Below are 115,894 nucleotides of genomic sequence, written 5' to 3'. Positions count from 1 at the left end.
CATGCATGAGAAAGGATAATGTGTTCCTGAACACGTTTAGAACAAAACAAGCACCTGCTTCTCACAACATGCTGCTACTGACCTGCCCTGTTCCCTCAGAGTCTAAATTCACAGTCGACAGAGTGGAGTCGTCATTTTTTCATGCAATATTAACGATTTCTTTTAACTTTTTTTTATTTTTTACTACATATATTTGTAACCAACCAACTCACCATGATATTTTTCTCAAATTAATTAAGCTATGGACTGAGTGATCAGTAAACCCTTACAAATAAATTCCTTAATCCTCAATCATATGTAATTAGTTACTAAAATGGGGCCAAATGTTGAAACTCATTTGCTACGTCCTGCAGTCTGATCTGGCTGAAAGGTCTCTGTTGTGATAGAATCTTAATGGGAAAATGAGCTGGCCAAATGTTACAAAAAGCATGTGAGATGTGGGGGAAGGGAAGCTTTTTGTTTGTTGAATACGTGTGGTTCTGGGGGATGGTTTGTGTGTGTCAGCAGGGAAAGTAAGGGTGTTTGCACTTGTTGAATCTGAGAAACAGGTAAAAGGCAGCTTTTCCATGAATGTTGTTGCATCACTACTATGAAGCACTACTATGCTTTTGGAGTGCGTCTGCAGCTGACCTCTAGATATCTACCAAAACATCAGGCTTCATTGGTCAATATACTTACATTCATTCATTAATCGTCTTATCATTTATTGCTTATCCAGTTCAAGGACGCGGTGGGTCCGGAGCCCACCCGGAATCACTGGGCTCAAGGCAGGACTTCACCCTGGAGGGGGCGCCAGTCCTTCAAAGAGCCACACACACACACCTATGGATACTTTTGAGTCACCAATCCACCTACCAATGTGCGTTTTTGGACTGTGGGGGGAAACCCACGTAGACACGGAGAACACACCAAACTCCTCACTGACAGTCACCCGGAGTGGGACAGGTCCCTGGAGCTGTGTGACTGCGACACTACCTGCTGCACCATCGTGCCGCCCACATACAATACACAGGTGTTTAATTGCCCAGAGAATAAAAACATGTTTATTGTGTTAATTCTCCAAATTCTTGAGTGGCTGTGTTGAAAAAAGATGTGGGCAAGGGGTCAGTAATGATTTTCTTTGGCTGTGTCATGTTATGGAGGCATACAGGCAAATCAGGGCACACACACCAAATTTGGGGTGTGTGTATATGTTTGGAGGTAGGGGGGTCAACAATGACTTTGCTTATAGTGCTCACATAAGCCTTCGTTTCATAATAAAAATCGTTTTAAGGTTCGTACAAATAAATACAGCAGAATAAATCTTTCATAACATTGGCAAAACATGCTGGTACCCAAGAAATGTCATAATCCTAGCATAGACTCATTAGTTACGTTTGTAGTGTCAGGTCACACCATGCTGATTCACCATTTTATTCAGCACATAAATCATTCTCTGTCTGTGTGGCAGGACAAGAAATAGGACACATGACTGTGTGATGGGGTGATGTGAGGGTCTTATGTAATAAACAGATTTGCTGCTCTAGCTGTTAGCGCTTATATAACGAGCAATCCAATAATCTGTATTTCAATATGTAAAGCTGTCTAAATCAATTATGACAACATGACACCTTGTCAAACAGTCATTAATTAAAGGGTCACTATGCTGACCTAATACTGTTTCTCTAATTATAAATAATTGTAAATGGCATGTACTGTATCATAGCAGTATATATCCTGATATGCAAAGGTTTGTAGAAAACCATTCTAAATAGTAATTAACATTAGGATAAATTAATGGGGTTTATGAACCAGAAGTAATCATCCAATGTCAGAACCTGACCCCAATAATTCTCTGATGGCTTAATGTAATCATTAATGTAATCAGAGCAATAAATACTTTAACATCTAGAGTATATTGATTGTTATTTATGAGGAATATATCCAAATATGGGTGGCATGGTGGCACAACAAGTAGTGTCGCTGTGACACAGCTCCAGGGGCCTGGGGTTGTGTATTTAAGATCCGCTCTGTGTGACAGTCTGTGAGGAGTCTGGTGTGTTCTCTCCTTGTCCACATGGGTTTCCTCCAGGTGCTTCAGTTTTGTCTCACAGTCCAAAAACACACGTTGGTAGATGGATTGGCAACTCAAGAGTCCCATCTCCTAACATGCCATCCAGGGTTAATCTCATTTGTCTAAATAATTAGCAGGCAGCCTTGAAGAAATGCTTTACCTCTTTTCAAGAAGATGATATAACACTGGATTTCTAATATTAGAAATGTGTAGGCCAAAGAGAGTCAAATATGAGTCATATAAGTAACTGCCAAATCCAGAACTTGAAAATACAAGTTCATATGAAACCCTCTGGCTGATGAACAATTTTACAAGTCAGTGCAAGTATTTTCTTTATTCAAATCTAACTGCTGTGGATTAACCAAGAAATGTTTGCGCACTGTTTGTCATTTGTTTGTAGCTTTTGTGGCAAATTCAAACCAATCAGACTTGCTCCATTCTGTTGGACGGTGAAAATGCAAATCACTCAGAATTCCCTGAAAACAATTGATCAAATTTATAGGGAAATAATGGCAAAATTAAGACACTTCTGAGAACACGTTTCCTTTTGATTACTGTATGCAGGAATGTGCATAAAACATTTCATTGCCTGTTCCTTGCCAGATAATTGAAGCTGGGTCTTGGTCTTGAGAGTGTAGGAATGAAAGCAGGTAGTGTTGCAGTCACACAGCTCCAGGGACCTGGAGGTTGTGGGTTTGATTCCCGTTCCGGGTGACTGTCTGTGAGGAGTTGGTGTAGTGTCCGCGTGGGTTTCCCCCCACATTCCAAAAATACATGTTGGTTGGCAACTCAAAGTGTCCGTAGGTGTGTGTGTATGGCCCTGTGAAGGACTGGCGCCTCCTCCAGGGTGTATTCCCACCTTGCGCCCAATGATTCTGGGTAGGCTCTGGACCCACCACAACCCTGAACTGGATAAGGGTTAGAGGCAATGAATGAAGGAATGAAAATGGTCTTTAAAACCTGGATTTGCGAGACAAAAACATTTTGTAAAATGAACAGTTTCTCTTGTCACACTAGAGCAAACTAAATTTAATAAACTTACAATATTTGTCTGATTATTTTAGACACTGTACATAAAGTAATTATGTATTCAAATAGGAGGACAAATTACAGCCAAGCTGAAAATTGCACACATTAGTCTTTCCACTGAGTGGGATTTCCATAAGCATTCTAAGCACTCTAAGATTATAAAAAAAATATTCCCCCAGTGCATTCCCCCAGAGTGTGTTTAATCAGGCAGTTTGTTGACTGAATTGCATATGAGGGTCAGACTGTTTCCCATAGAAATGAGTGCTGGAATTGTTTGAACTGGCCTGGATAAAGCATTGTCAGATGTGATACGCTCTGTGCAGAACATCACAGGCCTGGTTTAACACATCCAAACTTTGACAGGCCAGTCTGGAGCCTATGTTCACCGACATTAGCCTTGTCCATACATTACTAATACATACTTATCATTTTACTAGTTGTTGTTACTCTTATCCAGTCATCTGTTCATACCAGAAATACCATTTCAACAATGAAGTCCACTCAGTAATTCCTGCAAATCATATCTAGAACTCCAATGCCAGTCTTTTTATGCAGTGCAAATAAAGAAGAAAAGCTCAAAGGTTTTTAAAGCATTATTTCAGGAGTGTTGAAGTGTGTTCTGGGATAAGCTGTGGTTTGAGTATGTAAGTGTGCAGTCAATAAATACTGTCAGAAAAAAAGGTACTTACTTTACAGATATTTACATTATTATCATTAACAGTTCAGACAGTGTAAATGTACCTTCAAAGGTACAACAGTGATTTTAAGGTCAGGTCCTGAAGGAGAGGTGAATATTTGTAAGTTTTCAGTATAGACCCATGTGAAGTCCTGGAGATGAAATTGGCGCATGATATCAATACAATCTTAAATCTACTTATAATACAATAAAGTACAGTTATGTTCCCTAACAAAATGTACTGAATATGGACTGTTGCAGGTTTTTTCACAGTGTATAGTTAAATAGTTATGGTCATGTCTGTTGTCACTGTATGGAACAATTCTGGAAATTCACAGCAGAGGACAGCAATGTATGTAAAAGTTGGTCAAGTGCAAATTAATCAAATAAATGAGGTGAGAATTGTCCAGTACATACAAACACAAGCAAATATAAAGATAAAATGCTTAGGCCTAGTCCATCTAGTCAGAGGAATTTCTAAGAGTTTGTGTATATTCACGTGACAGCATGGTAACAAAAAACACTAGCAACACTGCCCTCTATTGATGAGTCAGTGACAGTGCCTAAAACACGTTTTACTGCATAATGTATATCAATCAGTCTAACATTGTGACCCTCACTCTTGTTTCCACACTCACTGTCTAGTCTCTCAGCGCCACTGACCACACTGGAACACTATTTAGTTCTAAAATTAGTCCATCTGTTGTTGTGTGTACAAAGTATGCCCCATTTTATCTTCTACACTAGTCAGGACACATACAGGACCACCACAGAACAGGTATGGTTTGGGTGGATCATGCTCAGTGCTGCAGTGACACTGAAATTGAAGTTGTTTTAGTGAACACTGCCTGGGAACATTTTTTGATCACCTTGTAGATGTAAAATCAGAGACAGTTGTTCATCTGTTTCTGCACAATTTGTGTTAAAAAGTACTTGCCTTCACATTTCTTGAAAGAGAGAGAGAGAGAGAGAGAGAGAGAGAGAGAGAGAGAGAGAGAGAGAGAGAGAGAGAAAAGTCTACACAAGCCAAGTTGGTGACAATGTGTTACTAGAGAAATCCTAGATATTGGGTGAAATGATGGTATACTTGGTTGCTAAGATGGTAAACCAGGCTTGGAAAGCTTGTTCATTTTAATCAGAGCTCTGCACTGGTGATGAACTACCCTTAAAAAACTGACTTGACTGTTCAGAGGAGAACGTTTGTGAAGGATTGCTAAGGATCTTCTGTAGCCCAGCATTGTTGTATTCTGTAGCAAGAGGAAGTGTTATGTACAAATGTTTCAATCCTGGGAACATTTCCATCTACTCTCTGGGTACTGTCCACCATATCCACCATATTTAGGTTTTCAAAAAAGAGAACATGTCGCAGGAAGGCTGCAGTAGGTCAGACAACAACCTGCAAGGAGGGTAAATAGTTGACAAATGCAATCCAACTATGTTGTAACTTTAATTCGTGAACAGACACCCCCCCCCCCCTCTCTAATTGGGACAGAGGAAAGACAGTGGGCAGCAAAATCCTGGCTGGATGCATTTGTTAGGTCCAGAAAAGAGGACATATAGTCACCCTACCTTAAATGCCTAAAACAATATTTCTGGCATTATAACCTCTGTGTGCAGCTTTAAAATGTCATACCGTGTAAAAGTCTCCCTAAATTCCAGAACTACATAAGCTGGCCTTGTATACATTTTAACAGAGGGAGATCATTTAAAAATTAGCAGGAACACATGTTTTAAAACCGTAGACAAATCACATCAGTATGACAAAAGAGGTCGGATTAAACAAGGAAACACATTCTGAACACATATCTGTTACATATTCTGGCTTTAAAATGTTCGCCGTTAACGAAGGAGAAAAACAGTCGTTGCATCACGAGAATAAACGGGCCTTGACTCAGTGCCCAGAGAAACAGACAATGTTGGAGCTGACTCTGCACACAACAGTTAAACTACTCTCTGTGGTTATGCTTTGCTGAGTAACAGCACCTCGTCATGTCGGGGTTAGCACAGCGGTGAAGTTTTGACAAGTTTGTACAAGATTTGATGATTGCAAGTTACACTTGATAACAGCGGTGTGTCGCAACTCTCTCTCTTTCTTTCTCGCTTTCTCTCTCTCTCTTTCTCTCCTCACTCCGCCCATTGCAAAAGTGAAGGAAGTCACAAGAGCCATCAAATAAAAAGGAAGCAAAGAAGGCAGAGAGAAAGTTTGCGTTTCAGAGCTGACAGACGTGGGCGCGTCAAAATGGCCGAGAGTAAACTTGGGGGCAACATTGGGGGGAATTTAGGCGCTGGAGCCGGAATCCTGGCTAAACGCTTCCAGAAATCCATGAACAGGGCTCAGGAGAAGGTACGTGTTTGAGATAGAAATCAGAACCAGTCACATCATATGATTCTCTCTCTCTCTCTCTCTCTCTCTCGCTCTCTCGCCCCTTCGAATAATATTAACCATTTAGGTAGAAAATGATTAGCTGCATTTGTGAGTGGTTTAAATTCTTACACATTTCTGTGGAAGCTGTTTGTATTTGACGTGAACAGGAAAAATGTAGTCTGGTTCTTCCTGACCTCACTGACTTCCTCTCACTGTTTTTCTCCCTCGTTCTATCTCCTTTTCATTGCTCATTGTTTTATTTATTTATTTTTGTACAGAACACATTTAGAAAATATAAAAATTATAATAATAAAATTATAAACAAAAGTTATATTGAGGTTTTCATTTTTAAAAATATAATGGCACACTGCAAAAATATTGAAAAAATATTACCAGTCATTGACATCAGTGCCAGGCACCATTCCAGTTTGATAGGAGAGCACAAATAGCAAAGAGGTACATGGTCATTGTCCAGACTCCTAAATATGTATTTTCATATTTTTTTAAGATTTATTGTCTTACATGGTTTGAATGCATTAGTTGAACATGCGGGTATTTTTTATTATTTTTAACATGGTATGAAGCATTCGTACAGGCTTGGCTGAAATCACATGGAATACCATATCTTCTTACTTTGACATGCATTAAGAGGAAATAACAGTTTTGCATTTTCATATTGCTATTTTAGAGATACATGTGGGTTTTCTAGACAGTGATGGTACCAAACACCTGTGGCATGAGTCAAGTTCAGAACATTGGTTAAGTCACGTCACCTCAGGTTATTACATACTGTTACATTTTTGCCTGGAACAGCTTCATATCTCAGCCCTAAGAGTTTTGATTGGTTACTGAAAAAAAAAATTCACAACACAAGAAGAGATAATAAGGCTTAGTCTTGGCATAACTCCCAGAAAAACACATGCTTTATTGCCTTGCACTTTCTGCCCTAGTTATACTGTAATCTTAAACTTTGAAATGTTTTATATTTGGATACAGGTCCTTCAGAAACTTGGAAAAACCATGGAGACGAAAGATGAACAGTTTGAACAGTGCTCAGCCAATCTGAACAAACAACAGGTAGTGTGCGTGTTTCGGGATCTATGCAGTGACCTTCAGGATACACAGTGCTGGGCTAATACAGTTACTCATTGCTTTCAAATTCTAAATTTATTCCATGTTTATAACTGTAAATGTCACTTTTTGTATTAACAGCAGTAAATGTATCACAGGAAGCACCCCCACCCATGTTATGTGTCAGATAGCTCTTAGTCTCTACATCACACATTGTATGTGAAATTGTGTCACAGTTTGTTTAATGGGCAAGTCTTTTTATTCTATGTAAAGCACCTCATGGAACTGGCATATCACTCACTCACTCTCTTATACACAGGCAAATGTAAATTTCTCCAGAAGGACTATTATTCATTACCTTTATGACCTTGTCTTTTCAATAGATTGATTGAGCAATGTATAAGCCGCATTAGAATTATGTAACATTACTGTACAAAACTATGCATAATCGGAGACCAGAGATCTTCATTTACTGAATTTCAGTTAAAAGAGCAATTTCATATAAAATCAAGCTCCAGTCTTGCTTCAGGTCTGATGGAAGTCATGTTCCAAACTTGTGGTATTAAAGACACACATGATTTCAATACACATTAATGTTATTTTTCTTCTCTGCCAGATGGATGGTTCCAGATTGTACAAGGATGTAAAGGCCTACCATAATGCAGTCAAAGGTATTGGTGCCATTATTAAACAAACCACATGCTATTGACTCCAGCTGCTGATATATGCTGATATTTATAAACATCCCTCATGTACTGTCTCATATGTCTCCTGTAACATCCTCTTCTCTTATGGGAAGGCCTTATATTAGATATTGGAACATATCTGTGAATATTAGGTTGCATTCTAAGGTTACATAATTATGGTGGATGATTACTTTTGGAGTACATATATAAGCTCAGCTCATCCTAAATTTGAATATTGCTCAGCCACTCCAGAAAATGCAACTTTGCTGGTTGGCTTGATCCCTCTAGCCAACACTTGGCATTGGGTAAAGTATGTTCTCCATGTTTTTATAAATATATATGTGTGTGTGTGTGTGTGTGTCTGAATGTCTGTGTAAGGAATGTTGTATTTTATTAGTGTTAAGGGATGTTTGAATATACATAGGGTGGTGCAGCAGGTAGTGTCGCCATCACAAAGCTCCAGGGACCCGGAGGTTGTAAGTTTGAGTCCCACTCCGGGTGTCTGTCTGTGAGGAGTTTGGTGTGTGTGTGCACACAAGTGTCACCCTGTGACTGCCGCCCACTCCGGGGTGTGTTCCTGCCTTGCGCCCAGTGATTCAGACCCACTGAGATTCTGAACTGGATACACGGTTACAGATAATGAAAGAAGGAATGAATAAACATAGCACAGACTAGCTGTTATGTTTTGATTTTTTTTCCTATGGAAACTTGTGTTAGTTTTTGCAGTTTAGTTTTGTAGCTAAAGAAAAATGAGTGCAAAAGGGTTCTCTTAACAAGAACTGACATTAAAATGATTCACACTTAACTGTACGTATGTCACTGTCTTTAATTGAGGTCTTGCAGTGAAAAACCTTGTATCATGCATTTACACTGTTTAGCAGCACTGCTTGCTTGTCTGGTCTTGTCTTGTGTGCACTAGAGATATACGTTTAAGTGTAAACATGTTTAATTTGGAAGATATGCATAATAAACAAGAAATTATTTAATATTTTTATATAAAGGACAACAAGTAATGCCATTTCACATAGTTTCTTGTTGCAGTGGCTAAACTGATAGAATTTAAAAAGCACCTGATATTTTTTTTACACTGCATGAGGAATTGAAGAATAGTAATTGTCCAAATTATTTATAAAATCTCATTCCATTAACTTGCATTCATAGTTTCGATTATGGAGGCAGTTTTGTCCTGACAGTGACAGTGATGTATGTGATGTTCTGAGTACGGTTGATTGTAGATTGCTTTGTGTCACACAGCTGGGGAAGAGAAATTAAAAATATTGGTGTGTCCATTAGGAAAGTGGCATGGCAATGATGGCTCGGTTGTGTTTCTCTTTCCTGTGCTGGCTGAGATGTGGAAGTGAATGTTGTCTATTTATACTATGTTGTGAAATCTTGTCTGCAACAGCGTTTATACTGTCAAAATTAAAACGATAAGTTTTGAATCACATTTCAGATAACTAAATGTGAAAATACAGAGTAGACAGAAATGTTTATTTCTGTGGTGAGTTAGTGTTCGCTTCTGATTCCACAGGAAACCACTAGTTTAACACTCTGTGTTGTTTTTACAGGTAGGGATAGGGCGTAGGCTTTTTCATGCTAAACACATTATAGCTGTTTAGCCAATATTTGTTTAAATGTCTCAAGTAAAACTATCCTGATAAACAAAGTAGACTAGTAAAATGATGATTTATATTATATATATATATATATATATATATATATATAAACTTTGAAAGAATGATATGTAAATGTAGAAGGCCAGGTTGTGAATGAGTAGCTTAATATTTAAGAAAAACACAAGTGCACAGTAGAAAGACCCACAGGCTCTGAGCACGGGTGCTTATGCTTACTCTACTTGTTTTCCAGTGATGCATGAGACGTCCAAACGTCTGTCTCAGACTCTCAAAGAGATTTATGAGTCAGACTGGCAAGGCTTAGAGGACCTGTCTGTCATTATGGAGGTGAGACAGACTTCCTTAAACATATCTCTGGACACTTTAGTTAAACATGAATTTAGACTTGTCTCCCTGTTTCTCAGAGTGAGGACCTGCTATGGAATGACTATGAAGAAAAGTTGAGTGATCAAGTTGTTCGCACAATGGAAAACTACACTGGCCAGTTCCTTGATGTTAAAGTGAGTATTTTTGTTTCTAAATCAGTTATCGATTTTAAAATCAATAATTGTTTCATAGAATAATTAAACTAAACATTAATTACTTGTTCAGTTGAATCATTAGTCAACATAACGTCAACAGAAATAGGGCTTAAATAGTTTACAGGACTTATCGGATTCTGCTTTTCTGCAATGAGTTTACAGGGTAAATTGTGTACTCCAGTTCTCTTAAAATTGAAACAGAGAAAGCATTTATTTTGCTTGGAAACCTTTAAAGATTCTGAAAGGCAAAAGCTCTTAAGTAAGCCTCTCTTTGGAGCCAGCTAAGCATGTCATGTGCTTTTAGGAAAGAGTGGCTAAGCGTGGACGCAAGCTGGTGGATTACGATTCATCTCGCCACCATCTGGAGGCACTGCAGAATGCCAAGAAGAAAGATGAAGCAAAAATATCAAAAGTGAGTAATCATTCATTCATTTTTCTTTAAAACCTCAGGGTGCATAAGCAGTCTTTAGCTGAGGAATATTATTTCTCATTGATGATTTTCTGATATTCGTTCAGGCAGAGGAGGAGTTCAACAGAGCACAGTGTGTGTTTGAGGACATTAACAAAGAACTACGAGAGGAACTGCCTGTCCTTTACCAAAGGTTAGTGCTTCACTAAATTTCACACTGAAAAATAACACAAGGCAAGACTTTCTGGGCACCATTTATCACTGAAATGTAATACAGCCACAGAAATAGTCTAGATCAATTGATGAGGACAGTTTGTAAGAGATTTGGTTGAAAAATGAGAGAAAGAAAAGCTTATTCCTCCATATTTCAAAGCCACTTTAATATTCACTTTAATCTGTAAGCCTTGAATAATTTCTAATCTAGAACATTCAGTCCTAATGTGATGATTGAGTGTTACAGAATGCATTTTATATTGTAGCCACTGCTGCAGGCATGACCTTGCATTGAGTCACTGAGGTTGTTCCCTGTACCAAAACACTCTCACCCAATTATTATGTGCTACATTTAGTTAAAGGGTGTTATACCGTGTATACTTGGTTGATATATAAACAGGATTTTGAGCTCTGTATAGAAACTTACTGACTGAGCAATGACCAACATGTCTATAAGGCAAATATAACGATTCCATTTGCTATCCAATAAGACCAGAGTAGGGATATATCAGTCAAGTTTGTTTTGCCCCCATTTCTGATCCGAATTGTTTAACGAGTGCCTTTTTGTATTTGACATTGAGTGTTACTTGTATTTGCCTAAATACTACTGTTGCAGAGTGCTGATGTACAACATGTGATTGGGTTTCATTTCATGCTCCATTAAGTCAATGTCGATTTTAAAATAAATAAATAAATAGAAAAGCAAGAAAAAATGTCTTGAAAAGGTTCTTATCACCATGACTGTGATTATACATATATTAATATATAGTGTATGCAGATTTTATTTTATAAATAAATAATTAAAATAAAATAATATATGGATAATGTTTTGTGTATATAACATATGTCTACTGTCTGTTTTTTGCCCAGTCGGATTGGCTGCTATGTAACAGTGTTTCAGAACATCTCTAACCTGAGGGATGTCTTTTACAAGGAAATGAGTGTGGTAGGTGTGGATCTCATTTCTGTTTTTGTCTGTGTAGTTATGTGAGAACTATCGAAGTATTGGTTCGTTACAGATGTACACTTTAAATATCACCTTCTCAAAATATTACTTGTTTTCCTTTTTCTAGTCTGCACTTCAGTTCTATTACATTTAAAGTCATGTTATTTTTGTAGCTTTTACTTTTGTTCAGGGTTTTTTTTTATTATTATTAACACTATTGGTGTTTATTCTGCAGTTAAATCATGACATATATAATGTAATGAAGAAGCTTGAGACACAGCACTCCACCAAAACCTTTATCATCAAAGGCCTCAATAGGTACATTATTTATATATTTCTATATGCAAATATTATTATATCTGTAATAGTTTGCTTTGGTTGTATTTGTAACTGCTGGGTTGCAAATGTAAACATTTCAGCACAGAATCTCAGCATTGCTTAAACCTTCTGCTCTACCAAAGTGTAATATATACACCACCAACTGCCCATTTAATACAAAAAAAAGATAAAAATGAAACGTTAATGTTTATCTATCGGTATTAACAAATATATTAATAAGCAGTTGTCTGTCAGTAATAATATGATTCCTGTATCGTTATGTATTTCTCTGTAATGGTACATTTTTATTAATATATTTGACCTTCAGCTTCAAATTTGCCATTTCGATTTGGGCAGCAATTTATAACTGATACTAGTTCTGAAAATGTCTAAATTAACCCTGTGGATATTTACCCTCTTGTGAAAATACCTTTTGTCTTTTTCTTATTTTATCAGCACTAAATCAAAGAAGAGGAAATCCCTTACTATATCTGCACCCATCCCCTGTAACACAGCCTTCCCCTCTGACCATCCGGGTCTGGGTAAGCTCAGTGTGCCTGATGAACTTGCAGGCAAAAACACAGACACATTTGCCCACTCTACCCCAGCAAAGGCAGAAAACACACCAGCAGAATCATCAGATTCTGATGACTTTAGCTCCATTGACAGTGTACCAAATACATCCAATAGAGACTCTGTGTGCTCAGAGGGGGAGGGCATAAAACCTGAAGCAGCCAATGAGAGCACAACAGAAAACGGTGCTGACCAGTCAATACAGTCTATTGATGAAGAGCAGCCAGACAGTTCAGTTGCCAGTGAGCAGGATGAAGAAGAAGATGAAGAAAAAAAAGAGGAACACGGTGAGGATGCTTCATCAACTGCAAATACATCTGAGGATACACACACATCAGAGGCCAAACAGTCAGAAGTTGAGGAAACTGTTCCTTCACAGAATGAGAAAGAAGCTAAAGGAGCTCCTGTGCCTGCTGCTCGATTACTCGCCCCAAAAAAGCTGGAGGAAGATGGGGCAAGCCCAGAGAGTGAGAGAGAGGAGGACAAAGGCACAGAGTTAAAGAAAGAAAAAATGGCAATAACAAGGCAACCGGCTGACAATTCCGACCCTCCAGGCTTCCTCTATAAGGTACAAGGAAGTTGTTCCATTGTTCTATTGTATAAAATTTTTGATTGTACAATATTAGTGACTTTTTTTTTCTGTTGCCTCTAGGCTGTTGCTTTGGAGGACCAGGAATCAGATGAAGGTGTTCTGTTGATGTTCACAAAAGATGATGTGCTCCTCATATATACTGAAGAAGAAGAAAAGGTAAGTGAACACTGCTAATTCTGTATTGTGGAAAAGTTATTCATTTTTCATTAGTCTATAATTGCCTCTGTACTTATTTCCACTGTGATAAGACAAGTCAGTGCTATGGGTCTTTAATCAAAAAACACTTTTTGTAAGATTTAGAAATGTTTCCTCACTATTTGCTTGCTCTCCAGTCTATTTATGCACTGCCAAACCACTTTAATGTGTTTACAAAGCCCTTATTGTGATTAACAAGTGTGGAAAAAAATCGGCTTGGCTCTCTCTGCAATAATGGCTGAGAGAGAACATTGTTGTTTTTCCAAATGTTGAAAACAATAAAAAGATGAGGATATTGCTTTATTCCTGCTCCATAGAAGGGTAATATATATTTGTGCTGTTTTGGATTATTAAGTTGGAAGTGACTCCAAATTCAGGAGACAGCTAACTGCATGAAAGGAAACACAGACCAGATGTGCTACAAGACTAAATAACTTGAGTTACAAATAAGTTTCTGTGGTAATTCAAACTTTGAATTAAAATTTAGTGACAAGTTAAACTTCAGCAAACAGCAGTTATTTTTCTCTTTTAACATACTTTCCACCTTAAAAGTCTTCTGAACCTAATCAAACCAGAGAGAAGTGCAGTTCTCCATGATTATAGACATCGCCTTTAAAGGGTTTGTGGCTGGGTAAACACACTTACAAAGGTTTCTTTCTGAAAAAAAGGAATCTGTAAATGTGTGATGTCTAATTTCTGCACAGTACTTAAACAATGTGCTTATAATTTAACAAGCAAGAATATTAGTGTTTGTGCTTTCCTTAGATTAGTTTATTTGATTACATAGAAGTTGCCAGCTAATACACACAGACCAGTATACATATCTGAACAAGTGCATAATCCCTAAATCAGTATATACATTCCCTAGTAAGTGTATTTCATCCACTTTACATCGCACACCAGTTCCTATTTAAACAGTTAATTCTTAGGATTAAAGGAAATGCATGCTTATTAGTCCTGCCTGTTTTTGGCATTTTGTCCAACAAGCGTCTCCACAAGCATGCTAAATACCACATTTACCCAAGATTCACTTTGAAACCTTAACGTTTCACATTCAACTACAAAACGGCTCAGAAAAGTAATGCTGTGCAATTGAAGTTTTTGAAATATTTTTCTTTGTCTAATGAGCAGAATTGGTTTGAATATCATGTATATAAAAACCCACACCATCCCTGGGATTCAAAAACTTGTTTTCTGTGAATTGCATAATAAAGCATTATTATTGGAGCATTAAATAGACGTGACGGGTGCTGGTAGCTTAATAGCCCTAATCATATTGCTATATAGGTTTTTTTTTTTTTTTTTTTTTTTTTTTTTTTTTTAAATTGAAACCTGAATTGTTTAGTAATCCTTGGGGAAATTGTTATAGGTTCTGAAAATATTTCTGAATTCTCTTTTGCAGCCAGAGGGGAGTGTGTGGGGGGTGAGAGAGGAAGACTGGATCCAATATAAAGACCTAACCCTACTCTCAGGCATAGTCAAGGAGTCAATGATAAGACAAATCGACACAGACTAGACAGGACTGCATCTCCTGAGGTCACTTTTTGGTGTCTCAGCTCATAATGTGACAGATCGGCAGGGTTGTGAACTAGTCCTGTGATCAGTGAAAGCTGGATTCTAAAACCTGCCTTTTATCCTCAGAGATTCTGCATGGACCTTCATGTTAATTACAGGGTTTACTATGAGTTGCTGAATCATTGGAAACTGTGTGTTGTCTACACTAAAACAGTAACTTCATCTGTTTAAAGATAAAAAAAAGTTTTGGTCCCCCTCCAATATTGGCAGAGTGAATACTGACAAGTGACTTTTCTAATCATCATCATGTGTCCTATTGCCTCCAAATGACATTGCGTTGTTTAAAATATAACAGTATTTCGTAAATAATTGTCTAATGTACATTTGACTTTTTACTGAAAGAGTCTATATTTCTTTGTCCTTCATGTTCCTTACACACTTACAGTATTCAGTTACATGCCTTGATTATTTAGTGTGCCAAACAGGCCCACTAATTTGATCCACATGTGCTCTTATTGATAATTATTTACAGAATGTTAACTCTGCAAGATGGCTGAGATTTCCTAAGGGTTTTATACAAGTTTTTTATTCAGTAAATAAAGAGTCAATAAATATTCATAGTAAACTGCCATGCCTTGTATCCTCAGTTTGTCAAGTTTCTTATTTTTTTGGCGAGAACCTTTTTACAGTTTGATACAGATTAGATTATATTCTGTTACAGATGGCTCCTCAGATGTATTCTGTGTAGGATATATATATTATAACAGTGATTTATTAATATTATTTTAAGATTAGGAGTGCCAGTATGATGAAGTTTTAGGGCCTCTGTATTGGAAAAATAAATATTTTGAGAAATAAGTCAGAATAATTCTGAGATTAAGTCAAACAATTTTGCTGCATGTATAATGTGGCAAGCACAACCATTTGTGGTGTAACTGAGGAATGCAGTGTACTGTTGAAGTCATACTCTCATAGAGATTTCCAGAATAAATATTCAGTCCTCTGGCACTTCAGGACCAGTTTTTATTAGTATCTAATCACTATCTAAAGTAACCCTAACTTCCCTGTCATATCCAATGAGGGAAAACCATTTGTAACAGATATGAAGCACCTCATCAAACTGGCCTGTAGGTCACCCCTTCTCTTATTTAAAAAAAAATACTCAGTAGGGTGTGCTATTCAGTGCTTTGCATCATTAGCACAATATGTCTTGTTGTAGGCTGTGAGGGAACCCACTAATGCTATTTTTTTTTCCTTGTAAATATAAATATGAAATATTTTTAACAGTTATTCAGTAAAAACTAATTATACCAAAGAATTAGAAAGCACCTAAAATGTGGTTATGTTTAGTTGGTACAGTAAAAATACACTTTTTAGCTACTGTACACAGGTTTTTATTAATGAAACATGCATATCTTGAAATCCATTTACAAAAGTGGGGCAATTGGAGTTCTTCCAGATGTTTTGGTTTATTCCCAAGGTCCAAAACACATGCTGGTAGGTGGACTGGCTTTTCAAATGTGTCTATTGATTTGAGAGTGTAATGGATTGGTGCCCTATCCAGGGTGTGTACCTGCCTCTTGCCCAGTGAGTTCTCTAGGCCTGAACTCATCTCAGATGTTCTGAAAGCCATTGGAGATATTCTGTTGCAATTAGTTTTTGGAAAGAACTGGATGTCAACAACCAACTTCTATGAGCAAAAGGTGCATATTAGGATTAATAGTGATATGTCAATGGATATTGTGCAACAGGGCAAGGGACACTTTAAAAAGGATGGAATATAGGACGGCAAGATTAACACCATCACAAAGAAAGCCCAGCAGAATATGTACCTCCTCTGTCAGTTAAAGAAGTTCAACTTGCCTCAACAGTTGCTGGTCCATTACTACACAGCCTATGTAAAATACATCACAATCGGGTGCACCTATTCCACCAAACACATGTACAAACTGCAGTGTATCATCAGATCTGCAAAAGATCACAGGTGTCAAATCTGCTTACCGTGCGTGACCTGCACACCTCCAGAACAAGGAAGCATGTGGAAAAAATGTATCGCTGACCCATCACAACTTGATCATCAACACTTCCAGCCCTCCTCTCAGATAGATCTCAGGTTGAGGACTTTCTTTCTGGGACAAGATTGTCCCCAGAAAGTAAATCATTAATCATTATTTCTGTTTTGTGTATTTAATTTAAACTTTGCTGAACATTTCACATAACACCCAAGTTGAGAATTATGCAAATAAATAAATAGAAATAAAAAAAAATAATAAATAAAAATGAGTTCTGAGGGGCTTTATGTTTTAAGGTTAGGGGTAGGGTAAGAGTTAGGGGTAGGCTAGTTCTGTATATGGTTAAGTCTCCACAACATTAGTCTAAGTCTAAATTAACTGAAATGGCCCACATTTTTGTGAACTTATATCAACAGGTGTTTTAGGACTATGGTAGAAAAGCACCCAGGAGAAACCCACGCAGATACAGGGAGAACACACCCAACTCACAGACCAGTGACTTGAGTAAGAGCTTGAACCCTCAGGCCTAGGAACCTGGAGCTGTGTGAGAGCAACATTACCTGTAGTACCACATCAGAATTGCCATTGTAATTAATTCAATTGCCTTTTTTTAATTACATTAACTACAAAATGGAGTTACACATTGTGTAAATGTTTAATCTGAATAAACTATATTGCCCTAAGCTTCGCCAAAAACAACATCCATCACTGAGTCTTTGTGCTGTTGTAATGGGTGTTCTTCCTCTTCCCCCCAGGGGTCGCGGTTTCCTCTAAAACAGCTGAGAGAGAGAGAGAGAGAGAGAGAGAGAGAGAGAGAGAGAGAGAGAGAGAGAGAGAGAGAGAGAGAGAATGAGAATGAATTGTTATTGGAGCGTTAGACAGACGGAGTGCTGTGTGTGACCAGTTTTCTCAGAGGGAGCCATTTCGCTTTCTTTATTCAGGGTTTCTGTTATTTATTTTGGGCGTGTTTTAGTGTCCAGTCGGGGTCAGAAACACGACCTGACTCGGTTAGCACTCAGCTGCGCTTCCTCTTAGTGTAGAGTTTCAGTACTATACCCTCATTTCATTCCATTTAACTACTTAAGGAAATAACATCATGGCCATCAACAAGACGTATATTAGTGTGGGCTACTCCTGTGTCGGGGTCGTGGTGGGCTTATCCGCTTTCGTCGTCTGGAACGTCGCCTACAGACAGCAGTGGACCGCCGCTATGGGAGGGCTCGCAGGTAACCGCCGACTGGACAGGTCCAGGTTCACTGACACTTTAACGTTACTGTTAATGTCCTTCATCTGAACTGACAGTCTCTCTCGCTTTCTCTGTTTTTTCTGTATATTTTCAGTAAATTTCTTGCATTAACAATAAAGAATTATTTTAACTTCTCATGCAAACTGCCATTTTGGAGGTAAACATTTTTGGACAACATGATAAGAAGAGAAAGCAGACTTCACAACCTTCCCCTAAGTAAATAAGCTGATTGTGCCCTTATTTATCAACCAGGAGTTTGCAAAGACTGCAAGAAGCTTATTTGATCAGTCTAAGTGCAATAATTTGCACCACATATACAGCTTTGCTTAAAATTATTTAATAATCGGTAGTTGAGAATATTGCACTTTCTCGATTTGTTTTGTAATAGGGACATTTTGACCAGGGCAGGGGTCGGCAACCTTTACCACTCAAAGAGCCATTCGGACCCATTTCACACAGTAAAAAAACACTGGGAGCCACAAAGCCCTTTTGAAATTTTAAATGAAATACCGCGCATAACAGGGTTTTTTGCCTTTGTGCTCTGTATAAACAAACTATACTGTGTTACATTTATGAAATCAATGAACAACTGCAGAGAAAATGAAATAACTTTTCTGCATGCAACAAAACATTTTTAACTCCGAAAAAAAGATGTTGGGTTGAAGGTTAAGTAAAATACCCAATGTCTATTTGAGTCCTTGTAGTAAAGCAAAAAAATTTAAATTATCCACTGGCAGCAAACAAAAATGCTGTCCTCTCTCTGCGTGCCGTCATTATGTTACTGGCGCTGTGCAGTCAGCTGTCAAAAAGTTCAAGAAACCGCACACTGGCGGGTGTCGCACATTGGAAGTTGTGACGTGTATTAAGAGCGACAAAAATATTTTAAATATTAAAATATTTTAGATGTTACAAGATCGCCATAATCTTCATAGAATTACATTCTGAAAATGAACGAACCAAAACAAAACACATTTTAATTAAGTACTCATTAATTATTTTCAAAAGCTGAGCCGCATCAGAGGGATCAAAGAGCCGCATGCGGCTCTAGAGCCGCGGGTTGCCGACCCCTGGACTAGGGTGACCAGATCTGAGACGGTGAAAAAGAGGGGGGGGGGGTGACCAATTAAATGTTTACAGAGAAGGTTATTGACCAATAACGGTAGCTCTACAGTCAGACCGTCCAATCAGAAGATTTTAGGCTACTTCACCACGCTCCTTTCTCACTCAAGCGAACCAATCGGAGTAAGGGAGGGCGGGACTAGTTTGTGAACGAAACGCTTCTCGAAATTCTATGTAAGCTTTCGAAAAACAAAATTTGTGAAATTCCGCCCGGACATTTTTTAAGTCTAAAAAAGAGGACATGTCCGGGTAAAAGAGGACGTCTGGTCACCTTAATTTTGACCTTTGTATTCTTCTTAACTGAGCTTTCCCTGTCATACTGACTGACATTTACTAAATTATCTAGAGGATGAACCTGGTTTTCTAGTATGTTAGAGTGTGTTTTAGCTTAGTTTTTATTGCAAACGTTAGGTCATGCACTAACAAATTGTTGTGTGTTTGCGGTGTAAAATATTCATGGTCCTCAGCAGGGTACACTGAATGACAAGGTCACCATTTGTCTTCATTTTGTTCCATAAATAGTGAAAATACAAAACTGTGACCCTTCTATTCAGAGTGGACCTTGCTGAGGACCATGGATGTTTTTTTTCCTATCAGAGTGCAAAGTCACACAGTGTGTGTGCACGTGTGTATGTGTGTGTGTGTTTGTTGGGTTTCGTGTGAGAATGACACAGCAAAATTGAATGTTGTTTCGCACACATGGAGAAGAAGTAGTCCTTCACTACTGAAGGCACTGAGATAGATGTAAATATCTATGTCATATTTTGTTGAATAAATTGTTTCTACTTTTCTGCAGGTGTACTGGCATTGTGGACTCTCATCACACACATCATGTATTTGCAGGACTACTGGAGAACGTGGCTGAAAGGCTTGAAGATCTTCCTGTTTATGGGTGTTTTTTTCTCCTTGCTGTCAGTCATTGCATTCATCACCTTCCTCTCTCTGGGAATCTCGCGCAAAGATTGTGAGTACAGCTCATCTTTTCAGATTTAAATATTGTGCACACAGTAGTGAAAAATAGTATTTCTACTGCTATACATTATTCAGAGGTTTTCTACTTTAGTTGAGTTCACAGAAACAGAATGCTTGTGTAGTCTTAATCCAGTTATAATCATTTAAACTTAGGTACTCATTCAGAATCAAAATGAAAATTATCATTAAATAAATGCATATTTCAACATCCACCATGGCAGAGAGATGGCAGTGTTTAGATGCATAAGTGTAAACAGAGCCTCCTTTCTTTGCGTTTTGATCTTTACCCACCTGTCAGTCACTTCATTAGGGCAGGGCTTTAGCTTAAATGACTTCAGAAACATGGTGCTGAAGAGTTAACTGCTGTGTTTACAATGAATTACAAGATATAGAGCAATATGTTCTCTTCTCATCTCAAGGACAGACTTTATTGAATGGTGAGAAAATGTTTTCTCTGTAACCAATCCATGTCCAGAGCATCCAGCAAATGCATTCAAGTACAGACTTTATCAGACATTACATTTTTTGTTTCCATTTGCTAATTTAGACAAGAAAAAGTCTATGATTCTGTATTAAAGCAGATCCATGTAGATTTCCTTAACTTTGATTCTGATTTAGATCTAACTCAGTGTATCAGCCACACTTTTAGTTTATCAGTATCAGTAATCAGTATCATGTATGGCAGTGGTGGGCAATCTTATCCGCAAAGGGCTGGTGTGGCTGCTGGTTTTTGTTCCAACCAACCAGGAGGTCATATGATCTGTTGTTTTACTGAGACCAACTAATTTAAGGAGTGAAATCAGGTGTGCTCTGGCCTGAATGGACTGAGTGGACACCCTTTGCAGATAACATTGCACACCCCTGATGTATGTATGTATGTATGTATTAAATTTAAAACCAGATGTGCACATATGAGTGGGAAATTTAAATTAAATTCATGGAATACATTGCTATTTTCATTCATTCATTCATTAGGTGGGTACAGAACCTACCTGGAATCATTGGGCACATACATAACATTTTCATTTTCATTTTGAGACTGATATGTTCCCATGGAAAATCACTCACAAAAGAGAAATTAAGTCAAAATGTATTTTGTTTATGTAGCTGTGCAGCTATTTTCTATGGTTTTAGAACTGGAAACACTGTGGTGTAGGAATCTAAAGTATAAAGCATATTCTGGTTTGTTTAACCTTTTTTGTTTACTACATAATTCCATGTGTCCCTTCATAGTTTTAATGTCTTCCATATTCATTTACAACATAGAAAAAAACAAAAAAACAAAAAACAAAGAAAAAACATTGACTGAGAATGTCCAAACTTATGATTGGTATTGTACAATTATAATCACTGAGAGTGAGATAAGATAAGATAAGATAAGAAGTCATTATTTGAACATTATTTGAAATTTTGACTTTTCGCCAGAACAGAGAATGCCAAAAAAATCTGTTGGCTTTTTGGCCTCCCCTACCTGGCAGAAATGGATTTCCATAGCCTGGCAAACCTTTTATACAATGAAAGACACCAGGGTAATAGACATAAAGAATTACAATCATTTATACTGTGAGCCACAGTGCTCTCAGTAAGTGAAGAGTTTATCTTAACTGTGTTTGCTTTTGTTTTTACAGCTTTGAAGGACCCTAACAGCCTTTTCCTATCATGTGTGTGGAGCTTTATGAGTCTGAAGTGGGCGTTCCTGCTGGCTCTGCATTCTCACCGATATCGTAAAGAGTTTGCTGACATTTCAATTCTCAGTGACTTTTGAAAGATGCACTTTCTTGCACAAAGACAGAAAAACACATATCTAACAAGCTGACAAGTCAGTGCTTGGCAGTTTTTAATAGACAAGGGACACTTTATGAGGTGAAGTGGATGTGGGGAAGTAGAACCAATAACTTGAGCATTGAAGATTTGAAGAAAAAAAGAAAGAAAAAATGCTTATTTAGTCTGAGGGAAAGAAGAAGAATTGTTAGATATTTCTATATCTCTCCCTTCTTTGGATTTTTTTACTACAGAGTGGATGGTGGACATGAAGGGACATATTTTATGTTTTTTATATTAATGCTCACAATACAACAAATTCCTTTTACTAATCAAGGCTGTGGGAACATAAACATTTTTAAACAAGTGTCTCAATGTGAGGATTTATGATCCTGAGACTGGCTACTGGCTTTAAGATTTATAGTATTTTATTTTTGTTCATATTCACTATATAAGAGACATAAAGGAGCATTATTGTTTGTTTTTTAAATGTATAACGGTGCTCAGTTACAATTCAGTCCTAAATACCTTAAATGTAATGCGCATATCTGTATCCTCTGGAGACTAATTGTGCTTTTAGGACCAGTGTTGCAGGAATGTGTCTATTCTGATGATTATTGATTTTTGAATTAGCACTTTATTATCGCTCATGGACAAGGATCAGTAAATGTGATAATGATTGGAGACAGGAAATTGTGAAATTGAGACATACCACAATCATGGTTAATAGTGTCTGAACTCCACTGTTAGGGATTATTTCATTTTAGACAAAATATTTAGATGTTTTTAATATATTTCCAGCTATGTGTTTGTTGTAAAGTCATTATATGAAGCCATCTTTTGTGAATATCTAAAATGATCCGAAGTGAGAAAAATGTTTTATACAATTATTTTGACTTTGTTGATGTTTGAATGTCAGCTAAAATGTTAGGGCATATCTGGACTGACTGGGTGCACTAAAGTAATTTGCCATTTCTTTTGTAATAATAACTTTAGTGTTTTTCTTTTATTCACAAACACAGAAGTGTGAGAAATTAATCTTTTAATGATATTTTGGCTTATAGTTATCTTTCAGGGTATTTATAATTGTATCAACAATACTGTTTTGTTAATAATAACCCTTTGAAAGATGTATGTGTGTCTTTGTACATGTATGTGTGAACGCAGTGTTGATAAAATAAAATGCACTTTTATTCTAACAGTATTTTTGTTCATAAAGCATTATATGTTAAGTACACAATATCATTTTAAACTAAGCAAAATACTCTGTACTCAGTGGCCATGTCAAAATAAAACATCAATGAAGATCTAATCTAAATATCTAATCATGAGCATCTAATCACAGGTAAATTCAGAGAACTGTTACCATATGAAGACTGAGTCTGAAAAATCAATAATAGATGACTCTTGCTTTCTCTTCACAGGGATTTCTTTTTTTCCATTATCATTTTCATTTGTATTTTATCACTAGCAAAAAACAGTTCAGAGGAATTTGTAGATATTTCTAAAAATGCTGTTTTGGAATATCAAATTCTAACCTTAAGTCTAAAAACAACTTTAAACATTTTAAACAACTTTAAACATTAAACCGGTTCTGAATCTTGTACATACCCTGTTGTTTCCACCATGTAAACAGGTAAATGCTGATTAAGATTGCAGGTCTGGACTGGACGTTAGCACAGATATTTTATCAGAAAAGCCACAAAAGTTCTTAATATGTTGCATATAAGATAAATGTAAGAGAAAATATATTGGTACTGAGTGCAGTGCATATACAATATCAATAAAAATGTTATCAAAGTATTTAGACCTGAAAAATTAGAGGTGAAAAACAGCAATATGTAACAAAATGCAAAATAATTGTATTCAATTTATTCATATATATATATATATATATTTGCACATTAAGATGAGCTGTAATGCCTCATCATCAGTCACAGAGGAGCATTTATCTTGGCTGTAATACAAAGATAGCTCAAAACACAATCAGAAAATACAGAGCTGTCTAACAAATTTGTGAATCAACATTCCTGCTTCACATATTGATCAGGAGTTTATCGTCAAATAAATGTATATAAAACGTGTAAAATAAATCACAGTTGCTAATTTACAATCTGCAGTGAATTGGTTAAATTGCATTTTCCTTACAAGGACACAACTGAGACACAGGAAATTTTATTTTAGTTTAAAATATAGCACTCAGTAATGTACTGACAGCACACTAAAACATAAAAGTCCCTAATCAGCCATATAAATATGATTCTTTTATTATGTAGAGCTGAAAATGTTAAGAGCAGGGTTTACACTTTGAGTTTTTAAAAAAATATCAGCATGGCCATGCACAGTTTCCCAAAAAGCTTTTTACATGCTTTGAAATGTTTTTGCCTAACACATTATTTACATATTAATTTCTTGGCATGCTAATGACATTCGCTTTGATTCATTCATTATCTGTAACTGCTTATTCAGTACAGGGTTGCGGTGGGTCCAGAGCCTACCTGGAATCACTGGGCACAAGGCGGGAATGCACCCTGGAGGGGGCTGGCTTTGATTCAGTCAGATGTAATATGGATTGATTAAAAAAAATCCTTAGCTGTGATAAAATAGAGCATTCTCCTTCTGTTTCCCTAAACAATGTGGAGGATGTCATCCATCACATGTAAGTGTCATTCTCGTCATGCTCTTTGGGCTCATTAGGAACACGTTTTCTCGGAAACTGCATTCTGTGGCTATTATAGAAATCAGGCACAAAGTTCTGCTGTGGTGCGTTTCCTAGGCTGAACACAAATACAGAATTATAGCAGTCCTCTTGCTGATACAGACAGACAAAGACTAGTGTAAAGTGAAATATTGTTGAAAGCAATACTAATTTAATTCCAGATATACTTTTAAATATAGAGTGGTTTACCTTCTTCTGTTTGATCCAGTCACACTGAGAGAGGCCAGCGCTGAGGCAGCATCACTGTCTGTAGAAATGCTCTCAGTCTGGAGCCAAGACAGAGCTACTGTATTAGCTATAGCATTCACAAAGCTCCAGTATTTACCTGAGAGTGACAGAGAGAGAGAGAGAGTGAGATGAAGAGAAAATCAAAAAATAAGAAGACAAATGAAGAGAGGGAAAAAGATGGAAAATATGGTAGAACAACAAGGTAGAGCTGATTATTTATGAACACCTGCTTGTCCTACAATTCATCTGAAATGAAGGGTAGTAATAGACAGTTAAACAGGTAGTTTGTACTGTGCTACTGAAACAGTTCTAATCTTACGCTATGTCTTGGACACTATTATGAGAATGAGTTAGGATTAAAACTTTTATAATTAGAGCACTAATGATGTTAGGTACTGATGTTGGATGATCAGTTCTGGGTTACACATGCCACTCCAGTTCATCCCAAAGTTACTGGATCCCAAAGGTGATCAATCACTAAAACACTAAAAACAAAAAATCAGTTCTACTCCTCCCCAGGCCACTGCTGGGGGCCTTCTAGCTCACAGAGGTGGGTGACAGATATATGGGTGTTAGGCAGTGGCCGTTCTAGCATGTGTGACGCCCTGGGCCTTTATCTTTTGCACGTTTCTTTTCTTCTTCTTTCCTCTTTTTCCTAAACTGGGCACCTGATGATTTAGACATTCTCTAATACATTTTTTGTGATTAATGTGGCATTTTACCCATCATTCAGCACTGTCAAACAAGAGTCATATATATAAAACAGTCTTGACTCTTGTTTGACAGTATATACAGTATATATATATATATATATATATTATGAATTTAGTAGCATGTGGCACAGATTCCTCAGATTCATTCACATGCTCCCCTCTGCACTGGGCTTCCAGTGTAGAGACACAACTTCACATCCCCCGTGCCCTCTCCTCTAGTGCTTGTCAAAATCAAGGGTCAAAGTGAACCGCAGTTATAACGTAAAAAAAAACATATGGTGGAACTGACAGGAAAACAGGAAACAACGGGGAAACTACATGACTCATGTGAACATGATGACAGGGCGCCCGCTTCAAAATAGGTAACTGAACTACGTTCAGTTTTTTTTTTTGTGTGTTTTTTTTTCTCCATCGTCACGTACAGCCCCCTGCAGGATGCCAATGTGGCCCATGCTTAAATCCACCAATGGTGTTTGGTAAAGTGAGGAAAGCTTTGAGAGCTCAGAATATACTCACTTTGAATGCTTAGCACTTTCTGCAATGAAGAAACGGCATGAGCACACGGCTTCTGTAGAACGTCTTCACACAGATATTCAACCTGGAAACATGAAAACACTCAGGTAAAAGGATATTGGATGCTATGGAGGTGTTAGTTGAGGACTTTTGAAAGCGCCGCGTGTCTCACCTCCTTTCCCAGGAGAGCATTAATGCACGCTTCAGACGCGTCACATACAGCCGTGAGGGAAGGACCTCCCTCTAATGCCATGACCACTCGCCCTCCAGACACATTCATCAGCTTTCGTGTCAGCAATCCAAAGCCTGAAACACAAGTGGGAAACAGATAATAAAGTGACATTCACACCAGATAACTAAATATCTCACAACAGGTAGCATATCATACAGAGTCATGTTTACAATACTGATGATGCAGCAAAAAATGAAGCTGTTAAACAGCTGTATCATTCCACCACCAAGTGCTGCTTCCCATTTTGTACAACTGTTTCTGTTTTCTGCGGAAGGAAGTAATAAATAGACAAGTGAAAGTGAACTCACATGCTGTCAGGATAAATGGGGCATGGACACAAGCATAATGAGAAATAATATGAGCCTTTCCAAGCTGTCTGCAAAGCTAGCTCAACCATGAAAAAAGCAGACTCACTGTTTTGAAATGCTTAAACAGCACATAATAATGGGTTGTACAGTTCATTGCGCATGTCCCTGTGAGTTTGCAATGATACTGAAAAAAACCCAGTCTTGTGATTGAAATATGATGTTCAGCAGATCCAAAAATACATAGAAACTGCTTCTATTCAGTGATTGATCGATGCAGGTCCCTTAGCTAGAAGAGCACTTTCACTCAATGACAGTTGGGAATGGTGGGGACAGAGAGATTAAATATTATATTATTGTTATTGTTTATATAAAAACAACATACATTTTAAGGATTAATTCTTAATGAATGCGTTAAAAATATAAATATTAACTTCTGCTATGTAACATATCAGATCCAACACTTTCTGTAAAATATTAGCATAAAAAAGTGATCCTGATATTAGTATATTTTTTTGTGTTTGACATCTTTCAAATCTTCACATACATGGTACATCAATGCAGATATGCATAATGTGCACTTCTTGACACAACCCTCCCATTTATCCAGGCTTGGAACTGGCAATATAAGCACACTGGCACCTGCACACGACATACTACTGGATCCAAACAACTCTCGCCAATTCCAACCACTTCAAGTTTTTCAGAGTGTAGACCCCTTGTTTAATGTATTAAATGTACTAGAACATATATCACATATGGCAGCTTTAACTAGCCTTTAGCCAGTCTGCATTAAAAATATCTGTTTTATGTTTTTGCTGAAAGACATGAACTCATTTATATATAACAGCATTTTTGAAGGCCCATGGTGTGTGTGTGTGTGTGTGTGTGTGTGTGTGTGTATTGAAGTGGTACTTACATTTAGCAGACACTCTGTGTCCTCCATGAGAGGCTGGGTGTCCATCAACTGCATTAAACCCAGAGGACACCAGAACCACATCAGGGGAGAACTGGCAAGCAATAGGAATTACCACAGTCCTATTGAGACACAAAGAGAGACACAGTGTAGTTCATTATCTCACTAAACACACAAGGCCACTGTCACATCCACACAATCATAAATATGACTGAAAGTGCTGTACCTAAATGCTGCAAGATATTCTGCATCTCCTATTGGAGGATCCACTCGTCCTGACCAGGCCACGTTTACAGTGAAGCCTTCTCCCTTACCTGAGCCCACCTGCATAATATAAACATATTTTCACTGAAACTGCCTGAATGTAGTTTATACTTCTATGGCTATTTAAAAAGGCTTTAATGAGTATAGTATATAACACTATAACCCTGAAACTACAGTTGATTTTAATTTATTTTCATAAATGTTTCATTCAATTTTTGGTGTTAATTCATTTCAGTTTTATTTATAATTCACAGTCAGCAAAGAGAAATGTGTTTTTCCTGTTAGGGCAAGTGATCTTGTTTCATAAATACAAAGAATGACACAATGTATGGGTTTAAATATGCTTGAAGGTAATGTAAGGGTTGGTAGATATAAGGCACTAACCTCACTGGGCTCTCCACTCACAGGACTGGACTCATCACGGCGGTGCAGTGAGATTTTTAAAACATTTGGATCATGGTAGAAAATGTCCTGAACAATATTTCCATGGTGAATATCCTGGAATATAGAAGTTCTTTAGTGGAGGAGATGACAGGTAATAAGTAGATTGCACCTCATTTAATCTTATCTTATTATTTCACAACTACATAAAGTGTGACATATTATTTTTAATATTTAATCATTTAGATTTTATTATTTGAATCAATTGTGAATTTATGAATATTTTTGTTACATTTTTATGTTTATTTATTACTGACTAACATTACATTCTCTGAAATGTATTAATTGGATAGTAAGACTAAGTGTTGGAGTGAACCTGTAAAGTCTATTAAGTGAGTTTATGAATGCTTGAGTGAATGAATGAATATGTGAGTGAGAAAGTGAGAAAGAGTGAGTGAGCCTCACCCAGTCAACAATGAGGATCTTTTTGTCACCAAGTCTGTGCTGTAGCTGTTTAGCAGCAACCACTACAGTGCTAATGAATTCCCTAAAAAAGAGTGTTGGAGGACAAAAAATGTAATAAATAAATGCACAAATATATAATGCAATGTATAAATAAATAATGTGTTTTCTGTCATGAACAATTCACAATTAATTGTCTTGAATTCATTCATTTATTTATTTCCACATCTCTATATGTGTCTATATGTTTATTGGGAGGGTGATCCTAATCTCACTTTAAAATTGGCCAGCTGGGCAAACCAGTAAACAGCCCAGTGGCTCTTGTGTCAGGGCAATAAAGCTGACAGAATGGAGACATCACAGCAGAGGTGTGTTTTGTCATGCACAGTGGCTGTATTACAAGGGGGACATCTAAACATTATTACTTAGAAATAAATAAGAATTTTACATGTAAATAATTATAAAAATGATTTTAAAATTAAATGTAGCAATGTAGTAATACAGTAATGTATTCAAGACTTAATTAAATATGACGATGTGATAATATTGAGTGCATTATTAATATTGAGATTGAGTGCATATGTGTCTGTCTGTGTGGTACTCACAAAGGCTCAGAATGTGAAGTGTCATGTGTGTGTGGTTGAAAGATTGCAAAACCATTCTGGATAGAGTTGGGAAGGACAGAGCGAGAGAGAGAGAGAGAGAGAGAGAGATGAATAAACTATTGAACACATAGAAAAGATTCATAATTACTTGGAAAGTATTTAATTCCATTAACTTCCTTTAACAGTCAAGAAATGTTTTTCCTTGTATAAAAATTCACTTTTGCATAGATAAGAGGTTCTGTTTGGACATTGTTGGTTTAAACACTGTCTTACCTTCAGTTCTCCTTGTACCACACGTAGTGCCAACTCAGTCATGCTGCCTGCTGCCATCCTCACTGCAGAAAGGTGCAGACGACTAAGAGGATTTGTTCCATAAGGTAAAGCATATTTCCCGTGAAAGGGCACCTGAACTTCGTCAACAGTGGCCTTTCTCCCTGGGATTGACTAAAACATAACACAGCAGCACATTGAATGGATCTGTGGTGCTCATCAGGAATTATGAGGTGCTCATCAGGCAGTATGCTGGTACATTCCTGTCTGTACCTTACACTGATTACTGAGGCCAGATTCCTGCAGCCTTGACCACACACTTCTGGCCTGGTCAGGGTGAGGGCTGCTACTACCACAGGAACACTGGTACTGAGAGTCATACACCAATCCTAAAAACAATTACACACTGCTGTCAGATTCAGGAGGGCCACATTGTTTATGGATCTAGTGCACCACATCAACGATCATGTATAATAAGTTAGTGTCATATCCCATTCAGCATTGGGTAGTTTCTGACCACAGGACTACTGACTATGACAATGTCAGGACCGAGTGTGTAGTTTTCGTATGAGTACATGTGGCACAGTGGTGTTGCCATTTTTTTACATACATCTGTGTCACATCTAGATTAGATGGTCCATCACACAAAATATCCAGCTAAGGGTGGTCAAGAATATGGTTAAATATAAAACTCTTGGAAGTGGGTAGCAAACAAAAACGCATCAACAATCTATAACTGTATGGACCTACAGGGCTTTTCTGATAAACTGAAAGCAAGACGAATGAAAGCAGTAATAAAATCAAAGTATGGACACAATACTGAGAAAGTTCCATTACATTAATTTGTTGAGAGAGATCACTGAGCTAAAAGGGATTGTCTGTATCTTGGAGCTATGAAGTTACTGGTTGCCAAATCTTATTTTTATTTTAGTCTTTTTTCCAATCTGTTTAATATAATAAAAATCACTGCCATGTTACTGAAAAGTGTAAATGGCTGTTTCACAGTTTGGTCCCAGTAGTTGGTAACTGGATATCACTGAACTGTTTCTGGACATTCTGATATTTTCTGCTTTTACCTGTGCGGAGGTCATGTGTTCCGACAGCAGGAGTTTCTGTGCTGCTGGGCAGGTAGAATTTAGAAGAGGCCTTGTTGTGGAGTGGCGAAGGCAAGGCATGCTTCCTTTCCTGCATCTGCCCAGAAAAAAACAGAGGGAGAAGGAGAAAGAACTCAGAAAGGGACGAGAATACTGTGATAAAGCAGCATGAGATGGCTTTTCTGCTAGAATTTGCTCTGTATTGTTACAACCCACTGTGCCCTCCCTTTTCTTGCAAACACAATAAACTATTCAGTAAACTTTACACTTAGCAAAACAAACGCTATTTACAAGACAATAGCGAATTCATACTGAAAAATAAACTACAGAATGAGAAATACACAATAATTGCAATGAATTTTGGTAAAGGTATTGTTCAGCTAAGCAGACTGTATATTTTGTCTTTAGCAGCAGATATCATTGTCAAGATGGCAGGCAATGTGGCTACTTTTCAGGCTATTTTTTTCATCAATACTCATTACATAATTTGCTTGTTCCCAAACACCATATTTTATGTCCTAAAGATACATGCAGCAATCTATCCTTCACCTGCTTAAAGAAAGAGGAGGAAGGGAAGAATATATCTCACCTCCTGTGTGTGGCAGGTTTTTCTGTGTTGTCGGCTGCTGTAGGTCCGGCACATACTGTCAGCCTTTGGGTATTGATCCCACTGCACTATGGGCTGTGACTTTGATCTGGACAGAGGCCTTTGGTGCCTCACCATCAAATGCACTGCAAATGACAAATTTATTATTTTCTAAATATACACTAAATGTCTGTGACCAAATGACAGAATGAGGGGTATTATTTAGCAATGTGCATGATTATTCAGTGAAATTGATTAATACATTTATTAGTAGTGTAAGACATTTGATATCATGTATATAAGTGTGTGTGTGTGTGTGTGTGTGTGTGTGTGTGTGTGTTTCATCACGTTGGCCAAATATGTGTCATGTTTGACTTAACAGAAACAATAGAGGGAGGTATAATCCGCTAAACAGAGCAGTGACATCTGCTGGGTATGTGGTGTATTATGTAGATAGACAAACCTTGGTGAACTGGTGTGTGAAGGCCATGGAGGACTTGTGCAGGAGTATGCAGGAATGAAGAGTTGTTGAGGATGATTACTGGTTGTACAGTGGAAGGCAACGGCCTTACCATACGTTCCTGCCTAGGTGAGACATACATGTTCTGAGGCGAGCCCACTGCACTATGCTCCAAGTGCCATTCACTCTGCAGAGAAACATCAAGTGAATTAGTTAAAACTGAGAGCAGAAGTAAGTTATACCGCATCCAACAGATTTGAAAACCGCTGGAGTTTGACTCAGTCAATAACCGCATGGTGGTTATTGGTGGTTCTAAAGAGAGAAAGAGGCAAACCTCATGAGACAGTCTTGTGTTGTAGTCCCACTCGGGAGCTCCTCTGTCTGGCTGACTCAAGGGTGAACTGAGTTCACACACTACAAAACACATGTAAACACACACAGAGACAATAGGTTATAGAGATTTGTAAATATGTACTGTGTATTTCTGTTTTTCTGTTGGGTTTAGGAGAACAGTCCCATTTTGTGTTGTGTACACATGGTACTAGTACTATTTTGTCACTGTTCAATTAAAAACATTTATCTCCGTTTTTGCTCATTTTTAGTTTACTACATCGTTTGAACCCAGCAGCTGTCCTTCACATTGTGTGAACATTCTCATGATGGTGTATAAATATGTATAAATGTACAAATAATTTCAATAGCATTTACTGTGGCCGCAACCCTGAAATGGAAAAACGGAAAAGAAGATGATGATAATGAAGATTTACTGTGGCGAAAAATCATCAGAAGATGAAGAAAATGTACCACATCTCCCACACCAATTGACCACCTCTTAATATGGTTTAGGTGATAGGATTATACTGCATAATATAGACAATATACACTGCACCTATGAGCTGAGCGCTCTAACATCAGTAACTCCAAAGCAGAAGCACAAACAACCTATTAAGGTCCTTCCTTTCAGAATAAATGTTGGATGGGCAAAACTTAACAAAATTTAGATATTGTAACATTATTTATCATATGGCATTTGCTGGTTGTTTACCTGTAGGGGGAGCACTTGATATACGGTGGAGAGGACTCTTTCTGCTAGTAACACTCCTCTTAAGCTTGGATTTTAGGAAGGGTTCTGAGGCTACAAACACAAGCACATGCACACACTCAGACACATTTAGGCCTGCAGAGAATGTGTGTTTGTGTTGTTCTGAGAAGGACTAGGTTTTACTTTCAAGAGTATCTTTTATTAGTAGTAGTAGAAATGTGAGGCATGTGTTACCTGTTCTCCTCAACTGCTCGTGTCTACTGTTCTGAGACGAGATGGTGTTCTTTTGCTGATTTTGAAAGTTCAGGTTAGGGACAGGAGACACATTCCTAAATAACAGCCATAATCATTCAGTACAAACACTCACTGACAACAGTACACCCTACTGTAGTGGCATTTAAGTGACCTGAGTATTTTTTTTTCTGTTCAAGTGTTAGCTTCATAGCAGGTAGCAACGTCCTAAAAAATTCCTGTCAGTGCAGTTTGGAGCAGAGTGAACAGTGAAGACAGTTTACCAGCTTATTCATCCCAATTCAAGATCAGGGATTCAGCTGTACAATGCAGCTTTGTTTTTATACACGTTCCGAAAAATGTTTTTTCAAATTGGTAATTTTACATGGGAAGGTAAAAAAAAAGTTATTAGATGCAATGCAAGTGAATGAAATGAAAAATACATTTAAATCCAAGTAATTTTAGAGTAATTCTATTGGTCCAACTGCAAAAATGTCACACAGTTCATAGAGCATTTAAAAAATAGAGATATTTCTAATAATTAATAGAGACTTTCTGTTTCCAGGGGCATTATTATGCATCTCCACACAACCCAGGCTAGTCCAGAGCATTTCCGTACTGAAATTAATAGTAGAATTTAAGTTTGTTTCTCACTTGGATTCTGTGGGGAAAGCCTGGTCCCGCTTTTGTTCAATCACTTGCCGCAACTTCTGTCTCACCCAAGGACTGGACACTGCACCTGTCAGTCAAAATGTTGAACAAACACGTCAAGGCACATGTCTTCCTCTGGCTTTGAGACCTGTGACCTATATGTAGGAGCTTTAGCATGTGACTGAGCAAAATAATGGCAAAGTATCAAAAATGTCACTCTTGTGTATAGCATTAACTTTAAACTTGCATTCCTGAGAAAAAGAGAAAGAAAAAGAAAGAAAGACAGACTCAAAGCCTCAAGGCTGAGCAACTTTCAACTAATTTAATTATTTGTGGTGACATTGTTTGTATGAAATTCTCCTGATTTCTGAGAATAATTTAGCTATATTTCTGGCTCTCCTATCATCTCTCCCTCACTCACTATCAATCACTCTAGCAATCTCCCTCGCACACATTTTAGTAACACACCCTCACTCTCTCTCTCTCTCTCTCACACACACACACACACACACATTCATAGTCACTGTCTTTCTCTAATTCTTTCTTGTTCTCTCATCTTTTTTTGTTGTTTTTGTTTGTTTTTTGTAAAATGCAAATTGTAAAAATTTAGATAGGGAAGAAATTACTGTAATGGTGCTTCTCTTTATTCCAAGGATGTTTAAGCACCCTTCTCTCTCTCTGCCTTTCCTCCCTTTCTTTCTCCCTCTCCCTCGCTCTCCTCAGGTGCTGCTCCAACATCTGTTGGAGAGAGGGATAGAGAAACAAACTCTAGGAAAGGACAGCTAAGGCACAGAATATTGCACATGTACAATAGGGTTTCCTCTTATATCACATATAGGCAGCACAGAACAAAGCTGAACACTAAGAAAGGAAAGTAAAGACAGAAACAAAGATATGCTCCATTGAGCAGAAAGGTCCTGGGTCAGGGACTGTTACCTGTTTCTGTAGCCTGTCCATGAGAAAATGACTAGTCACTAGTGGGAGTGCTGATGTGGGTCACCCAGGTGATGACTAGAATCACAGCATAAAACACACTGCGCACTAGGAAACAAAGAAGAAATATATGTTAAATATTCATGTGACAATACACGAGTCTTCATACCAAAACTCAATATCTCTGAGTTTAAAAAATGTGTAGGAAGATGCACATTGCTGAATTACTGATGTGTTACTTAGATTAAGTTTTACTTCCTTTATGTACCAAGAACCAAAACAATTCACTGAAAAAACACTGAGTAGTGTCCTTTAGTGGAGCATTTTGTTAAACTTGTGAGTGAGTGACAGTGAGTTTCAAGCCGGTTTCTTAAGGTCCTTGTCATTCTGTATGTCATGTTGTTATTCTATGCCTATTCTTTTTATCTTAGAAGACTTGTTTCTTAGAAGAATCTTAAATCTGCTTTAATAAAGGAAAATGCTTTCAAATGCTGTGACAAATATTTGGCTCAAGAGGCACACACTCTTGGGGGTGTATGGGCTAACAGTATGTGCTTGGTTATCCTCTCCAGCTGTTCTCTCAGCCCTCGCTCTTACTGCACCACACACCTCTGAGCTTGCAGCTCTCACACTACCACAGAAACCACCTCAGATACAGACTGGGCCCAATCGCTATGGTAACTTTATAGCTAATGAGGAAGTGCTCTATTAAAGTGTGCATCATAAAAACACATCCTTTTCCTGTAGCTATTATTAAACTAGGTTTCCCCAGGATGTTTTTTAGCACAGTTTTTCTCATCCACAGATTTCTCTATTTGGCCCACTGCTAAAAACCCTGGTCATTGGTCCTAAAACATAAACCTGCAGAAAAATGAAAATGTAACATTTTATAACAACGCAACTGAGATTTGTGTTATTAGTCATAGTGAAAGTGGAACTGTTCTGTACAAAATCCTGTAATAAACATCTAGATAGATAGATAGATAGATAGATAGATAGATACTTTATTGATCCCCAGGGGAAATTCAAGAACTAAAGATTCAAGATCTGCACGTTTTCAGAGGTGATGGTAAGTAAAGAAATATCACATTTGAAAACACTATCTGCAGTCAACGTCCTAGAAATGTTTTTTAATTTTTAAAATTTTAAGGGATAAGAGAAAACAGCAGAGGTTCTTGTTTGTGGTTTTGGTTTCAGTTTTTAAGGGAACATTTTCTTCATGTTTAGTCACTTTTGCTCTAATTTGGTCTGAAAGGACGTTTGTTAGGTCACCCTGTTTTTCAGAGTTCCTCTGTCCACAATATAATCAAAAACTGTGTTTCAGAAGAGTAAATCTTCATCACTCGGTGTTTTGTGTGTGTGAATTTATACGCGCGCGCTCCTCAGCAATAATAAAAAAACAGAAAGTAGTTAAAGCAGGTGAAGTTTTAGTTCTCTCACCGCACTCAAGTCTGGAGCTCCAGCCCGAATTTTCAGCGCTTCTCTGTGGGAAACTGCTGTCATTTCCAGCGCCTGTTTGCCTCAAGCAGGGTTACTTTCTCCACCCGTATTCCGACACACCACCGCCAGCTCTCTCTGACTTTGGCATCTCAATTTCACAAACAGTGCACAGCAAGAACGAACAACCAACCAATCCATCAATCCGGACAAAACTGCTCCCAATAGCCAATCGCAACGCAAGACTGGAAATACTGGTATCCAATTATAGCACAGGAGGCGGAGTTTATCCTACAACGGGTAGTAGAAACAGGAGATTTTCAGAGCTGATCAATAACATCTGGGTGTGAAAACATTCTGAACTTCCAAGTTACACGATGCCAAAATGCCTGATTAGTTTTCTTGATATTGTTTAGTCTTTTAACAAACATTAATCCACCATGCATTTATTTCTTTCTTTATTTTTCGAATTTTGCACCACATATTATTTTTTTGGGGGAAAAATGAAAGTATAAATGCTGAACGAACCTATTGGCCTGGGGCTTTATTTTGGTTTGAGATGACACAGGGACAAAAATGCAGACAGGGTATAGCGTTCAGCTCAGCTGCAACTCAGCTCTGTTTCCTTCAAGAAAACAAGTCTGTGAGTAAGTGCAATCACTGTAAATAAATCAGCACTTGGACTGAATTAAAGTTTTTATGGTTTTGACCAATGCAGCGCGTATCGTGCTGTTTTCTATTTATTTTGACCGAAAAAATTGATTCATTTCATGGTATGTCTGTTTTCCCTGTTTATTATTCATTCATTCATTATCTGTAAGTGCTTATCCAGTTCAGGGTCGCGGTGGGTCCAGAGCCTACCTGGAATCATTGGGTGCAAGGCGGGAATACACACTGGAGGGGGCGCCAGTCCTTCACAGGGTGACACACACACACTCACACCTATGGACACTTTTAAGTCACCAATCCACCTACCAATGTGTGTTTTTGGACTGTGGGAGGAACCCGGAGCACCCAAAGGAAACCCACACGGACACGGGGAGAACACACCAGACTCCTCACAGACAATCACCCGGAGCGGGAATCAAACCCACAACCTCCAAGTCCCTGGAGCTGTGTGACTGCGACACTACCTGCTGCACCACCGTGAACCGTTTTTTGAAGAAAAAACAAAGTGTGAAGGAAAAATTTATACTCAGATGAATCAGAAAAACAGAATCAGAAATCTGTTTCTCCTTCTAAACACAGGAGAGTGCAGCTCCATATGCTCCATAAATATGGATGAAATGCTTATTCATATTAATCAGTGTTAAAGCAGTGGGCTGCTGACATATACATATCTGCATGATGTTAGTGCTGCTTTCACACACTACTCGGATAGGTGTGTGCACAGTGCACTTTTAAAATGCGGTGGGGAAAAATCAGCCATATGAGAAAGTAGTGGGGACATCCCCAGTGTAAATTATGCAAATGAACAAAACACACTAAAATTTGGTGTGTGCAGTTCTGTGTCAGCTTTAAAGCCTGAAATGGTATTTCAAAAGACTATGATGTAAGAGTGGACCACTTTAAAACCCCAGTAAACCTATAATTTATAGCTACATGTCAATTCATTATTATATTTCAAATTCATTTAACAAACTCTGACCTTGCTAACTAACTTATAATGATATAAACATACCCTGTATCTGGGTGCACAATTTGGGTCACGTAAAGCAACTGTTTTGTGTGTGTGTGTTGAGGAAGATAAGGTGAGCCATTCACCACTAACTAAAGTAGACCTGGCAGTGTCCCAGATCCCACCCGTACTAACTGCTACAGACAAAGACACTAATTTAATGCGACTGCTCCATCTTTCACACTGTAATTATAGACATAAGCTCTGTATAGCATCAAATGTTTGCTTTGTAGGGAAATGGAGTCAATTACCGGCCATGCACAATTATTTTTTATATTGTGTATTGTTATTATGTCACATTTCTTTCCTCTGGAACAGTCCAAACACTTTTTAAACTTGCCGATGTAAGTTTCATTTCTCTATCCTTTGTCAGTATGATTGCTATCAGAGGCCTAGATATGTTTCTATTTGAGTCTGGCTCTTATCGTTGTTACCCGCTCCAGTCTATTTCGAACTCGTTTGCTAGGGTTAGATGTCTGTAAACGTTAACAATTGGAACAAACATTGTCTATTTTTGTTATTTTTTTCATTGTGTGACATAAGTACAAACTCCATTTACCCTTCACATTGTGTTACAAATATAATGCCACATGGACTAATAGAAGTACTCCAAATTGACTAGAAAAATGATGAAAAACATACTAGAAAAACTAGAAAAAGATACCATGTTTTGTTTAGACAATAAATAAATAATTTAATCTAAATTGAATGGAGCCTTCTTGCCCAGTGAGAACATACACAGTTGTGCTATTTGGGCATCTGGCCCAGAGACAAACTAGAACTTGAGCTGAGTCAGAATCTTTTGTGTCTTACGTGGATAAGCCTCCTGGGGTATAGCTATCAGATCAGAATTTCAGCAATGAAACAAAGAGGAGAGAAAGGACCAGTCTTACCTGTAAGTATTGTTAATTCCTCAGTTCATCCCTTGGTGCTTGAATGTCGGCTTTGTTGAGTGAAATCAGCTGGAGTCATATAAGAAAGGGCAAACAATCTTTTAAAAATACAGGCAACACTACTCTCTCACTTTCTGGTTTTGCACCTACTCTTGCATCTCTTTCACTTTCTCTCCCTGCACCTGTTCTTGCTCTCACTCTCTTCCTCTCCCTCCACCTGTTCTTATACTTGCAGCTCTTCAGCCTAAATCTTTTTTCTTTCTTGGTATCACGCTACAGGTGTCAGCAGGGTCTCCAGCTGTAGCAAACATAACTGTTCACTTTTACTCAGAAAAAAACACAAACCCAAACCCAAACACACACACACACACACACACACACCCACACACACCAACCCACATATATACCACCACAGGGCACTTGTTCTCAAAATACACTGCATCCACCCAACCCCTGTACATGCACATAGTCTGTATGAAGTTTTGGTCTCTGTTCCAGTAAACTTTACCACAAACCTCATTCTACATTTGCTAACACATGAGACTGATGAGATGTTATGTGTGTTGAGTTTTACACTTTAACAGTGACAGGGTACATGTTTAACAGTGATAGATACAAGTTTAACAGTGATAGTGATCTCCAGAAAAACAATAAATCTTGATTTTTAAAAAGTAAATTAATGACATTATAACAATGGAGTCACACTTACAAATGCCCACAATTACATCTATTGTAGGGGTTGTTAATCTAGGGGTTGTGACCCCCTTGTCCTGATTTAGGGTTCATGCAGGTCTTGAACAGTGCTAGGGCATGTGCCCTAAGAAAACAAAAACACTTAGGTAAGTGTATACAGATTCAAGAGACAGCATGAGGGTGCAACATATAGTGTCACTGTCACACAGCTCCAGGGTCCGTGGGTTCAAGTGCCCCGAATTTTCAAGCTATAGCCACCCAAACTATCTGGAACAGGACCCACATTTCAGACCAATAGCACTCTATCTTATCCACCTTTTCTTCCATTTGTTTGTCCTCCATTGATTTTAATATGTAGCCTTAGAAGGGCTTTTGCTTTTTGAAGTGTGTTTCTGAGTGTGTGTCCCAGCAACAACTGGCTTTAAAGTTTGAACCTGCTGCAAGGCACTCACACTTTTGGCAGGAAATGCACTCTCTAGTTTCAATTAGGAATTTCTACTGGGTCTGTTTATAAATGAAGAGGCCAAGCTTGAAATACTTTTTGTGTTTTGTAGCAAATTGCTAGAAAAGGAATGCAGACTCAATCATCCCGTTAAGCATAATTACTCTTTTTAATACAATTAATTGAATACAGATTCATCATACCATTATTTGTGTGTGTGTGTCTGTCTGTGTGTGTGTGTGTGTGTGTGTGTGTGTGTGATGCAAAAAATGGTCGCACTGGGAAAAAGGTTAAGAACTCCTGGTATGAGTAGAGGCTAATTTGTTTTGATTTTGTGGCTGGAAAAGCATATTCTGTGACATTACTATCTTTCAGTACAAAATAGGATTAGATTCCCAATTTGTTCAGGAACACAAAACCATACCATTAAGAGTCCATGGGAAAGTATAAGGGCATCTGACAAATGCTGTATATGTAAAAGTAATAAAAAAAGAAATAAATTAGTGTTAGGGCGGCACGGTGGCGCAGCAGGTAGTGTCGCAGTCACAAAGCTCCAGGGACCTGGAGGTTGTGGGTTCAAGTCCCCCTCCGGGTGACTGTCTGTGAGGAGTTGGTGTGTCCGCATGGGTTTCCTTACAGTCCAAAAACACACGTTGGTAGGTGGATTGGCGACTCATGTGTGTGTTGCCCTGTGAATGACTGGCGCCCCCTCCAGGGTGTGTTCCTGCTTTGCGCCCAGTGACTCTGGACCTGTTGCAACCCTGAATTGGATAAGCGGTTACAGACAATGAATGAATGAATGCTGCTTAAAATGTAGAACTGTCTCTATAAACAGTAAAAAAAAAAGGTGAAAAGCAGCAGTGTGTATGTATGCCAGTTACAGTCACGTGATTTGGCTGCCTTTCATATTTCTCAGTAAGCAGTATGGTTGATTTTAACAAGGAATTTTATATGAAATGATGTCAAACGACAACACCCACAATATTAATTTATCCCACACAGCCTAAAATAGAGTTAGGATCTCACTACACATATACACACACACACACCTGCTTTCGCACAAGTTTATCTTAGGGTCAAAATACTCTACCCACACAAACACACACACACACAGCTTTTAATCCCACTCTAAACTCATTTGGCTCACTCTCCTTGTCTTTCATTATGTTAATTCACTAAAAAAATGTGTCTCTCTCTGTTTGCCTGTCTCTCTCTCTCTCTCTCTCTCTCTCTCTCTCTCTCTCTCTCACACACACACACACACACACACACACACACACACACACACACACACACACACACACACACACACACAGAGGCATGAATAACAGTAAGCTCTACTCTCAGAACTCTTCCTCATTATGCCCTGCTTTAACCACAGTGATCTAACTGACCCGTATATATGCATATAGGCCTACACGTTCACTCAAACTATATGGAAAAGAAGACATGCATATTAATCAGTGTCAAAAACCAAGAATATTATTACATATTATTATTAATATTTAAATTTAATTTAATTTACAATACAACTTTCCAAAGACATTTATAAAAGGCTGAGGTACACTGTCAAAACGAACCCAAAAGCCCTGAAAATGAGTGATCTCACTTTAGTGCATTTATTGTTGACATCTGTGTTCAATGGGCCATGGACAGCCTGTTTACAAAAGAATTAAATACCTCTGAGATGAGGAGGATAAGTGTTTGTAATGTAAAACTGACCCTAAAACCGGAGCCCCTGAACTAACTAATACTTTCATACCTGAAATCAAGCAAATCGCCACAGATTTTTGTCTTCCTGGGAGCTCGAAAAAAGATTTTGTTAATCAGGATAGTGTTATGTAATGTTAAGATTATAATATATATAAAACACAATATAATTTATTTGAAAATTAAAGGAATATATCAGAAAATGGAGCACATATAAAATGTGGCTTTCCAATATCCACAAACTCTTAGAGCTTCTGTGCATTACCACCCTGTACTATATACAAACCCTGTTTCCGAGAAGGTTTTTTTTTTTTTTTTTTTGGGAAAATCCAGTTAAACAAGAATCTGTTATTTATTAATCCTCTTGAAACTTAATTGAACTAATAGAAGCACAAAGAAAAGATTTCTAATGTTTTCACTGACCAACAAAATGTAATATTTAAATATGTTGTATTTCAGTTTGATGCCTGGAACATATGGAGCTATATTAGGGTCAAGCGTTTTGTTCACAGTTATAAAATTAAAATATTTTACTACTCCTTGTTCAACAAATGTTTTACACTGCCCCAAAATGTGTAATTTGGTCTCTTTGGATATTCCAAGTGCAAAGATTCTGTTACCACTGTTCACTTGATGACAGTGGCCATGTTCATCCATGTGGTGTTACCTAAGCAAGGTCATCTTCCATCACTTCAATGATAATCATTTTTTCTCCTCTTGTGTAGAACTCCTCTTGATTGTTATCCTAAGTATGACAAAACCAATGCTTAGACCACAATTCAAAAATGATCACTCTTAACACTACACCCTTGTGCTTACAGAACCTTTAGGCATTTTAAAATATTTTATCTACAATACCATGCAAAAATCACAGACCACACTTTCATTATTATTATTAATGAAACATTGTCCTCCAACACCCACACCCATTTGTCAGTAGTGTAGACAATGATGCATTTATTTTCTAATATATTGAATAAAATCTATTAGCGCTTGTACTTAGTGTGTTACGGGTCTCTACCCTCTGGCACATTGTATAACTGTTTACAGCAAAGCATCAGCAGACAGAAGAGTAGTCATGCATTTGGAAGTATTTCAGTGACAAAGGTTTTTGAAAGAAATACAGGTTGAATTAAACTAACTGAACGAATACTTACTGAATTACAAATGGCTTATATTTTTATGCATGCTTGTATTTTTAAAATGTTTGTATTTTCTAACAGTGAGAAGTTTGAGCTGTCTCCCATACAAATAATGTCATCACTGTGGAGAAATTCAATTAAAACATATTCAATAACCCATATTTATTTTCAAAGAATTGTTTAAAAACAATTTATTATTCAGTGGATATTATTTCAGTCTCTAAATTTCACTTAAGGATTTCTGTCCAGGATTTCAGATGGTTAAATTCAGGTTGAAAATTCACTTTACTGGGCCCCAGAAGAAGAGCAGAAGAGAGCCGAGTGCCCATCAGAGAGGATTATGTCAGAGACTGAAGTGTGTGCAAAATGTAAATAAAAAAAAAATGCAAATTATTAAAATATTAGGTCATTTTGAATTTGATGCCAGCAAAATGTTCCAAAAAAGTTAGGACAGGGGTTTATCAGGGTGTTGCATCATCTCTTATTTTAATCACATGCTGGGAACTGAGGAGACTAGTTGTGGTAATGGTTGTGAAATGGAACTGCTTTCTGATTCTTGCATGTTATGGGATTTCAGCTGCACATTTTTAATTTCATAATGCACCAGTTGTTTTCAGTGGGGATTGGATTAGTTTAGCTCCCAGACCATTTACAAAGCAGTCATGCTGTTGTAATGCATGCAGAATGTGGTTTGGCCTTGTCTTACAAACAAGGCTTTTCCCAGAAGTCAATGCCTGGATGACAGCATGATGCTTCAAAATGCCTTCACAGATGTGCAAATCACGCCATGTGCACTAATGCATCCTCATACCATTATGGACACTGGCATTGGAACTGAGTTTATAACAAGTCACTCCTCATCTGTCTCTCTGAGCTGACCTGTTACCAGTTAACATTTAAATAATAAAGGAAAAAAATTGTATAAGCCCTGTCCCAATACATCTTGCACTCTCGCCACCCTTGTTTTGTGCATGCCCACCTAAATCTGCATGGTATTAGGGTGTCCTAATTCTTTTAATTTCCTCAATTTCCCCTATGTTCAGTTGATGCACCCCTTCTGTAAATCCGGAGCAGATTACATTTTCATGAAGGGAATTACCCATGTTCTACTACAAGCCGGTGACATGCCTCTCATAAACATCAAAACCAATGTGGTTTGAGTCATGTTTTTAAAATGTTAAGGGTAAAGCTCCCTTTAACTGTACTGACGTAAACGTATCGTCGAGCAGTTCAGTTCATATTAATAGTTTTATTTTAAATTTACTAGATGCAAGTTCCTTTATATTTTATCAAATAGAAGTAATAATTGATAAAATAATTACTAATAATAGACATTGCTGGTAACCCACTATTTATGCACAAATATTTACATTTCTAAAAGCTTGATCAATAAATGATGCTCTATATACTGGAGGTCACACTCTGAACAAATGGCCTGTTTTTTTGGTGTTTGCTTCAATAAATCTAGATATTTCATGTAAAGCTTTACAGAAAAGCTTTAATAGGTGTGTCCAGTGAGGATTATAGGGAAAGACTGTAGGTAAAATCTGTAGGTAGGTAAAATCCTGTGGGTCACAGACTCCAAATAAAATAATAAATTATTTCAACAGCTCTTAACATATTTAAGCGTTTAATAGAACACTGTAAAGTTAAGCCCAGTTTGGCTAGAACCACTGTGTTTCACATTTAAGCTATATATACACACACATATATATGTGGTATGGGCAGCCGTGAACTAATGGTTATAGAATAGGATTTAGGACTAAAAGGCTGTCGGTTTGATTCCCATGAGCAGGAGGATAATAGGGGGTGGTGGGAGAGAAGGAACAGCACTATCCTCCTCCCTCAATCCATGGCTCAGGGGCCCTCGATCAAGGAACCGAACCCACAACTGCTCCCCTGGGCACCGGGAATGGCTGGTATGTTCACAGCCTCTACTCCACTAGTAAGACACATTACGTTGTACAATGACAAATAATTGTATATTTATTATTATTATTATATGTAAACAACCGAAGGGTGTGAGTGTCCCATTCTGTTCTTAATACTCCAATCCCTTGAACACTTGAAACCTTGCGCCCCTTTCACTTACTCTTCAACAACTTCATCAAATATCATAAAACTGCAAACTTCCAGGAAGGCCCTAGGGCAAGAATTGGGATGGGGTAACGGTGAATTTTACAGAAGAAATCTTAAATCCTGGAAAGGAAATCCTGAAGTGAAATTAAAAGACTGATAATTATAATCATACACAAGATAAGATGTAAAATATCCTATGCCAATCCATTAGAGCTTCACATACAGCTACACCCTATGGTTGCTGTGATCGATTATGATCCGATCAACAACCATCTACCTCTAACATCTACAGTTACTCATTGAGCCCATCACATGAGTACCCAAACCACCCACTGCATCACTAGCTCTTCACAGGGGTCATCAGGTTGGCACCTCCCCTCGTCAGTGTTTCGCTGAATTAAGCCCACGACACATCCAGAAGGCTCAACAGTGAAGTCTGCCGTCCCAGACCCACACCGCTCCAAGCCAGCCTTACAGTCCTACCTTATCCTTAACAACCAACAACCCTAAATCCACACTTGCCTCCCTGGTGACTAAGGCTGTACCTAGCCCCACTGGCACTGTTAATGCAGACCCAGTGCCACCAGTTCCATGTGATCTTTACGTGCTACATTACCAATACATTACCAATATACTGTAATTACCAATACAATCTGTGTTCTCCTCATCCACAACTACTGACAAGACCTTTTAGCTGTTTCTGATAACTCCTTCACAGCTGCCCTTAGTTTCCGGCCGTCGAACTGCACAAGCAGGGATGTGGCATACTTGGTTACAAATCCCCTAACACCTATCTCCAGCGGTCTTACATATGCCTAACACCTGTGTTCCCTCACCTCAGCCGCCAAGTCGGCATACTTCAGCTTCTTTCTTTTAAATGCTTCATCAACTGCATCTTCAAACAAAACTGTTAACTCTTTGAAATGAACTATCCATTTACTTTCAGACTACAGCACCATATCTGGCCTCAGTGTAGTTAATGCAATACATTCTTGGACCTGCAGTTTTTTACCTACGTCCACCAGTAATTTCCAATCTCGTGCTTCACCCCATCTTTCATTATTTATAGCCTGTGCATGCTCTCGAATATGACAATATCCATAAATATTATCCACAGAGGGGTGGCACGGTGGTGCAGCAGGTAGTGTCACAGTCACACAGCTCCAGGGACCTGGAGATTGTGGGTTTGATTCCTGCTCCTGGTGACTGTCTATGAGGAGTTGATGTGTTCTCCCCGTGTTCATGTTGGTTTCCTCCGGTTCCTCCGGTGTCCTCCCACAGTCTAAAAACACATGTTGGTAGGTGACTCAAAACTGTCCGTATGTGTGTGTTGCCCTGTGAAGGACTGGCACCCCCTCTAGGGTGTGTTCCTGCCTTGTGCCCAATGATTTCAGGTAGGCTCTGGACCCACCATGACCCTGAACTGGATAAGTGCTTACAGATAATGAATGAATATCCACTGAATAATAATTATATATATATATATATATATATATTACAATAATAATGTATTTTTTTAACTGATTATAGGTTTTACAATAGTGGGCAGTTTGCCGCTAAATTTTCATATTAGCCAGCCAATTTAAAATCCCAATCTGGAACTAGCATCAAAGGTTTAGATTTGAAGACAACAGTGTACAAATGTCTGATACCACCATTTCATTCATTTTCATGTTTACAAGTCAAAAATACTTAAATAAAAGTTGGTTAGCTTTTTTCCGGATGTGAAAAGCTCTGATTTGTCATCCAATATTCATGCCAGTAGGGCTTTACTATCATACAAGCTCTATCAAATGATACTGCTGAAAACTTACCAGGCAGATGTTAATTACTGGTTCACATTCCCTTGGTTTCAGTGGCAGTGTCCCTCTTATGTCTGTTGTCTACAAGGTGGAAGGAAATGACATTTTAAGTGCACCAAATACAGAATAACACTACCTCTCTGTTTACTGTAGATAAGGGATGTTCACCTCAAAGCTCTCGAAGACTGGAGACATATATACGTGCATTTAAAACTTATATACGGCGTTTTTTATAACAAAAAATATATTTATATTTACATGCTTCCTGCTGCTTACCAACTTTATGGAGATGTAGATTTCATTTTCCAACAGGACTTGGCACCTCCACACAGTGCCAAAACCACCAGTACCTGGTTTAAGGACCATGGTATCCCTGTCCTTAATTGGCCAGCAAACTCACCTGACCTTAACCCCATAGAAAATATATGGGGTATTGTGACTACGGCGCATTGCTGCAGTAATTCATGCAAAAGGAGCCCCAACTAAGTATTGAGTGCTGTACATGCTCATACGTTTCATGTTCATACTTTTCAGTTGGCCAGCATTTCTAAAGATCCTTTTTTATTGTATTGGTCTTAAGTAATGTTCAAATTTTTTGAGATACTGAATTTGGGGTTTTCATTAATCAAATAAAAAAAAATAAAAACTTGAAATGTATCCGGCTGTGTGTAATGAATGAGTATAAAATGCAAGTTTCACTTTTGAATGGAATTACTGAAATAAATTAACTTTTTCATGATATTCTAATTTTATGACCAGCACCTGTAAATTTAAATCAATATTAAACAATAATGTGAAAGACACATTAGGACACAGGATACAGGAAAACACAAACTCACAGAGATAAAAACAGGACAAATGCTCCTTCTGGTTGCTGTTGTCAAGGCAGCAATGCAGGTTCATGTTTTCTTTTCCCATTACCGTGTTCAGAGCTGCTGCTCAAACAACTCTGAAACCACACCCTGAAATCAATTACACATAGGAAAATGAGGAGATTTTGGTTTAAAATAGCATATGGTCTAAGCTGGTCTATCTTAAAAAACCTATTTCTTCGTCACAGCTCTGGGGCATGGGGCACATACTTCTCTGTAAAGTTGCTCACTAAGTTATTTTCAGAGTATTGTTCCAAACCTAAGTCAGTTTCTAGTCAAAAGACAAACAAAATCAAAATCAGCGGCCTAGGTTGACACAGACATTATGGAGCTTACAGAAACCTATAACCTAAACTCATTTAACTTAATAATTATGTACCTGTTCTTTTTTTTTTAAACTTCTGATGCCTGAAATGTTTACAACCTTCTTCAAAGATGTTTCAAATGTACACACTTCTAAGAGAACCTTGGAATTTAGGATGAGAATCAGGGATTACATTTTGAACAGCAAACTCAATCTCATGGTAAACAAACTAATGTCAACAGCACATCACCACCTGCTGTACAGAGAGCAGAACAGCAAGAAAGGCTTGTATATTTTACTTCATATTTGTATGCAAAAATGAAGTAATATGAATATGCCGTTTTTCACATAGATCTGGGTTAATTTGCCTGCTTTAAACAGATAAATTTACTGTCCCATAAGAAGTCCCTGTATACAGTACAAAATATAGACTGGATTCTGAATATGACCTAGTTTTTTTGTTTGTAAGTGACTTACATATTATTCTTATCTTATATATTCTTTGTTCCACTGTGTAGGAAGACAGAAATACAGACGTTGATGCGTCAAGAACCAGCAGAATTTCTGTAATACGTAAAAGATTTTAGACAAGATGCTTACAAGCTTGTGAGAGAGAACTTTGAACAGAATTTTGTTCTATTGATCAGCAATGCCTTTCATGTCTTTGCAGCTGTTATTATAATTTGTAATTGAGAGATGAAAACATGGAGGTAGGTGAATTGGCTTCTCTAATAAAAAATATCCTGGTGTGTGAGTGAATGAGTGCGTATGTGAATGAACGTCTGTTTGTGTGAGTGAATGTATTTGTGCCCGATGCAGTCCTCCAGGTGGAGCGTCGTTCCTGGTCGAGAGAACGCTGTGCGCGTTTGGCTGCCGCTTCTCGCCAGTGTGTGTGTGTAGATTGAGCGTTCTGAGCAGTGTGGATTGTAAAGCGTCCTTGGGTGTCTAGAAAGGCGCTATATAAGTGTAAAGATAGATAGAGTATTTAAAATACTAATCATATTAAAACTAAACTGTGCTAGAAACTTGCAATATGTAAATTAATTTAGAGGTTGGTTAAAAGTTGAAATTGAATCCCATATCCAGTCCATACCCATGAATGTTAGGCTAGACTGTTAAATAAATACAATTTTAAAAGAAAACTTAAACACATTGCTGCACAACAATTTTAAGTGTATAATACTGTATCATTGTAGAGACGTAATAGTCCTTAAGCCACCATGGTTCAAAACACTACTGCAAGCTTTAGCTTCTAGTCTCTATAATAAATTACTGTTTCCACAGTTAGGATGTTTCTAACCTTTAGCAGTTCTTCTTAAACAGTCAGGTAGCAGAACCCAGATATTTTCACGTAAAACAAATTTGTGCTGTACCCATAATGGGAAAAATGTTGGAGTTAACAACCTAATTAATGTAAATCAAACAAACACATTTTGTTATCATATACATTTGTTATTTATTGTTTGATTTGTAAAACATTAGACAAACATGAAATCAAAGACATGAATTTACAATACTTAATGCTGAAAAAAGGGGAATGACAACCTTTACTGAATTTATTTACGATTTTACCAGTAAACTAATTTCCTGGTGAGAAGGCATACAACTGTTATATTATGTGTCTTTAGTTTATTTTACCATACCTAATCACTCAGGCACAGTAGAAAGCTCTTCTACATCGTTTCCTAAAGTTTACTGCCATGAATATTTTGTATGGACCCTGTACATATGATGGGCAATGAGGGTCAGACAAGAGAGGATATACAAAGAGAGTGAGTCAGTTTTCCCCTTTTAATAATGAATATGTCACTTTCCTTTCATGTGATCTGATCTGAGGTACGGACATTTTAGCAGCTGCATTTGAGAGTATATGTGTGTGATGTGTACTATTGGTTCTGAGGTGGTTTAGTTAACAGTAAATAAGTGAAAGTCCCGTATGTCTGAAGGTCCATTTCGCAGTAAACCAGATCAATCTGTGAACAAATCACTGATAAAAGGGGAAATGAGGGAGACTCAGAGGTGATTATGTTCTTTTTTGTAAATGTTTTTGTGGAGCAGCAAATACAACTGAGCAGTCAGAATCAAGATGGGGTGGTGCCTGAGGGAGGCCAACCAATCCCAGCAGCTACTGAATACTGTCAGTCACAGGAGTGACCACACCTACAACAGCTTTCAGCTTTCTCTAGTTTGTGTGTATGCTTGTGTGTGACTCTATGAGTGTGTGTGTGTGTGTGTGTGTGTGTGTGTGTGTGTGTGTGGAGAATGTGCTTAAAGAGAAAGCTGAAGATAAAAAACACTGTACACCAAGCTAATAAACAAAGAGCTGTTATATTAAGGCGATTCTGTTGCGCTGTGTGAAATTCATAAATTCTGAGGTACTGAGTCGTCAATGTGAGCCACCGCATGGCAATAAATACAAACATGAATCATAAAAAAATACAAAATTAAATGTGTCTGTAGCCCTGTGAGGTAGTTTGTTATGGTTACATTTTGGACTCAAAAAATAGAGGGAAAAAAACCCCAAAAAACATCAATATCATTCTCATTTCCATCATCAAAATAATCATGTCTAATCTACTGTCATCAATGAGACTGCTGTATTTGTCACTTTGTTTGGATTTGTGTGGGAAAGGTAGATGTTGGTGTAGCAGAATAATTCATTCTCACCATCTTCACAAGACCAGATATAACAAATAGATATTCTAATACAACATTCACTGTGAAGTCCTACAATTTCTCAAATTGCTGAAACATTAAACTGAAAGACTGTCAATTCTCCAGTTTGAAATTAAATGAAAATATAAAATTACACATAGAAATGAGCAGCTTTAAATGAAGAAAACAAGACAGGAAGAGAAAGAATATATGAGTTTTCCTTAACCTTTGTTAATTCGGGAGGGTTACCATAAATCTAGACCTCCCCCAATGTCCTATATCACTCCCTATCTACAAATACACTGACTCGCACACATGCGCACATACAACCACACCCACACATATCGGCCGTCCTGTATCTCCAATACTTATCAAAACTACTGAAAGTTAAAAGAGTTAAAAACGTGCACAGGGCTCGGCAGAGACCCAGAGGCGCACACTGCAGCAGGGATTCAGGTTTGAGTCTTAGCTGTACCATATGTCTTTGGTGGCTGGGAGGTTCACTATGACATAAGCCATGATAATGTCAGAATTCTCATTATGAGATAACGGGACAACTGGGTACCTAATGCTGTATACCAACTGTATACTTAACGCTAGTCACACATCATCACTGTCCAATTTAAAACATGTAAAGTCCTTTGTTGTCAATTTTTTAGTTTACTACATCACTTGACCACAGCAGCTTTCTTTCACATTGTGTGAAAATTCCATGATGAATGAACCAATAGAAATGGTCCAAAATTACTTGGAATAAAAACTTTCTACATTCGCTTCCACTGAAAGATAACAAGGTTTTATCCTTCTCTTGTAAAGTTACTATTTTGGTGTTTGGTGTTGAGATGCGTGTTTTTGACTGGACAGTGACAATATATGTGTTGGGGAAAACTATCGTTCCTATGTGAAACAAAGTGGAAAATAATGAGATAGTTTGAATTGATTGAATATTTTTAAAAACAAGAGTCGAGAGTTAAGTTTTGGTATATAAATGCAAGCTAAACAATTTATAAAAAAAAATAAATAAAAAAAATATTAGATCAAAATTATTGTCAGTAAAAAAAAAAGTGTTTTTTGTCATTGTTTAATCCAGTGGTCACTCCAAAGCTGAAATATCGCTATACAAGATCACTTTCTATTTGTACCAAAAAAAAAAAAAAAGATGCTGAATGTGCTGATTAGAGATGGCAATATTCCAATACTAAATATCAGTATTGGGACTGTAAAAAAAGAAAGTGCTGGATTAGATAGAATGAATCTGAGCCAATCCCATAAGAAATCTTGCATGTTCATGTGTCATGTTGCGACCTATGCATGTCCTTCCAGTTATTACAATTTCTGACCATCTTGTTACAATTTTACATGCTCAAGTGCTTCATTTACCAATAACTCATTTTTAAGATTTGCTAATTTATATAGTAAAAAAAAAACAGATTGGCAACAGCAGATACTCAGTGTTGGAATATTGATGTCCAAAAAGAAACATGGCATTGTGCCATCTAATCAGTACATGCTTCGACCTGACAAACTCTTAACGTGTATAGTACAAAGAATAATGTGTATCTCACAGCATTCGCAATTCATATACAGTTGACATACAGCATAAATCTCTTTCTCTCTCCCTCATCACCATGTGATATGCCAGTTAACAGGGCATCTATATGCTTGTGGCAAAGCTAAGCACAAAGCATTCTCCTCCAAGTGCATGAAGGTGTTTAGCAGGTTGCACGTCTAGTAGTGTGCAACTATGGAGCCAGGCATCATATGTAGGAGGAGGCACATGCAGGTTTTGCCCTCCCAAGACTGGTGGTGGTGTTGTGGAGGGAGAGACTACAGGTGAAACAAATATTTAGGCTATTTGTAATGGGGAATGGGGATAAAAGCTAATCTTTTTTAAAATAACATTCATGCCATATTATATATATATATATATATATATATATAAAGAATAATAATATTGGATTTTAAGTGCCGTGACTAAGTTATCTTATGCAAATAACTGTACTGGGAAATTATCACACTCTCTCCCACACACACAGACATGCACACACCCACACATATTCACTAGCAACCCAGGCTGAGCTGAGTATGCCAGGCCCAGACGGAAATATGAATATACATAGTGAATAGATAAGTGCTTTACAGTTCTGCCATAACACCCCCCACCCCCCCTACACACACACACACACACACACACATTTGCACTACTGAATTAAGTTCAGTCTCCAGGTAGTTTTGTTTTCCTTTCGGGTTAAGCAATCACAACATCCCTACTAAAAACAAGCTCATCTCAAATGCAGTTCTCTATCAGTTCTAAAATTAAATCACACGACATTCTGCCATCGACCCTGAGCCTTGACCAAGCAGCTTCGGTCTGTCATCGCCACTCTGACCACATACATCCTTCACCAGACGCACAAGGAGCCAGCGGAGAGTGCTGGAGCTCTGCTGAAGCTTTCAACAACATATCAATCCAGTCAGTCTTCCTGTCCACTCTCCACTCAGATAAAATAGAAGCCCAGACACAGTTACAGCAGCAGTAGGGGGAGATTTATACACTGTAACATGCACAGGCATTAATAAAATCATGTGCAACATTTATTTTTTTAACACTAAATAATCCCTTACCTTAAGAACCACAAATGGTTTTAGATAAGGATAACATTAGTCTCTTGAAATACTATTGAAGTAATATCCATTTTAAAATACTCCAGCAAAAACTGGGTGCATATTTCAGACAGAGTGGTTTCTGGTTCAGGAATAAATGGGGGTTTTGCTGGTAAGTCTCACTGTTTCTTTCAAAACCAGTCAAATACTGATTGCCTACAGTTGTCATTCTTGAACATGGGAATGTTTATGTTATGTATGGCCATGAATTATAACGTTAATTGAAGTGTCGGTTAAAATGGACTTCCAAGAGACTAATTTCTGGAACTATTATTAAGGCAAATTTATGCTTAACCAAATATTATGGAAGAAATTATGTATTCAAATATTTTTGCCATAGGAATAGATGTAGTGAACTGAAGACCATTAGACCTTCTTATTCTGCATAGATGACAACTTGCTGCCTTATGCATAAGCATTACTACATACATTTATTACTATGGATAGATCATTCCCCTGAAAGTGTCACAAAACTATGTGGTGCCTTGGTGCCTTGCGTGGTGCCATCTCGCTACTGACTGAACTTCTCTCTTACAACATGATTAAAAGGAGCACACACATCAAACTCATAAGCAGTTATGTAGCATCATACGTTATTTTATGAAAAAGGAACTGCCATAGATTTGCATGATAGGAAATACTGGCAAATATAAGTAGAATTATGCATCATATATGGTATAGTAAATTACTAGCAATATTCATTATTAGCCTTAAAATGGAGTTAGAGCAGCAAATCTACCAGAGACTGGAAAAATAGTGAGAATGTAAAGAGAGAATTAACAAATCGGTCTCATCTCCCCACACACAGTCTGTTTGGGTGCTTGAAAACGGCCTAGTGTGTTTACGAAGCCCCAGTGTCTGTAAATGGGTAAAAAAATAAAAATAAAAAATAGTGTCTCTGTCCAGTATGCCAGGCTTTCTTTTTCTTTGCTCATGAAAGACAAAATGCATCTGGATTTATAGACAACGTAGACCGCCAAACGTTGAAAAGCATGAACCAAGATGAGGATGTTACTCTATTCCTGCTCCATAGGTGGGTAATATTGACATTACTTTTGCTATTTTGGATTACTTAAGGTGGAAATGTCTCCAAATTCAGGAGAAGGATAACTGCATGAAAGTAAACATAGAACCAAAGTGCTACAATACTATACTACTCGAGTTACAAATGGGTTTCTGTGTTATTTCAAACAGTGAATAAAAATGACACAATAAACGTCTGCCACGTACAAACATCAGTTGTTTTAACCCTCAAACATACATTTCCACCTTAAAAATATCTGAATTTAAATAAAGAGAGAAAAGCATTTCCCCACATCCCCTTTAAGAAGCAGCCCCTTGGTGATGCTCTCCCAATGGAATCTGATAATTGGATGAATCAGCAGTGAGGAGGAACACCCACAAAAATCCACATTTGATAAAGAATTAAGGAAATATAAGGAAAGATCTCACTGTAGGGGATGAGATCACATCAACAACAAATCCCTAAAAAAAGCATAATAAACGCAATGGACAGGTTTTAGGCCTTTTAGGGTCAGAGATTCCACAGAAACAATGAGGAAGGAGCAATCAAAATAACTACAGGGATATGTGGGGAAATAATCTAAGGAGTATCACTTAATTAATGACTAAAATAAGTAAATTTGATGGTAGATTTTCGTTCAAAAGCCTAACAATTCACTGTACTTAAGACAGTGCTAGACAGGAAAGTATAACAATAACGGTTAAAACCCTAAAAAACAATTCCAACCCAAGAGGTTATATGGCAATCAGCTTATGGTTCATGAGTATATATGTGCATTTTTATAGCCATTATCCAAACCAGTCATTACAGAACATTATTGTCCTGCCAACAGCCGTAGTAAGCTTAGTAAGAGAAAGTCATTTATATGTACAGATCTCAGATCAGAGGTAAAGAATATAGTAATAGAGTTCGAGAATACAGAGTTAAGGATTATAGTCATATTTACACATTCGCTTTGTGGCAAATGCTGTTAAAAGCACTGGCCACTCCACACAGACCTAGTGTAATTACTCAGTCACTACAAGGTGCATAAGAGGAGAGGAATCGACAGAATAAAATCAGCAGCCAACCAGAGTTCTGGGTTGAGGATCAGAGGGGGTGGCACTGCCCTGTGATTGGTTCAGTGGCAAGGCTAATGGTGCTGTGTGGAGCATTAGATCTGGTGACCATGTGCATTTTAAAGGCAGGAGGTGAAAAGAGGGAATCAGCAGTTGGGGACCAAGCAGAGCTTCAGAATAGGTCTGTGTCTGATACACACTCTCACATGCACACACAAGAGCCACACACACACACACACACACACACACACACACACACACTAATACTGTTGGCTAGTGTTCTCGACATAAAATAAATGGTAGTTTGCACCACAGTGGGTGATGGTGCTTCAGGACTGTCACTAAAAAAAACACAGATATATATTCTACCATAAAATTCCTAATGTGTTTATGAATGACAGAATGCACACTTCTCACTTCCTCTCACACGCCCCACTCCCATGCTCTGTGTGTGTTTCTCTGGGTGATTGTCCATACATTCACTCCCACTCCCCCACAAATTCTTGGGATCACTGACCAACCCCACCCCATGACCTGTGTTGTGGATGAGTCTGCTGCTAGGTGACCTGGCCCCCAAACACCTCCAGCACGAGGGGCGTTAGTTGCATGCTATGCTCAGGCTGGAAAGAGAGAGAGCGGTACTGCTTGGAGTGCTCCTCATTCAGGCTGCGCAGATCTGCCAGTTTCTGGATCATTTTGGCATAGAGCAGGTGGCCACCGGTGTGGTGTACACGGATGTACGCCTGCAGAATCTCAGAGAGCTGGTCCTGAAGGGCCTCGACACGTGCATGATCCTGCACACCAGGACGATCTGCAACAATACACACACACTCCACTCAGTTACATGCTCATAACTTACCTCTTGGGCTTCAGACTCAGACTGAAGACACATTTCTTTGAATTTACTTTTATTTCATTGGTTTGTGTTTACTGGTCTGGTATTACACTTGTGCTTTTTTACTTCTTTGTATATCAGCATTTACCTCTGTAAGTTGTAATTTAGTTCAAATATATTTTGAACCCTATTTGTACTATTATAAACTTTTTGTACAAGCCAGGTTACATTCTCTGAAAAAATTAGGAATTTTTGATATTTTAGATTAAAATGTTAACTTTTTATAAACTTTGTGAAACCTCACAGCAGTAGAATTCATTTGGTGGCAGAACATGGACAGATAAATTATATGGACAGCAGGACCAGTAGCACCAATAGTAGACGCACCGGGAGAGAGCAGGCAGATAGCCATCAGCAACACATGCTCTTCTTCATGTAGATTCAGCTTTTTTAGGCCAACCTGAAACTTCACCAGAGGCTCCAGCAACTCCAGGGTGTGTCCAGCTACACACACACAAACACACAGGCCCATGTTTTTTTTTTCCTTTTTTTTGGCGTAAATACCAGGCTTATGACAAACACTGTGGCCAAGAAAACTTTCTGACTGGAGGTTTTGCATGTGACTCTCATAACTACGTCTGTCCTGTGGGTATGTATGAACATATTTTTAACATATTTATACATTTTATATGCGAAGAACCTAATGGGACTTGTTTGGAACTCCCTAATGTCATGTTTACAAATTGCTCCACTAGGGGCGCTTATCAGTTCCCAGCATCAAAGGCACAAAAGCCCTTTTCACGCATGCATATTAACCCAGAAACAACTTTTTGGACATTCCCTGGAAGAGTTGTATGTGTGAACACAAATGTCTGTAACAGTTGTAAAAATTCTGTGTAATGTTGAAGAGAGACCATGTGTGAATAGAGCCAGAAATGTTCCAGAACATTCACAGTAAATTCATGTTGTACATCCAGAACAGGTGCCGCCCCATGTCTACGGAACATTTCCAGTTGCGAGAAACATTCTTACACAGAAAAAGCTGTACATTACATGTGTGAAAGGCCAACTGCACAGACATTTTCTGGAGTTCATACATGAAAATGACTCTCAATGACTAAAAGCAAGCACAGGTTGAATGAACATTTTTGATATGTAACAAGCTAAAGAATTTTGTTAACCGGGGTTAATGAATAATAGATTTAGCGGTAAACGCAGCAGTGCGTAGCAACAGTAATTTACATGTCAATGGAAAAACCCTGTGTGTGTAATTATGTACCTTTAGTGACGTCACTGACACAATAATTAAACTCAGGGCCTCCACAGCTCCAGCTCATGTCCTCCAGGCTGAAGGACTGGTTGGACCTCAGCATGATCACTTCAATCACACTGGACTTCAGCAGAGCTATCTGATCCTCTGCAGTTAACTCCCTGTAATAAACACACAATGTGTCATTTTATTTACTGATATTATCTGAACTGCACTCAAACTGACAGATAGTGAAGTGTTTTTCTCTCTTGTCTTGCTACCATGACAACATGTGCCTCATAATGATTGCTAAAATGTGCAAGGACATGTTAAATGATTGGGCAGAAACTCACAAGTAAACATGCAGGCAAACATATATTTAGAGACATTGTTTCTTCTCTTTACTGGTGAAAAATCTAATTAATATGTTTAGCATATTTGTCATATTTGGACGCAAGTTTTCACTGCCTCTAAATGTAAACAAATAGTCTATCATACATTTACTGACACGTTACAATTAACAAACTTGGAGTACAGAAACAAACTATAATCTCCATCAACATTTCACATTGTCCATCACATGCTAGATCAGTCAGGGAACAGGAAGTTTCCAGTACGGGTCTAGACCTAAATGTATTTTCTTACTGACCAACAACAAATCAGACAGGTAAAAACACTCTGCATGAACAATGTTGTGCAACCTCCATTGATTTCTTGCAGTTAAATCACAGAGCTTATAAAACTATTTCCATGACAACAACGACATCACTCAGCAGAAAAGTGGACAATGAAAACCAAGCATTTAAGAATGAATGGATTGAAAAATATGTGTGATTCTCTGGATTTTCAGCTTCTTGGAGATTTGGTAATGGTGCTCTTTTTTTAGTAAACCTGTGATAGATGGCTGTTTCATTGTTACATTTCATGACAAAGTTTAAGACAAGATATTTATTCTAATGGTATTTTACAATGATTTGATGTGAGAACACAAATTGTTTACAAAAAAAGCCAATGAAAAAATACATAAACAGACTAATTGTGTCACCTTCTGCAACCAAAAATAGCTTGAATGTGCAAGTGTATGTAAACAGTTGTACCTAAATCCAGGGATCATCTTGGCAAAGCCAATGACCTTCTGGATGCTGTAGCTGACCAGATCAGCCAGATGAGGCAGCATTGACAGACGAGAGCCGTTGTCCTCAGGAGACTCTGGACTGCTGGAACCCTGCTCCTGATACATCATCAACAGGTTACTCAGATTCATTTTACTGTCAGCAGACTCTGAAGACAGAGAAACAGACAGACAGCAAGAATAAGAGACAGACATTCATAATAATGAATTACTTGTTTAAATTAAAATCGTTCTGAAAATTAGTAACATTGAACCTGTATCTTCTAGTATGTCACTTCTAATACCTTCAATATTTATACAGGATTACTGTGACCAGTATCATAACATTCTGTTCCTTCACGTTAGGCAGGCAGCAAAAAATAGTCTGTGTACATGTCCTTACACTCACATGAGTGGCTACATATTTTGGCACAAAGACAAAAAAGCTATCTGTCAACACCTTTCCAACCCCCTAAACTATGCCTTCAGCAATATAAACAGAGAGAGAGAGAGAGGGGGGGGGGGGGGGGGCTCAACGTGTCATGGGTGATTACTGTTTTAAAAAATTAGGACAGCCATATATATATATACATCTATCCATATAGTAGTCAGTGGAGTCTGCCGTTTCTTACTAATTTTTGCAATTATGATCAATGAAAAGTAGGATGAGTAAAGAAACAACAAAATGGTGTTGTGAATTAACCAGAGCTGTGAAAACAACTTGCAATTTGCTGGGTCCGAGTGGGTGTGCGCGTGCGTGCATGCGTGTGTGTGAATAATCTGTTGTTCATTAGAGTGTTTTTCTTGTGAGTTCAGTCCTGTTCAGATGGAAGTAGCCCCACTCTGTACAAGGAAGAGATACTTTACGTAATTAGGAGAGGAAGACAAACACATTGAAGGTGACATGTGAATGTTTGTGTGTGCTGCAGTGCTATATTTATAAAGAAATTTGCAGAAAAAAAAAAGATAAAACCATTTTCTGAAGGCACTACGCATTTCTTTATTTACACAACAGGATCAGATCTATGGGAGACAAAACAACATACACATTCTCCTAAACTCCTCATGAAGAGATCTGGCTCTCATAGATAAACCCAAATATTCATTATAATGAGTAATTAGCAGATTAGTCTCATGACAAGAATAAACCTCTGATCAATTAATGGCATAAAAAAATACTATCAATACAGTAAGAAACAACAACTTAGGGAAAATACTGATAATACTTATACTCATGCCTTATGATTGTGTTATGACTGTTGCCATGCTGCCAAATGGCCAAACTTTTTATTTGATTGCATTTACAGATACGTAACATGTATTAATATATTCATATTGAACATCGTACTGAGGGCAAAGTCTGAAATCGTTCAAAAGTACAAGTGCCTAGAGTTATTTCACTGCTATTTTACTGAAGCCTAAAATGTGGCATCTCAGACAGTTTCCTGACAAAGGAAATGTATGATAGAAAATGTTGTCTAAGCAGTTGTGTTCTTTTATATTATCTCTGGGTACACTGGTATACTATAAGACAGTGGCTTTCAAACTGTGGTATGCATTCCACTGGTGGTACATGAAGCAGCAAGTGGTGGTATGGCAGATTACTTTGAAAAATTACAATTTAACTAAAGAATTGATTAATAACTGAAAATCTGAAACAGAAAAATGTGTAAACTACATAATATTTCACGGTTTTCAAAATTAAGCTTTAATAAAATATGTTTGTGTTTAAAAAAAATAAAAATAAAAATAAACAGCAACATGGTATACGAATAAACTGTAGTTCAGTAGTCTGTAAGGGAAAAGCTCAACAGCATTCCCCCACTTCTTATTTCCAGGGAGGGAACACGATCTCCCAGTATTTTGCAAAATCCATGTAAAGAAAGCCCAGTTTCAGCTTCTTCCTGAATGTAAGCAAAGGCCAGAGGCAGATTTGAGTAATTCGGACTATAATGCAAAAGGGGCAAAGTGGAAACGAGAAAAACAACCCGAGACCAACCCAGCGAAATACTCCTAAGCCCAGAAGGACTAAATCTAGAGGCATAAATAGAGAGAACACTTATCTAAAGGAAAACAATGTGGTCAATCTTCACATCATTAGGGTCCTAAAACGTTGTTTAACAGCGCCGTGCCTCCTTCACTTACTGATAGTTGTTGAGAGCCGCTGTGAGCACCTGCTCCAGATGCCACCTAAAGTCTATTAAAGCGCATATTAAATTAATCTCTCTTCATGTTTTTATTTCCTTCAAAATGCTTATTTCCCCAAAATTGTAGCTATACGTCCTCATAAATGTCTGTTTAAAACATACATTTTAGGCCTAATTTTCTGTATGTGCTCTATAGTTTTTTATAGTTTTAGAATAATTTTGTGTAATGCATTTAAGTTACAAATATACCAACACACCATTCATAGGATTCATAGTTGGTATTTGGAGGCTTTGATTTGATAATAAGTGGTACTTGGTCTTAAAATTTGAGAACCACTGCCATAAGATATTTTATTTACAATAATGGAGAAATAAGAAATTTAAACATATTTTAAAAATTATTTAACTGTTAAGAATTTACTCAGAAATATTGTAATATTCATTATTATATGTTGATGCTGATGATTAAAAAACAATGTGATGGTCAGGATAGAGAGAAATCTGGAACCAAATAGATACCTATTTGAAAAAAATATATTTTGTTCATTTTTTTTACTATGCTACAATTAGTTTTGTTTTAAGTTGATGTATTATTGAGATGATTTTAAGCACATTTACTTAATTATTTCTCATTTAATGCTATAGTAAGTGGCTTTTATATAAAATGATTCTAAGACTGCTGTACAATACCATTTGTGTATATGTTACCAGGAGAGTGGCTGAAGGAATCGGAAGAAGCATCTGACAGTGAGTGTAGAGAAGCAGCTCGACTGGCACTGCGTGTCACAGGACCCTCTCTCACTGGAGGCTGCAACACACACACGCAGATAAACACAAACACGCACACATAAACACAAACACACACACACATGTATGAGTAGATATTAAAACCTTGGACTGATTGATCTACTGCATGTGTTACTACAGTGGTCAAGGTGTGAGCTCTAAAATATATATGAAACAATCACTGTATTTATTGTTATTTAGTGGTTAAAGATTCTAAAATCATTAATGCCTTAAAAATGTAACAGTATTCAGCATTTTCAAAATCTACCATGTTTACTTAAATTCGTTATTTTCAATATATGTTCTAAAACATACACTCTTTTATATATTAACCCTGGTAAATACTATGACATACGTAAGAGGTCAAAATTATGTTTCCAAAACAACAAACATCATCAAACAAAGAAGAATGGAGGATTACTCTGAAGCGTGAGAAATCAGAGTAAGAGTCATCATAGGTTTTGTGATGCGCCTCAACCAGTGTGTCAATGATCCTTCGATGTTCCTCAGACAGACGAGGCTTCTGCGCCTCTTTCTGTGCTTCCTCCTCCTTCCTTCTCTGGATCAGATCCTTCTTCCTCTGCACCTCCTCATCAGTCAGGATAACTGGAAAAGAGATCTCATAATTAGGCCCTCTAAATACCACACTAAAATAATTACACAACGGCATCACAGCCAATAATTCCACGGAGTGTGTGTGAGAGGTCAGTCTTCAAAGTGGCAAAAAGTGTAGTATGAAATTACTCACACTCCTTCATCATGCCAATATCCAGGCAGCGTTTGAGTCTGCAGGCCTGGCAGTGGCGACGGTTGTCCTTAGTGATGGTACAGTTTCCATTAAATGGACATGTAAAAGAGGCCTTCCGTTTCATGCTCCGTCTAACATATATGAACAACACACACTTGTAAAAATTCTCACTTTGCTGTGAAAGCTTGGAAGAAAATCAACCCTTAAATGTACACTCTGTGATCCAATATGCCATTTATCTTACTCTAGTGCTTTTTTTTTTTTTTCAAAATAATTAAAAACACTATATCAAAATATAACAAAAAATGTATTTTATCTGTTTTGACATTTATCACTCACATATTTAGTTTCATATATAAATGTGGGGAAGTACTTGTAAATTGTTGGTAAATCTTTGGACAATTAAGGGTTAAACCGGTGTGTGTGTGTGTGTACCTGAAAAAACCCTTGCAGCCCTCACAGGTCATGGCATTAAAATGGAAGCCAGTAGCTTTGTCTCCACATACGCCACAGATCCGTGGAACATTCCGGTCAAACTCATCAGGCACCTGCGTGGACGTTGTAACTGTGGACTCCATCACTGGAGAAACAGTAGCAAAGAAAGAGTGGGAATGAGAATGAGAGAGAGAGAGAGAGAGAGAGAGAGAGAGAGAGAGAGAGAAACATACATTTCCTTATATTTGGTAAGCAGTGGGTTTACTGATTTACTGAAGACCAGACTGAGGGGGAGGAGCTGATGGAGAAATTGACTGTATGTAATGGGTAAAGCAGCTGGAAATCCCCCTGTTCTTTAACACTGACCAATATCAAAACAGAACCACAAATCATAACTGACGTGCTTTAGCGCAGTGCTGAATAATTAAAAAATTTTTAATAGAACTGTAAATCATCTGAACTGAGGTACACCAAAGGGGACAACAGTCTGTAAACTGAGAAAGCATCTAAAGGAAAAGAGATATTTTACATAAGCAGTGCTAATGTATGCACACTGAATATGAACATCAACAGACAAAGGTGAATATTGCTGAGCTACCAATTTATCATTAAAAAAATGTGAAAATCTGCCAAAGCAGTGTGTAAAGCTGTGTAATTCTGCAAGACAATGCTAAGGTATTCATTTGTTGATCAGTTTTAGAGCAGGCATTTAAATTTAAAATTGTTATTTTATGGTAAGCCATCATCCTTTCTTTTGTTGCTTGAATACTAAACTACTGAGGCTGTGCAACTCAACATATTGATTAGCCCTGGATGTGAACCTGGTCACAGGTGACAATTACACAATCACATCTATCACGAAAAACCAACTATAATTTTCATGTTCAACACTGAAACCTACTTTGGAACACCAACACATGACAACAGAACAATCTTATCTTCAGCCATTACACAAATGACCAGTTATAAAAATGCAGTCAGTGTCTGTGCAGTCACAGAGCTGCAGTCAAATCTGTGAAAGCTCTTGGGACTGAACAACACTCCACATGCAAACAGGAACAGCACTGGCTAAATAAACACTCAGTGCAGGGAGTGATGTCACAGCATTCCTGTTTTCACTCAGAATTTCAGGTTCTAAGGAAATTCCGACTTTCATGGGGGGAAAAAGAGGGCGGGTTTGTAAAAAAACAAAAGTGTGTGTTCCGGAACACACGCTGAGAGTGCCCCTTAGTGTCCCTTATACAGTGGCCCTATAGAACTGCTACTGTAATAGAGCACACACAACTGCCTTGCATTTATCCACCTACAAAAAACCCTGGAAAAAAGTATCACCTACACACACACAAACAATTAATCAGAAGAAAAGAAATTTTATTTGATTATATTGGCTGCTGACTGATTGACCCACACTTTCAACAGCCTGTGGAGAAAACTCTTTAATAATAAACTAAGCTATTACCGACAGAAGTGATATACATGCACCAACACAAAACAGACCCTGACATTAATAATTTGCCTATTTAGAGGATGGAAAAGTGTTGAAATTGGATAGCTAGAAGAGTGTGAACTCTACCTTGTTTTCTGACATTAAATTTAAATCACACAATCACTTGGCATGAAGTTTGGGGAAAGTTGTTATTGGTGGACTGAAAACACTAGATCCTTAAAACACTAATGTGACAGAAACAATGTTCTGTTTGGATGCATTTTACATCATACTTTTATTGTAATCATGCATCTTATGTAATGTGTAAGTGTAGGCCTATGTCAGAAATGTTTTATAGACACTGTAATGTTGCATTCCTCACATTAAATGTAAAACAAAATAATCGTGATTAAAAAAATACAAAATTTCAGAGTAATTCCAAAAAATGACATTCATGGGGAAAATGTGCAAATAGAAATTCTCAGATTATAGGTTGGGTTATATTTGAAGATAATAAGACTTTTCCTGGTGCTGTTTACAAACATTCCATTCTGGTTTAGCCAGTACAAATATCATAAAATCCATAAAATAAAAACTTTGGAGTTCCTCATTTGTTCATTTTTATCACAATAGGCTCAGCAATAGGCTACTAACAGGATCAAATATTCATGTATGTCAATATAACAATCAAACATTAAAATAAATAATGTCAAATTTTCATGACTGAACTTATTGTAAATAATTGTAGCCTAATAATTGAAATTCAACATTTATCTTTAACATAATAAATATTCCCAATTGTTCATCTAATGCACAATATGTGGCAAGGGGAACGTAAAATGGTGTATTATGTATAATATCAACTATGGTAAAAATGTTTTCTCCAAAGTCTTACAAAAGCTAAATTTAGCACTATGACCACACTGGGGTTCACATAAAATATGTCTTATAATGTCATCAACAATATAAAAAATTATACAAAAAAAAAAAAAAAAAAAAAAAAAAAAAACATCAACAGAAACATTTGAAGACATCTGGGACATGTTTGAACAGCATGACTCACTAAATGCATAATCACAGTGTACTTTAAGATCGTACAGAGTTAACCACTTAATCGACCACGCTGCAGCTCTAATCTGAAAGTAGGCCAAGACATGCTGGGACTGTTGAGCCGGTTTCAGCACTTTGACCTCTTTCTGACTGACACAGCCTTCAGTGTCATTCCTTAAGCAGCTGACTTTCTAAATATTTTTATATTTCATGGGCTGAAAATAATTAGTTCTTTCAAATGTTTCAGTATGCAAACAGAAAGAAAACTGATGCAAACATTTCTCTATGTTATGGGTCTCGGTGGGGAAAAAAAAAGAAATATATATATATATATATATATATATATATATATATATATATACAGGGTGGGCCATTTATATGGATACACCTTAATAAAATGGGAATGGTTGGTGATATTAACTTCCTGTTTGTGGCACATTAGTATATTGGAGGGGGTGACCATGGTGGCCATTTTGGATCCAACTTTTGCTTTTTCAATGGAAAGAGGGTCATGTGACACATCAAACTTATTGGGAATTTCACAAGAAATATATATATATATATATATATAGCTCCAGGGACCTGGAGATCGTGATCAAGTCCCGTTCTGAGTGACTATCCGTGAGGAGTTTGGTGTGTGTTCTTCCCGTGTCTGCATGGGTTTCTTCTGGGTGCTCTGGTTTCCTCTCACAGTCCAAAACCCACGTTGGTAAGTGGATTTGGCGACTCAAAAGTATCCGTAGGTGTGAGTGAATGAGTGAGTGTGTGTGTGTGTGTGTGTCACCCTGTGAAGGACTGGTGCTCCCTCCAGGGTGTGTTCCTGCCTTGCGCCCAGTGATTCTGAGTGGGATCGGGACCCATCCCTGAATTGGATAAGCGGAATTAATTAACTGTAGAGGGAGCAAAAACACCAAATTAATAAACTACATATATTTTTATAATTACATATAATATTATGTTCCTATAATTATATATAATATTATAATTATATAAACTACTCAAATAATTCTGTTTTAGAACTGTGTTTATTATATATCAATTATTTTTAGTTATTAAAAATTTGCTGTAGTGAAAAAGCATATTATATAGAAATATGGAATAATTTTAACATAACGCAATGCTGTGTTTTGTACACTATGCCTAGAATGAACATTAAACTTAAAGGTTTTCAATTGTGCCCATGTTTTTAATGACTTCCTGTAAAGATTTGTGACTGATTTAAATCAATCAGCTGAGTGTAGCTTCTAAAAGATGAGATTTGAGAGAGTGGTGAAAATGCACTTTAAAGGTTTTAGAGCTCATTAGCTACAAGCCACTGACATTCGCTGCTACAAAAATGTCAGCAGCGGCACAGTGAGCAACACACACACACACACACAGAGCATTTAAAAACATTTCAAGTATGATCAGAAGACTTGTTAAAACAGGAGGAGACATGGAGACAGAAGGACAGACACTGCTCTGTGCACTTCCTCAACACACAATAACAGTCACACAATCACCTCCAATTCCAGCTACTGCCCCGCACACACACCATAGCAGTGTTTTGTATGTGTGTAAAACTTAGAGCCAGTTGGGTCAGTTCAGGTCCAGAACACACATAAAATTCTACTGTCCTCAAACGAACCCTGCAACTGAGACACAGCCAGGCGCACATACACGCACACACACACTCACACACACGCACACACACACACACACAAAAACACACTACCACACATACTAAGCACTTGCGAACTGTGCAATTCAGCAACATTGAAGGAAAGACATTTTCCACCAATAAAGTCTTAAGATTTCCTAAAACTTCAGGAGTTCCAGAATCTGTCATGAGAACTAAGGATGTGCACACAATAATTTTGAGCTGATGAAGATACATAAATATATAAATTGTGGAACTTGGAAATGGATTAACATTACAAAGAAATGTTACACTTAGCCTGAGTGGATGACAATTACAAGAAAATAAATCCAATGCAGGTCCAATATTACATAAACATTCTGCTCATCTGGAAAACAATTTGTATACATTACCAAATACCAAAATCACTAAAATGTGGTCATCAGTTAAATACAGGCTTAAAAAATACCTAACAGTATCAACATGATTCCACTATCTTTGTGCATAGATAAAAAATAAGTCTGACTGAATGATTATAACAACATTTTATAGTTATACAGTTGTTATATAGTTTTAATAAAGGAACTGACAGTTTGTTCTTGTTTATACAGGACGATAACAGTTTGAAAGTGCTGGAATTTTTCAAAAAGGTGCTTGCCAACTTACTGATAAAAAATGTAACAAATTATTGTATAAAAATAAACCTAAATATAAACAGATTATACAACATTGCATTGACTTTCTATACTACAAAATGCATTTCCAGAAAAGCTGTAATATTTTGTAAAATGCAATAAAAACAGTTTAAATTCTCTTGAAATTTTGTTTAACTGACAGAAGTACAAAATATTTTCAGTGAACAACTTAACTGTATTTTGTGTGAAAGACACTTCAAATTAGTTCTCAAGCATTACACTATATACATGTAGCTAATTAAAAATAGGTCAATGCTCATCAGTTTATGCCAAATGTGATCAGAGAATATTTACATATTTAAACAGAATGCAAAATTGTAAAGATTTTAGGTCTTATATTATCTATTGTACCTAATACTGTGAAATGATTCAGGAAATCTGGAGAAATACCAATCTATAAGGCTGGACATGAGTGTTGAATGAGCATGATCTCCAAGCCCTCAGATGGCACTGCACAAGAGACTGTAATGCTACCGTGATAAATAAGAAAGCACTTCAAAATTATGTTGTCAATTAACACAGTTCATCACTGCATCAACATGTTTATGCAATGAGAAAGCCATACATCAATTCTATGTAAAACTGCTAACAAGTTCTCTGGTCCCAAGCTAATCTCAGATCCTAAATACTATAGAAACATGGGCTGTTGTCAGAGGAGCCATGTTTCTGCTTCTTTTCTTTTAAAAATGAACGTCATGTGCTACTGACAAAATCCACCATCAAGCCTGTTGTCAGTGATCGGTGCAAAAAACACACATCATTCTTGGTATTGGAGGAGGGGGGGGTGTTGTATATATGTGACCGCAGCATGGGTGATTGGATATGAAAGAATTTTCAATTGATGTGGGGAGGGGGGGGCAACACTCGGGTTTTAGCGAGATATGTGCTGCCACCAAGTCCATGGTTATTTCAGCAAGACAAACCAGACCTCATTCTGTACATGCTACAAAAAACATGGCTTCTTAGACACAGACTGCCTCTGCTTGACTTACCGGCCTGCAGTCCAGATCTGTCTCGTATGGCGCATCAGCAACTGTGACCACAGACTCTTGAGCAGCTGAAGTCTTGTGTCAAACAACAATGGTCAAGAATTCCACGGGCAAACTGTTAACAATTGGTATCGACAATTCCAAAATATTTCAAGAATAACTAAAAGGAATTATGATGTAACACAGTGGTAAACATGTATACTTCTTTGGAATGTGTTTGTTTATATTTGCATACTCAAGTTGTTCAGTGAAAACCATTTCTTTGTGCCTTTGTCAGTTAAAGAAACACTACACATAAGACCCATTTTATTCTCTGTGATCATGGGTAGTGTGTTTTGTGTCTGCCTGTTTTTAGTGTTTTGTTTTTTTGTTATTATTTTCTGTCTGATTTACATTATTAATTGTAAAGCAGTTTGTACCTTTGTCTTAGAAAATTGCTATACAAATAAAGATTACTTACTTACTTACATAATATTTATACCTAAAAATTACATCTTCAATATCATTGTGAAGCTTGACCTGTAATAGAAAGAACAGGGTATCTATTGTGGGCTTAGCACTGCAGAAACTGCACTATGTAACTTTTGGAGGAGGGTAGGAAACTGCCACTTACCACTGATTTCAGTAGAATGCTGATAATATTAAATACACTAGGGGTAGCCCAGGGGCAAATAGCAAACCCCAAATCTTACCTAGTGTTATTTTAAATAAAGCTTCAAAAGAATTCACAAATCACTAGCCAGGTTTCCATTCAAACTTTTCACAAATGTCAGACACAATAAAGGATTATTTTTTTAACTATCTATATTATTAAATATAGAACAAGGCACAAAATTGCAAAATGCTATTACTAAACACTTGTCTATGACAATATGATTCTCATATTATTGTGAACCCATATTCATGTGTTTAGTGTTTTGGAAAATATGATTTAGATAATAGTGTAAGTATAATATATCGCAATTAAGCACTGTTCAGTAGCCCAGCCTTTTTCAATATATCAATCTCATATCAAACTCATGGTGGATTATGGAGTTAATATGTGAAAATAACTAATTAATCCAGATAAAGTACTGATTTATAGATCTATGAAACTACTTAGCTGCAGCCTTCATATAAACATAGGTTTTGTAACATGGGCAGCTTCTCTGCCTGCACCACTAGGAGGCCTGGATTTGTTCTCAGAGGCCTCACATTCAGGTCATCTATTCAGCTTGTTACCCGTATTTCACAAACAGTGTGCAGACAAGCCAGGCGACGAAACAATAGTAACAGGCTACATGCTGTAGTAATTTCATTTATAATGCTGATTAGTTGTGGATGTATATTTCACTGAGTTAAATGTTTGTTTTATAGGAATTTCAGAAAGCAAGATCATGTTTAAAAAATAACCGGAATAATTTAATTAAACCTGAGAGTGAATACAGACCTGAAAACAGGGGAATTGTGAACTCTTTTGTTCTGTTTTATTAAAAAAGTCTCACTCGATTTACATTGGTGTTTTGCATTGCTGTTTTAATCTAATTCATTACTGAATTTTACCTAGCTGAAATAAACTGTTAAATAAATCTCTTAGTAGATGACAACAATTCAGGCAAGGGCCACCACTTGAAAAGGAGAAATCATGTTAAGTAATGTGCAGTTTGAAGCTGTCTTGTAGCAATACTGGAAAGACAAACACACCTACAATTGGGTCTTCTGGATATAAACATTTTTAAAGTCCTAAGAACGATTAAAGGTTATCTGCACAATTTAATGTACAACTACTGTTTATTTGCTTAAAATAACATACTGGAAAAGCATAAAACATAATATTGTCTGTGCAAAAATTTCATAAATAAATATATTCCATATAAATACATATATATGTGTGTGTGTGTGTTATTACTTTAACTTATAAAAAAATACATTTGCAATAGGACTGGTGTGTCTAAATATTTTCATACAATTACAAGTTCTGTAAGTGGTAATGAACACAGGTACCCTTTATGGCCTCAGGTGATATGTTGAGGGTGATCCGATTCCAACTGGCACAAACTACAATAAACTGGCCAGTAAACACTGGCACAGTCAGTGCTGACTTACTGTGCAGACAACCTTTCCAGTACACAATGGTATATGGAAGAATATGGCTTACCATGTGGTAAATGTGATGTTTGGAGCAGATTTTAATCTTTCCCTAAAATGTACACGTTCAGCTGTACACTTGACTGCTGCTATTATTTAAAGTTCTCTGAACTGCTCAGCCTTACCCAGGCAAGCCATTAGTCTCGCCTGAGTTAATTACCTATGTAGTAGACAATATAAAATTTTAAACAAAATAAAGATCAATTGTATTACTTTTACATTTTTTTTCAAAGTGAGAGGGAACATATTTCAGGCTGTACCATACATTTAATTTTGGAAAACAATATAAATCATCAGATATAGCTACAAATCCTATATAAATATGTATATGAACTTACCAACCTAAATATCCCTGTTATTTCTACAAGTCTAGCACATGCATGTATTCTGTTCAGAACAGGAGCACAAACACACATGACCAGAAAGCGTGAGTGACTCCTCCTTCCTCTTTCCTCCCTTTTCCCTACTTCCGTACGGGGGTCCCTCTATCCCGTGTTCAATCCCAGCGGTCTGCACGCAAACACACATACATACACACACATACACACGGCCAGCCTCCCCTTCGAAGGGCCTCTGTACAGTGCTACAGTCAAGGCCTCACAGCTTCTTTCTAGAGTTACAGAAACTGCACATAGACACACACATTCCAACTCCCAAAATGAACATGACTACAATAACAATCAGAACATAGTCAAATTCCACATTCAAACACATAAGCTACATCGGTAAAACACGTCTGCACAAACTCATACAAACACAAACCCAGATGTCAAGATTATGGCTATGAAATAAACACAACATGGAATAACAGTTTTCATACCAAAGAGGAAAATTAGGGTTATAGCAACACACTACACAGTGGGCGTGAACTGTATCATCAAGACAGAGCAATATGGAGCAAGGGATTTTTAAAATCTTTTTAAAGCAAACTCTGACCTGCTAACCCATTCTGAAGTAAAGCTGGAACTGATGGACTGTACTTTATCATAAAAAGGAAATAGACAAAGAGATAAAAGGGAGAGAGAGAGAGAGAGAGAGAGAGAGAGAGAGAGAGAGAGAGAGAGATTTGGGAGTTTTCCAAAGTATCACAGTTAATCCTGTTACATGGCTGGCTCATCTTATACTCCTTCACAGCAATGAGCAAATCACAGTGAAGTAGTTTATACAATAGACCAACACACAGACATCAACTACTACTATTACTACTGATTGTATTAAAGTGAGAGTTAAACACACTTTAACAAACACACACACACAAGTTTACGCTGTTCCATTTTCGCAAAAACAAACCTATCAGTGAAACAGTGAGGTGACACTGTATCAGCAGCTATAGTCTGATAACTTACACAGAATCACTGAAGTAATGCAACAAGATACACTTGTGTGACCAGAAACACGAGCTCTAATTTTACCAGCATTTGCGTCAATACTAAAGGAACTGTTTAATGTCTACTGACCACAATCACAGCTACATGCTCCAATTCTGTATCATGTTAAAAAAACTTTTATTACAGTTTAACTACCTGTTAAACATGTGCTGTGGAAATATATCTGAACTGGATAAAGAAATATATTTACAATATATTAATAAAAAAACATTGAGAGCATAATAACTGTGTTGTTATCATTTAAAAACAGGGCCTCTTCTTGCTTTCTCTAATAAATCTGTTTTAAAGTTGTACCAAAAAGTGTGGTAAAGAACTGAAAGAAAAACTTAGCAAATAGGGTCACAGAGATGTCAACAAATTATTCATAGGCTAATGTCACTTGAATGATCTAGTTCTCAAAGCATGTTTAACTAAGTTTAATCGAGTTAAATCACAAAAACCTTAAAACTGATTTGGCAAGCACTTTAAAAAGAATATCAAAATATTTTTCACTATCCATTTTCACGTGCATAAGGAATTCCTCTTGGTGAAGACAGCAATTTAAAATGAAATATACAACAGTTCACAAACAATGAAGGATGTACAATTGTAGATAACTACAATTAGTAAACGTATAATCACACAATCTAAAGGTGAGCTCTATGTTACATAAAAACGCAGTATAACACAAAGTGCACATGTAAAGTGAGTACAACTAACAGCAAAGACCTTTATTCACTGGTGGATTTATTTTAAACCTATAAATAAAATGCAGTTCAGTCAACACAAACAGTACTTGCACTTGACACCAGAATTAAAAACAGCAACATTCAAATGCTTCATATTTGTCATGGAGCGGGGAAGTGAGTGAACCCGATCGGCTCAAAGTGTGGCTCTATATGATGTGTCGCAGTTGCAAATGGCTGCAGTGAGCTGAGCTGAGAGGAGGATGTATCGTTAGTGTTGACCGTAACGAGATTAAAACACCACTCGTGCGTCCTCACCTGAGTTTTTGTCATGCCTTATTCCTCGAAAAGCGCCGAGATTTCCCGCTCCCCTCCCTGAGGTAACGTTGTGTCTTCTTGAGGCGTGAACCAACTTTTCCACGTTGCTGAGATCTTCGTCTCGGGTCCGAAAAACCCGTAAAACCTAGGTCCAGGACAATTTAAAGTTCAATAACAGATCACCTTCAACAGAAACCAAGACTAAACAGCTGCGCACGGGCTACAGTAAGGTAACAACAGACACACACCCGGGAAGCACGCGGCTCGAGACAAGTTCACGCTTCAGACGCCGCTTCGTCTCGAGCAGGTTACCTAACGTTAACGGTAACGTTAGCGGACTCACGCTAGCAGCTTTTGTTTTCACTTGCCTCGGCTAATGGTGTGTGTGTGTGTGTGTACACTTGTCTTACTAACTCTATGAGGACCAAATACCCCCACACAGAAGACATTTTGTACAAGTAAGGAACTTTTGTTTGGTGCTGTTTTCACAACAAATTCAACTTCCTTTGTTTTGTTGGCTTGCTATATATATACAAACAGTCTTTATAATACTGAGGTAAGTTAGATTACCGTTTAGCTACAATATTACTTAAGACTATGGAAGTCCTCGAGTGTTTAGGAAGACCATTTCGTGTGTGTGTGTGTGTAACGTTGGAATCTCAGTAACACATGCTGAACCGGTTCATACCTGATTGTAACTTTTTTTCCGCGTTGACTGTTGTTCCGCTCGCTGCGCCGTAACTCGTTACGTTAATCTCTTCCGTTGCGCAGCCTTCTCGCGCGTGCGTTTAATCGGAGAAGTTGGCAGCAGCTCGCGCGCTAGCACGCCGAGGCGCGGGCATGAACACGCCCCCCGCCCGCGCGCTCGGCTCACACTCGACCCAGCTAAGCTACACGCTAACGGCGCTAACGGCGCTGCGGCGGCACACGAGTCCCGTCCCGCGCGAGGTATTTTACCGATTTACTACGACGGCCCGTCCGCGTTCTTTCGACCGTTCGATGTGCCTTCGGGCGCGCGGCCGTGATATCACGCGGATTGCTTCCCCTTTAACCGGAGGGAGGCGACACAAAACAAAACTTTGAACCCACGCTGGTTGTTGGGAGGCTGCGAAAAAAATAATAAAACAAAAAAGAAAAACGCTTGAACTTGGACCTAAATAGACGTGTAAACGAGGCCACGCCTCGCGCGCGCGGCTCTCCGCCAATAACAGATGAAAGGCTCGTCCAAGCGCGTGCGACTGCTGTTTTGGTTGGTGTGACATCCACTTCCACGCGCGCGCTGCTTGGTCGGGCTCGACGCTTGTAAACGCGCGTGGGGGGACAACTCCCACATTCCACACACACACACACACACGCTCTCACATACAAGGGGTGTGTCGTGACGTCACACAGCAAGGAGGTAAACAACTGAGTCCGCGTGAGAAGCCATGAAAAGCAGCGTCGTTTTCATGGTTTAATCATGAGGACTGCTGCAGCATCGTCCAGTGACCACGTGCTGCTGGATACCAGGGCAATGGCCAATGTTTTTCTCTCTGCATTAATATTGGTTTAATAAAAACGAACGAAGGACGTGTTTTTGTGTAGTCAGTGGGTACTTTTGCATGCGTGCGTACGGATGTTGGTCACTTGGGTGTGTCCCCTAGATGAGCACACTGCACTGATAAACAATGGTGCTTTAAATCGACAGGATTTAGATGCATACGTGGAATAAAGCATGCGTCATCATCGCAATTACTGTTGTCCATTTGGCTTATTTTGGCAGGTTTTGTGTTTCTATATGGATATTATATATGATATTCGTTTATGTCTCGTTTAGTAGTTCAGGTTTTAAACTGAAAAGTGTTGCTTTGTATCGACTGATCCATTGGTTCCATATAAATTAGGTATATTAAACACAATCGTCCATTAAGAATAACTGACTTTATTGAAAGGATCCGTTAAAATTAAAGCAACACTTTTATACCCAAATGTAGCACACTATGCATCCTGGCGGAGAGACCAAAATGAATACCCTTTGTGCGATACGCGTGTGTGGTGTGGGTGTGAGGGAGACAGCAGGAGAGAGGAAGAGAATGGGCTTCTTATTTGAATGTTCTGTCCCTCCTTAAATGGTGCAGCAGTTGCGTACTGACGACCTAACTGCTGCACCATTTAAGGTGGAACGGAACGGAAAGTTCGAATAGGAAGATTGCGAACAGGAAGCTGAGAAGTGTGTGTGTGTTCTACTGTGACTGCATGTCTTCTAAGAGGGAATCTAGCCCTGTGGAACTTGGAGAGTGGGGGTGGGGGTGTTTATGTGTGTCCAAGCATGCATGTGGATCAACGTGTGTCTGTGTTTATGATCGGGTTATGCCAAGGGCAGAGTTGCTCAGTTGGTGTGAGTGACAGAGGACGAGGTGAAGGGACAGAGGAAAAAAGCTGATGTGGAGGAATGAGAGGAAGAGGCCGTGGACGCTGGTGCGAGTTGCTTTGTGGTGGAGGGGGGGAGGGGTAAGCAGTGGCTTTTTCAGTTTATCCGCCCTGTTTCCATCTCTACCCCCACAGCGAAGCATGTGAGCTATTGTCTGAAGCTATGAGATGGCGTGCTCAAGGTATTTGTGACACTGGATAAGGGCTGTCACAATTTCCCAGATTAATCATTCATTAAAGCACACACAATCTCAGTCAATGTGGCTGTGATTAATTGTTAGTTTGCCTGATGATAATGCACCTTGTATCAACACCTCATCAAAAATCTAAAAGGCTGGTTGACACAATTTGATGAAATGACTCATATTCAGACGAAGACATTCTCAGCGAGTCTTGCAACGACAAGTTAGGAATTGAATGATGATTCAGAGTGTAACAAATCTTTGTTACAACTCCAAAATGGTAAGTGTGTTAAGCTTTTAAAGATTTAAGAACATAGAAACACTCGCTTCATCAGTGTCAGATCAAAACCTTATAACTCCAAACTGTAATTTTGCAAAAGAAAGAACAATGTTTTTTTTATTTTTATTTAAAAATATTAGATTTTATTATGCAATTCTGAAGAGATAAAAGATGTATTTTTGGCATTCACAACTCTCATGACAAGGATAACGCTCTTACATTTTGAGTCTTTATGTCAGTGTAGAGAGATGTTAGTCCCTGTAGTTCTGTTACCCAGTGTAAACTCAAGCTAGTATCATTAAATTGTGTTAAAACAGTTACATATATTTGAATTTGTCTTACTTATCTTCCTTACACTAATAAACAGAGCATGATGGGCACACACATTTACACAGTACTGTACAAAAATCAGTCAGAGACAAGCACAGTAAAAGAAACAAAAATTATAAAGGTGTAAAATTCACATGGTTGAGCTTTGTTGTGCACAGTTGTGCTTTGTTTTTCACCTAGTACAGACCTGTGTCCTGGTTGGCATCATATGTACAAACCCTGTGGTTTACTGAGACCCTCGCCCTTGCTTTGGGGAAATATCTTTGATTCAAAGATGCCACTTCACTACCTAGAAATGCACAACTGTACATCAACATGTTTACAGTGGGGTAGAGGACCATAAGTGCCCTGGAAAGTTCCTTTTAGTTTCACATTCACTCTAAGACAGAGTACATATTTGATGTTTGTGGATGTCATACAGAACCAGTGGCACATAGACCCTAAGAAGAGCTGAATCTTATTTGTTGGTCCCAGAAAACCACTGAGTACCCAATTACTAAGATATTTTTCACATAAGAAGGTATAAGTAAATGTTATCTGTAATGCCATTTAGTGCAGAGCAGACCAGTGAGATAATTACATTCCATTAACCGGACAAGAACCAGCTTGTAACACAGCACAAATCAGCACAATTGTCAGTAAATATTTGTATTTTACATTTTCTGCTGATTTATGAAGATATCCTACTGTTCTTCAGTTAGTTCCAGGAATAAAACCTACACAATCAATCAGAACCTAGAATGTAATAGATAACTAATCATATGACAGTTTATAATATATCCTAAATATTCAGGTAAGCACTATGTCACTTTTTTGTCTGATAAAACTCCTGATAAAATAGACTTCTACCTTAAAGAGTTCACCTACATAATAGAAAAAAATATATAACAGAATAACTTAAAAATAAAAATTATATAATAGAAAAACTGTCCTACATTGTTTCTTTAAAAGTCAGGATTGTTTTTGTACTTTTAGGTCATTGTTAATTATATATCAGCATGCATTTTCACTTTGTACTATGTCATATTTTCAGTGAGCAGCACAGTATCAGGGAGAGTCTAAGCTAGTTGAGTGTTTATGCTTGATTATAGGTTGAGGTGGTGGGTGGAGGAGGTCAACCATAATATTGGAGACTGAGAAACACTTCAATAACAAACAAACAAAACAACAACAATCAGGATTTACAGGACAGTTAGAATATTGTATTTTAAATTATGTCATGAATGGAGCTTAATATCACTAGGTACATGAAAAAAATAAAAGAGATCAGATTTGAATTCAGTTTGATTCTCACCGACTGCTTATTTCCTGTACAGTCCTCGTGTACAACATGTTCTAGTTGTGGACATAATGTAACAAGTCATGACTTTTGCACAGACCACAAAGATCACTCTGGAACATACAGAGAACACACAGAACTTACAATGGAGTTACGTCATTGTAGGTCAAAGTTCAAGGTTAGCTAGCCAATCATGGATCACTATGGAAGTCAGAGGAGGTTCTGAAGAAGCAAACAGGACTAGGGCTGGTCTATCACATTTTAACAGAAATGTTTAAAGCTGTTACACTGTTCACCTCAAGATAACTGTATTGTTAACTATTACCAGATGTATTTTATTTTAAACAAATAATTAAATAAAATACAAGCATATCTTAAAATCTGAGCTTCACAGTCTGAATAAAACAAAATGTATACAGAAATTTGGTGTGTTTACACCACAGGGAAAATTACATCTGCATTTCTGCTGCAACAACAAAGGTAAATCCATGTGACAGAAATCCTCAAAGCTTTCTCTGAAGTCACAGACATATGTTCGGAGCAGTATTTCCAGAAGTATCCCAGAAAAGAATGTTGCTTATAGAGCCTATTTCTTTGAAAGGGTCTTCTTTGTACAGAAATAACACAAAAGACTTCCTGAATTAGGCACAGCTACAAACAGTACTCTGGTCCCCTGACCACTCAGAAACACTATTCTCCATCAGAAGCAAAGTAAACACACACATCCACAAATTATTTTTATTCACTAAACATACAACCGCGTATGGTAAAATGCATGTTGCAGTGTTTGATACACTAATAGATTACACTTTGTATGTACTCAATTACATCAAAAGGTTGCATGAAATTAAATAATCTACATCCAGATATACAACTTGACAATGAGCATGTTACTCCCATTTTATCTCTGGATGTAGATTATTTAATTTCATGCAAACCTTTGACATAAAAAAGTGTCATTTTTATTAGCGGATGAACATTATTTCATTGTCTGTAACTGCTTATTCCGTTCAGGTTTGTGGTGGGTCTGGAGCCTACCTGGAATCACTGGGTGCTAGGTGGGAACACACCCTTGAGGGGGTGCTAGTCCTTTTCGCAAACTCAGTCACTCCTATGAGTAACCAATCCACCTATCAATACCAGTGTTTTTGGACCATGGGAGGAAACCCACACAGACAAGGGGAGAACACACCAAACTCTTCACAAACAATCACCCAGAGCAGGGCTTGAACTCACAACCCCAGACCGATAAAACTGTGTGACAGAAAGACTACCTGTAGTGCCACCCCGCCACCCCAGTTGATGTATAAAGACACGCTAACCATCTAACAGCTCCTAACACATGCAAAGTTTTATCTTAAATAATAATAATTATAATAATAATACCTATAATAATAATAATCACTTATCGAAACTGTGGCAAAATACAAATAAAAATTTGAATTAAATTGAAAGAAACACAAAGTGGACACAAACCTGTCCCTTGTTTACTGACTGATCTGGCTAAACCTATACTGAACTATCACTGGATTAGGAACATCTACCATGTATTAACAGGCACTGTCCGTCTTTTCAGTTCCATTGACCATACAAGAACACATTTTACAACTAAAGACTGTGGTCCACATGTTTCTCCCAGTTTCACCCTGTTCTTCAATGGTCAGGACAGCACCACAGCGCAGGTATGATATGGGTGTGATTTTCAGCCATGTGATGTATTAGTGTGTATTGAGTGGATCAGACCCAGAAGTGTCGCTACTTCAGTATCGTTTTAATATTTACTCGAAACCATACAATTATTTCCCAGTCATTATGACAATAGAAAATGCTAACTCTGTATCTTAACCTGCAGTGTTTCTTATTAACTCACAACATGTGCGATTCCTCATGAACTGATAATCCTATCCTACCTCTCCTGAGATCCCAATTAAAGCAGAAATCCCATAAATCAGCTTAGCGTTACTTCATTCTACATTTCACAGTCCCAGCGCAGGTCTAATAAGAGCAAAGCACAACTGAGCCTTTACGAATTAAAGAGGAACAGAGTATCTGAACTGAAAAAATCTGTATAGTAGTAATTTTAGAATAAGATATGAACAGTTACTGAATCCTTCCCAGAGTCGACCCACACGACAGAGGGAACTGTGTAAGGCCACCGTCAGGTTGATATACTAGTTGCACAGCTAGGGCTTTGCTGCTAATAGATATAAAAATATAAGTGTTTACTGCTTTGTTTTTGTCCTTCAGGGTATGATGCTAACGAGTCCAGACCGTATGCTATAATGTGCTATTATGTTAGCTAGCAAGCAAACTGCTGTCTTCAGGATGTTTTGCTGAAAACCACGTTTCAGAGTGTTACAGATATTTGACCTATATTGTGTGTGATGAAAATATGCACTAGTTGTGTTTCATAAAATAGCTCCGGTCCAGCTCTGAGTACAGGCGTCCACTCTCAAATGGACGACAGCGTTAGCGAGTGAGCTATCGCTAAATACATGGACGCGGGTTGTTGACAGAAGCTGTATCTAAAGGAATACACCAGTTGATGACTCTTGGGCTCCGTGTGACAAGCCATGCGTTCGTAAACAAATGTTTGTGCACGTCTTCACTGCACCGCACTAGCTCGACTTAACTTGAAATGAAAGAAGTTGAGAAGTTGAACAAGACGCAGCAACGCCATATTACCTACAGTTTCAACAACTCGGGTACGCGTCTGGTCCCATGGTGTAATGGTTAGCACTCTGGACTTTGAATCCAGCGATCCGAGTTCAAATCTCGGTGGGACCTCATCCTTTTGACCACGGAGAAGCAACGAAAAACAGTCCTCAGGTGTGTTTCACCATAAAAACGACAGGAATGTAAAGAACTATGATATTTACAACTGAACCTTTTATTGCAATTTGTCAAAGTAAGCCGTAGGTGAGCACAAAGTTATTATACGTCAGAACTTACTTATAGAATCAGATTCTGATTAATTGGCATGTTCCAGATTTACAAAGAAATTATTGATAACTAACAAAATATACTATAGCCCATAATTTGTAATAGTGCACAAATAGTGCACAATCACGGTGTTGAAAGTAATTATAAGTTACATTACCATGTATACATTAAGGAACTAATAAAATAAGCAAATAAAATAAAACATACACAGAAATAAATACTCTGCATCATCAGCATCAGTTTATCCACACCATGCCCTGCTTGATTTTCACCAATCTAGAAACTGGAAGCAAATTTACAAAATAATGCTTGAGCTGTCACACCCCAGACTGGCAATTCAGTCTCTGAGAGATTACAGAGAAGAGAGAATCCAGAAAAGTTTGTTAAGGTTTTTATTAATCTGTGTACACTGGATTTGTACAGATGCATTCTTATGATATATTCTTAGTTTTTTGCATTTGTCAGTATTTTTTTTCCCTTGCCTACAGGGAAATATAAATTTAATATATATCTTCAAATAAATACTTTGCACACTTTTTATTAAATAAGAAATGATTATCGAGTTTGTATGTTATGCCTATAAAATGTGGAATTCTGTTGCTAGTTTGTTGTGAGCTAAATTAGTGTTTAACCCAAAACTAATTTTCTTATAATGTGTTTAAACATACTCAGCCAATAATGCATTTTTGTAAAATTATTTGTTAAATAGTGCCGTTTAAAAGACATGCTTGAATGGATAAATATGCAGACTGTACCATATTGTCACTGTCCAATTAAAAACACACAATATTAACATTGCATTAGAAGGAAAAAACTTCCCATGGAAATGGATGTAAAATGATTTTATTCCCCATAATTTTGGAGCATTTCAATTAGTTCATTCATCATGAAATGTTCACATGATGTGAAGTACAGCTGCTGTGTTCAAGTGATGCAGTAAACTAAAAATCAACAAAAATGGAGATACATGTTTTTAATTGGACAGCAACTGTATCAAAACTATTTGAAATAATCCTTCCATTAAATGGGACACAGTGAAAATGTAGCTGTTGTGAATAAAACAGAATGAGAGCCACTGAAAATGGAAATAATTTAAAAAATATTAGCAAAACTTAATTCTCAAAGAGGGCGGCACGGTGGCGCAGCAGGTAGTGTCGCAGTCACACAGCTCTGGACCCACCGCGACCCTGAACTGGATAAGTGGTTACAGATAATGAATGAATAATTCTCAAAGACTTGGAGTTAACTGTGCACTGTCTAAGAAAGCGTGTCAGTTGTCATGATTTTTGCTGTTTTGTGGAACAAGGGACTTCACAAGTCTGGAAATTAGGCACATTTTGTAGATTCTGGTTAGTTAAAATAAGGTTATGCACTGGCCTCAGTGCACACTGAAGTGAGAGAGAGAGAGAGAGAGAGAGAGAAGGCTAATGCTGAAGTCTTATTTGGGTGGCACTCTGTTGCAAAGCAGAGTGATTTCCTGGCCAAGCTCTTTCTCTCAGCTCTTCTGAGAGCTGAGCGTGTGGAAGATAAAGTGTGAGTGAAGATGCCAACTGACAAAATGTTGTCAGATTTCTCAAGCAAAGAGTTTGATACTTGCCTGCATCTGATGTGAGAGTGATTCAAAGATGTAAATGTGATCATCAGTCTCACTGAACAAATAGGAATTTCAGTTAATACAATGAAAGTATGGTATTACAGTTGTGAAAAATGTCATACTTTTAATTGAGACATGGCAAATTGAACTCATTCATGAACAATTGCTTCTAGAATGGGAATGTGGCTGAATCATTGGGAAATGCAGTCATTGCAACGAATGAGCATTACACTTTTGGATGTACAGACCTTTGCAAAAGTCAGAGACATAGTTTAATTTTTTTACTTACTTGAGCAAGTAAACATAGTAAAACTGTTTTCAATATTCAGTGCATCTATGCTTTGCCATTACTACAGCTCAAAATTCAGTCTTAGTTGTTTCTCATGTTCCCTCACATTTATCTCAAAGTTGAAAGCACTGAGCCTGTCACATGGAAAAATAATACTGCTTATTTTGAATGTTATTTAGATTAGGGACAAATACGTATTCACTGTGTACTCAGTGTACAGCGGAATTTGTGAATACAGGGAATAAGAAGGCACACACACACACACACACAAAAAGATGTTATTTGGACTTGTGGTCATGCTGTTCATTGCTGCATTTAATTTTAACTACACTTTTTCCAATTCTTGTTTATGTAGTTTATGGCTTTAGTTTCTCTTACAATAAAAATGCTGATAATACATGTTTGACTAATATACTGTAAGAATGGTCAATTTTCTTCCCAAAAATGAATATTGTGATTTGATAATGTTTTGGGAAGTTAAGGCTGAATGAGTTTATTATGTACCATAACATATATTTCACGTTACTGATGGCACATATAATTGGTCTATGTTTTGTTGAAACTGATTGAAGATGATTTAGAAATAATATAACTTCTCAAAAGTTGATGACATAACTGCTTTGACTTTTCTGCCAAAACGCATTAAGGAATTAAGTTATTCATTGTTATTCAGGAGATATACCTGATGACACTGTGTTAATATTTGCATAAGAAAAGTGCAAAGGGAAATAATTAGGAAAAAAAACAGGACACAACTGCCCTTTAATTCACTCATTTACTGTAACTGATGTATGCTCTTCAGGTGCCTACATGAAATCATTGGGCACAAAGCAGGAACACACTCTGGACAGAGAACCAATCCATCACAGGGCATTACACACTAAACCAGTCACTCTCACCCACCTTGTGGACACTTTCAAACAGCCCATCTACCTACCAGCTTGTGTTTGGACTGCGGGACGAAGCCACAGCACCCACACAGCAAATTCACCAGTGTTAAATCAACACCATTAGTGTAAAAATGTAAACTTGTCAACACTCTCAGTGTTAATTTAACACTAATAGTGTTGATTTAACACTAGTGAGTTTACTGTGCAGAGGAAACCCACACAGACATGGGCAGAACACACCAAACGTCTCACAGACACTGACTCAACACACCACCCTAGGAACCACAACACACCACTCCACTACCGTGCTACACTACAGCTGAAGATAGGCTAACAAATATGTCAACATTATGTATATTCAAAAAGCATGTTCAAAAAATGTCTTTTATTTATTCTTTCATTCCAAATTTAGCATGAGAAAAACTTCAGTTGTAAAATATATTATATTATTATTATAATATAAATATATTATCTCATACAATTAAACAGTACAATATCTTTCTGGCAATTCTATCACAATCACAAACTGACTGTACAAAACAAAAATGGAAAGAAATGAAATGTAGAATAAAGTAATGTAGCTCCCCTTGATATTAGATATACTTTATCTCAAACATACTGTGTTCAGTAAAATCTCATAGAAATACTCATCAGAGAGCAAAATATGATTTATTTTATTCACACAAACATACAGTGTACATAGAATGTGCTATCAAGGATACACTCTTTTTACATAAAGACATTTATTTATAAGACATTCTATAATGGAAATATGTATGTATACACACAAAATCACAGCAATAACAACATCAACAACAACAACAATAATAATAATAATTTGTGAATTATATTGCTGCTGTATCTTATTTAATTTTAAGCACAGCAGTTGTTGTTTACATTGTTGTAATTTTTCATAATATATTCCCAATAGAAATAGCTTGGAATGAAATATCTTTACATTATATTACAATACAAAATAAGAATGTTTTGCCTACTTCTGTAAATTTGTTTTCATGGAGATATTTAATTATAAAATTGCAGATGCTAATGCTCTAACCTAAAGCAATGCCTCCAAACAGCTAAGGTCTTATAATTTACCAAGTTATTTTTTTCCTACTTTCGAAAGAACTACTTAGAGTCTTAAAAATAATTTACTGAAACGCTTTTAGAAGCTTACATTTGGATATATTTTGAAACTGGACTTGAAATTAGATACACTAATTCAGCTGCTTTGGATATGAATCAACAAAGCACTAAGGAAGATTATGAATTGTTTAGATTGCAAGGAACAGTGGAGTGGTGTTAAAGAACACCAGACAACATCCACATTTCTGCACTTATGGGAATCATGAAACACTAGTAACGTCATTTATCCCATTGACCAGTAAAATAAATAAAATTTCACTCCTTAAAAAGAGGAAAGACACTGAGTCAACTAATTTCACCATTTCCTACCAGAAATTAGACTTTCATTTAAACCATCATAGATTTATCACATTGACCAACTGTTCTACTGCCTTCCAGCATGTTATTTCATTCAAATAACTCACTTGTAAACTTCCCATTTAAGAATTTAACAGTCCTTTCCATTCCTTCTTTCATTCTCACCAAGTACCCACCTGTCACAAACTTTTCTGTACCTTCAGCACACTATTCACTTACAGCTCTTCTTAATATTAGCATTCTTTATTAGACTGGCTTTGAATTTCCTCTCTGAGCTGAATTGCCAGAACTTAAAACAAATACACATTCATTTTCTAAAGGAAAATTATATGACATTATTATAATTTAAAAAACTAAATTAACAACAGAAGTTAACTTGCAATAAAAATAATTTCTCTCTTCTCTTCTCTTCTCTTCTCTTCTCTTCTCTTCTCTTCTCTTCTCTTCTCACTTTCGCAGCAGTAGCTGTTGTGGTCCCAGCATGACTTTATTGATGAAATTGACAATAGCAGTGGCAGGCTGTTCTGGGTCAAGCTCAGCAAACAGATGACACACATTTCCCATTCCACTACCACTGCGGCGAGCTACAAAACCAAACATTCTACACAAACACACACACACAAAAGAGGAAGAGGGTAAGAGAGAGAAAAACAGTGGTGGTGAAAATAAGGAAAAAGATGATCTTTGATACTTGATGAATGTGAATAACCTTGATGATTATAAATGTGCTGTTACTGCAAAATAATCCATTCACATTTTTTAACATATATTCTTAAACCAAGTGAATTTTATTAATTTTACAGAGGACTTAATGGACTGTTAGGAGACTTACCCAAAAAACGCGTGCCAAACAGTGCCATGTAGAAGGCAGCACCGCCAATTCTTAAGGACATTTTATGTCCCATTAAAAAAAAAAAAGGGAAAAAAAAAAACAAAAAAAAACAACACTTTTTTCTCTTGATCTAATTATAATCAGCCGTGTTTGCTGGCTATTTCTTCAGCGTTGTTTTTTTGGTTGTTTTTTTTTTTTTTTGCTTTTTTTTGTACGGGAATTATAGGGATAATTTATAGCTTAGCTTTATAGGATAGCTTACAGCCACCAGATTAGTATCATGGAAAGTGCATGCCAAAAAAAAAACAATTCACTTTTTACTGCACTTTAGTTTAACAGTTAAGTCTGGGAAGCTTGTATGGGAAATTCATCTTAGACCACAACCATCAAAGTAACTTCATGTGCTGGACAACCGACATGCAACAAGAAAATCACAAATACAAAAAGCATACAGAACACATAAGACACATATAAAGCACTTACTTTTTGGAGCTATTCTCAGCATTAGTCCACCTGGCACACAAATGCACACATATATACAATATACGCACATATACAAGCAACATGTACAAGCTGAGCAAGCAAGAAAATTGGCCAAATAAAAATACATACTGGCCACAATACAGTGGCATTCAAATATCTATATCTGATCAGTAATATAATGGGCATTAAGAAACCCCAGTGTATTTTAAAAGAAAGCAGAGCAAGTAAATATTGTAATATTTAATTAATAATAAATAGTAAGAAAATTGTAGAATGCTGTAAATACATTATCATAAACCAGAGATACGATCATGCTTATGTATAAAATGAGCACCCAGGTTTAAAAACTATGTTTTTCAATTACAAATGAATTACAAGTGATTACAAATATTTCATATATTATCTCTCGATAATTCACTATAATTAAAAGTTTCAGGGAAACTTTCTGTGCATTAAGAGCAGGGCTGAAAAACCACAGCTGAATCCCTGTAACCTTTGATCCCTCAGACAACACATTTTATAGCTCAGCATGATTCTGTGATGGTTATCACCGTATGTGCATGGGAATACTTGGATAAACTATTGTCAACAAACATATTTGCTTGCTGCTTCTACATAGGCAATTTAAGACTATGTACTATGCACAGTTGAAGCTGTAGGTCAACAATGTCCAGAAATACTGCCAACAGGAATATACATATTTACAAGCAACATATGTTGCCTCATTGACAAGGTCTTTTTCAGGGAGATCCATGTATATTACAGTCTAAATATTACAACTGCATGGCTGAGAGTATATATCTGTATAGGTGTTGGATGGACGTGCTGCAGAACAAACCTGTATCCATTTGAAACTGTGTTGCACATTATGAAGTGTAAAATACAACAATGGAGGTGCCACAGGATTTAAAACAAACCCATGAAAAAAATCATACATGTTGTTGATAATTAAACTGTATTGCAAGTTGTCACATTAATTACAGCATTTGCTAATAAGGAATAGTGCAGCTATGTGAATAAGAGATGAACGCTTACCTTTGATCCTGTGGATCCAAGCTGCTGAATGTAACACTGTGAATGGGGTAATGTCTCCTGAAGAACAGCCTATGAGTGAAGGGATGGGACAGAAGAACAGATGGACATTCAAAGATGACTTATAAGGTGTCATGTTTAGCCTCAAGGACAAGCTTCAAGTTACAAATTAGAGGCTATAATGCATTGTGCTTTGTGTGTTTGTGCTCGTGTTAGAGAATGTATACCTGCGCTGATTGTCTGTAAGGGTAATGCCCTGTGTAGACACTTTGAAATGGACAACAGTTGCTGAAGGGCAGGGGTCCTGAGTCAGTGTGCATTTTATTGCCCTGGAGATGGCTTGTGGGCCAGTCAAAGACTCGGTGTCCACAGAATTTAAATAAAGAACATTACAAGCTTAGAGAGAAACGGAGAGACCGAAGAGAAAAGAAAGAAAAAGAAAAGAAATACAAAGAGAGAGAGAGAGAGATTAGAGAGTCAGTAACAATCTAGTTATTAGTGTTTTACTGATCTATAAAATCTGATGCAGCTCATATTATATCAGAAGAAATACTGAACTAATTGTTGTCTAATTAAAAAGGCCTGTCAAGAATGGGTAGTTGGGCATCATTTAAAAGTGACTGAGAGAAACAGATGTAATTTTGTATTTGCATGTATCACTGAGAAATCAGGGCTGGATACATACAAAGTGATATCTATGAAAACAGAGCAGATGAGAACAGATGATCAGACAGTTGGACTAACACTCACCAGCCCCCTGTTTGAGCAGGTCTGCTGCTGTACTGGTGTTGGTGCCATTATGCAGTTCCTGCAACTCTCCTACAATATCTGAAACACACAGACCAACACAATCAAACCCAGCATTTGACTTTATATTTTTGTCCCTTAGGAGGGAAATAATATTAACGTGCCTTCAAAGGTACAACACCATCCCTATAATTCACTGTATATTAACAGTACCCAACAGACAAAGGAGATTCCAAGGTGCAATACCTTCACCCAGGGATATAAGAGGCAGAGAGAGGAATATAATGCATGTAATTCATGCAAATGATTTACTCTGATGAATTTAGGTACCTTAAAATCACAGAAATATAGAGTTTAAAGAATACTCCGGTGAAGTTTTATATATTCTATGTCATTTACATATCAAGTTTCGCCAAAAATCCATCCATTTCAGAGCCTACACTCTAAATACATTTATCACATATATCAATTTAATTTATTCAGGTAATATTCATGTATTAGCACATGTATGTGTGTGTGAATGACATACCTTTATCTGGGATGCGTAGTGTGCAGGGCAGAGAGACTGGTATGATGGAGTGTTGATATACTAGAGCAGACAGAGAGCCTACAAAGTGACCCAATGCAAAAACATAAAACACCCATTTTAGAAATTGTCCAGCAGGAGGCACTGATATCAACACAGCCCAGACAAAATTCTTTCTTACCAAAATAGGCTTCATTCTGACAGCCTTTGATTTTGACTCCTTTTGGGCCACTCTCAATTAGGAAGTGCCTGACCAACTGCTCCTGAGTATTGTAGTTGTTGCCATGGTTGATTGCATGGGATGGAGGTATTGCCACTTTAAGGGCCAATCCATATGCACCCTGGAATGATTTGCTGTCTCTTATCAGGAAACAACCAGGTTCCTTGTCTTTCAGAACTGCAATTGCTAAAATAAAATTGGCAAAGCAAGATACTGGAGTCATTCTTATTTGTAATACAATTTTTAACTTAGTAAAAGTTTTTTGTCCTTGTAAATAGTTAAATAATTTAATAAAAATGCTTTATACTTCTGAAAATCATTGTTGATTGGTCTCACCCTGATCTCGGGAGATGCCTGGCTTATACCAAAACTTGGAGCTATCTTGCACAAACTTGGAACTGACCCTGCTCTCTGGCTCCTCCAATCCTTTAGGGGGCACAGCTTTGTGTTTGATTAAAGAAGGCAGTTCCTTTGACATGGGTGAGGGGGAAACTTGCAGCTGTGGGGAAGCAGTGGAGAGTCCTGTGTTTGTTAGCACTGAGGCGGTGCTAGAGGACGGCACCTGGAGAGAAGGGGCATTCTGTTTTTCAGGTAAGGGAGGTTGAGGAGTGGAGGCAGGAATAGTAATAGCAGTGTAACCTGTGTAGGGAACATGAGGGACAGTGAGGAGAGGGTAACTGGGTGATGCCAAGGGGAATGAAGGTGTGACATAGCCATCAGGCACTGGGGAAGGAGCTCTCAAATCACTGCTGCTACCCTCCTCATTGAATGAGCCTCCATCAGTCAGAGGGGTCAGTCTCTGGCCTTCAACACAGTTGCCCAGTAAAGGGAGTTCAGAGCAAGAACTTCTCTCAGAAGGACAAGTAGAAGGTCGAGGAGATGTTGAGGAGGACTTGAGGATTGGGCGGAGAAACACCTCCTTTTTCTGTTCCATCTCTTGGCCACTGATGCTTGGGGATTGTGCTGGAGTTGTTTCTTTTATCTCCACAACAGGTACAGGGGATTCTGCTCTTAGAGGTGTGGAAGGCGGGTCAGAATTTGGGCAAGGCTCACTCGAGATGCTTGTGGAGTACGTGGATGCCATTACAGCAGAATCCTTTGTGTCACAGTCCTGTGACTCTGGGATGAGTTCACCCTCCTGGGGTTCACTGCCTTCAGTAGAGGCATGCCTTGGAATATGTTCTCCCCGTGTGGCTTGTCCTTGGGCAGTTTCTTGCTCCAGTGGATGTCCTACACTGGAATACAAAATGGATCTTTGGTAAATACTGAGCTCTGAGTTGAACATGTATATACATCAATTTGTACAAATCTAAGTCCAGCACCTCACATTTACATTGAACAATCACTAGATCAGGAACACTTACCTTGTATCTACACTCGTTGTCAATTTGATCTGCTCCATTAACCATAGTTCTACAATTACAGACTGTAGTCCACCTGTTTCTCTGCATACATCCTTATCCTCATTTCCCCCTGCCCCTCAATGGCCAGGACACCCATAGCGCAGGTATGATTTTGGGGGTCGATCTTTTCAGAGCTGAAGTGAGACTGATGTGGTGGTGATGTGTTAGTGTGTTTTGCTGAGTAAAGTATGCAGAAAAACATGTGGGCTACAGTCTGTAATTGTAGAAGTACCAAGTGCCTCTGAATGGTGAAATTGCTTCAGATGAGTGTTTCATATATGACCATATATAACTGATATTGCACTCACCAATTGTCAGCTTGCAGAGAAAGATTGTCAATGTGAACTTTTGCCAGACCGCCCTGGGGAGTTTGTGTCTCTGAAAACAGAAGCAAATATATATATATATATATATATATATATATATATATATATATATATATAGTAATGTATATGTATTTTTTAAAAATTGATAGAGTTAAGTCACACTAATTCAAAGCTAAAATTAAGTCCAAATCCAGCCTGTTAATATTTGACAGAAAATACAAAAAAAAAACTGCTTCTAGTGCTTCTGTGATCAGTGTGATGTGTCATACCTGTGTGGTTGTGCTGGAGACTGTGTTCTCCTAGAGGGGCCTTTGGGCTATGTGAATATGAAAGCGTCTCAACACTGGCTCTTTTTGTGGAAGGAGTGAGAGCCGGGGGAGATGTGTTTGGAGAATGACCCATGGAGGAATATCCAGGACTCTCTCTGACTTGGGGAGGGGAGTAGGGACAGGGCGGATGAGGGCTATGGTAACCACTGCTGTGGGGGCTTGGATATGAACTGGAAGGAGGATCAGATCTGTAGTCCAGTACAAAATCTTGTTTAGAGACCGAATGGCAATGCTCGTGTCCATAAGATGACATCATTGGTGGCACTGCTGTTCTGTGCCTCCAGAACTCTGGCCCCTGAGCTTTGTCCCAGTGAGACTCCATGGCTCTATCTCTAGCCCAATGCACAGGGCCCTCCCTCCTGCATCCGAACCCTGCCTCTCGAGACCAAGGAACACTTTCTAACTGGCTTATGCGGAAAGACTGGAGGCTGAGGTCTTCCCGCAGATGGGAACAGTCCCTGCAAGTACAAGATGTGGGTGGAGATGAACTGTAGTGTAACTCACGGTAAGGACTAGAGGGCACAGAATGGTGTGACGGTAGAGAAGGTGGAATGTGGGTGAGGCCATGGGAGTGAGCGGAATAATGGAAGAGAGGGTATGCTTCTCCAGAACAGAACAAGCGAGTCTGTGCAGGTAATGTGTGTGCGTGGGAATATGGAGTAGTGTGTAGACGTGATGAGTGGGTGCGGATATCTTGTGATGGATAAACATAAAGACCCCGAGATTGCTGAGGGCATGTATGATGTGGACAGCGCCCTCTATCCCACAAGAGGTCTGACTGACACAAACACACGTCTCGGACAGGCAATGGGGAAGATGTGAGGCTGCATGGAAGCGTGTGGTGTTTAGGATGGAGTTTTTGAGGATGTGTACTGGGTAGGTCAGGGACACAGTATGTTTGGGGATGAGAATATGGACGACCACAGCAGGGGCTGTCCAATTTGAGAGCAGGACAGTCACCATCATCTAGTATTGCTGTCTCCCTGTCCCTGTGTTTCTCACTCTGTCTCTCCAAGGCCCTCTTTTTGTCTTCTGTTTCTGTATGGGGAGGAGGAAGGGGAGGTTCTTCCAGAAGCTCAGAGGGGGTGGAGGAATGTCCTGAGTCAGAGCTGGGCGAGACAGGCTGGAAGGGCTGGGATGTGCTGGTGGTGGTGGGACTGGGAGTGGAAGGATCCATTTCTGTTTTGCAGCTGTTAGAACTGGAAACAGGAATACGACGCTTCTTCACCTGAGCATACAGACTGCCATCCAGTGGCCCACGTGTGTGACAGATATCTATATATACACACAAAAAAGAAGAATAAAAACCCTGTTATTTTCCAATATATGTGTTTTTGTATTAAGAAGTATTTAGGTCAGTCATCCCTCTGGTCTTGAATTGTTCCAGATTTTCCTTTTCGTACTTGCATACAGTGGAATTTGAGTTCTTAACTCGTGTTTATTGATAGTCAGAAAACATGTTATTTCTTGCTAATTCAAGGAATAAGGTTTAAAAGACTGTTGGTCCCCCCCCTCCAACGGTGTTTGGAAACTCTAATAGGCGTCTTGTCTGTGACGTAGATGGTGGACAACAACTCTAGAAGTCACACTTAATTTAATGCAAAATGACGAAAAGGTGTGTTGTTTTTGGCTGCAATCATTCAATGTACAGTGGGACATCTGTGCACAAATGGCCCAAAGATCCCAAAATATCCAGAAAATTGACTAAATTTGTCAACTTTAAACGGGCACTTTGGAAAGGACCATCCGCTCACTCCGTTATCTGTAGCTCATTTTACTGGCGGTTTTCCAACAATATGGGCATGTAAGGACACCAACGAAAGGTGTTCAAGAGCCTCTGTATACATTGAGGTAAACAGGGTAAGTACACTTACTTTGCCTGTTTTAGTTGGTGTTTGTTAACGTTAGCTTTACTTGTTAAACTCAGTAGTTCAGATTATACTCGGCTACGTAGTTGCATTACGGAGGTTTATAGTGTCGGATGAATTCGAGTTCGACTTCGATCACATTTACAAGAATAACGGTACCTCTAAATTTGAGGATAGCTTATTGCTAGGCTATTGTCATGAATAATGTTTGTTATTTAGCTAGCTAGATACTGTCATAACAGTGTTTTACGGCGGCGTTCTTCAGCTGTTGTCCACCAGTGACGTCACGATTGCGTTCAAGAATTTCCGTAGCGAGCTCGGGTTTTTCCGTCAATTTAATACAATTGTCAGTTTTAAAACAAATTAAGCTGCTATTTTCATTTTAATTCATACTTATATATGTCAGTAACTAAAATAATGTGAAATATTCATGGAGGTCCATTAAGTGGTGTTTAGCCTTTAACTCACAAATGCATATTTTGTTCAAGCTGGCAACAGCAGCTATGAAACTCATATTTGTGAGTGAAGTGGGTTTTTTATTGTGGTGTCATGGGCATTATGTCACACTACACAACACTTCCTTGCCCCCAACTCTCATATTGGGTTCTGATGCTGGAATTAACTACAACAAAACTGTGTCAAAATCCAGCTAAATTCATGCAGTGTGAGGCCGGCATAAAATCATCAGGTGTTTGGAGCAAGAAAAACACAGAATATTTGTGTGACTTTGCGCAAGGTCTCAATGAAATGCTGTTCTTGGCGTATGTAAGGGTGAGAGTCAGAGCTTTGCTTTGTAGAAATACAAACCTTCTGTGCTGTCCTGATAATGAAGATTAAAATTTTCGTAAGAGTCCCACCGTACTACAGGATCTGTACCACTGAAATCCACCTTGCCCCCAGGGTCATTCTGCTGAAAATCTGCTCCATAGGGCACAAACACACATACAGTAATACTGATAATAAGACTCTTAACAGAGGTAAGTGTGTTAGAGTGTGAGTGTAGACAGTAGTGACTGACACAACACTATGGTGTGGATGTGGATGGTTGTGCAGTGGGTACCTTTTGCCTGCTCAGGACTGGAGGAAAACACCAGCTCTACTTTAGCATCAGCTGGATACCGCTTATCTGTAAACCATGAAGACAAACTATATATGTGTCTCTATTTAAGTGCAACATCATTAGAATTTTATGTTTAAGATTAAATAAATTACAAATTTACACAGTGCCCAACAGCTTCTACACTGTCAGAAAAACTGTGATGGTACCCTCAAGGACACACATTCCATCCTTTAGTTAGGGAACATAGTTGTATGCTATTCTATTATAATGGGAGTTTTTAAAAATTGTGTTAATTAAATGTGCCCAATTTCATCTCCAGGATGTATTATTATTATTATTATTATTATTATTATTATTAATGTTCTTTTATTTTTTCACAGTTTTATAATGAAATCTTATATATATATATATATATATATATATATATATATATATATATTCACCTCTCCTTCTGGAGAAGATAATGTAATGTACCATTAGGGAACACGACTTGACTGTTGTACTTTTAAAGGCACATTTACAGTTTATACCTTCAGTGAAAAAAAATGTTCCTGTATAGTACCTTTTTACTGAGAGTGCATGTTGTCTATTTTTATTTTTCAGCAATACCTCAGAGGCTTCAAATTGTTTCTCAGAATAGATGTTGATTTTCAAATAAAATCTACTTTTTAACTGAAAATTTTTTATGTACAACCCCAATTCCAGTGAAGAAAAACATAAATAAAAACAGAATACAATGATTTGCAAATCCTTTTCAATCCATATTCAATTGACTACACTACAAAGACAAGATATTTAATGCTCAAACGAATAAGCTTTATTTATTTATTTTTTTTTTTTTTGCAAATATTCACTCAATTTAAAATTGAGGCAGGCAGGCCAGTCTAGTACCCATTTAGGGACTAGACTACCCGTCTAATACCAGTTTAGACTAGTCTGTTTTACACAACATCTCTACTTCATTGGAATTGGGGTTGTATTACCACACTGTCAGGAGTCATAACAATAGTTCTTAATTGCTGTTTTTTAATCAAGAGAATATACATGAAAGTTAGCCTCCAACATTTGAACAGCACTGTATATTAGGACTGGCAACCCAATCACTGTGCATATGAATATAATGAATATGTGTGTTTGTACATCTCTTTGTTTACCTATGCATGCAATGTCCAGTTCTCGTTTGCCGAACCAAAGCTGAGCTCCATGAACTGTACAGGTATGAAACTGTACTCTGAATACACACTCCCGCTCATGCAAGCCTGCATGGCAATGATAACACTTTATCTAGAGAGAGAGAGAGAGAGAGAGAGAGAGAGAGAGAGACCAAGTAGAGAGAAAAGGGACAGAAATGAAAGAAAATAACAAAGGAGATAGGGGATGTATATGTCTTTTTCTTTCAGGTATTTCAATACACTACCTTTCAAAAGTGGTATATATAATTAATTCATTCATTCATACCCTGGTGCGGGTGCCAGTCCATCACAGAGCAACAGGCATTCGCACATTCATTCACACTTATGGACCCTGTGAGAAGCCAATTCATGTTTCGTGTTTCTGCCAATTCGTGTTTCTTCTCATGGTCCAAAAACACATGTTGGTAGGTGGACTGGCGATTCAAATGTGTCTGTGGGTGTGAGTGTGTTGCCTTGTGAAGGACTGGTGCCTCCTCCAGGGTGTGTTCCTGCCCCACACCTAGTGATTCAGGGTAGGCTCTGGAAACACTGCGACCCTGAACTGGATTGACGGTTACAGACAATGAATGAATGAAATTTAAATGTGAGCTAGATAACAGAAGGTACTTTATTCTGCTTGAATTTAATATTTTAAGTCATATTTTTATTGAAAATGAAGAAAAAATAGAAGAAGTGATACTCATTAAGCCCTTGTCAGAAAAGCTACACGCTATATTTAACCCATCCATGGCGATGAACATAAACATTTGTGACCAATGATTTTCTTGCGCACACACACTCTCTCTCTCTCTCTCTCTCTCTCACTCACACACACACACACACACACACACACACACACTAAGGGCAGGGAGCAAACACAGGAAAAAATGCTAATCCTTCATACACCCTACACCCATTATTGCTTGTGTTGCTGTGTTGTTTGGAGTATGTGTGTGTTAGTATGTGTTTCTGGCTTGGTGTGTGATGACTGGAGTAGGCAGAGAATTATCCACCATCTGGAAGGCTTGAGTGATGTTGGATAAGGGCTCTGTCAGTCTCCCAATACACCAAGCCCAAATACTGATGTGTTCGCTTGTTCTGTCTCCCACAATCCTATTAGGCCATAGGTAATAAAGGGCATGCATAGGGTGGCTGGCTGTGCCTCAGTGCCCATTTCTGGTGATTCTACATTATTATAACTTCATTCTAACATGGTGCCTGCATTTTCAGTTACTCTGGAATCCTCTACAAATCTGTTTATCATTCTGGACAACCATAAAAATTTCTAATTTCTACACAAGACTATTGCTGAAACCCATACAGTTGTTATTACCATCATAAATACAATTATTTTGTACAGTAAATAAAATCACTGAAATATGTTGTAACTGATGTTTTTTTGCAGCATGCTTTTTATGTACTGCATACCTACATGCATAATTTATGACATTAAAGCTGAAGAATCTTTCTTACCATAATGTCCCCCTTCATCAGTAGAGCTGGTTCAATACTGATGCACAGTATTTTGTTTCTGGAGCCTTCAATGTTACTGCAGCACACATTTAGAAACAGTGGTCATGCATTGTGGTCACACCCAGTGATCATACAGTTATAGAACCAGGCTAAATCACAGTCACACAATCAGCAGACTCACTATAATCCTGAGGTGTACACCAACTTCAGACACTGATAGATCTTTATGAAAGATGAGTAGCCTGGAAATAAGAAAGAAAAGACAGAGATAGATAGATAGATTTATATGAATACAAATATATATATATATATATATATATATATATATATATATATATATACTTATACTTTTATTTCCTGCATTATTTATAATATCGTATATAGCGTGTGATGCTGTATACCTCCTTCTGGTTGGTAGTCGTTTAGAGCTGGAATATGAACCTGCTGCAGGAGCAGAGGTGAGCTGTTAATCTTGATTGTGCCAGTCAGAAGTCCAGAAAAATAATAAATATATCTGAAAGGGAGAATAAATATATATATGGGAAGACATATATACTTGTATGTATAATGTAAAATACGTATTGAATATGAGTAATCAGATAATATAATTTCATGTGACCTTCAATTTTCAAACTAATTGGTAATGACTCATATCCCACTCATACCACATGCATCAATCATCAAACCTTTAACCACATAAAGTTGTAAAGTAAGCTCAAGTAATTGGAATAAATGGTTTCTGACATGCAGTGAAATACTGTTATCCAGAAAATGACAGAAATAGTGAGACCATTTAGACTTGTAATGTCTTTGAATAGACTTTTCTATTGTCCATTTCTATTTAAAGCCATAAAACATGGGAGGGGAAACGTTTTCGCTCTGGGTGACAAATTAATATGTAGATATGTGGCTTTGGGATATAGACATTGTGGGGCAGTCAGGAATGTTTATGAATGAAATGCATATTCAACCTGGTTCAATGGCTGAATGGATAGTGTAAAATGTACTAATTTTATTTACATAACCAATGGCTATTGCAGAAAGCATACTCATATAGCCAATAAAAATTTAGGTTGTATCTGTGAGCGTGCATAAGGTTGAGTGGAGGGCTGCATGGGCCACATCTTCCCTACCTCTGTAATTAAATGTCAAAACTCTAGGCTTCTGAGATAAAAGTAGGTGTGTCAGATTTTTCTGCAAACTATTCCTTAAAGCTAGTGTTGTGGACAATTGTATGACAGAGTTTTAGGGCCGCGGCACTGAAAAAAATAAAAAAACATTCTGATAATAAAGTCAGAATTCTGAGAATAATCTTGGAATAAAAGATCATCATAATTCTGAGAATAAAGTCAGAATATTTAGAGAAACATTGTTTTGGGTTATTTTTTATTATAATATGTAGACAGACAGGCTCACAGTCTGTGAACCATAAAGTGAGTTGTGAAAGAAGCAGTCAGTGAAGTAAACAGATTTATTTATTAAATGCATCCACATGACATGTCAACTAAACCCCTTCAGTGCAGCCCCCTGACTGTGATGCATACTGCTTTAGTTTATTGTACAAGTCCACAATTCGTAATGTGATGGAGCCTTGTGGGCACACTGGAGTTCCACGCTGGATCATTAACTGTATCTACTGAAACTACTTGCCATCTTCTGAATAAATGGATTCTTGCACCAATTCAGGATTTAAATACTAATCAAAATAGGGTCCTGATATGGCAAAGAACTGAGATCTATACCATAGTATGACTTCAGCAACACACTGTCTGTCTGCCCCATTATATGTGCAGCGAATTATTCCAAGATATTTCTCAGAATTCTGACTTTATTCTTGGAATCTTATTTATTTTTTCTTTCAATGCCATGGCCCTAAACCTCCATCATACAATTGTAATAAAAACTTTTAGCAAATAGTTTTTCTAAGAATATATTCCTTAAGATGTTTAAATTATATTAGAGCAGTACAAAACCTGAGACAAGGCATGAAAGGCTGGGCTTGTTAGTGATATACCTGTTTTGAGAAGGCTGAAGAGCGGGTGAGATTTTGTCTTCACAGAACTTTCTCATGGCAACAGTGGTCAGAGCTTGATCTGCCCTGAAAAAACAGAGATGGACAAAAATGTATAAAATCATAAAAATGCGTAAACTGAATAAAATAGTAAATATGGGTTTGCGTGTGTGTGTGTGTGTGTGTGTGTATGTGTTTACCCAGCTGAGATTTTGCTGTAGTGCATGTAAGCTGCTACTATCACTCCAGCTTTTCCTCTGTTTCCCTGAGAAATACATTTATAATTGTATTACATTCATTCACCTTCTGCAAGCACATCATTTTAATTATTGTCACCATGAATCCAGAGTGAATAAAGTCATTTATTCGCATTTGGCAGGCAGAGAAATGTAAAGAATTACATTATGAATCTTATGTAATATTAGGAGTACTTCAAAATGACTCCAGTTGGCATAGTGTTGTGTCTAAGTTGTGCCTAAGCTGGGATTCAAACTGTTTTATGCTGTTTGGAGGGGAGCAGTGTCACCCATTACACTTCAAACAACCACTGGGATTCCTATTCTAGACCCTTGTTCATCAGCTGTTAAGGTGAGTTAGGCATGTTAAAACAAAGAAACATTAAATTATTGTCTCTGTCCTGTTTTGATATAACATGAAAGATGCCACTAGCACAAGGTTTGTTGCTAGTCTTTCAAGGGCACAAGAGCCATGTTTAGGTGTACTTTGTCCTGATACCTTGCAGTGCAGCACGACAACATGGCATGGGTCAGAGTTTAACCAGGCCTCCATGATCTTACACACAGCACAGATCTTATCCAGAGGAGGAGCATGCAGGTCTGGCCAGCCAAACTCCTCCACCTGAGGGAAGAGCAGAAAAATCAGCCTCTGGACTTAAAAATACTTTAATGGATACATGTTTAGAATGGAGATGCAGGGTGTGCTGCCTTACTCCCCACTCCCTATCTATGTAGCTAAGTAGGTAAGAAGCATTTTAATCACTATTAAACTTTACAGAACTGTGTAATAGGTCACTGTATTTTGCATCAGTCAATCCCAATGCTTGCTAATAATGCTAATGAAGACTGTTACAACAAAGTCAGCTAGCTAGCAGGCTAGTTAAAACAAGAGGTTTTTAGCCAACAGACACAAAAACATAACAAAGCTATAATGAACAAATACAGAGTAAACTGATTGCACCCAAATGCTGTCCATGTAGTCAGCTTGGTAATGACACACAGAAATAGATTATACCTTGGGGTTTAATCTGCAGATGTCATGGCGTTTCTCAGACAGGTTGATGACCTGAAAACATGGAACAGAGTAATGTCAATATAATCCCTGGAAATGTACTATTCAAAATACAGCCCCGTTTGATTGCACTGTAAAAAATATTCAAATATTCTGAATATGAAGATTTGCCAGATTGGAGATCATAGTTGACAAAACACCAACAACAACAAGGTAAATAGGTAATTACATGGCTTTATTTATCACTCTATTATTATTGTTATTATTATTTTTGCAAATATTATATAAAGCTTTAAGGGCACCTTTTTAATACTTAATATTTATTTGTGATTACTGTACATAAAATAATTGTTAATATAAGAAGTGAATGTACAATGACTAAAAATCTTACAAATCTGACCATAAACTTATCCTGGTGTTTAGATTTTAACATGGCTGCCACTTCCTTCAAGTTGCCATGATAATGATGCTCCTTCAGGTGGGGCAGGAAGAAGACTGAGATGATTCTTTCAGTGATGTAAATCAGGTCAAAATCATATCGGCTCTCCATCACTCTGTCCATCACTCCCTCTGTGCTCTCAACACTTTAACAAACAGAGGTATAACACATATGTATACCATCTGCTTTGTGCACAACAATTAGCATGCCATTATCCATTCACTATGTGGTTTTATACATACCAGAGAGACACCTTCTTCTGGCCTTGGGATGACTGAGAGAACAAGAGAGTGAGTTAGAGGTTGGAATGGAGTCAGAGGGGGTGAGACTTGACCAAAAAAGATCTCATATGCCTCACAGACAAAACAAACAGTAGCTCTGGCTCTCTACGTAAAGTGTCCAATAGAGTTAAAAAAAAAAAAACAAGGTTCTGAGACTTGTCACAATAGTAGAACTTGGTCCTTTATAGATCCATTTACCATGCTGCTATCATTTCCTTTATCCAAATATGTAAAAATCATTGTTTCCTTATTAAAGAAATATGACAACAATTCAATATCGTTAATTTCTCTTACTTACTTGACAAAAATATTAACCCAAATTCAAGCCATTTTTCTGAAAAATACCTTAACAGTATTTTTTTTTTTCTCGGTTCAGCTGATATAATTTTGATATCACACTCATTATCATGTTATTTACTTTAATACTACATTCCCAATTCCTTTTTTGTTTTTCATGAATTAAATGTTCCACATGTACGTGGTGTGAGCAAAAAACTGCATTAATGAATCACAACATTTATTTGTAATACGTCCAAATATCATTGTACCATGAAGTCCTGATAATGTCTGCATAAAAATGACAGCTTTACCAGAAAGAAATATGAGATTGAGTAAGAATTGTCAGGCTTTACTCACTTGTTCGTTATCAATAACACTGGGGCTGGAGACCTGAAAAATTCACACAGTCAGAGAGAGATTATACCCTATAACTCTCTTTCTTTAAAGATAGAACTGCTTTACTGTAACATTTTAGTACTACTTCTGTACTTCAGTGGCTGGTCTAGCTCATTGAATTGTAAAGCAGAAGGCCCTGAACAACTTCAGCCCATGTTCTCAATGTTCTCTACCCTCCTACAGTCATACTACAGAATTTCCTATACTACGACCTCATGTTGAACAAGTGGCCAGAACTAAAATGTATGCTTTCTTGAACAATGCATACATAAAGCCAGAATGGAGCCAGATATTTGGTGATAGGAACCAGATTCTGAAGTGTTTAATGCATCTAAAAGCTACTTTAGAGCAAGTGATTATATTAAAATTGTTATAAAATGTACTCTTTCTGATGTCTGAGACATTGTTGTACAATACTTTGTCAATGAGGTTTTGGCCCTAAAAAACATTCATTTGTTCATTTATATTCTGTAATGGCTTTATCCTATTTAGCATTGTCATGCGTCCTGAGCCTACCCAGAATTATAGGTGCAAGGCAGAACCACATCCAGGACAGGAGGCCAGTCCATTAAAGAACAGCACATACTCACACAAACAGCCCAACTACTAGTACAGCGTCAGTGATATGGTATTGCACGATTTAACTCAGATATTCTGAGAAAGAAACATCTGCTGAACAAAATCTGACGTCCTGCCATCAGCCACATTCCAGCAGGACACAGCCGGAGGACATTCCTCATTTCTACCTAATTTCTGGTGGGCCAGAGCAAACCGGATGGCATCCCTCTGTTAAATTACACTGGCTCATCCAGAACACTCATAAAGGGCCCTAAACATACACATACAGTCTCTCTCTCTCTCTGAGTCTCTCTCTCTCTCACACACATACACCTACACACACACACACACACACACACACATCTAAAGCCCTTTGGCTAAATGCTGGGCAACCCTAACTCCCAGAAAACTCTCCCAGAGGAGAAAAACATGAAAGAAAAAGAATTGACCCGATGTGTGGGATGGGGATGATATTTGGTGACAAGCTAATGTGTGTGTATTGTACTGTATAGTGAATTAAAAATAATTAATTTCAATCTTTGTTGTTTGGGGACCACATAACACCTACATAACCATTTAATGACAAGAGACATAAACCTATATAAACATCCATAAGGGTTATCCCAGCCAGCAGCAGTTGCTATAAATATTTCTAGGATGAAACTGATCAAAACAACTAACCAGTGTTGCAATTAATTTTAATGGAAAATTCAGTGAATAATTTCAGGAACCTACATTAAGTTCATAGTCTGTAACCGTTTATCCAGTTCAAGGGCACAGTGGGTCCAGAGCCTACCTGGAATCATTGGGCGCAAGGCGGGAACATACCCCGGAAGGGGTGCCAGTCCTTCACAGGGCGACACACACCCACACATTTACTCACACCTTTGGACACTTTTGAGTCACCAATCCATCTACCAACGTGTGTTTTTGGATCGTGGGAGGAAACCCACGCGGACACGGGGAGAACACACCAAACTCCTCACAGACTGTCACCCGGAGCGGGACTTGAACCCACAACCTCCAGGTCCCTGGAGCTGTGTGACTTACTCTGATTTATGTACAGTCAAAGAAATCAGTGTGATTTTTAAAACCAAATTTCACAGTATTGACTTTAATAAGCAAAAGTTCATGCCTTGTGGGTGAAATGAACAGACAAATCACATTAGCATATTTCCAGTACTATTAGCCCAAACTGTGACATAATACAAAGGTGAGTTTAAACTCACAATGGAGTTTTCCTAGATTTGGATCAAGAGTGGGGTTTGATCTTTTCCTGTATCTCAGAAAAGCATCAAGTTCTGCTTAAGTGAAAGTGGTAGTTGTTCTGGATTAAGTGGATTTTTAAAAATCTTGTAGGTAATACACTAAGAAAAATCGTTTTTTAGCCACTTTAATTCATATGAGAAAGAAAGGTGCAAGACAGATTATGTGTGACTGAGTAGATGAATGTGGGAATGTTAGGAAAATATACAGCAGAGGATAATAAACTATAAAATAAAGTGAATGTGTGGTTGTGTGTGAGAATTAAATACATGGAACATGTGACTGGAAAATTTGTCTTATCTGCATATGTATGTAATTCATCCATAATGTGTACACATAAAAGGTACTATGGACACAAATGTGGATATATACACTCTAGTTTTTTGGTGTTGCTGAGTCCCCTTCAGTTTTAAAGACATCCTCTGGGTCTTCATTAGAGTTATTTTCACACTGGGAGACACCTGTTAATGATTAACACGTGTGTGTTTGTGTGTGTGTGTGTTCTTCGAAAGAAAGGACATCAAGTTACATTAGCCAACTCACAACGAGACTTACTGTGTACCAATCACACAACGGTGTAGAAAGTGCACTGTGTGCTCAGACACTTACTGATTTAAAAAATTAATATTGACATAATATACAATTGAGTATGTTGTTAATAATCTAGGACATTATTGCACATTTGCAATAACAAAGCCCCAAATATTTTTTGTTTAATATAAAATAAGGACAGTACTGACATTGCAAATATATTCTGCATGAAATTTTAATCATAAATTTACATTTTCAAGCAGCAAATGACTGGTGTCTGAACACTGTATTTTCAAAATGGCAAGAAAAAAAATGGGAAAAAAATATTTTCAAGTTTAAGGGGCGTTAATAATTTACAATAGGAAGGTTTGGCACATTCCAGTTGGTCGATTTATCAAATTGACAAAATATAAAAAGCCAATTTTATACAGTACAATGTAAAAATACATTGTAGTAATGTAATGAAGCACCAGTGTGTTGCATTAGTACAACCATGGTTAGGTTTCTCAGGAGGGGCTCTGCAGTTAAACCTTCATAAAGCCACATCTACATCACCATTGAAAATCAGTTGAAACAGATTTTTGACTCATGTCAATGTTTTATAGTGGAACATTGAGACTCCTGTGGAATTATAGGCCATAAAGACCTAGAAAACAAACAAGTACTCATTCATTCATTCATTCATTCATTATCTGTAACCACTTATCCAATTCAGTGTCGCGGTGGGTCCAGAGCCTACCTGGAATCATTGGGTGCAAGGCAGGAATACACCCTGGAGGGGGCGCCAGTCCTTCACAGGGCAACACAGACACACACATTCACTCACACCTACAGACACGTTGGAGTTGCCAATCCACCTACCAACGTGTGTTTTTGGACTGTGGGAGGAAACCGGAGCACCCGGAGGAAACCCACGCGGACACGGGGAGAACACACCAAACTCCCCACAGAGGAGCGGGACTCGAACCCACAACCTCCAGGTCCCTGGAGCTGTGTGACTGCGACACTACCTGCTGCACCACCCAAATGAGTACTACAAACAGCATTATATACTTACTACACACACACACACAAAAAGGAGGGGGCACGAGCAGCAGCTGAAGAGAAGAGAAAAGTTAAAATGGGATGAGGAAGAGTAGTAAAATAAAAAAGAGTGAAAAGAGAGTAGAGGGGGGGAAATTAAGAGAAAAAGTGATGAGAGAAGAGAACAGTGAAGAGGAAGAGTAGAAAATGGATGAGAGAAGGGACGAAAGAACAGAAAATATAGAAGAGAAAGGGATTTGAAAGAATAGAGAAAAGGGGGAGAGTAGATTACAAAAGCAATAGGGTTATACGCAGTGCATACTTGAACCCTAAATAATGGGACAAGAAAAGATGAGTGAAGAGAAAAGGGATGAGAGAAAGAGTGTGTGTGAGAGAGAGAGCATAGACACAAAGAGAGATGAAAAGAGAAAGCGAGGACAGCTGATGGAACACTAATGGCAGATGAGTGAAATGCTTGCTGGCTTTAGAGAACTATTTCCATAGCTCTATTTCAGATAATCAGCTGGACTGAGCAGTTTCCTGCATGTGTGTGTGTGTGTATATGTGAAAATTAACACCACTTCTCTTGCATTAAACCCAAAGAGAATATGCCTTAATGTGATTATACACTTTAATTAAAATAAATTTACATTATATTAAACTAAGAATTACAAACAAATGTTCCATAATGCATTAGGGGAAATGTAGTTTTGACTACAAAGGACATGAAACACATAAAAATCCTTTTATTACATCCTGTCTCAGCAGGCTAATAACTAACTGCCCTAACTGTCCCCAACACACACCCCACACTGCAGCAACTGAAACCACATTCACACACTATGTTTAATCAAAGACTCTATAAGTTATCTTCATGCGTGACAACTGGACTCTGAATGCAATTTTTTTTTACTTTTCAAAATGTTTCAACACAATTGAACATATTTTCTTTGTGCAATTCAGGGAACAATGTCTACTGAAATATTAGTGAAAATATTTGTGATAAGGCTATCTGGGAAATCATTCCAGAGTCCACATATTAAAGCTCATTGTTGTGGTGCTAGCGGTCATCAGCACTCAGACCTTTCGGGTGTTTAAAGCAACTTTGTCCCCAATGTTCAGAAAAGTGCTTTTCACAGTAGTAGCAGCTAATTAGAACATATCTCATTCAAATCTCAGTCTTACAGAAATATTTACAGAGAAACAGAAAGTGTCTGTTTAATTTGAAGGGATGTAGATATGCTGGAATATTAATTAATAAATAAAATAAACACAAACACAAATTGTAATTGAGAAAACAGCAGACACTGAATAAAAATAACAGTAGCATATTTATAACGCCATTGAATATCAACTAAGAAAATTTATATATAAGTGCTCTCAAACATTTGAGAGGCAAAGCACATAGTTCTTTTCAGAACACATACTCAAAACTATTTTTTTAACATATTATTTCACTCATCTGTGTTGACAAATTCCGTGATAGACTCCAAAACTAAATTCAAAATCAACCAAACATGGCCCCATCTTTATCTTTTTATGAAGTAATGTAAAGGCATTTTTACCTTCAACGTCTGTCCTTCACTTCTGTCCCTGACAACAGTTCTGACAGGCAGCAAACACACATTATTCCTGTTCTCCCCTCACTCATTCACACACACTCTCCCCTCCCTCTTTGCCCAGGACACCCCCACCACACTCTCTCTCTCTCTCTCTCTCTCTCTCTCTCTCTCTCTCTCTCTCTCTCACTACAGAGAGAGGGTGAGAGAAACCAGAGACCACTGACTTGATGTTAGACTTTGAGGTTCCACTATGAGAGTATAACAGCTGCTCTGTGCTGTTTTTGCTGATTAACCCTTTAAACACTTAAACACTACAATTATTATATTACCAAAAATAAAATGTACCATTTACTGACTACAACAAATTATTCAGTTACAACTGTGTAACTTCTCTATAATATTAATGAGGATGAGGCCCTGATGCCAATGGCATCTATATATTAGCTGAAAACTATGACCACAGCTTACATACAATAACTAAACTCTTACAAACTCATCTGCTTTAGGACAATGACCAGAGTGTGCCTGCATTACAGCATCAGAAACATAATGACCACTCCTAATTAGACATAAAACGCATTTGTGTGATTTATGTTTGCAGACTGCAATATGAACACACACCTTTTTGACTTTCTTTTTTCATTTGTAACTAGGTGATAGTAATAGAAATTGATGTAACCATGCTCTGCTCAGCTGTGGCCTAATGGTTAGAGAAGCAGAGGCATGGGATTGGAAAGTCCCTCGTTCAATCCCCACAACTGGCAGGAACATCCAATGCTGAAGTGCCCTTGAGCAAGGGACACAACCCCAAAATGTTGCCAGCACACTGAGGGTGGCTGCCTACTGCTTCAAGTGTGTGTGTTCATCGACCCTTATCATAAGTGTCTGTGTGTGTGTGTGTGTGTGTGTGTGTGTTCATTGCAATGGATGGGATGAATACAGAGGTCAAATGTCATTGTACATTGTACTTGGACCATAAACGTGATTGTATTCATCCATTATAAATTTGTAACTGTATAATACACTGTTATAATATTATCTCCTTAAAATAACACACACTAGTACGTAATAGTAAGTAATAGTAATAGCACACGCCAAATTTAGTAATTATAAGTGGTGTCTACAACAATTTTGTTCATACAGTGTAGTTTTCTGTATAAGGTCCTCAAGTCAGCTAAGTGCAGAGTCAAGTGCTAAAAGCAAAGAAAGAAGCAGAGCATATGAAACCTATATTTTATAGCTGGGGTCTCCAATACCCCAAATTGGTCTTTTGCATAAACTCGAGGAACATGTCATGGTAATAAAATTATGTTAGGAATGTTTTTTTTTTATCCAAAATAGGGATCTGTGGTATAACGATATTGTCATTAGATTCCACAAGGAAATGTCAGAGTTTTGTCAGGAGAAACTAACATACTGAATACACATATCCTATATATCATTACTGCCTATCATTCAGTTCTTTACCTTGTAATTACTCACTGATCACACATTTACTTATACACACACTTGTATTACTAACAGTGGAATAATAATTAACATAATCTGTAGATTATGATCAGATTTCAGCAGTTGTGTAGGTGAATGTGTCTTACCTGTTTTTCACACTTTCTAGGAACAGCGGTTTTGCATTCTGTGAGATAAGATAAAGCTATCAATGTAAGCATTAGCATCCATGTTATATCTTCTAACATTTTTTTGAAACCAAAGAACATCTGTGTGTGTGAGTGTGAGTGTAAGTGAGAGAGAGAGAGACCTTTACAGTAGACTCCATCACTGTTTAGGGTCCGTCTGCACATGGCACAGTGCTGTTTCTTCTTACAGTTTCTCCCTTTAATTGTGCATGATCCAGCCTTCCCCAACTAAACACACACACACACACACACACACACACAAAGTCACTATCTCCACTAAAATGTTCTTGTGTAATTTAGCTGTTTAAAAAACAAACAAACAAACAAACAAACAAACAAAAACACACAGATACAGGTAGCAGGATTTCCACTGAATTTGCATCAGCCTGACACTCAAAGATTTAACCATGGGGAAATTAAGCCACCCAAGGTAAGGCTTTACATAAAACATAGGAAACTGGTGTAAAACGCAAAACAACATTACTAGTTAATTTGGGTTAATTGTATAAAATTTAAATAAAAAGAGAATGCAATGATACTGAGAACATTTAAACACTAAATGTTATGGAAAAAGGTTCAAAGACAACATTTCAGATATTAAAATGTAGAACTGTTACTGTTTTATCTTTTAAATATTCAAAAACAATTCCCACAACCACTTCTTGTGAACACAGGGTCTGAATAAAAAAATAATTAAACTCACAAATGCAAAAACAATACAATATATTAACAAGATCCAAAAACATGGAATGAAAAGCCCAATACCGCAGGGTAGTTGCTGTTGAGCAGCTGAAACCCTGTGTCATGGAATAAAGAGACATTTCAAAAACATTTCACTTTGTAAACTACAGGTCTCCCCAGTTCCCAAAAACATAATTTAAAGAGTGTATTTAAAAGTAGAGGTGATGCAGCACAGTGGTGAACATAACCCTTTTTTGCCAAAAAGGAGTGTTGCTGGCATTGTAGGTTTAAGCCCTAAATAAATATTTTAAACTTAAGTAAAGAACTGTGCATCATCACCCTTGGCTTAAATAGTGCCAAAGCTCATAATACAAAACTGTGTTAAAAAAAAGAAAGAAAGAAAAAAAACACTAATATTCTTTCAGTGTGGATACACTTAACATAATTAAAGGTTGGTCACAGGCACAGCTTAAGGACCAGCTGTCTAAAAGTTTACAACCAGTGACTCCACAGTTGCGATCTGGTCAGAGATATCCTTGGACACTTCTCAACATCTCTGAAGACCGTGAATTTCTCTTCACAATGGCGCCACCTACTGAACATAAACGAACCGCTTTGTGTTGTGTGACTCAGAAGCTGAAATATTCTGTTCCAAATGAAGAAAGAAATTCTGCGATGGATTGTTAATAACAAGATGAGGCATGTATTTTAGGGAGCGTGTGCTGCTTTCAGAAATGGAAATTTCTTTAGGGAAAGAGTCTGGTGTTGAATGAGATATTATCTCCCAATATTGCAGCAATTTTTCAGAGAACAAAGATGACTGCTACTACGAGCTTTCTGACCAATCACAGACCCAATAAATGTAAATAATATTGGTCAAAACTATAGAGGACACCTAGAGCCAAGTCCTACGAGTGAGTCAGCTCTAGGGTGGTAATATAATACAAGGTTTAATGCACGTGCAGTGTGAAGCAATGTAACCACAATATGGTGTTTATCCTATGGGAGGCCGTCTAGGGCAAAATACCCTGAAACGCTTGCGCAATACACACTGAAATATCTTTATGTGCACACTACATTGAAACACTTGCACACTACATTGAAACACTTGCGCACACTACACTCAAACACTTGCACACAACACACTGAAAAGTGTATGCTGACTCATGCATGCTCAGTAGCACAGAGGGAAATGAAATTTGTTAATAACTAGATTTTAAACACCTGGGCTTTGAGATTTGTTTTTTAAGAAACGAACAAACATTTACTCCTCTTGGTTTACAGGGAGCCGCAGTAAACTCACAGCAGTCTGTGGCCACAGCACTCACTTGGTCGCAGTTCACAGTCATGTGCACTGCTGTGAGTTTTCTGGGTCTCCTGTATTCATAGATTCAGTCTCTAATTCACTTTAGATCAGTGTTTCAGCACGTGCTCTGTCACCTGCTCAGACCGATAAAAACTGAAAGGGGCATATATTTGTTCATTTCATAAAAAAACAAAGCTCAGGAATTTAACAAACATTATTTCCCTCTGTGCTACTGAGCATTCTCAGGTCTTCAGAAACTCCCTTCCAGTTACACTGAGATATACAGGCGTAGTGTGTAAGAGTTTCAGTGTGTTGTGCGCAAGTGTTTCAGTGTAGTGTGCGCAAGTGTTTCAGTGTAGTGTGCGCAAGTGTTTCAATGTAGTGTGCAAGTGTTTCAGTGTAGCATGCGCAAGTGTTTCAATGTAGTGTGCAAGTGTTTCAGTGTTTTATGCGCAAGTGTTTCAGTGTGTTGTGCGCAAGTGTTTCAGTGTAGTGTGCGCAAGTGTTTCAATGTAGTGTGCAAGTGTTTCAGTGTGTTATGTGCAAGTGTTTCAGTGTGTTGTTTGCAAGTGTTTCAGTGTGTTATGTGCAAGTGTTTCAGTGTGTTGTGCGCACGTTTCAGTGTGTTGTGTGCAAGTGTTTCAGTATGTTGTGTGCAAGTGTTTCAATGTAGTGTTCAAGTGTTTCAGTGTGTTGTGTGCACGTGTTTCAGTGTGTTGTGCGCAAGTGTTTCAGTGTGTTGTGCTGAAGTGTTTCAATGTAGTGTGCAAATGGTTCAATGTAGTGTGCACATAAAGATATTTTAGTGTGTGCAAGTGTTTCTGTGTATTTGGCCCTAGACGGCCTCCCATACTATGTCCATATCCCTGTCTTACTGCAGACAGCTTGTGCTGCATCGATCTCTCTCTCTGCAGCCAAGTCCATACTCATGACTAAAGCATTTCCCTCCACGTTTCTCTCCCCTAGCAAACACACACACACATACACACTCACACGCCTGCAGGCTTCCTTGAGCAAAACACTGGTGTTTTAAAACCTGACACAGAGGGAGTAATGTCAGATTAATTATAATAATATTGCTCATGTAATTAATAAATTGCCAATGGACATTCCAATAAAGCTTTTTGGAGAAAAGCTGAGTTGAGAGAGAGAAAATCCATGTATCAGCTGATAGAAAGGTGTTTGATTGGTGGAGAAAACGTGGACATAGGGAAAACACACTAAACTCCTCGCAGACAGTCACCTGGAGTGGGACTTGAAGTCACAATCGTTAGGTCCCTGAAGCAATGGGACTGCAACACTGACCACCTGCTGCACCACTGTACCACCTTCATTTACAGGTTATCTGAAAACGTTTAATATAAAATTACCTTGGAGCCTCACCAGTATTTTCAAAGCCTAGTGTGTGTCCAACATGGCTTCTAATGCAGCTTATTGTTTTTAATAATATTCTTTCAGATGTTTACATTTTTTATTCAAGACCCTGCAAAGATAATTGTCCATATCTCCAAATTTCTGTATGAAAATTTGTTTGGACTTTCACATTCCACGTAATTCCGAACAGACTCAGTGAGGCTGGAGCCTAGGCTCTGTGGCAGCTGACCCATTGTTCTGAGAACACACAGCAGCTTTTTTATATTTATGATATTGATTTTTTTTTCAGTACTGTTTCTAAACAGTTACACTTCCTTCAAGATCTAGAGAGTTAAACTCTTCTCACTGTGAAAGGACTGACAGAAATACTTTTTCAAATCTGCAGCAACAATGTAGCTTGCATTTCTCCTGTCTCCCATAAATTGTTCTGTTTACAGGGATTAAAATATTTAAATTAATTATCGTCTTTGAATTTTTTAATTATATTTAGAGCAATGTGTATATTAATATATTTTCTCTTCATCAACTTTAACATCATTATTAATATTAAATGGAGAGAGCGAGTGAGCGAGGGAGAGACAGACAGAGAGAGAGAGAGAGAGAATGTTTTCTGTCTGCAATGAATTTTGCTGGTGACATTTTGAAGTGGCAGATCACGAAACTCTGTAACTGAAACTCTCAGCACAGTCTCTCTCTCTCTCTCTCTCTCTCTCTCTCTCTCTCTCTCTCTCTCTCTCTCTCTCTCTTTCTTACACACACACACACACACACACACACACACAGAAATATTCCAGGCAGGGGCAGACGGCAGCAGGTGGGAAGTACATGCCTGCAGGTTGGTATGTCTCCACTGTCCCAGAATTCCAACGTTTATTTTTGTCCCGCCTGAGTGACCACTGTGTAACCCTGGGAAACCTGTGTGTAGATGTGTGTGAGCCCAGAGACAGGAGCCTTCATGCTAAATCATTTTCCATTTAGCTAAAAATACATGTTGGAAGCCTTACCATATATCGTCACACTTTTGTAGCACAAACAAGAGCCACATTCACTTCTTAAAAGAAAAAAAAAGATTTTTTTTCAAAATTGTGAATAAGACCTATGTGAGTAAAATAATATGTATGAGCAGTCAGGGGGGCTTCCATAAAGACATGCAGTCTCATAGGTGTAGAATTAGAAACACTTAATACGTTGCCCCACATCTGGCACAGTGGGTTTCGATACCTGACCGAGGTAACCGCACTGCTCTATAAAAATAAGAGTCCCTGCTACAAGACTACTAATGCTACATTTGTCTACAATTGTTGGGAGTCGTTCTGGACAAGTCTGCCAAATGCTGTTAACGTAAATGTAGTGCTGCAATGCTGTGTAATATCTCCAGAGGATTACTCCACTTACACACACATGCTCTTAATATCAGATTTCCTAGAGTGTTAGTGTCAGGTTGTATTGAGGCTGTGTAGGCCTTGCTAAAGCCAACCTGGAGCCACCACGATTCACCAGGCTTTACTAGAAACCAAACACACACCCAACTAGCCTCAAAACACACCCCAATACTGATTTAGATTCAAAAACAGTGCTTGCACTGCATTAAAAGTATAACTTCAAATGAATTCGAAGTAATTCACACACTTTAGCACAATTTTATCTCCCGCTGGAGCCAGCTTTTAGCTTACATCTGAATGTTGAATGCTTTTTAGTGTTTGATGGACTTGGTTTAATCCCTTGGAACTTGATGTGAATAGCAAGAGATTTAAATACACTTACAGGAAAACATACTGTAATGAGGCATCACTGTCAGACATTGTGTCTCAGTTATTGTCATATATATATATATATATAAATACCAGCTGAAATGTGAATTAATTTGGTCTGACATTATTTAGAATAAAATCTATCTATACAAACATACACTGAATAAAAGGATGTCAGTGATGAAATTTAAGAATATTTCTACCTTCTACAAAACGTTTTGGAGAATGTTTTTGGTTTCACAGCAAAAAATATAACCCACTATCCTTGCTGCTAGAAATTTGAATTTATATCTCCATTCTTTTATTGCTTTACTTCTATGTTTCTTACGCTGTTAGAAAACATGTGCTGACTACTATATAATGGGCTCGTTTCCTGATGAATGAACCAATAGAAGCTTTCTAAATTCCTTGGAATTACATTATGTGTGTTAATATATATTCAGCTCAATGGGTATAACATGTTTAGTTATGACAGCAATTTAAATTCCATTATGGGTATTATTCATATTGTCACAAGCCTATGAATTATATTCTCTCTGGTGGTATCCTCAAGGGTACATATTCAGTACTTTTAGCTAGGGAACATACTTGTATTTTATTCTATATTTATTATAGATATTTAGTTACATTTATTTCATATGTTCCATGTCATCTCCATTATTTTATCTTACAGTTCTATAATGAAAGTTTACAAATATTAACATCTCCTTCTGGAGAAGAGAATGCAGTATACATTTAGGGAACACAACTTGACTTTTATAGGTATATTTACACTATTTGTACCTTTAGTGACAATAATGTACCTGTACAGTACCTTGTTTTCTAACAGTATATAATCAGATTCCACTTACGTTGTGAAATATACTGCCATTATGTTACAATACATTCAGTAATCCTCCAGTTCCAGGAAACTATATATGACCCAAGGGTGTATAAACACTTACCTCTGTAAGGCTGACAATCTCTGTATCCTCTGTGATCTCTTGAGTTTTTGGGCTGGTCTCTCTTGCTCGCCGCTGTTTGCTGAACACACACCCCATCCCAGCAGCTTCTCTTCACTTCTCTGTTCTCCTTCTTCCACTTACACTCTTCACTTCAAGAACTTCCCAACGTCTGCATTAGTTCAGCCTCTGCCTTTTGCTTGGCTTTCAGTTTTGTTCCCTTTTGTCCCGTTTTCTTTTTTGCCCTGCTTTCACTACTGCAAAGACCCTGCCCTTCTTCACCCCTTCCTTCACTCCTTCTTCACAGGCCACTTCCAGCATGGGTTAAGGTCTTACTTCTGCTGTTACTCACACTCATTCTCTCACTAGGTGTTCTCCCTCTGCCTGACACTTGGCTTCTCCCACACACACTTTGAGGAGCATGCCTTTCACACACACTTGTCTGTTGCCCCCACCCCACTCCTGTCCTTCCCTCTCTCCCTCTCTCAGCTGTTTTGGAAGCCTTACATCAGGATTGCTCCCTCGCTTTGGCATTCATCTTCACCCACAGGGAGTCATCACAGAGACACACACACACACACACACACACCAAAGTCGTCTAAATGTCTAAAACTTCTCCATGACAAAAGTCCCTCTAGTGTTTCTATCTTTTCCTCCCTCTCTCTTCGCTCTTTTCACTTTTCCTGTTTTCTTCTTTCCATCACTCAGATCATTCATTTAGAGCAGACAATGACACTATCTGTTCTCATGTCTTTGGCCATATCCGCTGTGCACACAGGGCTGGTTTTAATATCACTGCATGGTTATTCACAGTTATGAGCTTGGGCGGTACAGTCTGTGCAGCAGCCTCTTTAAAACACAAACACCAGCAGAGGTTTCCAAGTCAGAGAAGCCTGTTTCATTATATTCATCAAGCATCTCCAGCTCAAAACAATACAAACACTGGTGGGTACATGTACTTTGCAACATGCCCACTTTACTTATTTATTTTCCAGCCAGAACAGCTTTTAAGTAACAGCTTCCTTTCAGTCCCTTTCATTCTCCCTTCTTTCTAATGGATGGTTATCTGATGGTGACTGCTTTGGTGGTTTTAAATGGCTGGGATGATATTCCATGTCATCCCAGTCTAATAATCTTCTAAACACTTTTTGTGGAAATTCCAAATTCTTCACATATTTGTAGGACTAGCATACAACAAGCAATGAATAACTTGTAAGTCCTTTTTGACTGGAAATGAAACTGCAAAGGCACAGAAGGCTTGTGTGCTTCTTTGAGAATTGATGTAAACCTTCTGACCAGCTCAGAGCTGTGTGAGGTCATCCGCTTTTAGACCTCCACTGAGCAGCAACTGCACTTCTGCAAAGACAACAGAAACAACAACTACAGGCTACCAGCCCAGCGGGAGAGCACAGTAAAACACACACTCACCCACAAAGCAAGCATCTGTCACTAGAGGCTGAACACACAAAAGACTTCAAACACCGTATCTCTCTCATACACAATCATATATTGTACTTATTCCCTTCTTCATAGACTTGAAAACCGCCTGGCAGACGTGTGACATATTCATAAGGCTACAGCTTTAACACAAGGGTTGAAAAAAATAAGGAATATGATAAAAGCGAAAGAAAATATGGAATAATAGAAGAACACATTTTCCATCCCACCGGCGGCACAATTTATGGAGAAACATGTAACCAAACCAAATCTGTCTTCAGAGACACTTTCATACATTTCTTGCTGTGTTTTAAAAAGCTGTCTCAGAACTAATCTTCAGAGAGCCATTGTTTTACTCACACTACCTCAGGCCAAGCAATTCTACAACCAACGAACCAGTTGTTGTATATTTCAGCCCAAGCTGCTCTTATAAACATCAAGATGGTATAAAATAACCAGCAATGCAGCATGTGTCTGATGGGGGAAGGGTGCTCAGAGCCTGGTTTGATTTTATATGACACTGGATGTGTCCCTTTATAGTCAGGTTTACATTCCACCATTGCGTAGTATAAACAGATCACACATCTTTACACCCAGCAATCTTAACATTACCTAAAAGGCCACTCAGTGTTAAACAGAAGAGTCAATTTCCCATTTTCCACTCTCTCAACACTGCACTGAGACACACACACGCTACACTGGTTAAAGAATACCTTTAAAAATTTTCAATATAAGTACAAATACAATTCTCTTTACAGTATTCTATAAAAGTCAGACACAAGCTGCTGGTCAATTCCAGTCAAACTGGCTATTAAGTAAATTATACATTTCCAGAAATTATATGTAAACCTAAGAAAAATGACAGGTTCCTTCATTGTTTTTTAACCTATATTTTTGGGGAAATTTGTTTCAGTTTAAGAAGTTCAGGCATCTGCATGGATACCTTTCCACTCCAAAGTTCAGTCTTTTCTCCATCGCACAATACAAGTATTTCCAAACTCATTCAGTGGTGTTGAGGTCAGGGACTCTGAGGTGGTCAGATTACTTTTTTGAGAACACCAGCAATTTGAATTTTCTTTTGTCCATTTTCCTCAGCGTACACCAACAGTGTGTACTGTCCCGAATATTGGACTAGATATTGAGTTTACGAGTGGTGGTCCCTGAATTTTGCACTGTACTGTATATCTTCTGCTTATATTATAAACCTTGCATAATGCCGTTATAAACAGTTAAAACAAATGAACTTGTGTGTACATAATAATTGCATATAATGCAAGTTTTAACTGAACCATCACTTTTTTGATAGCCTTAATAAACCATGCTTCAGAAAATGTCAGTTATTATTCGTGGATTCAATCCACCAAGTTTATCATTGAGGGGAAAGGAGGGTCTGGATAGCTTGCTGATCTCACACTACTGCAGCAGGGTGTAAAAATCCTTGGACAATGCGTCAGCCTCATCACTAGGGAACACAGTACATTCAGCTTTGTAAGTTTCAGATGATCTAATAAAATG

The 115,894-nt window shown here is 37.8% G+C and overlaps 5 protein-coding genes and 1 non-coding gene across 9 annotated transcripts; 3 read left to right on the top strand and 3 right to left on the bottom strand.

Moving 5' to 3' along the window:
• Window positions 1-5,699: 5,699 nt before the first annotated feature.
• bin2b (bridging integrator 2b) lies at window positions 5,700-15,420 on the top strand. Its single transcript, XM_066666718.1, has 12 exons — window positions 5,700-6,102; window positions 7,120-7,200; window positions 7,811-7,865; window positions 9,747-9,841; window positions 9,919-10,014; window positions 10,340-10,447; window positions 10,552-10,637; window positions 11,528-11,603; window positions 11,839-11,921; window positions 12,378-13,062; window positions 13,147-13,242; window positions 14,684-15,420. Exons 1-12 carry the CDS (start codon window positions 5,998-6,000, stop codon window positions 14,795-14,797), a joined length of 1,680 nt encoding a protein of 559 aa, XP_066522815.1. The 5' UTR covers window positions 5,700-5,997; the 3' UTR covers window positions 14,798-15,420.
• A 2,297-nt stretch (window positions 15,421-17,717) lies between these two features.
• On the top strand, window positions 17,718-23,432 carry slc48a1b (solute carrier family 48 member 1b). The gene is made up of 3 exons (XM_066665768.1): window positions 17,718-18,034; window positions 19,970-20,137; window positions 21,774-23,432. The coding sequence occupies exons 1-3, from the start codon at window positions 17,905-17,907 to the stop codon at window positions 21,908-21,910; spliced, it is 435 nt and encodes a 144-aa protein (XP_066521865.1). The 5' UTR covers window positions 17,718-17,904; the 3' UTR covers window positions 21,911-23,432.
• Window positions 23,433-23,811: 379 nt separating this feature from the next.
• hdac7b (histone deacetylase 7b) lies at window positions 23,812-38,692 on the bottom strand. Of its 2 annotated transcripts, XM_066666106.1 has the most exons (22): window positions 38,520-38,692; window positions 35,952-36,239; window positions 34,515-34,619; window positions 34,205-34,316; window positions 33,582-33,666; window positions 32,931-33,025; window positions 32,700-32,789; window positions 31,989-32,068; window positions 31,658-31,841; window positions 31,198-31,340; window positions 30,591-30,705; window positions 29,788-29,903; window positions 29,518-29,688; window positions 29,245-29,300; window positions 28,643-28,724; window positions 28,181-28,294; window positions 27,759-27,856; window positions 27,536-27,654; window positions 26,252-26,385; window positions 26,083-26,164; window positions 24,815-24,950; window positions 23,812-24,683 (listed from the first exon to the last, which is right to left on the bottom strand). In XM_066666106.1, the coding sequence occupies exons 3-22, from the start codon at window positions 34,533-34,535 to the stop codon at window positions 24,560-24,562; spliced, it is 2,157 nt and encodes a 718-aa protein (XP_066522203.1). In that variant the 5' UTR covers window positions 34,536-34,619; window positions 35,952-36,239; window positions 38,520-38,692; the 3' UTR covers window positions 23,812-24,559. The 2 variants fall into 2 exon arrangements, with proteins under 2 accessions (XP_066522203.1, XP_066522204.1); XM_066666107.1 differs by lacking the exon at window positions 35,952-36,239.
• Window positions 38,693-49,023: 10,331 nt separating this feature from the next.
• Window positions 49,024-73,858, bottom strand: vdrb (vitamin D receptor b). Of its 3 annotated transcripts, none has more exons than XM_066663253.1 (10): window positions 73,240-73,858; window positions 72,552-72,696; window positions 62,276-62,420; window positions 61,841-61,971; window positions 61,514-61,698; window positions 60,997-61,114; window positions 58,146-58,329; window positions 57,079-57,230; window positions 56,187-56,303; window positions 49,024-55,775 (listed from the first exon to the last, which is right to left on the bottom strand). In XM_066663253.1, exons 3-10 carry the CDS (start codon window positions 62,416-62,418, stop codon window positions 55,522-55,524), a joined length of 1,284 nt encoding a protein of 427 aa, XP_066519350.1. In that variant the 5' UTR covers window positions 62,419-62,420; window positions 72,552-72,696; window positions 73,240-73,858; the 3' UTR covers window positions 49,024-55,521. The 3 variants fall into 3 exon arrangements, with proteins under 3 accessions (XP_066519350.1, XP_066519352.1, XP_066519351.1); XM_066663255.1 differs by having other exon boundaries at window positions 61,015-61,114; XM_066663254.1 differs by lacking the exons at window positions 72,552-72,696; window positions 73,240-73,858 and adding an exon at window positions 65,334-65,629.
• A 5,888-nt stretch (window positions 73,859-79,746) lies between these two features.
• On the top strand, window positions 79,747-79,818 carry trnaq-uug (transfer RNA glutamine (anticodon UUG)). The gene has a single exon. It is a non-coding gene; the product is annotated as a tRNA-Gln (tRNA).
• Window positions 79,819-84,637: 4,819 nt separating this feature from the next.
• On the bottom strand, window positions 84,638-99,482 carry tns2b (tensin 2b). The gene is made up of 21 exons (XM_066664815.1): window positions 99,321-99,482; window positions 98,924-98,974; window positions 98,408-98,530; window positions 97,873-97,937; window positions 97,676-97,759; window positions 96,063-96,175; window positions 95,843-95,903; window positions 95,662-95,737; window positions 94,171-94,300; window positions 93,017-93,082; window positions 92,764-92,877; window positions 90,029-91,363; window positions 89,742-89,811; window positions 88,367-89,265; window positions 87,992-88,216; window positions 87,814-87,891; window positions 87,288-87,365; window positions 86,765-86,933; window positions 86,541-86,609; window positions 85,506-85,535; window positions 84,638-84,791 (listed from the first exon to the last, which is right to left on the bottom strand). The coding sequence occupies exons 1-21, from the start codon at window positions 99,480-99,482 to the stop codon at window positions 84,638-84,640; spliced, it is 4,152 nt and encodes a 1,383-aa protein (XP_066520912.1).
• Between the last annotated feature and the right edge of the window lie 16,412 nt (window positions 99,483-115,894).

The sequence above is a fragment of the Hoplias malabaricus genome, chromosome 3, assembly GCF_029633855.1.
Source record: "Hoplias malabaricus isolate fHopMal1 chromosome 3, fHopMal1.hap1, whole genome shotgun sequence".
NCBI classification, from domain to species: Eukaryota; Metazoa; Chordata; class Actinopteri; order Characiformes; family Erythrinidae; genus Hoplias; species Hoplias malabaricus.
The sequence above is the reverse complement of the archived record's forward strand: the minus strand, read 5'-3'. Positions and strand labels throughout refer to the sequence as shown.

What these genes read in the sequence shown, in the direction of transcription:
- bin2b (XM_066666718.1), top strand. Translation starts at nt 5,998, where the DNA reads ATGGCCGAGAGTAAACTTGGGGGCAACATTGGGGGGAATTTAGGCGCT. An exon ending in GCCAGTTCCTTGATGTTAAA is followed by an intron (nt 10,015 to 10,339) that starts GTGAGTATTTTT and finishes ATGTGCTTTTAG; the next exon opens with GAAAGAGTGGCTAAGCGTGG. An exon ending in CTGCCTGTCCTTTACCAAAG is followed by an intron (nt 10,638 to 11,527) that starts GTTAGTGCTTCA and finishes TTTTTTGCCCAG; the next exon opens with TCGGATTGGCTGCTATGTAA.
- slc48a1b (XM_066665768.1), top strand. Translation starts at nt 17,905, where the DNA reads ATGGCCATCAACAAGACGTATATTAGTGTGGGCTACTCCTGTGTCGGG. An exon ending in CGCTATGGGAGGGCTCGCAG is followed by an intron (nt 18,035 to 19,969) that starts GTAACCGCCGAC and finishes ACTTTTCTGCAG; the next exon opens with GTGTACTGGCATTGTGGACT. An exon ending in GGGAATCTCGCGCAAAGATT is followed by an intron (nt 20,138 to 21,773) that starts GTGAGTACAGCT and finishes TTGTTTTTACAG; the next exon opens with CTTTGAAGGACCCTAACAGC.
- hdac7b (XM_066666106.1), bottom strand. Translation starts at nt 34,535, where the DNA reads ATGGACAGGCTACAGAAACAG. An exon ending in GCCTCAGTAATCAGTGTAAG is followed by an intron (nt 29,689 to 29,787) that starts GTACAGACAGGA and finishes GTTATGTTTTAG; the next exon opens with TCAATCCCAGGGAGAAAGGC. An exon ending in ATGCTCTCCTGGGAAAGGAG is followed by an intron (nt 26,165 to 26,251) that starts GTGAGACACGCG and finishes TCATGTTTCCAG; the next exon opens with GTTGAATATCTGTGTGAAGA.
- vdrb (XM_066663253.1), bottom strand. Translation starts at nt 62,418, where the DNA reads ATGGAGTCCACAGTTACAACGTCCACGCAGGTGCCTGATGAGTTTGAC. An exon ending in TGTCAGTGACGTCACTAAAG is followed by an intron (nt 56,304 to 57,078) that starts GTACATAATTAC and finishes GTGTGTGTGTAG; the next exon opens with CTGGACACACCCTGGAGTTG. An exon ending in TATCTGCCTGCTCTCTCCCG is followed by an intron (nt 55,776 to 56,186) that starts GTGCGTCTACTA and finishes GTATTGTTGCAG; the next exon opens with ATCGTCCTGGTGTGCAGGAT.
- tns2b (XM_066664815.1), bottom strand. Translation starts at nt 99,482, where the DNA reads ATGGACAGAGTGATGGAGAGCCGATATGATTTTGACCTGATTTACATC. An exon ending in AACACCAGGATAAGTTTATG is followed by an intron (nt 98,975 to 99,320) that starts GTCAGATTTGTA and finishes CCATGTTTTCAG; the next exon opens with GTCATCAACCTGTCTGAGAA. An exon ending in TTGTCGTGCTGCACTGCAAG is followed by an intron (nt 97,938 to 98,407) that starts GTATCAGGACAA and finishes TGTATTTCTCAG; the next exon opens with GGAAACAGAGGAAAAGCTGG.